The sequence below is a fragment of the Bufo gargarizans genome, chromosome 4 (assembly GCF_014858855.1).
Source record: "Bufo gargarizans isolate SCDJY-AF-19 chromosome 4, ASM1485885v1, whole genome shotgun sequence".
Taxonomy (NCBI): Eukaryota; Metazoa; Chordata; class Amphibia; order Anura; family Bufonidae; genus Bufo; species Bufo gargarizans.
In genome coordinates this window covers 103,152,282-103,296,460 of record NC_058083.1, presented here as the reverse complement: position 1 = coordinate 103,296,460, position 144,179 = coordinate 103,152,282, and the positions used below count along the sequence as shown (strand labels likewise).

General features: G+C 43.6%; 1 protein-coding gene across 2 annotated transcripts; it reads left to right on the top strand.

Annotated features, from left to right (window-relative positions):
* Positions 1-57,476: 57,476 nt before the first annotated feature.
* Positions 57,477-136,919, top strand: LOC122933758 (G-protein coupled receptor 35-like). Of its 2 annotated transcripts, none has more exons than XM_044288744.1 (4): positions 57,477-57,611; positions 101,985-102,084; positions 102,172-102,236; positions 135,345-136,919. In XM_044288744.1, exons 2-4 carry the CDS (start codon positions 102,074-102,076, stop codon positions 136,292-136,294), a joined length of 1,026 nt encoding a protein of 341 aa, XP_044144679.1. In that variant the 5' UTR covers positions 57,477-57,611; positions 101,985-102,073; the 3' UTR covers positions 136,295-136,919. The 2 variants fall into 2 exon arrangements, with proteins under 2 accessions (XP_044144679.1, XP_044144680.1); XM_044288745.1 differs by lacking the exon at positions 57,477-57,611 and adding an exon at positions 101,752-101,770.
* The last annotated feature ends 7,260 nt before the right edge of the window (positions 136,920-144,179 follow it).

The window sequence follows — 144,179 nt, the reverse complement described above, 5'->3', positions numbered from 1 at the left end:
TGGAGGTGCAGTAGTATTACAGAGCGGTCTTATTTAACACCCTGTGGGCAGTGCAAATAAACAGATTCTTCACACAGCAGAGTTGCCCACGAGTAGGGATGAGCGAACTCGAACTGTATAGTTCGGGTTCGTACCGAATTTTGGGGTGTCCGTGACACGGACCCGAACCCGGACATTTTCGTAAAAGTCCGGGTTCGGGTTCGGTGTTCGTCGCTTTCTTGGCGCTTTTGTGACGCTTTCTTGGCGCTTTTTGAAAGGCTGCAAAGCAGCCAATCAACAAGCGTCATACTACTTGCCCCAAGAGGCCATCACAGCCATGCCTACTATTGGCATGGCTGTGATTGGCCAGAGCACCATGTGACCCAGCCTCTATTTAAGCTGGAGTCACATAGCGCCGCCCGTCACTCTGCTCTGATTAGCGTAGGGAGAGGTTGCGGCTGCGACAGTAGGGCGAGATTAGGCAGATTAACTCCTCCAAAGGACTTGATTAACTGATCGATCTGCAGCTGTGGATCATTGAGCTGCTGATCCTCAATTGCTCACTGTTTTTAGGCTGCACAGACCGTTTGTCAGTCTCATTTTTCTGGGGTGATCGGCGGCCATTTTGTGTCTTGTGGTGCGCCAGCACAAGCTGCGACCAAGTGCATTTAACCCTCAATGGTGTGGTTGTTTTTTGGCTAAAGCCTACATCAGGGTGAAGCTGTCACACCAAGTGCATTTAACCAGCAATAGTCTGTTCATTTTTTGGCCATATACTACATCAGGGGCAAGCTGCGCCTGTCACCAAGTGCATTTAACCCTCAATGGTGTGGTTGTTTTTTGGCTAAAGCCTACATCAGGGTGAAGCTGTGACACCAAGTGCATTTAACCAGCAATAGTCTGTTCATTTTTTGGCCATATACAAAATCAGGGGCAAGCTGCGCCTGTCACCAAGTGCATTTAACCCTCAATGGTGTGGTTGTTTTTTGGCTAAAGCCTACATCAGGGTGAAGCTGTCACACCAAGTGCATTTAACCAGCAATAGTCTGTTCATTTTTTGGCCATATACAAAATCAGGGGCAAGCTGCGCCTGTCACCAAGTGCATTTAACCCTCAATGGTGTGGTTGTTTTTTGGCTAAAGCCTACATCAGGGTGAAGCTGTCACACCAAGTGCATTTAACCAGCAATAGTCTGTTTATTTTTTGGCCATATCCCAGTCTAATTCTGTCACTAAATCCATACCGGTCACCCAGCGCCTAAATACTAGGCCTCAAATTTATATCCAGCTAAATCTGTCCCTAGTGCTGTAGCTGGGCGAGTTATTTAGTGTCCGTTCAAGCACATTTCTTGTTCTGGGTTGAAATACAATTCCCAATTTAGCAATTTCATAATTTAGTGGTTCCTGCTATATCAGAGCTATTTGAAATCTATCCCAAAAAGGGTATATAATATTGAAGGTGCACATTGGGTCATTCAGAATAACTTCACACACACCCGCTACTGTGTATTTCCAAGTCTAATTCTGTCACTAAACCCATACCTGTCACCCAGCGCCTAAATACTAGGCCTCAAATTTAAATCCCTCTAAATCTCTCGTTACCGCTGTACTGTTGTTGCTGGGCAAGATATTTAGTGTCCGTCAAAGCACATTTTTTGTTCTGGGTTGAAGTACAATTCCCAATTTAGCAATTTCATAATTTAGTGGTTCCTGCTATATCAGAGCTATTTGGAATCTATCCCTAAAAGGGTATATAATATTGAAGGTGCACATTGGGTCATTCAGAATAACTTCACACACACCCGCTACTGTGTATTTCCAAGTCTAATTCTGTCACTAAACCCATACCTGTCACCCAGCGCCTAAATACTAGGCCTCAAATTTAAATCCCTCTAAATCTCTCGTTACCGCTGTACTGTTGTTGCTGGGCAAGATATTTAGTGTCCGTCAAAGCACATTTTTTGTTCTGGGTTGAAGTACAATTCCCAATTTAGCAATTTCATAATTTAGTGGTTTCTGCTATATCAGAGCTATTTGAAATCTATCCCTAAAAGGGTATATAATATTGAAGGTGCACATTGGGTCATTCAGAATAACTTCACACACATGCTTCTGTGCATTTCCAAGTCTAATTCTGTCACTAAATCCATACCGGTGACCCAGCGCCTAAATACTAGGCCTCAAATTTAAATCCCTCTAAATCTCTCGTTACCCACCGCTGTACTGTTGTTGCTGGGCAAGATATTTAGTGTCCGTCAAAGCACATTTTTTGTTCTGGGTTGAAGTACAATTCCCAATTTAGCAATTTCATAATTTAGTGGTTTCTGCTATATCAGAGCTATTTGAAATCTATCCCTAAAAGGGTATATAATATTGAAGGTGCACATAGGGTCATTCAGAATAACTTCACACACACGCTTCTGTGCATTTCCAAGTCTAATTCTGTCACTAAATCCATACCGGTGACCCAGCGCCTAAATACTAGGCCTCAAATTTAAATCCCTCTAAATCTCTCGTTACCCACCGCTGTACTGTTGTTGCTGGGCAAGATATTTAGTGTCCGTCAAAGCACATTTTTTGTTCTGGGTTGAAGTACAATTCCCAATTTAGCAATTTCATAATTTAGTGGTTTCTGCTATATCAGAGCTATTTGAAATCTATCCCTAAAAGGGTATATAATATTGAAGGTGCACATAGGGTCATTCAGAATAACTTCACACACACGCTTCTGTGCATTTCCAAGTCTAATTCTGTCACTAAATCCATACCGGTGACCCAGCGCCTAAATACTAGGCCTCAAATTTATATCCCGCTAAATCTCTCGTTACCGCTGTACTGTTGTTGCTGGGCAAGATATTTAGTGTCCGTCAAAGCACATTTTTTGTTCTGGGTTGAAGTACAATTCCCAATTTAGCAATTTCATAATTTAGTGGTTCCTGCTATATCAGAGCTATTTGAAATCTATCCCAAAAAGGGTATATAATATTGAAGGTGCACATTGGGTCATTCAGAATAACTTCACACACACCCGCTACTGTGTATTTCCAAGTCTAATTCTGTCACTAAACCCATACCTGTCACCCAGCGCCTAAATACTAGGCCTCAAATTTAAATCCCTCTAAATCTCTCGTTACCGCTGTACTGTTGTTGCTGGGCAAGATATTTAGTGTCCGTCAAAGCACATTTTTTGTTCTGGGTTGAAGTACAATTCCCAATTTAGCAATTTCATAATTTAGTGGTTTCTGCTATATCAGAGCTATTTGAAATCTATCCCTAAAAGGGTATATAATATTGAAGGTGCACATTGGGTCATTCAGAATAACTTCACACACACGCTTCTGTGCATTTCCAAGTCTAATTCTGTCACTAAACCCATACCTGTCACCCAGCGCCTAAATACTAGGCCTCAAATTTAAATCCCTCTAAATCTCTCGTTACCGCTGTACTGTTGTTGCTGGGCAAGATATTTAGTGTCCGTCAAAGCACATTTTTTGTTCTGGGTTGAAGTACAATTCCCAATTTAGCAATTTCATAATTTAGTGGTTTCTGCTATATCAGAGCTATTTGAAATCTATCCCTAAAAGGGTATATAATATTGAAGGTGCACATTGGGTCATTCAGAATAACTTCACACACACGCTTCTGTGCATTTCCAAGTCTAATTCTGTCACTAAATCCATACCGGTGACCCAGCGCCTAAATACTAGGCCTCAAATTTAAATCCCTCTAAATCTCTCGTTACCCACCGCTGTACTGTTGTTGCTGGGCAAGATATTTAGTGTCCGTCAAAGCACATTTTTTGTTCTGGGTTGAAGTACAATTCCCAATTTAGCAATTTCATAATTTAGTGGTTTCTGCTATATCAGAGCTATTTGAAATCTATCCCTAAAAGGGTATATAATATTGAAGGTGCACATAGGGTCATTCAGAATAACTTCACACACACGCTTCTGTGCATTTCCAAGTCTAATTCTGTCACTAAATCCATACCGGTGACCCAGCGCCTAAATACTAGGCCTCAAATTTAAATCCCTCTAAATCTCTCGTTACCGCTGTCCTGTTGTAGCTGGGAAAGTTATTTAGTGCCCGTCAAAGCACATTTTTTGTTCTGGGTTGAAGTACAATTCCCAATTTAGCAATTTCATAATTTAGTGGTTCCTGCTATATCAGAGCTATTTGAAATCTATCCCAAAAAGGGTATATAATATTCAAGGTGCACATTGGGTCATTCAGAATAACTTCACACACACGCTTCTGTGCATTTCCAAGTCTAATTCTGTCACTAAATCCATACCGGTCACCCAGCGCCTAAATACTAGGCCTCAAATTTAAATCCCTCTAAATCTCTCGTTACCCACCGCTGTACTGTTGTTGCTGGGCAAGATATTTAGTGTCCGTCAAAGCACATTTTTTGTTCTGGGTTGAAGTACAATTCCCAATTTAGCAATTTCATAATTTAGTGGTTTCTGCTATATCAGAGCTATTTGAAATCTATCCCTAAAAGGGTATATAATATTGAAGGTGCACATAGGGTCATTCAGAATAACTTCACACACACGCTTCTGTGCATTTCCAAGTCTAATTCTGTCACTAAATCCATACCGGTGACCCAGCGCCTAAATACTAGGCCTCAAATTTAAATCCCTCTAAATCTCTCGTTACCGCTGTCCTGTTGTAGCTGGGAAAGTTATTTAGTGCCCGTCAAAGCACATTTTTTGTTCTGGGTTGAAGTACAATTCCCAATTTAGCAATTTCATAATTTAGTGGTTCCTGCTATATCAGAGCTATTTGAAATCTATCCCAAAAAGGGTATATAATATTCAAGGTGCACATTGGGTCATTCAGAATAACTTCACACACACGCTTCTGTGCATTTCCAAGTCTAATTCTGTCACTAAATCCATACCGGTCACCCAGCGCCTAAATACTAGGCCTCAAATTTATATCCCGCTGAATTTGAATACAATACATTGGGCCAAATAATATATTTGTTGTTGTGGTGAACCATAACAATGAGAAAAACATCTAGTAAGGGACGCGGACGTGGACATGGTCGTGGTGGTGTTAGTGGACCCTCTGGTGCTGGGAGAGGACGTGGCCGTTCTGCCACATCCACACGTCCTAGTGTACCAACTACCTCAGGTCCCAGTAGCCGCCAGAATTTACAGCGATATATGGTGGGGCCCAATGCCGTTCTAAGGATGGTAAGGCCTGAGCAGGTACAGGCATTAGTCAATTGGGTGGCCGACAGTGGATCCAGCACGTTCACATTATCTCCCACCCAGTCTTCTGCAGAAAGCGCACAGATGGCGCCTGAAAACCAACCCCATCAGTCTGTCACATCACCCCCATGCATACCAGGGAAACTGTCTCAGCCTCAAGTTATGCAGCAGTCTCTTATGCTGTTTGAAGACTCCGCTGGCAGGGTTTCCCAAGGGCATCCACCTAGCCCTTCCCCAGCGGTGAAAGACATAGAATGCACTGACGCACAACCACTTATGTTTCCTGATGATGAGGACATGGGAATACCACCTCAGCATGTCTCTGATGATGACGAAACACAGGTGCCAACTGCTGCGTCTTTCTGCAGTGTGCAGACTGAACAGGAGGTCAGGGATCAAGACTGGGTGGAAGACGATGCAGGGGACGATGAGGTCCTAGACCCCACATGGAATGAAGGTCGTGCCACTGACTTTCACAGTTCGGAGGAAGAGGCAGTGGTGAGACCGAGCCAACAGCGTAGCAAAAGAGGGAGCAGTGGGCAAAAGCAGAACACCCGCCGCCAAGAGACTCCGCCTGCTACTGACCGCCGCCATCTGGGACCGAGCACCCCAAAGGCAGCTTCAAGGAGTTCCCTGGCATGGCACTTCTTCAAACAATGTGCTGACGACAAGACCCGAGTGGTTTGCACGCTGTGCCATCAGAGCCTGAAGCGAGGCATTAACGTTCTGAACCTGAGCACAACCTGCATGACCAGGCACCTGCATGCAAAGCATGAACTGCAGTGGAGTAAACACCTTAAAACCAAGGAAGTCACTCAGGCTCCCCCTGCTACCTCTTCTGCTGCTGCCGCCTCGGCCTATTCTGCTGCTGCCGCCTCGGCCTCTTCCTCCGCCTCTGGAGGAACGTTGGCACCTGCCGCCCAGCAAACAGGGGATGTACCACCAACACCACCACCACCACCTCCGTCACCAAGCGTCTCAACCATGTCACACGCCAGCGTTCAGCTCTCCATCTCACAAACATTTGATAGAAAGCGTAAATTCCCACCTAGCCACCCTCGATCCCTGGCCCTGAATGCCAGCATTTCTAAACTACTGGCCTATGAAATGCTGTCATTTAGGCTGGTGGACACAGACAGCTTCAAACAGCTCATGTCGCTTGCTGTCCCACAGTATGTTGTTCCCAGCCGGCACTACTTCTCCAAGAGAGCCGTGCCTTCCCTGCACAACCAAGTATCCGATAAAATCAAGTGTGCACTGCGCAACGCCATCTGTAGCAAGGTCCACCTAACCACAGATACGTGGACCAGTAAGCACGGCCAGGGACGCTATATCTCCCTAACTGCACACTGGGTAAATGTAGTGGCAGCTGGGCCCCAGGCGGAGAGCTGTTTGGCGCACGTCCTGCCGCCGCCAAGGATCGCAGGGCAACATTCTTTGCCTCCTGTTGCCACCTCCTCCTTCTCGGCTTCCTCCTCCTCTTCTTCCACCTGCTCATCCAGTCAGCCACACACCTTCACCACCAACTTCAGCACAGCCCGGGGTAAACGTCAGCAGGCCATTCTGAAACTCATATGTTTGGGGGACAGGCCCCACACCGCACAGGAGTTGTGGCGGGGTATTGAACAACAGACCGACGAGTGGTTGCTGCCGGTGAGCCTCAAGCCCGGCCTGGTGGTGTGTGATAATGGGCGAAATCTCGTTGCAGCTCTGGGACTAGCCAATTTGACGCACATCCCTTGCTTGGCGCATGTGCTGAATTTGGTGGTGCAGAAGTTCATTCACAACTACCCCGACATGTCAGAGCTGCTGCATAAAGTGCGGGCCGTCTGTTCGCGCTTCCGGCGTTCACATCCTGCCGCTGCTCGCCTGTCTGCGCTACAGCGTAACTTCGGCCTTCCCGCTCACCGCCTCATATGCGACGTGCCCACCAGGTGGAACTCCACCTTGCACATGCTGGACAGACTGTGCGAGCAGCAGCAGGCCATAGTGGAGTTTCAGCTGCAGCACGCACGGGTCAGTCGCACTACAGAACAGCACCACTTCACCACCAATGACTGGGCCTCCATGCGAGACCTGTGTGCCCTGTTGCGCTGTTTCGAGTACTCCACCAACATGGCCAGTGGCGATGACACCGTTATCAGCGTTACAATACCACTTCTATGTCTCCTTGAGAAAACACTTAGGGCGATGATGGAAGAGGAGGTGGCCCAGGAGGAGGAGGAGGAGGAGGAGGAAGAGGGGTCATTTTTAGCACTTTCAGGCCAGTCTCTTCGAAGTGACTCAGAGGGAGGTTTTTGGCAACAGCAGAGGCCAGGTACAAATGTGGCCAGCCAGGGCCCACTACTGGAGGACGAGGAGGACGAGGATGAGGAGGAGGTGGAGGAGGATGAGGATGAAGCATGGTCACAGCGGGGTGGCACCCAACGCAGCTCGGGTCCATCACTGGTGCGTGGCTGGGGGGAAAGGCAGGACGATGACGATACGCCTCCCACAGAGGACAGCTTGTCCTTACCCCTGGGCAGCCTGGCACACATGAGCGACTACATGCTGCAGTGCCTGCGCAACGACAGCAGAGTTGCCCACATTTTAACCTGTGCGGACTACTGGGTTGCCACCCTGCTGGATCCACGCTACAAAGACAATGTGCCCACCTTACTTCCTGCACTGGAGCGTGATAGGAAGATGCGCGAGTACAAGCGCACGTTGGTAGACGCGCTACTGAGAGCATTCCCAAATGTCACAGGGGAACAAGTGGAAGCCCAAGGCCAAGGCAGAGGAGGAGCAAGAGGTCGCCAAGGCAGCTGTGTCACGGCCAGCTCCTCTGAGGGCAGGGTTAGCATGGCAGAGATGTGGAAAACTTTTGTCAACACGCCACAGCTAACTGCACCACCACCTGATACGCAACGTGTTAGCAGGAGGCAACATTTCACTAACATGGTGGAACAGTACGTGTGCACACCCCTCCACGTACTGACTGATGGTTCGGCCCCATTCAACTTCTGGGTCTCTAAATTGTCCACGTGGCCAGAGCTAGCCTTTTATGCCTTGGAGGTGCTGGCCTGCCCGGCAGCCAGCGTTTTGTCTGAACGTGTATTCAGCACGGCAGGGGGCGTCATTACAGACAAACGCAGCCGCCTGTCTACAGCCAATGTGGACAAGCTGACGTTCATAAAAATGAACCAGGCATGGATCCCACAGGACCTGTCCGTCCCTTGTCCAGATTAGACATTAACTACCTCCCCATAACCATATATTATTGGACTCCAGGGCACTTCCTCATTCAATCCTATTTTTATTTTCATTTTACCATTATATTGCAAGGCTACCCAAAGTTGAATGAACCTCTCCTCTGCCTGTGTGCTAGGCCTAAATATATGCCAATGGATTGTTGCAGTGGTGGCTGACGTGAAGCCTCATTCTCTGCTATGACATGCAGACTGATTCTCTGGTGACATGAAGCCAGATCCTCTGTTACGGGACCTCTCTCCTCTGCCTGGGTGCTGGGCCTAAATTTATGAAAATGGACTGTTGCAGTGGTGGGTGACGTGAAGCCTGATTCTCTGCTATGACATGCAGACTGATTCTCTGGTGACATGAAGCCAGATCCTCTGTTACGGGACCTCTCTCCTCTGCCTGGGTGCTGGGCCTAAATTTATGAAAATGGACTGTTGCAGTGGTGGGTGACGTGAAGCCTCATTCTCTGCTATGACATGCAGACTGATTCTCTGCTGACATGAAGCCAGATTGTCTGTTACGGGACCTCTCTCCTCTGCCTGGGTGCTGGGCCTGAATTTATGACAATGGACTGTTGCAGTGGTGGCTGACGTGAAGCCTGATTCTCTGCTATGATATGAAGACTGATTCTCTGCTGACATGAAGCCAGATTGTCTGTTACGGGACCTCTCTCCTCTGCCTGGGTGCCGGGGCCTAAATATCTGAGAATGGACTGTTCCAGTGGTGGGTAACGGGAAGCCAGATTCTCTGCTATGATATGAAGACTGATTCTCTGCTGACATGAAGCCAGATTGTCTGTTACGGGACCTCTCTCCTCTGCCTGGGTGCTGGGCCTAAATTTATGAAAATGGACTATTACAGTGGTGGGTGACGTGAAGCCTGATTCTCTGCTATGACATGAAGACTGATTCTCTGCTGACATGAAGCCAGATTGTCTGTTACGGGACCTCTCTCCTCTGCCTGGGTGCCGGGGCCTAAATATCTGAGAATGGACTGTTCCAGTGGTGGGTGACGGGAAGCCAGATTCTCTGCTATGGAACCTCTCTCCAATTGATTTTGGTTAATTTTTATTTATTTAATTTTTATTTTAATTAATTTCCCTATCCACATTTGTTTGCAGGGGATTTACCTACATGTTGCTGCCTTTTGCAGCCCTCTAGCCCTTTCCTGGGCTGTTTTACAGCCGTTTTAGTGCCGAAAAGTTCGGGTCCCCATTGACTTCAATGGGGTTCGGGTTCGGGACGAAGTTCGGATCGGGTTCGGATCCCGAACCCGAACATTTCCGGGATGTTCGGCCGAACTTCTCGAACCCGAACATCCAGGTGTTCGCTCAACTCTACCCACGAGTTGATAATCATTGTTTGTCGGAAAAATTATTCTTTTATTTGAAAAATTATTCTTTTACTGAAAACATTAGTCTTTTAGCAAATAAATTAGTCTTTTACCAAATAAATTAGTCTGCTCCAGTATTACAATCCCTGATCCTTATGATGAACGACATTGAGCGGGTAACCCGCGGATGATACTAGAAAAGCTTCAGCTGAAACTTATGGGTAATGTTCTCATTTGATGTAAATCAGGATGAAAAATCTTGCTTCCTGATTCTGTGTTTAAGGCCTCCTGCCCATGAACGTAAGGGCTTTGTGCCCGTGCTGTGGACCGCAAATTGCGGTCCACAATGCACGGGCACCGACCGTCGGGCAGCCGTATGTGGATCTCAGACCCTGTTCTATCTTTTTGCAGAAAGGAAGCACGGAACGGAACCCCACGAAAGCATTTCATAGTGCTTCCGCTCCATGGTTCCGTTCCGTTCCGCACCGGATCTCCTGGATTTGCGGACACATTCAAGTGAATAGGTTCGCATCTGTGATGCGGAGTGCACACGGCCGGTGCGGTATCCCATGTATTGCGGACCCGTCGTATGCGGGCAGCAATACGGCCACGGGGAACACGCCTCGTGTGCAAGAGGCCTAAGGGAGGAGAAGCTGGAAGTATGTAACATCAGAAAGCTCACTGCCTGGCACTGCCATCTTTCCCCCGTAGAGCTTTTCAGGGGGTGATACATAAGCTTGTTCATGTTATCCAGCCTGCTTACCAATATGAGAGGCTATGTATCACATTTAAGAAGTTTTTTTCCTGCTAAGGGAGTGAGAAGGTTGGGAAATTACTTATGTAATCACCCTCTGTGCGTCAACATAGTTGGCAACAGTCTCAAATTTGCCATAACTATTTCTATATTTTAAGGGGAATACTGGCCAATTTTTGTCCAGTGCTTTGTCCTACAAACACAGGAATGATTTTGTGTGTCGTTAAACTTGCTGTTATTTACTGAATTAATCCAACATGAATCTGCCAGTATCACTAACTGCTCCTCGTTCCCAGGTTCTCTACTGGTCTGGGGTCTAAATGAATGGATTAACCCATTCCTACACCATGCCATACGTTTATGGCATTGTAAATAGATCAGTTTGCCTGCACCATCACTTGCATCTGTCAGCTGTATTATACAGGATGCAATCCACTCTCACTGCTGGGATCAGCGAAAACTCCAATCCCAACAATTTAACCCCTTAGATTCCATAGTCAGTACTGATCCCCAACATCTAAGTGGTTAGAAAATGGGAAGTGGCCCCCTCTCTCACCCCATCTTCTCCCCTTGTAGAGAAGAACAAAAAAAAAGCAACACATCCTCAAGGGAGTATCCCAGGATTTTACAAGTAATTGCTTATCCTCAGGATAGTCTAAGGCCTCTTTCACACTACCGTTTTTTTTTTTCCGTTTTGCGGTCCGTTTTTTGCGTTCCGTATACGGTCCGTATACGGAACCATTCATTTCAATGGTTCCGCAAAAAAAACGGAATGTGTTCCGTATGCATTCCGTTTCCGTATTTCTGTTTTTCCGTTCCGTTGAAAGATAGAACATGTCCTATATTTGGCCGCAAATCACGGTCCGTGGCTCCATTCAAGTCAATGGGTCCGCAAAAAAAACGGAACACATACGGAAATGCATCCGTATGTCTTCCGTTTCCGTTCCGTTTTTTCTGAACCATCTATTGAAAATGTTATGCCCAGCCCAATTTTTTCTATGTAATTACTGTATACTGCATATGCCATACGGAAAAACGGAACGGAACGGAAACGGAACCACAACGGAAGGAAAAAAAAAAAACAACGGATCCTTGAAAAACGGACCGCAAAACACTGAAATGGACATACTGTAGTGTGAAAGAGGTGTAATTCTAATCGTATACACACACAAGGGTTTTGGGTTTCTATTTAGTTGCTTACTGCAGAGCTCCACAACACTCCAAATCACACTGAGAAGCTAAAACGCAGCGCAGAAACAAAAATATTTCATTGTGAGCAAAAATTTATGGTGCTCCATATTCAAATCCATAGTTTTCTTATAGTACATTGAGGACACCAAGCTTCCTGCCCCATCCTCGCAATGTTTTGGGGGACACCCCCCCCTTTTTCATGCATAATGGTGGGAGGTAACTATGCATTTAAATATGTTACACCACATTGCATAATATTCATATACTAAATACTTATGTATATAAAATATAAACAATTAAACCTAATAAAAAATAGACAATTAAAAACATAGAAGCAACAGAGCTTATGATAAATATAAAAACACCTTGAAGTTGCACACCTCATTTAACCCCTTTGATGTAAGAAAAATGTCTTACGTTATAGCAATCTTTTTTTTATTTTCATCATGGAAATGAGATATATTTACACATTCTAAAATGACTCATTTCAAATTTTTCCATTGGTGTTTTATTTCAATACAATGTTTCATAAATGTAGTTTCACTATGCTTATTCACACCGACCTCTGCTTTTTTGCACTGCACCTCCTTCTGACATTTAATACTTGCGGTGCGGACCTATTGACTTTCATGGGTCCACAAAATACAGCAAAAGATAGGACATGTGCTATCTTTTGCGATGCAGAGACATGGACCTTGAAACCCACAGAAGTACTTCCAAGTGTTTTCATGAGCTTCCGATCCATGCCATTGCTCTGCAAAACATAGGGCATGTCCTATCTTTTGCTGTATCTTGCCATATTATGCATATCTTGACACAGAGTACACACAGCCAGTTTTGTGGATCTGATGTTTTTGCGATCCACAGTATAGACGGAGCCCTTACTTTAGTGTGAATGAGCCCTAAGTGGATTCTTATATCCCTTTTTGGACTGATAAGCCCCATCACCCTTTAAAATAGAGAAATGTTGAGTGAATCGAAGTCCACTTTGTCAGGGAAAAATCGATTCGCCATAAAGCTGAATTTCCTTGTGCTTCGTGGTAACAAATCGATTTCCCTGAAATGGTGATAAAAAAAATCGTACTTACAAAGAAATGCGCTTTGTGACAAAGTGCCCATCTCACCTCCTAAAAAAAAAATATAACTGCAGTTTGTCCTGCAACATATAAATCCTCACACATATAAATCCTCACACAGCTCAGTCAACAAAAAAATAAAAAAGTTATGGCCCCTAAAAACTTTTCAGCAAATTCCATGTTACAAAATCCTAATGCCGCTCCTTCCCTTCTGAACGCTGCTGTGCCCCCAAACAGCAGTTTACCATGACATGCATATAGCCGTATTTAAGAAAAAAATTCATAACAAATTGTGGGGTCCATTGTCTCCTTTTGTACCTTGCAAAAAATGTGGGGCTAAAGCAACATTTTATTGGAACAACAGTTTAATTTTTCATTTTCACTGCCAAGTGCTTCTAAATTCTATGAAACGCTTGTTGGGTCAAAGCACTCACTTTTATCCCTTGATCAAATCCCTGAGGGGTGTAGGTTCCAAAATAGGGCCACTTTTTAGGCTTTTCTTTCTAGGGGTACCTCAGAGTATTTTAAAATGTGACATGGCACCTGCAAACCATTCTAGCAAAATCTTCCCTCCAAAAACAATATTGTGCTCCTTTCCTTTTATTTTATTACCGTAAATAAAATACAGTATTTTTCGCTTTATAAGACGCACCCAATGATACGCACCCCAGATTTTATAGAGAGAAGGAAATAAGAAAAAAATATTTTTCATCAGACCTCATATCAGATCCCTTAGATTAGACCCCAATAAATATCAGGACATCGCATCAGACCCCCATATCAGCCCTTCATGTCAGCCCCCCAACAAACCTCAGAACAGACCTTTTATTTCAGACCCCCATCAGACCTCAGATTAGCCGTTTTCTTTCAGACCCCATCAGACCTCAGATCAGTCCTTTTCTTTCAGACCCCCATCAGACCTCAGATCAGACCTTTTCTTTCAGACCCCCATAAGCCCTTTTCTTTCAGACTCCTATCAGACCTCAGATCTGCCCTTTTCTTTCAGATCCCATCAGACCTCAGATCATCCCTTTTCTTTTAGACCTCCATCAGACCTCAGATCAGCCCTTTTCTTTTAGACCCCTATCAGACCTCAGATCAGCCCTTTTCTTTCAGACCCCTATCAGCACTTTTCTTTCAGACCCCTATCAGACTTCAGATCTGCCCTTTTCTTTAAGACCCCCATCAGACCTCAGATCATCACTTTTCATTTAGACCTCCATCAGACTTCAGATCAGCCCTTTTCTTTTAGACCCCACCAGCCATTTTCTTTCAGACCCCCATCAGACCTCAGATCAGCCCTTTTCTTTCAGACCCCAATCAGCCCTTTTCTTTCAGACCCCTATCAGATCTCAGATCTGCCCTTTTCTTTCAGGCCCCTATCAGACCTCAGATCTGCCCTTTTCTTTCAGACCCCATCAGACCTCAGATTAGCCCTTTTATTTCAGACCCCCATCATACCTCAGATCAGCCCTTTTCTTTCAGACTCCCATCAGACCTCAGATAAGCCATTTTCTTTTAGACCCCTATCAGACCTCAGAGCAGCCATTTTTTTCAGACCCCCATCAGCCCTTTACTTTCAGACCACCATCAGATCTCAAATCAGCTCTTTTCTTTCAGACCCCTATCAGCACTTTTCTTTCAGACCCCTATCAGACTTCAAATCTGCCCTTTTCTTTCAGACCCCCACCAGACCTCAGATAATCACTTTTCTTTTAGACCTCCATCAGACCTCAGATCAGCCCATTTCTTTCAGACCCCCATCAGACCCCAGATCAGCCCTTTTCTTTCAGACTCCCATCAGACCTCAGATCAGCCCTTTTCTTTTAGACCCCTATCAGACCTCAGAGCAGTCATTTTTTTTCAGACCCCCATCAGCCCTTTACTTTCAGACCACCATCAGATCTCAAATCAGCCCTTTTCTTTCAGACCCCTATCAGACTTCAGATCCGCCCTTTTCTTTCAGACCCCCACCAGACCTCAGATAATCACTTTTCTTTTAGACCTCCATCAGACCTCAGATCAGCCCTTTTCTTTTAGACCCCATCAGACCTCTGATCAGCCCTTTTCTTTTAGACCCCCATCAGCCCTTTTCTTTCAGACCCCATCAGACCTCAGATCAGCCCTTTTCTTTCAGACCCCCATCAGCCCTTTTCTTTCAGACCCCTATCAGACCTCATATCTGCCCTTTTCTTTCAGACCCCCGTCAGACCTCAGATCAGCCCTTTTCTTTTAGACCCCCATTAGACCTCAGATCATCCCTTTTCTTTTAGACCTCCATCAGACCTCAGATCAGCCATTTTCTTTTAGACCCCCATCACACCTCAGATCAGCCCTTTTCTTTCAGACCCCCAACAGATCTCAGATCAGCCCTTTTCTTTCAGACCCCCAACAGATTTCAGATCAGCCCTTTTCTTTCAGACCCTCATCAGCCCTTTTCTTTCAGACCCCTATCAGACCTCAGATCTACCCTTTTCTTTTAGACCTCCATCAAACCTCAGATCAGCCCTTTTCTTTTAGACCCCATCAGACCTCAGATCAGCCCTTTAATTTTAGACTCCCATCAGACAGCCGATCAGTTCTTTTCTTTCAGACCCCCATCAGACTAAAATAAAAAAAAACTTCTCTTACTTCTCCTGCACCGTGGCTCCGCTCCGGGTCTGGCTTTGTGCTCCCCTGTCTTCTCCTGCCCATGCTGCACTGCCATCTGACTGCGTGCAGCATCAGGTTATAGTGTGCACACTATGTTCTGACGCTGTACGGGGTCAGGACAGTGAAGCGCGGGCCATAGCAAGAAGACCAGTGAGGGTGAGCATCAGAAGCACTTGCAGTGCTTCTTCACCGCTCCCTGCACCTAATAAATACTAGTGAGCTCTTGCATAATGGATGTGCTCAGTAGAGTTCATGCTAGTATTCTATATGCTATGGTAGATTGATGGTAGAACACGTGTTGGTACAGTTTTAGCTTATAAGGATTTCTGTGAAAATGGGAAAATAATAAAGTATTTTCTTGCAGGTAGCTGCTTTTGAAGTTTACACCAGCTGCAGTTCTGCTAGGAGGCACAGCCACAGCTCATCTCTTCTCACTCCCTTGCTGACAGCTTCCCTGCCTCCCTATTCTATACACACAATTATTTTTCTTCTTTGTAATTCTAGCCTTTCCCTTCACTCTCCCTGGCAATAAGCTTGATTGACTGAACTCTGACTGTCCCCGATTGTGTTGTCACCCAAATGAATTGTGTAAGGATGGCTAATAAAGTATGAAAAAATAACCTGGGGATGGCTTGTAAAAAGTACAATATCCTAGGGAGAACATTAATTTTGAAAATGGCGATCCGACCAAACCAGGAGACTAAGCCTTTGTTCCAACAGTCAAGATCCGTTTTTATGGCCTGTAAGAGGGGAGGATAGTTTGCATAGTAGAAATCCGATAAATTCGGGGTGAACTGTATTCCTAGATATTTTAACGAGGATCTGGACCACTTAAATGGGATGTTATCTGCTAATTCTGCAGTTAGACTGGTCAGAAGGGTAATATTCATGGCTTTATCTTAAAATTAGATAATGATGAATAGGCTTAAAGTTCTTTCAAGAGATTTGATAATAATTTGAGAGGACGGGTCAGGAAGAAGAGAAGGTCGTCCACGTAAGCAGCCATTTTGTGCGAAGTGTCTTGGATCTGGAACCCAGCTATATCGGGGTTGGCTCTTATGCGTCCTAATAAGGGTTCTAAACAGAGGTTGAAGATCAAGGGGGAGAGGCGACATCCCTGCCTCGTACCCTTCCATATCGGAAGCGGAGATGAGAATTGTCCGTTCACTTTAACCGAAGCAGAAGGGTTTGAATATAGGTTGCAAATACAGGTCATCATCCTCGCCCGTAGTCCCACGTGCCTCAGTGTTTCAAACATGAAATCCCAATTAACCCTGTCAAACACCTTTTCAGCATTAGTGTTGAGTGTGAATATTCGAATAATGAATATTTTTAGCGAATATCGCAACTTTGAGAATTCGCGAATATTTTGAATATAGTGCTATATATTCACTATATAGAATATTCGTAATTTTTAAACATCTGAAAACATGATTACTCACTGCTTCTTGCTTGTGGGCCAATGAGTCATTGACCCACAAGCAAATTAAGCAGGAAGGAATCATTTTTTTCATTTTGAAAAAAATTTTACGAATATTCTAAATAACGAATATATTCGCTATATTGCTATACATTCGTTTTTTAGAATATTCATCATATTCTAAAACAAGAATATATAGCAATATAGTGAATATTCGTAAAATACAAAAAAAATTTTAGCTAATATAGTGCTTTAATCTTTTTTTTAAGAGTCTTATTTTTTTTAAATCAGAAGTTAAGAAGAGAAAAAAAGTTACAACTATTAGACAAAGAAGATTATACCACTATATTAGCTAAATTGATTGATTCAACATTAGTTTTATTTTTTTTTTCGAATATTCGACATATTGCAAGAAGCAGGGTGGAATTCCCGATTTTTAGCAGAAAATCGGGAATGTTATGAATGATCGCGTGAGGACGTGATCTTATGAGTGACGTAATCGTGTCATGTGCCCTGGTTTCGGTTTCGCTTTTGCTACCAGTGGAGTTTGGCAGTCTGCCTGAAGTAAAATCGGCGATCGAAAATGGGGCGTATTTGATTTCTAAAAGAAGAAGAAGTTATTCTCACTGTAAGGCCGAATGCACACGGCCGTGTTACGAGCGTATTACTGTAGTCCAGTGGCGGCATGAAGCGCACGGCGTCATAGCAACCAATGACGCCGTGCGCTCCTGCTCTCAACAGGATGCCAGGCCATGTTACCACGGACCGCTCTCGGCCGCGGAACACGGCCGTGTGCATTCGGCCTTAGTAATATTGTATTACAGCACTGTATTTTATTTCATATTGCATGCATGGCAGAACAATATTTAGCAACACGCGATCTACGTATAAATTATTTATATGTAGATTGAATGTTGCTAAATATTCGTGTATGTGAATAAGAACTACATTGAAACAAATTTTTAATTTTATTTTTCCTCCGCCGCCCGCCCCCCCAGTAGCAGATACTACTGATTGGTGCACTGAGTATTCTTGTTACTTCGCAGCACTATGTCAGTAGCATGTATGTATGGACAACAGATAAATATCTATCACATGCACATAGCACGTCCATTTTCCTGCCATGTAATATATACCACACACTATATACTATACACACAATATATATAGATTTAATTTTATGTTCATGAGCTTTTTTTGTCGGACCAAAAGTATTTGCTGGTTCATTTAGCATTACCCAGGGTGCACCACGGGGAGGCGATCCAGCAGTACACCCAATAACGTACCGTCACTTAACTAGACAGGTACATCGCAGCTTAGCTGACCAATATCTGATTGCTCAGACCTCACACACATATTATCGCAATACAATCCGATCTTATAATGGTAACATTAAATCTAATATTTCCCCTTCAAAGCCGTAACTACTTTTTGCTTTCTTGTAGTGGATATTTTTTTGAATATTTGTATAATAAAAGAATTGTGATTATATGCTTTCATCTTTATCCTTCAGAGCTTTCTGGAGTTGGGCTATCCATGGACCCGGAAAAGGGCTGAGAAAGAGGCCATCATACGGTCTGTCCAGGCTGAATTATAATTAAAAAGTGGCATCTGGCACGATCACAAAGCTATACAAAAAAAGTTTTGCCATCTGAAGCGCCTACACCCAGATCGGGTAGAAGAGTATAGTAAAAGATTATGCCCAGGTACAATGCTTACATGAATTTTGTATCTCTCTACAACACTCAGTAATGTATATATTCAGTTATGCTGCTAATCCGTACAGATGTAGTAGGGTTAACACACAACCTCTTAACTCAAATTTCTTAACTCATCACCTAATCTTGAAACAAAAGCCATTTTATAAAATAGCTTAACGCATTTAATTGCATTAAGTTTACATAACACGTCTCATAAAGCATGTGTGTTAAATCTACTACATCCGTATTTCATCCTTTTTCAGATGATTACTTAATACCTGGTGTGACATGTACAAAATCTTCTGGTTACATCATACATCTCTACCTCGCTGAGATTGTATATATATTGTTATACACACAGTGCGGTACTGATGTATGATGTCACTGGATGATTTCATACGTTTCACACACACATAAATATATATAGGTAATTTTGTTTATATCTACATAAACTGCAAACATCATTCAGCATTCTGGTCAAAGTCCCCGACCATTACATACATCCCCCACACAATTTGCATGGGATTCTAGATTTTATATATATATATAAAAAAAAAAAATATATATATATATATATATATATATATGTGTGTGTATATATATATATATATATATATATATACATATAAAAAAGGATGTACGTGTGTATGTATGTATGTATATGTGTATGTTCCGCAAAAACTCAAAAACGCAACCATCGATTTCAACAAAACTTGGAATACACATCCCTTGATGTCATATTCTCCACAATAATCTTAAATTAAATACAAACAAACGTAATAAATTGTGAACAAATTAAATTTTATTGAATAACGAACAAATAAACTTTTTGGGGATTTATAGGCCGCAATGCTTATTATGTTATACTATTAATTAATTTTATTAATTCTCATTTCAAATATAATAATTCAAATTGTATATATCAACCAAGTAAGCTCAAAGTCCACTCAACGGAGTGACTTAACCCCACCGCCACATCGCAAAGCGACATGGCCAAGCCATTGCAGCCTAAATCCATACTAATTAAATATGTTATCAATCATATTTTGAATATCCACAATAAATATATCAAGGCCAATATCAGATAACTGTTCTTTCTGTGGGTGATAAAGACCTCTGGTAAAACCATTTAATTCCCAGTGCCTGTAAGAATTTTCTCCAATCTTCTCCATAAATTTTTCCATCTGCTTATTTATTATTTTTCTTATTTTTTCTTTGAATGCCATCTCCTTATAAGACCAAGAAAATCTTGGAATAAATTCTGAAAATATTATTTTAGGGTTTCCAAGTATGTTGCGAATTTGTAATATATTTTCTTTCAATTCGCTTATTATTTCATGTGTTTTTATTCTACCAATGACATCCTCACCAAACTGTAAAATGACTATATTAGGTTTCGGCCAATTATCTAACAGGCCTTTACATTCTTGTATCATATTGTTATACTTTACATCTTGAAACGACCTCCAAAATAAATAATAGTTCTCAGGAAATCCTAAATTATTGGAAGGCTTTCTGACATTTGATCGTCTTTGAGCCATTGTAATAGTGTCATATCCTAGTATCCAAATTATTCTCAAATTTCCTAAAATTAATAAACAATTAAATTAGGATGAATATATAACTTAAAACAATTGGATTTCCATCTACCAAGTTTTCTTATAACACTATCATTAATTCCCAATTGTGCAGCATAAGTGGCAGCTCCAATTCTGAACGAGTGAGCTGTTATTTTGTGTTTATCTAAACCAATATTTTTTAAACACAAATTGAGAATATAATTAAATTGGTAGATTGTCAAAGGTGTCCCATCTAAATGAATAAATAATGAATCATTAATATTCTTCCTAGACTCTAACCATTTTATCATGTTCTCTACTGGACAAACAGAACTCATATGGAATTTATTAAGATGTATGCTTGTTCCTTTTCCCAACTGATCTGTTTTAGACTTTTTTATATTAATTTTCAATTAACTGCTATTACAAATTATATCGGAAATTAATAAAGGAGATTCTGTTTGCTTATTTTTTGCAGCTATTTCGCTAATTCTAAGTACTGCAAAGAATGCTAATGAATAAACTGAAGAAAAAAGGTAAGTTTCATAAGTAGAGTTACAAACAATGGATAACTGAGTAATTATTTTTTGTAATAATTGTAACGAAATAGGCCTAGTTCTTTCAGCTATCACTGAATTCTTATTGATACCTTTTAAAATTTGTTTTATTTTAAAATTACTAAGTAATGAATTGAAGCCTTCCAATTTCAGAAAAAATGATATACCAGATAATTTTTTTGAAATGGCACCAGCTTTTAAACCTTTTTTGTAGAGATATAAAATAAAAGATATGACATTCTCAATATGCAGAATTGAATTGTTGATATTTTGCAGTTTGCAAAAAGCACTCCACTCTAACCATGCGGCTGCATATGCAGCCCATGTATTTGTAGCTATAGAATTTTTTATTAATTCATTTGTTAATCTTCTGTCATATTCCAAAGTTGAATCGGGCAAGGAATTCCTATTCTTGGAGCTTGTGGTACCATCTCGAAGAAATCCCTGAAACGCTGTCGAGATAAAGCATCGGCAAGTATATTATTTTTTCCTTGAATATGCTTTGCCTTAATCCATATGTTGTTTTTTAAACAAATTAATACTAATTTTCGCAATAGTAAGTTTACTATTTCTGATTTTGAAGAAAGACAATTGATCGCATATACTACACCGGTGTTATCCGTGTGTAAAAGAATTCTTTTATTCTGAAATTCGAAAGACCAAATTACTAGCAACACTAAAACTGGAAATAATTCTATAAAAACTAGATTTTTTGTATAATTATTTAAAACCCATTCTATAGGCCATTTTTCTGCTGACCAATTTAAATTGAAGAAGGCTCCATATCCTACCGCTCCTGCAGCATCCGTATATAAGGATAAAGTATCCGAATCTATGAAATCTTTTTGCCAAATTGTATGACCGTTAAAATCAATTAAAAATTTTAACCAAATACAGATATCATTTTTTATTTGTTTTGTTAAACGTATATGAGAATTTGGGAATTTTTTACCTGCTGTTGCTGCGTACATTCTTTTTGAAAAAACTCTCCCCATAGGGATTACTCTTGATATGAAATTTAGAGACCCGAGGAGTGATTGCAGTTTCCTAAGTGTTGTTTTTTCCTTTTTTATTAAATCAGATAACAACGTAATAGTTTGACTAATTTTTTCCTCAGGAATGCTGAATTCCATATTTAACGTGTTAAATTTTAATTGAGTGGTGGGATAAACTGTCTTATCTGTAGCCAATGGAATATTAAAATAATGAGCTATCTTAAAAAATGTATCTAACAAAACTGCACAAGCATTTGAATCTTTATTACCTATGAATAAAAAGTCGTCCAAGTAGTGTAGAATAAAACCATCCTTTGAATGAATATCTAACATCCATTTAGGAATGTTGAAAAAGCCTCGAAGTAGTGGCAAGAAAGAGTGAAACCCATGGGGAGTGCCATATCGTAGAAGAATTTATCTAAAAATGTAAAACCTAAAGAATTGTACCCAATAGGGTTAATTGGTAACAGTCTAAAGGCTGACTTAATGTCAGCTTTTGCAAGCCAAGCATTTCTTCCTGCTTTTTGAAGATATAATAGTGCTTGGTCAAAAGAAGCATACTTTACGCTTGCTTTCGTTTTATCAATTGAGTCATTTAAAGAATCATTTTTTGGGTAAGATAAATTGTGAATTAGGGTCCATTCACACGTCCGTTTTTTCTTTCCTGATCTGTTCCGTTTTTTCAGGAACAGATCAGGACCAGATCTGGACCCATTCATTTTCAATGGGTCCTGGAAAAAAATCGGACAGCACAATGTGTGCTGTCCGTTTCCGTTGTTCCGTTCCGCATGTCCGTTTAAATATAAAACATGTCCTATTCTTGTCCTGAAAAATCGGATCCTGGTACAATGCAAAGTCAATGGTTCCGCAAAAAACGGAAGACATTCGGATGTCATTCCGTATGTCTTCCGTTTTTTGCGGAATCCGTTCCTGGAAACACATAGCAAATTTTTTTTTTTTTTTTTTTTTTTTCAAAGAAATCCAAACAACTTTATTTGATTATTGAAATGTATACATGTTTCCGTTTTTTGCGGATCCGCAAAAAACGGATGACATACGGAAACATTTTCAGGAACAACGGATCCGCAAAAAACGGACCGTTTTTCAGGATGAAAAAAAACAGGACGTGTGAATGGACCCTTAATCTGAACGAATTTTGTTCTTTTTCCGGCACTAAACCTAATGGAGAAATCCTGAAATTTTTAAAAGGAGGATTATTAAATGGGCCAGCAATAACGGCCTGCAACAATTTCTGATTGAATCTTTTCTTTTACAATGTCCAAATTATTTTTTACAGAAAGAAGATTATCTACAATTTTACAGCCTGGACCTTTAAATTCAGGTATAAAGAAACCATAATAAAATCCTTCAGTTAATAGCATGGACATCTGTGTGTTTGGGTAAATTTTTAGCCAATGAATTAATTTTGTTGTATTCAGAGGAGTCACTTTGTTTATTTGCATGTTGTTCTTTGACTGAATGTGTGAAATTAATTCCTTGTTTCCGAAAACATTTTGAAACTGGATGTGGTCCTGAACAGAATGAACATTCATGTCTGTATCTGCAATTGTTCTGCCATTTACAAAAATTGTCATTAAAGGCAAAACAGGTTCCTTTTCTATATGTGTTATAATTGGATGTTTGTTGGCGAAACGAATGACTCCTCTGAGGCAACATCAAATTTAACCACAAACCTACGTCTTTGCTACCCCAATTAAGGTTTTTGTAAATAGCTAATTTTTGCCTGAAAGATTCATCATAAAGGAACCATCCGTAACCTCCAAAATTTTTATATGCTTCTAGAATTGTGTCAATATGAAAAAATAAGCCGGAACAAAGATCGGGATGTTTTTCTCCCAATACTGCGGCGTAAATGCAAAATGCTTGCATCCAATTAAATATAGACCTTTGATGTTTCTTTTTATCTTCGTCTGACTTTTTCTCTTTATCTGATTCTAATCTGAAATTTTCTCTACCAGAAGGTAAAAGAGAAAAAATATCTATGTATTCCTTCTTCCATACTTTTTCCTTTATATTCTGTGTTAAGTGAAATCCAAGTGGTGAAACTTGGCAAGATAGAGCTTCCTTGAAAGAAGTCTCTTTTATACCTGAACCAAGTTCCAGCATTGGTATAATATTGCTCTCATTACTGATTTTTTCCTGAGTCGCATTTCCTATGGAACAATTGGGGTTAGCAATTTCAGAATTGTAACTATTAAAGATTTTTGTACTGTGATCAATATCAGAAGCGTCCTGCCATACAAAACCAGTATGATCTGAAGCTTCTTTTTTAGACAAAAATTGTAAGAATTCATTAAATAATTTGTCCTTGTCTAATGAAGAATATTCATTAACAATTGAAGAATTTCCTGCAATAGTGCACTGTTGGGAACAGTCACTCTGTTTTAATATATGAGATGTCTCACCTATATCAGCAGACACAGATGCTGAAGTGACAGTTGAAGGCTGTGATGACACCTTTTTTGCTGTGATACAGCTTGAACGTTGCTCAGACATGGCATCCTTGTCGTTAATAACTGCCATATTTCTTCTGCCTCTTTTAATCATCTGTGATGCGGTAAACTGAGAAAGAGAATAAGCCCTTTTTTCCTTTCTTTTTCTTTTTATAGCTTGCGAATTCTCTTCTATATCACCGCGTAAACCATCGCCAGTGATAGGACGGACATCAATGATATCTGGGCTCGCGCTGGGTACTACTATGTTCCGCAAAAACGCAACCATCGATTTCAACAAAACTTGGAATACACATCCCTTTCTACCTTGAAAGAAATCTTGCAGGGGTCTCGGCTCACTACGACGTACCGTTCCCGAGATATTCCCCAAAAATAACCTGTATTATCTAATACAAGCCTGCCAGCCTTTCACTTAAATCCTAACTGCCAACTGACAGGCGCTGTGGAGTTCACAGTTAAAGGGCCAGTCACCGTGAAAGTCACTGTTAAAGGGGCGGTTACCGTCAAAGTCACAGTTAAATGGGAGACTTTAAGCCTCCTTCTAATTATAAAGTTACCGTGACAACTAAATCAACAGGGAGGGAGGGCGGCTTGGCAGACAGTATAACGCTGGCAGCCACGAAAATATATTTACCCAACATAACACCATCCAATAACCCGTTATCTAATTTCCGAACTGTTTAGGGAAACCAAACGTCAATTACCCAGTCACAATACCCTATAGGGCACCTTCCTAACAAATCCCATGTTACGCCATCCTACCTTGTAACTTAGACTAGTTTGACCCATCTATAACACTTTTTTTTACCAACAAAATGAGGCTAATCCACTATTGGTATAATTCATAATCCCATGCAGATTCCTCCATATAGGAATTTCTTGATCTTTACCTTTGTTATGATTTCTGAGTTGTTTGTCTAAATTCTTAACATTGTGTCATTATTACAGGTCAATCCGTTCCCTCCGTCCATTACCACAAAAAAAATTAAAAAAAAAATTAGAGGAGGTGCCCATGGAGGAAGAGGAGTGTGAGGAGCAGAAGGAGGCAGAAAATGTTGAGGCCACTTCCCCAAGATGTTTGCAAGACAGAGGCGACAGAGGAGGAAGCCTTCCCAGCCACCAGATTCTGCCCCCCCCCCCCAGCTCCAGAAGATGAGGAACAGGTGGTCTACACCCCGCAGCGGGAGGGTAAATATGTGCACACATTACTATAATTTGGTATACATAACATATTCACAAGCATCCCATGATCCCCCCCACCACCCTGCATCCCTGAAGCTGCAATGCACATGTGTAATGCATCTAAAAAATAGTAGCCCTTAGTTAACATGGCTGCCTGTTTAGCTAAGCAGCATTTGCACCCCGGTTCACAAACGTTTATGCCTGGGGGCAGGGTGTCTGTTGGTCCGTAATAGACTGTCTCTCTGCGTCAAGTCACGTCCCGCTGAGGCCTACTCTTAATGGCCGGCCGTGAAGTGGTTAAAAGTGGCAACAATTAGGGGACAACAAAAACTAGTGTAATAGGAAAATAAAAAAAATGCGACATACTCTGTAAACTACCGAAAAACTATTAACTTACCAAATAAATAACATTATACTCTATCCGAACTATCACTAAGAAAACCAAAATATAATTAACGTAAATATCTATAGTTCTTGTATTTAGATGTGAATAGGCATTGTTTGAACACATACTACACACAGTGCTGTAATTGTCTTGTAAGTAACCCTAATTGAAAGGAAAAAAAAATGTTTTTTTTTCAGTAGTGAACAAGTGCATAAAGCACTTAGAAGATAGTAAAAGAGAGTTCATAAATGACGTGGTGGAACTAAAAAAATTGCAGCATCGCGTCAATAAGAAGGTGCGGGAAATGGAGGAAAAGCACCTTCTCCGATTACAAATTACACCTTCTCCGATTACAAATTACAGCTCAAAAAGTTGCCCTAGAGGCATGTTTTCTTATTTTTGTTATAAATACCTTTTTTGATAATGCGTTCTTTAGTTTTTTATAATGTAATGTTACGGTGTAATTTTATATGTTTGTTGCAAGGCCCCTTTATTCCAGGGTCAGGACAGACAGCATTAGATACATGGTAACACTGTAGTATAAGGCCCACACATAACCCAGCAGTGTCAGGACCTACAACAGCACGTATCGGTAATGGTGGAGTATAAGGCCTACATAACTCAGCAGTGTCAGGACCTACAACAGCAAGTATTGGTAACGGTGGAGTATAAGGCCCACACATAAGCCATCAGGGTCAGGACAGACTTCCGCATCAGCACCAGGTAGATGTTATGGGTCCAGTATAAGGGCTACACATAGCTTGGCCTAACTCAGCACGACAGCCAGCAGCAGGTTTGAAGTGTGCAGCAGGAATTTGTTCCTGTCATGGAACCATGAACCAGACGTACAACAGAGATAAGTGGAAATAAGAAGGCTTTATTGAAAATCAAGCTGTAAGCAAAAGTCCAAACGGATGGCTAAACCGAAGCAGGGTCTTGCGTAGACAGAGGTCAGGAACCAGAAGGGTAGTCAGACGAAGCCTGGACCAGGAACCAGCAGGGTAGTCAGACGAAGCCAGGATCAGGAACCAACGGGGTAGTCAGACGAGGCCAGGATCAGGAACCAGAAGCAGCAGCAGTCTTAGAAGCATGTGAACACAGGAGGACCAAGCAAGGAACTGAAGCCACAGACCTCCTATATATATGAGCTAGGCATCCAGCTCCTCCCAGTGGGAAGGAGAAGCCGCAGGGTGGGAGGCTACAAGAAACCCAGAAACCAAGATGGCCGCCAGCACATGTCAAACGAAGGAGAACAGTAAGAAGGTAAGACCATGACAGTACCTCCCCCTCAAGGGCCCCTCCTCCGCGGAGTAAGGAACGGTTTCTGAGGGAAGCGTGCGTGGAAGGCTCGGAGCAAAGCAGGAGCATGGACATCTGCGGAGGGAACCCAGGAACGCTCATCTGGACCATAACCACGCCAATGGACCAAAAACTGCAACCGACCGCGGACCAGGCGTGAGTCCAGGATATTGCTCACCTCATATTCCTCACGATTGCCCACTTGGACCGGACGGGGCCGAGGAACCGAGGAAGTGAAACGATTACACACCAATGGCTTCAACAGGGAGACATGAAACACGTTGGAGATCCGCATGCCAGGAGGAAGCGCAAGGGCATAGGCTACCGGGTTTACCCTGCGAAGCACTCGGAAGGGACCAACAAAGCGAGGCGCCAGCTTGGGGGTGGGCACTCGAAGGTTGAGGTTGCGGGTGGACAACCATACACGGTCTCCGACCTGGTAGGAAGGAGCGGGCGCTCGTCTGCGATCAGCCTGGAGTCTCTGGCGCTGCGCAGAGACCTCAAGGGACCTCTGGATCTGTACCCAAGAAGCACGTAGGACGGAAAGGTGATCCTCCACAGCCGGAATATCCTGGGGAGAGAATACCTCCGGTAACACGGCAGGTTGGAACCCATAATTGGCCATGAAGGGAGACGTCCCAGAGGAAGAGTTCACCGCCGTGTTCCTGGCAAACTCAGCCCAAGGCAGGAGGTCAACCCAATTGTCTTGGTGATCGGAGACATAGCAACGAAGAAATTGCTCCAAGGCCTGATTGGATCGTTCTGCGGCCCCATTGGACTGAGGGTGGTAGGCCGAGGAGAAAGAGAGATGAATCCCCAACTGGGAGCAAAAGGCGCGCCAGAACCTGGACACAAACTGACTCCCCCGATCCGACACAATCTCCTTGGGCAAACCGTGCAACCGGAAGACCTCCCTGGCGAAAATCGTGGCCAACTCTTGTGCAGAGGGTAACTTCTTGAGAGGAACACAGTGGCACATTTTGGAAAACCGATCCACAATCATGAGAATGACCGTATGGCCTCGGGATGCAGGGAGGTCCACAATGAAATCCATCCCCAGGTGTGACCATGGGCGCTCCCCGGTGGCTATGGGTTGCAAAAGGCCCAACGGAAGGTGCCGAGGGGACTTACTCTGGGCACAAACGGAGCATGCCGCTACATATGCGGCGATGTCGGAACGTAGAGAAGGCCACCAGAACAGACGTGAAACAGCCCAGGACAGCTGATACTTTCCAGGATGCCCCGCGGCCTTGGAGTTATGGTAGGTTCGCAACAACCGAGTGCGCAACTCCTCAGGCACAAAACACCTGCCGTTGGGTCTCCCAGAGGGAGCACCAGATTGAGCCGCCAAAATCTGCTCACCCAGGGGAGAGGTCAGGCTGGTGCGAATGGCGGCCAGGATCTGATTCGGAGGTATGACCGAAGTCGGAATCGACTCCTCCCCGGACAGCTCGGAGTACTGCCGTGATAAGGCATCCGCTCTGATGTTCTTGGAACCGGGTAGGTAGGAGACCACGTAATTAAAACGTGACAAGAACAGAGCCCATCTGGCCTGACGTGGTGTCAATCTCTTGGTCTCAGAAAGGTAGGTCAGATTCTTGTGGTCCGTCAGGATGAGAACCGGAACCACCGAACCCTCGAGCAAGTGCCTCCATTCTTTAAGGGCCTGCACGATGGCCAATAACTCCCTGTCACCAATCTGATAGTTGCACTCCGCGGAAGACAGTTTCCGGGAGTAAAACCCACAAGGAAGCAGAGGACCCTCTGGTGTTCTACGCTGAGACAGAAGGGCGCCTACTCCCGTCTCAGACGCGTCCACCTCGAGGACAAAGGGCAACCCAGGGTTGGGATGCGACAGAATCGGAGCCGACACAAAGGCGGACTTTAGAGCCTCAAAAGCTCGGATGGCCTCGAGCGGCCAGACCTGGAAATTACTGCCCTTCCTGGTCAGATCCGTGAGAGGCTTGGCTAGCATAGAAAAGTCCCTGATGAACTTCCGATAATAATTGGCGAAGCCCAAAAAGCGCTGCAGGGCACGGAGACCACTGGGCTGGGGCCACTGTAAGACAGCCGAAACCTTCTCAGGATCCATGGAGAACCCCTCAGCGGAAATGATGTAACCTAAGAAGGTTACCTGGGATCGGTGAAATTCGCATTTCTCAAGCTTACCGAACAGCCTGTTCTCTCGTAACCGTTGCAACACTCGTCTGACATCCAGAATGTGGGCCTCCATGGATTCAGAATATACCAAGATGTCATCCAAATAGACCACCACACACTGCTGCAACAGGTCACGGAAAACATCGTTGATGAATTCCTGGAAGACTGCGGGCGCATTGCACAACCCAAAGGGCATAACCAAGGATTCATAATGACCGGTCCTGGTGTTAAACGCGGTCTTCCACTCATCGCCCGCCTTGATCCTTACCAGGTTATATGCCGCCCTACTTTTTCACAAAGAAAAATCCAGCCCCTGCCGGGGACGAGGATTTGCGAATGTGTCCGCGTGAAAGCGCCTCCCTCACGTACTCCTCCATGGCCTCATTCTCCGCTACCGACAGTGGATAGACTTTGCCACGAGGAGGAACAGCACCAGATTGTAACTCTATGGCACAATCGTATGGGCGGTGCGGAGGTAGGGCAACCGCGCGCACCTTATCGAATACATCCCGGTACTCTTCGTATTCAGGAGGCAACAGAGAGTCCGAGGAAGTACACAGCAACTTGACAGGCCCATGGATGCAACTAGCCCCACACTGCGGTGACCACGAGAGGATCTCGGCCGATCTCCAATCGAAAGTCGGATTATGCTTCTGGAGCCAGGGGTACCACAAGACCACCGAGTAGTGTGGAGACGAAATCACCTGGAGACAGACCGACTCTCTGTGAACGGCACCAATGGCTATCCCCACTGGAAGGGTCTCATGAGTCACGTGTGGCGGCAGAAGGGGTCTGCCGTCTATCGCCTCAAGAGCCAGTGGGGAACCTCGAGGCTGCAGAGGAATGGAATTGGCGGCAGCGAACACACTATCAATGAACAAACCACCAGCACCAGAGTCCACCAACGCCTGGGTCGTCACCGAGCCCCCGACCCAGGAGAGGACAACAGTGATCAGTGGTTTGTCAACACGGGAAACCGGGGACGAGGAGACTCCACCCAAGATCTGCCCCCGACAGGATCTCAGGTGCGAGCGTTTCCCGGACGGTTCGGACATGCCAACCGAAAATGCCCACCGAGACCACAGTACATGCATCGGCCCTCGCGTCTCCGGAGTACCCTCTCCCCCTCGGACAGGCGAGCAAACCCCAGCTGCATGGGTTCACCCCCAGACGAGTCATCCCCAGGAGGCGTGGGAGGAGAGGGAGGCACGGGTGGGACAGCAAACGTAGGCGCCAATCTGTTAGAAGACCTCCGCAGGCTCTCCTTAAAGGAAGGTCTCTCCCTGAGTCTGGTGTCAATCAAAATCAGGAAAGAAATAAGAGACTCGAGCTCCACTGGTAGGTCCTTAGCTGCAACCTCATCCTTCAAGGCATCCGAGAGACCATGAGAGAAAGCAGCGACCAGAGCCTCATTATTCCAGCCCACCTCTGCTGCCAGGGTACGAAACTCAATGGCGTATTCAGCTACGGATCGTGAACCCTGTCTGATGGACATAAGGAGCTTCGCAGCAGAGGCAGCACGAGCCGGCACATCGAATACCTTCCGAAGAGAAGCAACAAAACCGGAAAACTCAGCAACCACCGGATTGTTGTTCTCCCATAAAGGGCTGGCCCAGGCCAAGGCCTTGTCCGAGAGCAGCGAGATCAAGAAGCCCACCTTTGATCTCTCAGTAGGAAAGGCATGTGGCAGCAACTCAAAATAAATGCCCACCTGGTTAAGGAAACCTCGGCACTGAGTTGGCTCTCCCCCAAAGCGCTGTGGAAGGGGGGCAGAACCGGTCATACCCCGAGACACCGCAGGCGCAGCAACAGGTGTCGGGGTAGACTCTGGCGCAACAACCGGAGCGGCAGTAGGAGCGGGCCCAGGAGCGACAACCGACCCATCGGCAACGGAAGCGAAATGAGCCGTGCGTTCAAGCAGGGTTTGCAACGCCACAGCGAACCGACCCAACAGGTGATCCTGCTGATCAAGTCTGGCAACCAGCGTAGGTAGCGAGGATGGCCCTGTACCGTCAAAATTCATGGCTTGGTCCTAATGTCATGGAACCATGAACCAGACGTACAACAGAGATAAGTGGAAATAAGAAGGCTTTATTGAAAATCAAGCTGTAAGCAAAAGTCCAAACGGATGGCTAAACCGAAGCAGGGTCTTGCGTAGACAGAGGTCAGGAACCAGAAGGGTAGTCAGACGAAGCCTGGATCAGGAACCAGCAGGGTAGTCAGACGAAGCCAGGATCAGGAACCAACGGGGTAGTCAGACGAGGCCAGGATCAGGAACCAGAAGCAGCAGCAGCAGTCTTAGAAGCATGTGAACACAGGAGGACCAAGCAAGGAACTGAAGCCACAGACCTCCTATATATATGAGCTAGGCATCCAGCTCCTCCCAGTGGGAAGGAGAAGCCGCAGGGTGGGAGGCTACAAGAAACCCAGAAACCAAGATGGCCGCCAGCACATGTCAAACGAAGGAGAACAGTAAGAAGGTAAGACCATGACAGTTCCCAGGAATTGGCCCCTACCAGACCAGGACAACACCAAAAATAAACCAAGACACCTCTGACAGCATCATGTTGTAAGTGTGCAGAAGGAAGGGGCTAACATGAAACAAAATACACTATTTGACTTTCAATTTTTTTTTTTCAATAAATAATTCTTTTTTTAAACAAGAAAAAGAAGTACAAAATTAGCTACACACGACACAATGTGTTTCTCCGACTGCTAGAACTTTCAAGATCGGGCACATCAAGTCTGTGGCAGATAAATATTTTTAATAACATTTTAACAATAACAATTTACAACATTTTAACAATAACTGTCCCTTCTGGCTTATTTTTTTATTTTTTCATGGAAAGCAACTATATCTTTCATTATTTGACGGGTTCCTCTTATCCATCCTCTGAACCTTCTTCGAAACCCGCTGCAGCATCTTATAGATAGCCAATTGATCTTTTAGATGCTCCTTCTGGAACTTGCCCATTCATTGATGGCATTTATAGATTACTGTATGTTTAAAAGAAAAGAAAATATTAATGCAATTTAGTTTAGCAAACAATTAGTGCATTGTGTGGAGTAGGTGTATAAACACTTCAGATTTACATCAAAATCCAGAAGTTACACATGTTTATGGTCATCATAGTGTTTTTTGGATTAGAGATAGTTTGGATACAGTTTAATGTATTTTTTTTGGTAGTTTATATTTTTTAGCTACTTTAGACACTTACGCCACTTGCACACGACCGTATGCCCTTCGAGACATATGGTCCATGAGCATGCCATATGTCCCAGAGCGGCATACATCGTGTACATGGGAGCGCACAGCAGCAGAGGTTACTATGATACTCTCCGCATCGTCCGCCCGTGGGACTATAGTCCCGTGTTCATATGATTGCAGGACATTCGTCCCGTGGGTGACCAATGCTCATAGCATCAATTGTAACCTATGGTTAATATACATTACTGGCATGGTAACCTATGATGCTGTGCACTCCCGTGTGCACGTTGTATGCCTCTCCGGGACATATGGCATGCTCATGGACCGTATGCCTCGGAGGGCATACGATCGTGTGCAAGGGGCCTTAGGCTACATGCACACGACCGTTGTGTGTTTTGCATGGCGTGTATATGGTGTATCTGAAAAACCCGTAAGGCTTCCCTGTGCGTTATGCAATTAGCGGAACTGCCCAGACAGCCATTTCAATAACTGCATATTCTTGTTCGCAAAATGGACAACAATAGGACAGGTAATATTTTTTCTAGGCGCCACATAAGGGAGCTACGGATGGGGACAGCACATGTATTGCAGACCGCATCTTTTTCGGCATCATGGAATTGAATGAGTCCATATCCAAGCTGTAAAAACTGAGGCTCGAATGCGGACCTAAACAACGGTCGTGCACCTAATGGAAGGGTGCATTTCTGTTTCCTTATAGTAAGGTAGTTTATGTTGACCCCCTCATTGTAGGGACTTATAAACAATTACCAACCGGCCAATTTACTAGCAAGCCGCAGCGGGAAGTGACTGGACGCACAGGGACGTACTATTATGTAACAGCAAACCCCTGGGCCCCAGGCGTAGTCGCTAACCGGGGTGCAAAGGCTGCTCAGGTAAACAGGCAGCCATGTTAACTAAGGTTGGCTATAGTTTAGATTTCTTACACGTGTGCATTTTTGCTCCAGAGTTGAAATGGGGGTGGGGGGATCATGTGATGCATGTGAACATCTTATGTATACAGAATTATTTTCATGTGTGCACATATTTACCCTCCTGGTGGGGAGTGTAGACCACCTCTCCCTCCTCCTCTTCTTCTTGACCTGGGTGGTTAGATTCTGGTGGATGAGAAGGTCCGGCCTCCTCCGCCTCGACTGCGCATACATCGGGGGGAAGTGCATACATCAGGGAATCAAGTGCAGACATCAGGGGGGGAACTGCATACATAAGGGGGGGAAGTGGCCAAGACATTTGCAGAGGGTCCGGCCTGCTCTCCCTCCGACTGCTCCTCTGACTCATCGGGGGGGAAGTGCAGACATCAGGGGGGAACTGCAGACATCGGCGGGGGAACTGCAGATATCAGGGGGGGAACTGCAGACATCAGGGGGGGAAGTGGCCAAGACATTTGCAGAGGGTCCGGCCTGCTCTCCCTACGACTGCTCCTCCAACACCTGCACCACGTTCACAACAGGCCTTTCGGGTCTTCGTCATTTTGTCGATGGAACAGGAAGCCCTGTAAATAATCACACAATGTTAAGAATTTAGACCAAAAACTCAAAATTCATAACAAAGTAATAGTAACATAGTAACATAGTACATAAGGCCGAAAAAAAGACATTTGTCCATCCAGTTCGGCCTGTCATTCTGCAAGTTGATCCAGAGGAAGGCAAAAAAAAACTGAGAGGTAGAAGCCAATTTTCCTCACTTTAGGGGAATAAAAAATTCCTTCCCGACTCCAATCAGGCAATCAGAATAACTCCCTGGATCAACGATCTCTCTCTAGTAGCTATAGCCTGTAATATTATTACGCTCCAGAAATACATCCAGGCCCCTCTTGAATTCCTTTATTGTACTCACCATCACCACCTCCTCAGGCAGAGAGTTCCATAGTCTCACTGCTCTTACCGTTGAGAATCCTCTTCTATGTTTGTGTACAAACCTTCTTTCCTCCAGACGCAGAGGATGTTCCCTCGTCACAGTCACAGTCCTGGGGATAAATAGATGATGGGATAGATCTCTGTACTGACCCCTGATATATTTATACATATTAGATCTCCCTTCAGTCATCTTTTTTCTAAAGTGAATAACCCTAATTTTGATAATCTTTCAGGGTACTGTAGTTGCCCCATTCCAGTTATTACTTTAGTTGCCCTCCTCTGGACCCTCTCCAGCTCTGCTATGTCTGCTTTGTTCACTGGAGCCCAGAACTGTACACAGTACTCCATGTGTGGTCTGACTAATGATTTGTAAAGTGATAGGACTATGTTCTCATCACGGGCATCTATGCCCCTTTTGATGCAACCCATTATCTTATTGGCCTTGGCAGCAGCTGCCTGACACTGGTTTTTGCAGCTTAGTTTGCTGTTTATTAAAATTCCTAGATCCTTTTCCATGTCAGTGTTACCGAGTGTTTTACCATTTAATAAGTACGGGTGACTTGCATTATTCCTTCCCATGTGCATAACTTTACATTTGTCAGTGTTAAACCTTATCTGCCCAAGCCTGCAATCTATCCAGATCGCTCTGTAGTAGTATACTGTCCTCTTCAGTGTTAATTACTTTACACAGTTTAGTGTCATCTGCAAAAAATTGATATTTTACTATGCAAGCCTTCTACAAGATCATTAATAAATATATTGAAGAGAATAGGGTCCAGTACTGACCCCTGAGGTACTCCACTAGTGACAGTGACCCAATCTGAGTATGTACTGTTAATAACCACCCTCTGTTTTCTATCATTGAGGCAGTTACTTACCCACTTACAGACGTTTTCTCCCAGTCCGAGCATTCTCATTTTATATACTAACCTTTTATGTGGTACAGTGTCAAATGCTTTGGAGAAGTCCAGATACACGACATCGATTGATTCGCCGCTGTCAAGTCTAGAACTTACCTCCTCATAGAAACTGATTAAATTAGTTTGACATGACCGATACCTCACGAAGCCATGCTGATATGACGTTATTTGCTTATTTCCGTTGAGATGCTCTAAGATAGCATCTCTCAGAAAACCTTCAAACAGTTTACCCACAACAGATGTTAAACTTACCGGCCTATAGTTACCAGGCTCTGTTTTTGGACCCTTTTTGAATATTGGCACCACATTTGCCATGCGCCAATCCTGTGGGACATTCCCTGTCAATATAGAATCTGCAAATATCAGAAATAAGGGTCTGGCTAGGACATTACTTAATTCCCTTAGGATACAGGGGTGTATGCCATCCGGTCCTGGCGATTTGTCTCTTTTAATCTTTTTAAGTTGCTGTTGTACTTCTTCCTGGGTCAAACAGGACACTTTTAATGGGGAATTTATTTCAACATTCAGCATTTCATCTGACAGTTTATTTTCCTCAGTGAATACATTGGAGAAAAAAATATTTAACAGCTTTGCTTTCTCCTCGTCGGTCTCTGCGACTCCCCCCTCATTACTCTTTAAAGGGCCGACACCTTCAGATTTATGGGAGATTCAGCCTGCACAACCCCTAGCAGGTGCAGATTGCTATGGTGAAATACAACGTAAAAACACAAAATGCAATCGCACACTGCAACCAGCACTCTGCCCTGCCTTTATGCTGGATGTTGAATAAGGCATTGGTGTACATTTTGGCCAAAGCGTAATAAGCCACTCACCACGTCAAGGTCGCCTTCATGAGTGGTCCCTAACACTAGTTCCTACGTTTTATGGGCCATGACAGCCACATAAAGTCCAGGGAGCGCAGGTACAGCATGCACGCCAAGCACACTCTGCTTTTAACCCCGTCCGGTGCCATTACAGCTTTCATCGGATCCAGGGATGCAAGTACCAACATGCATGCTGAGCCCACTATATACTTCTCCTGGAGCCTAATGGCTACTGGTAGGTGCTATATAAGCAGACTCAGTTTTATACTGACTTTAAAACCAGCCTCCAGGGGGCAGATTAACTGGACAGGTGTGCATGACTGCATGGAGATCGCCACGCCTCCATTATATACTACAAAGAAAAAATATGGGAGATTCAGCCCGCACAACCCCTAGCAGGTGCAGATTGCTATGGCGAAATACAGATACAAACGTAAAAACACAAAATGCAATCGCACACTGCAACCAGCACTCTGCCCTGCCTTTATGCTGGATGTTGAATAAGGCATTGGTGTACATTTTGGCCAAAGCATAATAAGCCACTCACCACGTCAAGGTCGCCTTCATGAGTGGTCCCTAACACTAGTTCCTACCTTTTATGGGCCATGACAGCCACATAAAGTCCAGGGAGCGCAGGCACAGCATGCACGCCAAGCACACTCTGCTTTTAACCCCGTCCGGTGCCATTACAGCTTTCATCGGATCCAGGGATACAAGTACCAACATGCATGCTGAGCCCACTATATACTTATCCTGGAGCCTAGTGGCTACTGGTAGGTGCTATATAAGCAGACTCAGTTTTATACTGACTTTAAAACCAGCCTCCAGGGGGCAGATTAACTGGACAGGTGTGCATGACTGCATGGAGATCGCCACACCTCCATTATATACTACAAAACCTTCAGATTTATACTTTTTAGCATTTATATAATTGAAGAATATTTTAGGGTTAGTTTTACTCTCTTTGGCTCTCGGTCTCTAGTTTGGACGCTTTTATTTGTTTTTTACATGTTCTATTTTTTTCCTTATAGTTTTTCAGTGCTTCCGTGCTACCCTCCTGTTTTAGTGTTTTATATGCTTTCTTTTTGTCATTTATTGCTTTCTTTACAGTTCTGTTTATCCACATTGGTTTCTTTTTGTTCCTTAACCTTTTATTCCCATATGGTATGTACCTCTCACAATGAGATTTTAGGATGCTTTTAAAGATATACCATTTTGTGGCTGTATTTTTATTTGTGAGGACTTTATCCCATTTAGTTAGGCCTATGGCCTCTCTTAGTTGGCTAAATTTAGCTTTTTTGAAGTTTGGTATTTTTGTTCCTCCCTATAGAAAAGCTCTTTTGAATGATAATTGGAAGGTTATTACTTTGTGGTCACTATTTCCCAGGTGTCCCCCAACCTGCACGTCTGTTGTTCTGTCAGGCCTATTGGTTAATACTAAGTCCAGTATGGCCGTCCCTCTAGTCGGGTCCTGAACCAGTTGGGAGAGGTAATTGTCTTTGGTTATTGCCAAGAACCTGTTTCCTTTATGAGATATACAAGTTTCAGTTTCCCAGTCTATATCTGGGTAGTTGAAGTCCCCCATAATAACCACCTCATTATGATTTGCTGCCTTGTCTATCTCGTTTAGTAGTAGGTTTTCTGTGGACTCTGGTATATTAGGTGGTTTATAGTAAACTCCTATTAGTAATTTATTGTTGTTTTTAGCTCCATGTATCTCTTACCCACAGTGACTCCACATGTTCATGTCCCTCACTTATATCCTCTAGGACTGTGGGCTTTAGACCGGACTTTACATAAAGGCAGACCCCTCCCCCTCTCCGGTTTTGACGATCCTTTCTAAACAGACTGTAACCTTGTACATTAACTGCCCAGTCATAGCTATCATCTAGCCATGTCTCAGTTATTCCCACTATGTCATAGTCCTTCTCACACATCACTAATTCCAGTTCACCAGTTTTATTAGTCAGGCTTCTGGCATTAGTATACATACATTTGAGAGGTTTATGTATATTTTTTACCCTACACCTTTCCTTCTGAACTGTTCTAGTCCCTCCTTCCATTCCTCCCCCAGTCCCACTACCTTGCCCCCGGTCTCTATCTGCACTATATTCCCATCCTATAACATAATTACCCTCCCCCCAGTCCCTAGTTTAAACACTCCTCCAACCTTCTAGCCATCTTCTTCCCCAACACAGCTGCCCCTTTCCCATTGAGGTGCAGCCCGTCCCTACGATAGAGCCTGTAGCCGATAGAGAAGTCGGCCCAGTTCTCCAGGAACCCAAACCCCTCCTTCCTACACCAGTTCTTGAGCCACTTGTTAATCTCCCTAATCTCCCGCTGCCTTTCTTGTGTGGCCCGTGGTACAGGTAGTATTTCGGAAAATACTACCTTTGAGGTCCTTGCTCTAAGCTTTTGACCTAAATCCCTGAAATGATTTTTAAGGACTCTCCACCTACCCCTAACTTTGTCATTGGTTCCGATATGGACCATGACCACTGGATCTTCTCCAGCCCCTCCCAGTAATCTGTCAACCCGATCCGCGATGTGTCGAACTCTAGCGCCAGGAAGACAGCACACTGTTCGGCGATCACGGTCTTTGTGACAGATTTCCCTATGTGTTCCCCTAATAATAGATCAAGAAATTCTGAGATGTATTGATCTGCTTGGGATTATGATTATACACATGGTGTATTTTCCTTAATTTGTGGTTTTAAAATATATCAAAACCAGTGTTATAGATGGGTAGAACTAGTTGAAGTTACAAGGTACGATGAGCTAACACGGGAATTTTTAGGAGGATGTGCTATAGGGTATTGTGGGTGGGTTATTGACGGTTTGGGGAACTAAACAGTTCTGCAATTAGATACGGGGTTATTGGATGGTGTTATGTTGGGTAAGTTATTTTTGGTGGCTGCCAGCGTTATACTGTCTGCCAAGCCACATATTCATGATCTGCAGCCATGATCTGCAGCCTGCCCGCCCTCCCTCCCTGTTGACTTAGTTGTCACAGTCACTTAGAAGGGGGCTAAACTCGCTTGCCGATAGGTGGTGGTGACTGGTGAGCGGACTTGATTGTTAAATTCTATATTTTCACAGTTTATCGCAGGTCTATTCAGCGGTTAATGTTAGTCTTCCATGTAAAATCAACAGTTTACATCACTAATGTCTGATCTCCCAAACCTTCCCCCTATTACAATCTTAACCTCTCATATAGCATTGAATTATTGGTTTATGAGGTGAATTTACTGGTGTGTGTGTACATATATATATATATTCTCTGTAATCCCATGCAAATTATGAGGGGGGTGTATATAATGGATGGGTCCTTTCACCAGAATACTGAAAGATGTTTGCTGTTGATGTATATATAAACAACGAGACATATATATATTTATGTTTGTGTGAAACGTATTAAATCATCCGGTGATATCATACATGGGTCCCGCGCTGTATAACGCTATATACAGTGCTGCCCATAATTATTCATACCCCAGGCAAATTTTGACTTAAAGTTACTTTGATTCAACCAGCAAGTAATCTTTTGACAGGAAATGACATGGTGTCTCCCAAAAGATAATAAGACACCTATGTCATCGCTAGTGTCCTACCTGGTTTGTTCCCATGGTCGTAATAGTGCCTGCGGAATTTAACCAGGGTCGCTTTTGCTCTAGATGGACACAAGGAGTGAACATGATCTCTAAGTTGTGTAAGCTCAGCTCTCAGGTGCCTATCCAAGGTAGTCTTCCAGGTCGTAAATCCGAGCTACTAGTCTAGCCAACAGCGCTGCACATTCCTTTTTGATATGAGTGCCCATCTTAATGAATGTACCTATGATGTAGCATTTGTGTGCCTCCCAAATGGTGAGAGGGTCGCAATCTGGTGTGGCATTGAGGGAGAAATAATCAGACAGGTCCTTCTAGACCTCCGATATGACCTGTAGATCTTGTAGCAGAGAATCATTCATCTACCAATGCCACTCTCTGGCGTGTAAGGTTGGTATTGTGAGTGATATGGATATTAAAGCGTGGTCTGAGAAAGTAATCGGGTCAATTTGTGCCCCAGTGAGTTGTTACAACTGGGAGTGGTGCACAAAGAGATAGTCCAATCTAGAATATGAGTTGTGAGGATTCAAGTAAAATGTATAGTCTCGGGAGCCGGGTGTAGTATACGCCATGAATCCGTTAAATGGTGTGAATGAAGGAGCTTTTTCAGTTTACCTTGTGTAGAGTGATGTACATATGAGTGACCCCTAGATAAGTCAATGGTGGAGTCTATGGTGAGGTTAAGGTCCCCTAGAATCAGGACACTCTCCATAAATTCCTCCAAGGCCTATCAAGAAACCAAACTTGCCCGGAGTTTGGGGCATAGATTGCCGCTAGAGTGGTCACTGTGCCAGCCAGCTTACCTTTCACAAAGAGGAATCTACCTGCTCCATTAATGCGGGTGTCAATCAGTTTCCAAGGGATGTAATTGGAGATAAGAATGGAAACCCCTTTGGTCTTAGATTTTGGAGAAGTGTAGTGGTACGCATGAGGAAATTGGGCGTTGATGAGAGATTGAATTCCATCCGAGCGGAAATGCGTCTCCTGTAGAAAGGCAACATGTGCTCTTCCACAGAAGTCTGAGAAGGGAGGACCTTTTTTCCAGAACATTCAAGCCCTGGATATTGATAGAGACAATTACTATATCTGACATAGCTTTTCTTAAAGATATTAAAAAAAAAGGGGGGGGGTTGAGGGGAACAGGAAGGAAAGAGGCAGGGAAAGAAAAAGGGGGTTAAATAAGACAAAGTCCCTGTTAAAACCTACAGTTGAGTCGAAGCTCTAAAAAAACTGTGGTTCGACCCATCTGGAGATGAAAACCGTCAGGAGGGGTGAGTGACACAGTACCTTATTGGGGGGAAGTGAAAAAGCTAAGCTAGTAAAGCAATATTCCGAAAGGAAAAACAGACTCAGTCCAAATCTAAATAAATTCTGGTAACAGAGGGAAACTCTAAACAGCTGAAAAGGGGTGGAGAAGAGGGGAAATACCTTGGGGTCAAGGGAAAAGGGAGACCCTGCTCCCAGCCACCACTACCATCCCGTCCGCTCCCCTCCCCCGGTAACATAGGGAGAAACTACTCCACAGAGGGTCTAGTCCATGTTAAGCGTCCCTTTTTGTATGACTTCCTTGGGGAAGCGTCGTGGACGGGATGAATTTGGCCCCGATCAGGCCTGCCATGCACGTTGATGGAGAGGTGGCCGAATCCTCTCGTTCTGTACTTCTTCTGAGTTCAAGCTTTGAAGAAGAGGTGGTAGGGTCCAATCTGGTACTGGGACCGGTGAGATGTTCAGGAAGCGGAACGCTGCAGGGAGGTCCACTGGGGAGTAGATGTTCATTGAAAGTCCCCCTTGTTTGCGTAGAATAATGTGTCAGTGTATTTAAACCTAATTTAGCCTCTATTTCTATGCAGAAGATCGTTGTACAGCCATAATATATTTATATATATTATAATATATTATATATTCTACGTTCAAGCTTTCCTTCAAAGCTTGAACTCAGAAGAAGAACAGAACAAGAGGATTTGGCCACCTCTCCCTCAATGTGCATGGCAGGCCTGATCAGGGCCTAATTCATCCCGTCCACGACGCTTCCCCAATACACAAACTTTTTCAGAAATAGAGGGTAAACTTAATTTAAATATATACAGTGGGGCAAAAAAGTATTTAGTCAGCCACCAATTGTCCAAGTTCTTCCACTTTAAAAGGATGTAATTTTCATCATAGGTACACTTCAACTATGAGAGACAGAATGGGGGGGAAAGAATACAGGAAATCAGATTGTAGGATTTCTAATGAATTAATTCGTAAATTCCACGTTAAAATAAGTATTTGGTCACCTACAAACAAGCAATATTTCTAGCTCTGGCAGACCTGTAACTTCTTCTTTAAGAGGCTCCTTTGTCCTCCACTCGTTACCTGTATTAATGGCACCTGTTTGAACTTGTTATCAGTATACAAGACACCTGTCCACAACCTCAAACAGTCACACTCCAAACTCCACTATGACCAAGACCAAAGAGCTGTTGAAGGACACCAGAAACAAAATTGTAGACCTGCACCCGGCTGGGAATCTGCAATAGGCAAGCAGCTTGGTGTGAAGAAATCAACTATTAGATTATTATTAGAAAATGGAAGACATACAAGACCACTGATAATCTCCCTCGATCTGGGGCTCCACGCAAGATCTCACCCCGTGGGGTCAAAATGATCACAAGAACGGTGAGCAAAAATCCCAGAACCACACGGGGGGACCTAGTGAATGACCTGCAGAGAGCTAGGACCAAAGTAACAAAGGCTACCATCAGTAACACTACAACACCAGGGACTCAAATCCTGCAGTGCCAGATGTGTCCCCCTGCTTAAGCCAGTACATGTCCGGGCCCGTCTGAAGTTTGCTAGAGAGCATTTGGTTGATCCAGAAGAGGACTGGGAGAACGTCACATGGTCAGATAAAACCAAAGTAGAACTTTTTGGTAAAAACTCAACTCATCGTGTTTGGAGGAGAAAGAATGCTGAGTTGCATCCAAAGAACATCATACCTACTGTGAAGCATGGGGGTGGAAACATCATGCTTTGGGGCTGGACGTCTGATCCGTGTAAAGGAAATAAATAATGGGGCCATGTATCATGAGATTTTGAGTGAAAACCTCCTTCCATCAGCAAGGGCATTGAAGATGAAATGTGGCTGGGTCTTTCAGCATGACATTGATCCCAAACACACCACCCAGGCAACGAAGGAGTGGCTTCGTAAGAAGCATTTCAAGGTCCTGGAGTGGCCTAGCCAGTCTCCAGATCTCAACCCCATAGAAAACCTTTGGCGGGAGTTGAAAGTCTGTGCTGCCCAGCGACAGCCCCAAAACATTACTGCTCTAGAGGAGATCTGTATGGAGGAATGGGCCAAAACACCAGCAACAGTGTGTGAAAACCTTGTGAAGACTTACAGAAAAAGTTTGACCTCTGTCATTGCCAACAAAGGGTATATAACAAATTATTGAGATTAACTTTTGTTATTGACAAAATACTTATTTTTCACCATAATTTGCAAATAAATTCTTTAAAAATCAGACAATGTGATTTTCTGGATTTTTTTTTCTCATTATATCTCTCATAGTTGAGGTATTCCTATGATGAAAATTACAGGCCTCTCTCATCTTTTTAAGTGGGAGAACTTGCACAATTGGTGGCTGACTAGATACTTTTTTACCCCACTGTATATGTTTTTAGCCATTATATATTTACACATATTATTATATATTTAGAATATATAATATATTATAATATATGTAAATATATGATGGCTAAAATATCAGTAGTAGTTTCCCACATATTATGCATTCATATACAGTATATCAGAAGTCTGATTATATATATATATATACAGTATATATATAATTTTTTTTGTAATTACACATTTATTTTTTGCTATACTTTTTTTTACAATTGCTAAAAAAAAAAAATATAAATCTATATTTGCCTCTAATACAGAAGGTTGTGAGTTTGAATCCCAGCAGAAACTTTTCTGAAATACAAGTCTAAATTAGATTTAAATACATTGGGGTGTCCCCAAGCACTGACTCCATATATGGACATAGCTATATATGGAGTCAGAGCAGGGACTCCTAAGCCGAACTAGAGTCCCAAAACCCTCCCCTCTTCAGAGCAGGGGGTGCCTGGGGTTCTCCTATTGACTTCCATTGTGCTCGGGTGGTCGGTAGAACACCCAAGCTCATGTCCTTACTATGCTTCTGCTGCCACCAATCAGACTATTCTGGGGACCACAACCTTGGAATCAGACTGGAGAAGTGCATACTACTTTGGAGAAGTTAAAAATGAACAGGGCGATTCCTTAGACTATGCACACCAGTCTAGTCATCAAGAAACTGACTGTGGCTATCCTAGCGATATGCCCCCATTGTCTGAGAAGGGAAAACCCCTTTAACAATGGTCTTTTAAGGGAGCAGTGGAAAGGGACAGAGGACATTAATGAAAGCTGTTCTTATAAGGTAATTACAGATCTTTTGACAATCATTGACAGACTAACTCAGGTATACATGCCTAGCTCTAATAAACTAGCAAAAAAAAAAAATGACAGTTACCCTTTAAATGCCCACCTAGCTCTGGAATTGGACACAGGGTCAGGAACCTAATTTGCTCAGTCTCCAGCCTCGCTGACAGGTTGACAAGCCAGGGCATGGCTAGTCAGCATGGCAACCTTTCCATCACAGCACCGAACAGTATCTTGGCTGTGTGAACTCCTTTACTACAGTATGCTTCCATGTTGTCTTTGTGCCAACTGGCTCTGACCAGAACAATACATGTATTCCTTTTTATGTGTAAATAGCATTGGACTCAGCTTTGCTCTCCGCTTTCTTTCTACCAGCCACATGTAGTGCCCTGTAGAAGGGGTACTTTGAAGTCTGAACATTTGTGGACATTTGCCTGTTTTCCCTACATAAAGTAATCAACTCCTTACTTTATTTCACACAGATGCTTTTGGGACTTTCTAGCTAATAATGAGAAGCTAGTAATTTTCCACAGTTACCTTAAATCGGTTATCCAACCTATACTGCCCGCTAACATGCCAGGGCACAGCATACAGGTAATACTTACTCCACTCCCCGGCACCTGCATCGCTCCTGATGTCCGCACGGCCGCCATTACATCTCCCAATCATGTGAATCAAAACATCTGGCGACGGGGGGAGCAGCCAAAAGCAGGCCATGACGGGGACGAGCCTCCCTAGCATAATGGATGACTCTATCAGCAGTAATTAATCCTTTGCAATAGTCCCTCTGAGGTACTGCCAGAAAGCTGGCTGCTCTTATACAGCACCTCTTATACTCTGGAAATGCTATGGCATTAAATGTAATGATTTATTATGCCTATGTATTCAATAGGCAACCAAACATTTAACCAATTGTCAGACTGTTTAGGTTACCAGAGTGATGGACCTGGTCTGCCCCCTGGTTACTTGGTCAGTGTATTCTGAGCAGAGCATGAGACCTGCATGTGTTAGCTCCTGACAGCTAGGTCCAAATTTATAGAACCTCTGTCTCTGAGACCTCAGCTGCCAAGGAAGCAACACTACTACCAGAAAACCCCTAAGAGAATAGTGATGGCCTTGCGGTTCGCCCGACGGTCGGTCTGCGGCGAGCTTTGCTAGTTTGCGATTCGCCGAACATGGGAACATATGCCGATATTCGCGCCTGCCATATTATTTTACATTGTGAAGAACTTTGACCCATGACACATCCATCAGGTGATACAGGACAGCCAATTGAGACGTTTCAGCACATGGACAAACCCCCTACCTTATAAATAGACCTGATCTGGCCGCCATTTTACATTCAGTCTTTTGTCAGTGTAGGGAGAGGTTGCTGTGTGGAGCAGGGACAGGCTGTTAGGGACAAAAACGCTATCAAATAGGTCCACAAAAGTCCTTTTAAGGACTGGTATAGGTGTGCTATTGATAGGTGTGCAGTACAGAGGGGTGTGATACACTTATAATATACTTTCTAACATAGAAAGCATATTATAGTGGATTTGTATTGTGCAGCATTGTGACTGGTGAGCGGTTCTGCAACGATACTGCAGCTGCACAGAGTGCCAAACGCAATTAGAAAAAATAATTATAACTGGTGTGATATACCAGTCGCCCCCCAAAAAAAACTGATAGAAGCTGGGTGTTATATACCAATAATATACTTTCTATATAGTGCATTTGGGTACAGCAGCATTTGTGTGCTGTTTTGCTGCGTTCCCTTTGCTACACACAGTGACAAACGGTACTGGAAAAAATAATTATAACTGGTGTGATATACCAGTCGCCCCCCACAAAACTGAAAGAAGCGGGGTGTTATAGACCAATAATATACTTTCTATATAGTGCATTTGGATACTGCAGCATTTGTTTGCTGTTTTGCTGCGTTCCCTCTGCCACAGAGTGACAAACGGCATTGGAAAAAATAATTATAACTGGTGTGATATACCAGTCACCCCCCAAAAAACCTGACAGAAGCGGGGTGTTATATACCAATAATATAGTTTCTATATAGTGCATTTGGGTAGTGCAGCATTTTTTTGCTGTTTTGCTGCGTTCCCACTGCTACACAAAGTGACAAATTTGAATAATACATCTGGTATGTCACTGTCCATGTCGTGGGACTATTTGTGCACTTCTAGTAATTATTTCTTGGCTGCAAATATCAGCTGAAGGTTTTTCAGGTTCGCCTTCCATTAAAATGAATGGGACCCGCCGCGAACTTGCGGTTCGCAAGCATTTGATCGCGTTTGCGAACCGTCCATGCAGATGTTTGTCCATCACTATAAGAGAAGAGAAGAAGGTCCAGAACCTTATCCAGACTGTGCATTTTATTCAGACAACAGTATTACACTTGTTTAAGGCAGAAAGACTTTGCTGCTGTGAGAGGGAATATTACAAAAGCATGCCCCATACTTTGACACAAATTAGCCACCCGTATCTAAGTTCTGCACTGCTGAATCCAGGAACTGCATAATAAGTTAATATGAACCTAACTGCATAGCTGTGGTTCCGCTGAGAAAATGTAGTGCCCTTTAGAGAGAGAGTAAAGGAGTACTTCAACTACCATCATTTGTACACTGTGATATACCTTGGAATATGCCTTTGTATCTGTATGTACTACTACTCCTATCATCAGACTTTGTTTATTGCAACCAATGGTTCCATTTATTGACTCTACCATTCATCTGTCAACTTCTGCATCCACACTCCTGCCTTGCAGCCAGCCAAACCATCTATCATCAAGGGCACCCCAATTACCAACAGGCAGGTGCCCCAATACCAGGGTGTGCCCCATAGGTAGAAAGGGTGCACACTCCATTCACTGCACAGCCCAGGGAGAGACAGGATTGCCTACCACTCCCATGTTCTCTGCCCTGGGCCTCCCCTGCAGGTCTCTACACCTGCACCGCAGTGATGGCCAGTTTGCATTGTTCACCCAGAACACATGCTGGCTGCCATCTTTTTTCACAAGTCTGGCAAGGCACAGGTAAGCCCTTACCCGTGCCCTGTGCGTGAGCCGGTCTGGAAACAAGTGCGGTCAGCGGGAGCAGGCAGTTCCGAGAACAGCCACCGGGGGCCTTCATCGGGCTGTTCTCGGAACTGCCTGCTCCCGGTAACCGCATTTGTTTTCAGACCGGCTCACGGCACAGGCACAGGTAAGGGTTTACCTGTGCTTCGCCGGAATTGTGAAAAAAGATGGCAGCCCGCATATGTTTGCGGGCGAACAATGCGAACTGGCCATCACTGCTGCACCGTTCATTTGAATCGATGGCACGCTACCTTTCCACTGCAGCGACCACAGCAAGGGTAATATACATGCCTAAATAATGTTTTTCATAGCAATAAGCTCTGATTTTGGGGGTGAGAGACACCCCTTCTAATGTGCTGGATTAAATATCTGAGTAAACCTTCTGGGGTGGAGAGACAAAGCGTTTCAGAGCAAAGTGACAGCAGCAGTATTTTCAGGATTAGCACCCAGCAGGACTTACATCACTCACATATTAATTCAGGAGTTAAGTACAGGTCAGAGTAACTTTACAGAAATGCTGCCACTCACAAAGCCACCACCCTCTGTGATAATATATCTTCGTTTGCCCTTAATATGCTCAGATCAAAGTTCACTTTTTCTAGTCCGTAGATGATATGTACAAGAAACCAGAAACTGAGCTCAAAGTTTCCTCTTTCTAAATTGCTGCCTGCTTTATGAGTAATCCTCACATAATAAAGTATAGTTACAATGTTAACTGTTTATATACCAAGTCAAGGTCTAAAGGTGTCATAGGGAAATATGATTATGTTCACTTCTTGTTTAGAGGTACTGTACCAGGACTAACATATATGAGATTTACATTATGGGTATGGCCTAACTGTACTGTACTTTCAATGGTAGAATGTAGGACAAACTGTACGGTTGATTATAAGGTTATATTCACACTTAAAAGTATTGTTGATAGATTATTTTAGATATAGACACCAATTAATATAAACAAAATGATTTCACATTGGTCAAAGACCGCCAGCAGCCCTTAAAGGGACACTGACAGTCCGAATAAGCATAATTAGCTGTATATATGTATGCACAGGTCTTCTATTGTGTAATAATAACATATGTCTAACCCCTGTCCACCTTATGAATACATTAAAATTATATTTTATAACCTGATAGAATTGCTCGTCTTTCTGCCCAAGGGGCGGCGTTTCTGCTTCACTTCTGCCCAGGCAGCCTCCCCCCAACCGCTGTTCTGAAGCACCGCCCAGCTCATCAATATTCACTTCGCTGGGCGGCTTCTGCTGTTCCTGAAATTACAAGATCCGGCGCATGCCCAATACAAATCAGTGAGGGTGCCGGGCGCATGCGCAGAAGATGAAATGGAGTCCGATGCCCTTGTAATGTCAGGAACAGCAGAAGCCGCCCAGCGAAGTGAATATTGATGAGCTGGGCGGCGCTTCAGAACAGCGGTTGGGGGGAGGCTGCCTGGGCAGAAGTGAAGCAGAAACGCCGCCCCTTGGGCAGAAAGACGAGCAATTCTATCAGGTTATAAAACATCATTTTACAGTATTCATAAGGTGGACAGGGGTTAGACTTCTATGTTTTTATTACACAATAGAAGACCTGTGCATACATATATACAGCTAATTATGCTTATTCGGCCTGTCAGTCTCCCTTTAAGAACCTGTGCTCGTATATCGCATGAGTAGCACCAGCAGACATATACAGTATAGTATATGAAAAGCAAAGCCTATTCTGGTACAATATGGCCAGTGTTCAGTATTTATGTCACTGTAGGAAAACTGTAGTAAAAGTCAGGGAGTGACAGTTTCTATGGCACGATGAATACTTCTGAAGAATGCTGGGAAAACCCACATGTAAAATGCAGTAACGTGATTTTAGTTGTACAGAGCTGTTATATGGCACCCCTAGAAAGTCAGAATTCAGAGGTTTTCAAAATGCTTTTCTTTTTCTAGATTCCATATGCTCCGTCACATGCAGAAAGACTGCCAGAAGATAATCCAAAATTTTTAAAGGGGTTTTCCAGAACTTGAATATCGATGACCTATCCTCAGGATAGCTCATCAATATCAGTATGATGGGGTTCCGACACCTGGCACCCCCACAATCAGTTGCTTAAAGGGTTTCTACCACTTGAATATCACATATTTGGTGTTCAGACACTAGCGATTCGCTAGTGTCTGTTCTTGCCTACAAGCTAATTATCACATTAATCCGGGCTGCCGATACCTCAAAAAAAGCACTTATATCTTTATGCAAATGAGCCTCTAGGTGCTATGCAGGCGTTTTTCTAAGCACCTAGAGGCTCCGTCTACCTTGCATTTTGCCGCCCTGCGCCTCGCTCCAGCACGCCCATCTCTCACTGTAATCGATCCTCCCCCTGCTTCAGCCTTCCGAAATCCCGCGCCTGCGCCGTCCGTCGCGGCATTCGGAGGCATTCGGCGCAGGCGCAGTCAATGTCTGACCGCTCCCTGCTCAGACATTTCAACTGCGCCTGCGCCGATGACGTCACAGAGCTCCGTGGGACAGACGAAGCCCAGCAGCAAGCGGTCAGACATTGACTGCGCCTGCGCCGAATGCCTCCGAATGCCGCGACGGACGGCGCAGGCGCGGGATTTCGGAAGGCTGAAGCAGGGGGAGGATCGATTACAGTGAGAGATGGGCGTGCTGGAGCGAGGCGCAGGGCGGCAAAATGCAAGGTAGACGGAGCCTCTAGGTGCTTAGAAAAACGCCTGCATAGCACCTAGAGGCTCATTTGCATAAAGATATAAGTGCTTTTTTTGAGGTATCGGCAGCCCGGATTAATGTGATAATTAGCTTGTAGGCAAGAACAGACACTAGCGGATCGCTAGTGTCTGAACACCAAATATGTGATATTCAAGTGGTAGAAACCCTTTAAGGCAGTGAATGGAGATGGAAACAGAAGGCTCTGTCCACTGTAATGTCAGGCGCTGTAAGGAAATATTCTTATCTTTCCCCCTTCTATGTACCCCTGGTACAAGACTTCAGTATTCAGCTTGTTTTGATTCTTATCTAGCGCTAGAGAGAGGTATAATGAAGTACGATACACTTCTGCGTAGTTCAAAATATCACTCTGAGTTTATTATGGATTTCTTAGACATATATAGTAGAACATGACATGACGTTTAAGTTAACCAGTAACAGGCGTCTTAGCCGGCTACACCTTTAAGTTATCTTATCGTTTATTAGAGTCCAAGGCTATATGTGACATGTGAGCAAAACCTCTTAGTGGCAGTCACTCAAGAACTTTGACCGCTACGTGTTCATGTGTTCGTGTATTAATGTATAGATCATGATGAAATATAAGCTTATATCAAAAATAGGCTTTGGACTGAAATAGAACCCTTCAATCCCTTCTATAAAACCCATTTACATATATATAATGTGGGTTTTTCATTTTGTTCCTTTCTTGTTTTTCCTTTCAAAATATTTCTGTAAATATTGCTGGTAATCCTCTGGAGACCCAGGGTTTTCGTGAGGTATCTGAATATATACAGCTTGTGGTGTATCTGGGACTTGCCTAAATCTCCTAAATGTATTAATTAATGACGGTATACATTGGATACAGCAACATATCATGATCAAGGAGGCAATTATGATTATAATACTAACAAATAATTTTCTTAACCAACTCAAATCTGGCATCCAGCTCAATAACCAGTCCCACCAGGAGGATGATTCAACATCCGTCTTAATATTATTGGCTATGTCATGTAGCGATTGAATATGGGATTGGATTGATCTGGAATGGTCAGATAAATTTAAACAACACATCCCTGTGAACGCTGAGCATCCTACACCATGTTGGAGCAATAAATAGTCACTAGTTGCCCTATTCTGCTCTAGATAGATTTTTCATATGATTGTATATCCAGCAGCATATCTTTCAGAACCGCACTAGTGACATCTATCTGTTTTACCATAAAGCAGGCAAGTTTTGATATTGTCCTGTGGTTATATATGGCCAACCCTGGTACCCCTATCAAAGATACCCCTTAACTCATGTATTCTGCTCTAGAGAGGAGATTCACATTGTAGTCACAATTTTCTGGCAGCTGTAGGGAAGTGTCTCTCGTGTGTCGTGTCTGCATTGCTGGGACTAGTGGTATCATTGCTAATGTCAGCCTAGCTATTGTACAGGGTCCCTCTGTAATATTGGCTGGTATGTATGTGTGACTAGTATTTCCACAGGCCAATACCCATCCTGTTGGTAGAGGTACATGTTTATCTAGGGATGGTACTGTTTTTGTGATATTATATTGCATATTCTTTTCTGATACTATCCTTTTACAGTTACCTAGATCGATATCACAAATATTTGGCTTACTCTTGTTCTGCATTTTTGCTTGTATGCAGGGAGGCAATAGTGTCTCATCACATTATAACATATTTCTGCCGCTGTAACAAGACCTGTGATTATTTCTATCATATTACTTTGTAGAGTCTCATATGTAGGACAGTCATAACAAGCGTGATAAGGATTTACATATCCATATTTACATCATGATCCTGTAAATCTGTGTCATTCGCTTGGGAACATTGGAGCCCCGTTCATACATCTACTGGGGTGGGGACTGCAATTATCAAGGCACTACATTTCAGCCATCTCGAGGAATTTCCCGACTGCGTCATCTCGTTGGGGGTCAAGGCTGTCTGCCTTCGTTAGTACCCCTTCTGTATCTTCTTCGAGGTCAAGGCTGTCTGCCTCCGTTAGTACCTCTGGGCCTCGTTGGAGGTCAGGGCTGTCTGCCCCCGTTAGTACCTCTCGTCCTTCTTCAAGGCTGTCTGCCTCCGTTTCCTGCCTCCTCTCTTTCTCTCACAAGCTTCACTCGGGTGGCGTGGATCCAAATTGGAGATTGTTCAGTCAGCACAGCTGTTCTGGTTACTGCAACCACGGTAGTAGGTGGGCCATATGCGAAATCACCTTGAGCTCTTCCTTCCTTCAGTGTTTCGACTACCACCTCATCCCCCACCCTGTATGGGTGGGTGGGTTCCTGTGGAAAAGAGGGAGACTTACAAGCAACTTTTTTCCTCAGTGTTGTTAAGTACCTGTATCAATTTGGTGACAGTCTTCCCAAATCTGGTCTATGTCGCCTTCCTGTACCACTAGGGGGTGACTTGCCCAAGGAGTTGGAAAGGGCCTACCCATAAGGATCTCAATGCTGTTATGTCCTACTCCTTGAAAATGTGCTATTAAGATGGAAGCACTGTGTTGGGGGAATGCATAACTTCCCCTCTTCGCAGATAAATCCTATCTTAGGATTTTTCTGCAATACTGGATAACACCAGTCTTGCTGTTCCTGTTCACTGGCATACCACTGAAGATCAGTAAGTATTTGCAACATCCCAGGGGTTGGAGGTGCCAGACATGGCCTCTCCCAATGGTTACACAAACCTTTGGGGTTGCATTTGGCCACTCATTTCGCCACCCTATCTGCCAGCGCATTGCCCTGTGAGACATGATCCTTACTATCTGCTGCAATGAATCCTTTCCTCTGCCAGATCATACCATGGTCCCACACTACCCCATGTGTGCACCTACTCTCAGTATAGATGGTGACAGGACTATCAGTATGTAGAATACATGCTCTAGTGAGCCCCATGAGCTCAGCTGCCCGCTATGTTGAGTGTGGATGCCCTTGAGTAGACCTACAACATCATGAGTGGTGTGCAAAAATGGTGTAATGTCACATTGTGAAAGGAGTTACCAACTCTACCATCATAGCACAGGCTGCAAGAGAACACAGACATGCCGGCATCCCTTAAACAGAGGTGGGCATTACCTTTGAGAAAAATACACAAGGACGCAACTTGCCTCCGTGTTCTTGTGTCAGTACACCCGCCATGGTTTTACAATTTTGGCGTGCAAACATGTGGAAGGGCATATTATAGTCAGGGAGGCCCAGCCCTGGACTCGACATGAGTAAACATTTCAAATAATCAAATGCATTGTACATTTCAGAAGACCATTTAATCAAATCTGGATTTTCGTCCAGAGTGGCTTGCCTCAAAACATACATAGGAGCAATCAGGAATCCATTGTCTACAGTAGTTTATCATACCAAGGAAAGACAACATTTCTTTCTTGGCGTGCGGGGCGACCAAACCCGCATTAGACTGGACTCTTTCTGCGCTGATTCTCCTTACACCTTTTGTGAGGACAAAGCCCAAGTATTCAACCTGCATTTTACACCATTGCATTTTCTCAAGTGTCACTTTGTGACCACATCCTGACAACCATTATAACAGTGATAAACCATCCTGAAAGCTGGCCTCCGCTGACATGCTACACAGTAACAGATCATCAACATATTGCAGCAGCACAGAACCTTGGGGGGTGTACCATGGTTTTAACGTGGCTTGGAGGACCATGCTGTACACTACAGGTGAATCAGCATATCCCTGGGGTCTGCACCAGGTTAGTTGACGTCCATCAAAGGAAAAAGCAAAAAGTAGTCTGGTTATCTTATCAACTGGGATAGAAAAGAAAGCATTCTTCAGATCTATCACACTGAACCAAACAGCGTCTGCTGGAATGGCAGATAATAACTGAGTGACATCAGGTACAACAGGGGCTATAGGCACAATGATGTTGTTGATGGCCCTTAAATCCTGTACAAAGCGGGTAGCACCATCTGCCTTTGTCACTGGATTCACGGGCGTGCTGTAGGGTGAAATCACCTCTTCCAGGATTCCCTTTTTGTAGGAATTCTTTTATCATTGGCCTAAGTCCATCAAGTTCCTCTTTTTTTGACAGCGGGTATTGTTTCTGATATACTGAGATGACACCTGGTTTCACAGTAGCTGTGTAAAGTGTGCAATCTATGAATGCAGGATTAATGTTGTTAAGTTCTGGGTGGTCCCGTATGTTTGCAAGAATCAGTGGCCTCGGTGTAGAGATTGGAATAAGACCTGAGTGTACTCTTATGCCCTGATTCTTTGCTAATACCTGCAAGTCAAGCTTAATGAACAAATCTCTCCCTAACAGGCTGACTGGGCAATCTAGTATAATGCTAAATACATGATCTGTGATGTATTCCCTGTCCATGGTCTCGAGTGGTAGTGAGTCGTCAGTTTTGAAAGGTTTTATCAAAAACCCCATTAATTCACATAGAAGGCACAGATTCTCTTTCCTCCCACTCTTTAGTCATCTAAAGTCCACCCCTTTTAGTCGGACGCTGCGGTCATCCTGTCTGTCTGTTAGTAACGTGCCAGCTGCCCATAAGAACAGAGCTCTGATGTGAAGCACAACACTTAACATGTAACACGTAACTGCAAACATTGAAACAAACAGATCGGACAATACAGACATGAACACACAAAGGGCCCATAAAAACTTTTCATTGACTTCAATAAAAAAAAAATGTACAGCTTGATCAATGCTGTTGGCACCAATAAAAACCAAAAACTTCCAAGAAAAATAAAAAATAAAATAAAATTCTCAATGCGCATATTATATGAAAACAAATACCGTATTCCATACATATTTTTCATGTACTCATTTCACAAACCGCTCATAACCTCACCCTCACAAATAAAAACTGAACTGCACACACAGCTCTGCTAAAACATCTCTTAATCTTCATACATTTTCAACTCTTCTATAACTCAAAGCCGCACCCATCCACATTCCACTGAATCTTGTATCCCAAACTATTCACACAATTTCTTTGTTTCATTTCAAAACTTTCAGCATAGACAAACACAGCTTTCCTGGAAACAGATAACCACACCCAGCTTATAAAAAGACAATATACATGTTATATCATACAGTCATTTTGTTAAAAGCTGGATTCCCACATTACACTGCTTGGGAAAGAAAATGACCAAACAATTCTTCGTCTTGTATAATGTATTACACATCACTTACTCTGCATGATGTCCTGCCCGCTTCCCTTATCTCAGGAATGTGTTTGTGTGAAGGCGGGGGAAGTGGATCTCTATAGCTCACACTAGATACATACAATGTTTATCTATTAACTGATGCTGTCTGAAGTCCACGTGGAGACGTTCTGTTTTCTACGGCTACTGGGAGTGAAGACTTTTGTTTAAATACCTCTATCATATGTCCTTCTATCTCCTTTCTGCATATAATCCATATCCCATGAAGGGTCAGGTTCAAAAACCGTTCAGGCGGCAGTGTCGCCTAAGCATAGACCCTTGACCATGTCCGTGTGATATATGCTATTGTCTCCTTCCCTGGGAAAGGGGTCTACTGCTTCCATTGCCTCTGTCCACCCTGCCAAATTATCTACCCATGAGTTAACAAGGTAATACTTTGTAGGACTGACTCGGGCAACATATTGTTTACATGTTTCTCCTTGTTCTGGTTTAGGGTACTCTGTCTTAGATGTTTGAATACCCATTATCAAAAACTTATTTTCTTACAAAAGAATTCAAAACAGTAATAACAAAAAACAAAAACAGAATGTTAGTCTTGGGACGACAGCTGTACACTTACGACCCAGCCTGTCACTTCCCCTTATATAACTGTGTTAGACAAAACAACTTGTCATGCAAAAAACTTCTACAATTATCAAACAACTTGTCATGCAAAACAACTTATCATGCAAAACAACTTATCGTGCAAAACTTCTACAATTATATTTTTAAGAATCAAATCAAGCTGAAAAACCTTCTGTTCCCTGAACAGACCTTTTACGGGGCTCCCTGAGCCCACTGAAGTGCACTTTCCTGGTTACTGGATTCCCTGAATCCTTTCTGTTCCCAGAACAGATTTTCTTACGGGGCTCCCTGAGCCCTCTGAAGTGCACTTGTCTTGTTACTGGATTCCCTGAATCCTAAGGCAAAAACTCCCTGAGTTATGCTTACTGTATCCCTGACACAGTACTTCGAAGTCTATCTAAGGGTCCCTTATGTACTTACTTAAATTGAGATGTGGCCAGTGCCCCAGGAATGGCCAGAGGACAAAAATCTGTGTCTCTTCTCACCAAACCTGAGGAAGACCTTCCCAATCCCGGAAGAGCCCCCAAGTTGTAAGGAAATATTCTTATCTTTCCCCCTTCTATGTACCCCTGGTACAAGACTTCAGTATTCAGCTTGTTTTGATTCTTATCTAGCGCTAGAGAGAGGTATAATGAAGTACGATACACTTCTGCGTAGTTCAAAATATCACTCTGAGTTTATTATGGATTTCTTAGACATATATAGTAGAACATGACATGACGTTTAAGTTAACCAGTAACAGGCGTCTTAGCCGGCTACACCTTTAAGTTATCTTATCGTTTATTAGAGTCCAAGGCTATATGTGACATGTGAGCAAAACCTCTTAGTGGCAGTCACTCAAGAACTTTGACCGCTACGTGTTCATGTGTTCGTGTATTAATGTATAGATCATGATGAAATATAAGCTTATATCAAAAATAGGCTTTGGACTGAAATAGAACCCTTCAGGCGCCTGTGGATAAAGCCTTCTGCTTCCAGCGTCATCCACTGTATACTTTCCTGCATCAGCAGCCGCCCAAAACAACTAATTGGGTGCCCCACCGATCTGATATTAATGACCTATCTTGAGGTCATTAATATGTAAGTCCCCAAAAAGCAAGAGGTCTGCGCCTTTTGATAAATTTGGTGCATGTTACTTATTGTACTTCTCTCAAACACTAATGTATAAAATGCCAGTCTTCATAAAAAACACAAGGGGCTGAGGAGGAGTTTATCTGCTTTCTCTTGTGGTTGCTGCACCAGTACCTTAAGGTGAGTGGGAGTTTTAGTCTGTCTCTGCTACAACTGAAGGGAAAAGTACCTTACCGATCACTAGTCTCAACTAATACTAAAGTGGTATTCTGATTGTTACAAGTTAATCCCTTTCCACAGGATAGGGGATAACTATTAGATAAGTGGGGGTCCTACCACTGGGACCTAGACCGATCACGAGAACGGGGGCCCTGTGCCCCCTGCAGCAACCCTGAAATGAATGGAACGGCTTGTCGCACATGTGTGTGGTCGCTCCATTCATTTCTATGGTAATCCCGGAGATAGGTGAGAGCTGTACTCGGCTATCTCCAGAACTCCCATGGAAATGAATGGAGCGACCATGTGCATGTGTGACAGGCTGCTCTTTTAGGGGGAATACCCCTTTAAGGACGTTGATAAAATATATGCAGATTACTTGACCTTTTTAAATTTTTAATGTCTAAGTATCATGTGCTCTGGTTATATAAAGTAAGAATACGTTTGGACAGGTTTTTTGTGAAGTAGTCTAAAAATGTCTAAACATGTTAAATATTTGATCAGAGCGAATTTTATTTGCCTTTCAGCACTGTCAAATAAAAAAAAGACTCTTCCGGTTGAAAGTGAAAACAAATGAGTTACATTCATTCCAATCATTAAACACAAGATAGTGCATAACTACTCACACCCTTCAGTCGGTATTTCATAGAGGCACCTTCTGAGACAAATCTACCCTTCAGTCTGTCTGGATACGTCTCTGTTGGCTGTACAGAAGTCTGGACTGACCACAGGAAAATAAGGTAAAAAAAAAGCTTAATTTGGGACATAGTGATCTCCTCCCAGGGTCTCTTGAAAGTGTTGGGTTCCTTGAAACCTGATTAGGAGATGACAATAGATAACTGTTTCACTTTTATAGAAATAATGGCAGCTTTACCTGAAGACTCTGGCTGCTCATAGAGACCTGCATTAAATACATGTACAGGTAAATCCGTAAACCAAAAATTGCTGGCTTGTCAGCGCTGTACTGGTGTACAGATTTAACTGGCTGCTGCGGAAAATGCTGCACAGGACGGAGTACATATCGCTGCTCCTGCCTTTGCTCCCCTCAAGCTTGGCTTAAAGGGGTTGTCCAGGCTTTTAATATTGATGACCTATACTCTGGATAAAACACATAGGTTTTCCCCTAGTGGAATGTTCACAAGCAGTCACTCTCCTGGAGCCGTCCCTCCTTACTACTGGCTTTCGACTTCCTCGATCCCTGAACCGACCGGCAACAGAAACCTTTTCTTCCTTCAAACGGACATAAATATAGTACAGATTGCAAAGAAACAGGTTCACCGTGCTTTTATTATACTTACAAGACCATTTCTTGCCACATCACATATACAACGTTTTTGTGCATCTCTGCCCGACCCGGGTTTCGCTACCAGCTTCGTCTGGTGCGTCCTGATTTCACATTCCTTGGGGCGGTATTTATTATCCGTCCCACCAATCACATATTCTCCTAACCCCCTGTATCAACAGGATTTGGCTTTGATACATTAACTATCCATTAAACAACTCACACATATTTGTTTCAACTTCCAACAATAAAAATAGACATTGCAATTATAAATATTTAAATACATATCCATCTACCATTCATAAAAACACATATATCATGCAATTTACCATCCTCCAAGTTTCTTTTCAAAATACACTCTTTCTGTCACCACCAGACATCTGAGAAGCTCTGACAGATGCCTTTCAGAACCTCCTCCTTGAGCTTCCTTTGTTTTGCTTTCAGTTCCTCATCTAGTTAGCCTCTCTCAGCTGTCATGTAGTTGGACTGATTGCATCCCTTTAAATTCCTATCATAGTGCATCAGTGTGCGGTTTATATTTCTTCCTGGAGTGTGTGTGCATGCTGATCCTACTTCCCAGTCTTCTACAAGATAAGTGTTGTGCATTCTTTTGTGTTTTTCTGTTTGCTGGATCCCAGGTGACCCTGACTCCCTCCGTATCTAGTGTAGGGAGCCGGTGGTCGTGTCCCCTCACTATTATAGGGTGTTCAGGTGTTATACAGTCGAGGTACGAAGATATGCAATCATCTACCATTGGGATTATCACATAGGCTGAGCAGTAAGGGAGAGAGCCAGGTCTGATGCAGGGGTCTCCCTTTTGTTCCTTAGTTTTGGATCCAATGAGTCGTATATTCATTTTGTGTTGTCTTGTTTCCTGTACACCTTCCGTGACATTATAAACCGCCAAAACCATCTCAAGCATGGATCCGGTGTCACTTTTGACTGAACGCTTCCAGGGTCTTTCATTGGAGGTAGCTGATCTCCGTAAGACTCTTTCTCAGTTTCAAGTGACCGGTTCAGCTTGCGTTCATGGAGTTTGTTCTGAGCCTAAGATCTCGCTCCCGGATACGTTCTCCGGGGGTAGTGAGAATTTTGTGCGTTTTAGAGAGGCTTGCAAACTCCATTTTCGCCTTCTTCCCCATTCCTCTAGTGATGAGGAACGGAGGGTGGGGATCATTATATCGCTGCTCAGGGGTAACACTCAGTCGTGGGCCTTTTCGCTGCCGGTGGGGGCAAAACCCCTCTGTTCAGTTGATGAATTCTTTTTAGCCCTGGGTCAGATATATGATGATCCGGATCGTATTGCTTTGGCCGAGTCTAGACTACATCTGTTATGCCAGGGTAAACAATCCGCAGAGATATACTGCTCAGAATTTCGGAGTTGGGCAGCTGATACTGGTTGGAATGATGCTGCACTCCGAAGTAAATTTTGCCATGGTCTTTCAGAGGGATTGAAAGATGCATTTGCCTTTCATGAGAGGCCTACCTCCTTGGACTCGGCAATGTCTCGGGCCGTTCGTATTGACAGGCGTCTTAGAGAGAGACGAGAGATCACTCCTTCCTGTCATGCTCAGTCCCAGGACAGTGCAGCGGTCTCATTCAGTGCGCAGGGGTCTCAGTCACTGTCAACCCCATCTGAGCAGGAGCCCATGCAACTGGGGTTGATTGCCTCTGACAATAGAGGATTCAGCCCTCATGGGAAGGTTTGTTTTTGTTGTGGAGGTATAAATCATTTGGCAAATGTTTGTCCCTCTAGGAGATTCAGGCAGTTTTTTGGGAGTAATAAAGAAACAAAAAGGAAAAAATCCTTTAAAAATGTTCCATCTGTTAAGATTGGCAGGGTTGAGGCGGAAATTGAAGGTTTTCCGTTTGCTTGTAGTTTCCATTTTGTCCTGACTGCCAGGGTGGCGCTAGAGAGCAAGAACATTTTTTGTGAGATTTTTGTAGATAGTGGAGCAGCTGTCAATCTCATTGATAATCAATTTGCGATAACTCATGGTTTCCAGGTATGCACTTTGGGAAAGGATATTCCTGTTTTTGCTATTGATTCCGCTCCACTTTCTCAGAAATCATTAAAGGGCATAGTTCACAATATCCGTTTAATTGTGAGTGATGCTCATGTTGAAGATGTGTCATGTTTCGTCCTTAGCGGATTGCCTACTCCTCTAGTGTTGGGGCTACCCTGGCTCACTAAACATAACCCCACCATTGATTGGCAAGCGAGGCAAGTAATTGGTTGGAGTGACTTTTGCAGAGAGAATTGCCTCACGACATCTGTTTCTGAGGTTTCTACTAAGACTGTACCATCTTTTCTCTCTGAATTTTCGGATGTCTTCTCTGAGAGTGGAGTTCAGGATTTGCCCCCGCACAGGGAGTATGATTGCCCTATAAATCTCATCCCAGGCGCCAAACTGCCTAAATCTCGTTTATACAATCTTTCCCAACCTGAGAGGATCGCTATGCGTGCTTATATCTCTGAGAGTCTGAGAAAAGGACACATACGACCCTCGAAGTCACCTGTTGTTAAGAAAAAAGATGGTTCTTTAAGACCATGTCTGGATTTCAGGGAGCTGAACAGTATCACAATTCGTGACCCTTATCCGCTTCCTCTGATCCCGGACCTGTTTAACCAGATTGTTGGGGCTAAAGTTTTTTCCAAATTAGATCTAAGAGGGGCATACAACCTGGTCAGGGTCAGAGAAGGAGACGAATGGAAGACGGCCTTCAATACCCCTGAGGGCCATTTTGAGAATTTGGTTATGCCTTTTGGTTTGATGAATGCTCCAGCCGTTTTTCAGCATTTTGTGAACAGCATTTTTTATCATTTAATGGGGAAATTTGTATTAGTGTATTTGGATGACATTTTGATTTTTTCTCCTGATTTCAAAACTCATAAGGAACATTTACGTCAGGTCTTGCTCATCCTGCGGGAGAATAAATTTTACGCAAAACTGGAAAAATGTGTATTTGCGGTTCCAGACATTCAATTTCTGGGGTTTCTTCTCTCCGCTTCTGGTTTTCGCCTGGACCCCGAGAAGGTCCGCGCTGTGCTTGAGTGGGAACTTCCTGAGAATCAGAAGGCGCTGATGCGTTTTTTGGGCTTTGCCAATTATTACAGGAAGTTTATTTTGAATTATTCCTCTGTTGTCAAACCACTCACTGATATGACCAGAAAGGGGGTAGATTTTTCTTCCTGGTCGGTAGAGGCGCGTAAGGCCTTTTCTAATATCAAGGAGAGTTTTGCTTCCGCTCCCATCTTGGTACAACCTGATATTTCTCTACCCTTCATAGTTGAGGTTGATGCTTCTGAGGTGGGTGTGGGTGCGGTCTTGTCTCAGGGTTCCTCTCCTGCCAAATGGCGACCGTGTGCCTTTTTCTCGAAGAAACTCTCCTCCGCAGAGAGAAATTACGATGTGGGAGATAGGGAGTTGTTGGCCATCAAGTTGGCTTTTGAGGAATGGTGCCATTGGCTAGAGGGAGCCAGACACACTATTACCGTGTTTACTGACTAAAATCTGGCCTACTTGGAGTCAGCCAAGCATCTGAACCCAGTACAGGCCAGATGGTCTTTGTTCTTTTCAAGGTTTAATTTTGTTGTCACGTTCCGTCCTGGGGTTAAGAATGTGAAGGCAGATGCCCTGTCACATTGTTTTCCGGGAGGTGGGAATTTTGAAGACCCGGGTCACATTTTGGCTGAAGGTGTGGTGGTCTCTGCTTTTTATTCTGAATTGGAGGCAGAGGTGCAGGTAGCCCAGTCAGAGGCTCCTGATCTTTGCCCTCCTGGGAGGTTGTTTGTGCCTCTCGCTTTAAGAAACAAGATTTTTAAGGAACACCACAATACGGTCCTTGCTGGGCACCCGGGGGGAAGAGCCACATTGGATCTCATCGCTCGGAGATTCTGGTGGCCGGCGCTTCGTAAGTCGGTTGAGGGTTATGTGGCAGCCTGCGAGACCTGTGCTCGTGCCAAAGTCCCTCATTCACGGCCATCAGGTCCTCTTCTTCCCTTACCCATTCCTTCCCGTCCTTGGACACATCTGTCCATGGACTTCATAACGGACCTGCCTCGTCCCTCGGGGAAGACTGTGATTCTGGTGGTGGTGGACCATTTTAGCAAAATGGTGCATTTCATCCCTTTTCCTGGCTTGCCCAATGCTAAGATGCTGGCGCAGGCATTTATTGATCACATTGTCAAATTGCATGGTATTCCTTCAGACATAGTCTCTGATAGGGGCACGCAGTTTGTTTCCAGATTATGGAAGGCTTTCTGTTCTCGCTTGGGGGTTCGGTTGTCATTCTCTTCTGCTTTCCACCCGCAGTCGAATGGCCAGACAGAGCGCGTCAATCAGAATCTGGAGACATATCTGCGCTGTTTTGTGGTGGAGAATCAGGAGGATTGGTGTTCTTTTTGTCCCTTGCTGAGTTTGCTTTAAATAACCGTCGTCAGGAGTCCTCTGATAAGTCACCATTTTTTGGTGCATATGGGTTTCATCCGCAGTTTGGGACATTCTCGGGAGAGGGGTCTTCTGGTTTACCTGATGAGGACAGATTCTCCTCGTCTTTGTCATCTATTTGGCAAAAGATTCAGGATAATCTAAAGAGAATGAGTGAGAGATATAAGCGTGTGGCAGATAAGAGACGTGTGCCTGGTCCGGACCTGAATGTTGGTGATCTGGTGTGGTTGTCTACTAAGAATATCAAATTGAAGGTTCCCTCCTGGAAGTTGGGTCCTAAGTTTATTGGGCCTTACAAAATCTTGTCTGTCATCAATCCTGTTGCCTACCGTCTTGATCTTCCTCAGACTTGGAATCCATAATGTTTTTCATAAGTCCTTATTAAAAGCTTATGTCCAACCCATTGTACCCTCGTCTTTGCCTCCTCCTCCGATTATGGTTGATGGTAATCTTGAATTTCAGGTCTCTAGGATTGTGGATTCTCATGTTGTCCGCGGTTCTCTCCAGTATCTCGTTCATTGGGAGGGTTATGGTCCTGAGGAGAGGATGTGGATCCCAGTGACGGACATTAAGGCCACTCGTCTCATCAGGGCTTTCCATAGGTCCCATCCTGAGAAGGTGGGCTCTGAGTGTCCGGAGTCCACTCATAGAAGGAGGGGTACTGTCACCACCAGACATCTGAGAAGCTCTGACAGATGCCTTTCAGAACCTCCTCCTTGAGCTTCCTTTGTTTTGCTTTCAGTTCCTCATCTCGTTAGCCTCTCTCAGCTGTCATGTAGTTGGACTGATTGCATCCCTTTAAATTCCTCCCCATAGTGCATCAGTGTGCGGTTTATATTTCTTCCTGGAGTGTGTGTGCATGCTGATCCTACTTCCCAGTCTTCTACAAGATAAGTGTTGTGCATTCTTTTGTGTTTTTCTGTTTGCTGGATCCCAGGTGACCCTGACTCCCTCCGTATCTAGTGTAGGGAGCCGGTGGTCGTGTCCCCTCACTATTATAGGGTGTTCAGGTGTTACACAGTCGAGGTACGAGGATATGCGATCATCTACCATTGGGATTATCGCATAGGCTGAGCAGTAAGGGAGAGAGCCAGGTCTGATGCAGGGGTCTCCCTTTTGTTCCTTAGTTTTGGATCCAGTGAGTCGTATATTCATTTTGTGTTGTCTTGTTTCCTGTACACCTTCCGTGACACTTTCCTCAACTACTTCTTTTAAACTTCTTGCAAGTTAAAACATCCACTATAAAGATATATAAAATACATTTTAGACTGTAGATCTTCTGTCTAGCTCAAGGGCTCTTATCTCATCACAGGGACATACCATATTCTCCTTAATAGCAGTACACTCAAACAGGAGACTACCTTATTTCTCTTAATAGGGCATCTTTCCTCAGATGTCTGCTCCACATTCCCCAAAGCTTACTTTAGGACATGCATGCAGAACAATTAATGATTAGTGCCGATCCGGGTTGTTTAGCGCCTTACATGTCGCTGGCAATGGCGTCTGTCGCGTGTAAGCTGTGACAGAGGGAGCGGACTCCCTCTGTCTCCCATCTGCACCCCACAAATGGGATTGCAGGGTGTCAATGTGTGTAAAGCTTGACTGGGTGTCCTGGATGTCTGTGGAGTGCATAGGGAACATTTTATTCCAATTGCAGTTATAGTGATCAGTTCACGTTTATTCTGTGAGGGTCCCTAGTTGGTTAATATCATCCAACTTATTCCCATGGGATGGTATACACTCTGGTATTAGGAAGTTATTAATACACACTGTCACCAGAATTGTAACCCTCTGAACAGGGGACAGACAGTGGAGGCTCCCTGCAGATTTGACACAATCACTAATTAGGTGGTGGAGCTCTCCACAAGAGAACGCCAGAATGTATTAATAACATCCTAATACCAGAGTGTATACCATCCCATGGGAATAAGTTGGATGATATTAACCAACTAGGGACCCTCACAGAATAAACGTGAACTGATCACTATGACTGCAATTGGAATAAAATGTTCCCTATGCACTCCACAGACATCCAGGAGTGAGAAGTGGTCGTGGTTAGCAACCGTAATAGGAATAATCCCATACTTCACTGTAGACTGATAATTTTAAATGTCCCCCCCCCCCCCTTTTTCTTGTGTGTTTCTGATTTTTTAAAATTAACCAATAAAGATATAATTTTAATATATCAGTTAGGGACCCCTAAAGGGATTCTCGGTCCTACAGACCATTGCAGCACGAATGTAGATCTTGATACATATAAAAGCCTGAGCAATTTAAAGAGCATCTGTCAGCAGATTTGTACCTGTGAAACGCTGATCTGTTACATGTGCGCTTGGCAGCTGAAGGCATCCGTGTTGGTCCCATGTACATACAGTATGTGCCCGCATTGCTGAGAAAAATGATGTAATAATATATCCAATTGAGCCTCTAGGAGCAACGGGAGCGTTGTCATTACACCTAGAGACTATGCTCTCTTTGCAACTGCTGCATCATTTGTAAAAGCGCAGCCGTCGTAGAGAGAGCTGAGCCTCTAAGATTAATGGTAACGCCCCCATTGCTCCTAGAGGTCAATTTGCAGATATTAAAACATGATTTTTATCAGCAATATAGAAACAAATGAACATGGGGCCAAAACAGATTCCTTCAGCTGCCAAGTGCACAGGTAAAAGGTCAGCCAGTGTCATAGGTGCAAAGCTGCTGACAGATGCCCTTTAATATTGTAACTCAATATAATGTTCAAAGAGGGGGAAGAGTTTTTTTATTTTTTATGATTTTTTATCGGAACTGTAACATTCATATGAGTGATGCTATCATGTGTAACTACAAAACCTTTCTCTACAGTCTTTATAAATGCAATGCATTCTGAGCTTACCATACAAGGTTATAAAACCTTCCATCGTACTAGTGCCTCTGACTAATTATTTGGCAACAAGCAGGGATGAATTTCTAATATTCCTAAGAACAGTGGAGACATAGGGGCAGGGTTACTCATCCTATAGATGATGTAAATTTAGTCAGGCTGTCTAGACCTACACCAGATTTATCACATCTATGTGCACTCACATTAGTAACTGTAAGTACAGCACACTATTATAATATTGGGTACTGTAATTCCAACAATATTCTGTAAAAACTTAATGGGTAATTTATTATCAGATATATGACAATTTTTGGAGTATAATATGTCGCAGATTGAGGCACAAAGGTTATTTATGCCGCAATCTGCAACTTTTCCTTGCTCACACCAGGTCTAAAAAAGCGAACATGGCGTGGGCGGGCTGGTAGACCCGTCTCATTTATAATTTTCTATGCCTGTTTTAAGCATAGAAAATTGTCTAAATCTATGCCAGCAAGGAAGCTGGAGTAGATTTAGACAGTTGGTTTATATCCCGAAGTTATGTAGAGGCCGGCACCATGGGGTATCTAAAAAGCTGGTGTTAATAAATGACCCCCTTAAAGTGTACTTCTAGTGTACTAGAGTTATTAGATTTTGAAAAGTCAGCTTTTCATGTTAGAAGTAAAGTTTATGAGAACACCTTCAATGTTTAAAGCCTAGGGACACCTTTGGGGATTTTTTTTTTATGGTTGCATATTGGAAAATCAGTCTGTTTTGCAAGCTGTCACAGACTGTTTTCTTTGAATCTCATCATCTGACAGCTCATGTAGCTCTTATCTCTGATCTGACCTTATAAACATTTATTATAGCTCAATTTTTATCAAACTGATAATGATATGGCTTATATGTTTATGAGGTAACGACTCAGGAGATCAGAGATAAGAACTACACAGATGACTGGATGAAAAATATAACAGACTGTGACAGCTTGCAAATAGATTGATCTTTAACCTTTCTTACTCAGAAATGGCTGAACATTTTTAATAAAGACCAATTGAAAATTTTAGCGAAAGGAGTAAAATGCAAAAAATAAAAATAAAAAATGCTCCTGAAGATGTCCCTAGCCTTTAAATCAAAGATCTTTGGACATGAGGAACTCTCTGTCACAGAAGGTGTACAGGAAACAAGACAATGCAAAATGAATATATGACTCACTGGATCCAAAACTAAGGAACAAAAGGGAGACCCCTGCATAAGACCTGACACTCTCCCTGACTGCTCAGCCTATGCGAACACCCCAATGGTGGATGATCGCATATCCTCGTACCTCGACTAATTAACACCTGAACACCCTACAATAGTGAGGGGACACGACCACCGGCTCCCTACACTAGACACGGAGGGAGTCAGGGTCACCTGGGATCCAGCAAACAGAAAATCACAAATGAATGTACAACACTTATCTTGTAGAAGACTGGGAAATAGGATCAGCATGCACACACACTCCAGGAAGTTGTATAAACTGCACACTAATGCATTATGGGGAGGAATTTAAAGGGATGCAATCAGTCCAACTACATGACAGCTGAGAGAGGCTAACGAGATGAGGAACTGAAAACCAAAACAAAGAAAGCTCAAGGAGGAGGTTCTGAAAGGCATCTGTCAGAGCTTCTCAGATGTCTGGTTGTGACAGTACCCCTCCCTCTACGAGTGGACTCCATACACTCAGAGCCCACCTTCTCAGGATGGGACCTATGGAAAGCCCTGATCAGACGAGTGGCCTTAATGTCCGTCACTGGGACCCACTTCCTCTCCTCAGGACCATAACCCTCCCAATGAACGAGGTACTGGAGAGAACCGCGGACAACACGAGAATCCACAATCCTGGAGACCTGAAATTCAAGATTCCCATCAACCATAATCGGAGGAGGAGGCAAAGACGAGGGTACAATGGGTTGAACATAAGGTTTTAATAAGGACTTAAGAAAAACATTATGGATCTTCCAAGTCTGAGGAAGATCAAGACGGTAGGCAAGGATTGATGACAGACAGGATTTTGTAAGGCCCAATAAACTTAGGACCCAACTTCCAGGAGGGAACCTTCAAATTGATATTCTTGGTAGACAACCACACCAGATCACCAACATTCAGGTCCAGACCAGGCACACGTCTCTTTTCTGCCACACGCTTATATCTCTCACTCATGCTCTTTAGATTATCCTGAATCTTTTGCCAAATAGATGACAAAGACGAGGAGAATCTGTCCTCATCAGGTAAACCAGAAGACCCCTCTCCCGAGAAAGTCCCAAACTGCGGATGAAACCCATATGCACCAAAAAATGGTGACTTATCAGAGCACTCCTGACGACGGTTATTTAAAGCAAACTCAGCAAGGGACAAAAAAGAACACCAATCCTCCTGATTCTCTGCCACAAAACAGCGCAGATATGTCTCCAGATTCTGATTGACGCGCTCTGTCTGGCCATTCGACTGCGGGTGGAAAGCAGAAGAGAATGACAACCGAACCCCCAAGCGAGAACAGAAAGCCTTCCATAATCTGGAAACAAACTGCGTGCCCCTATCAGAGACTATGTCTAATGGAATACCATGCAATTTGACAATGTGATCAATAAATGCCTGCTCCAGCGTCTTAGCATTGGGCAAACCAGGGAAAGGGATGAAATGCACCATTTTGCTAAAACGGTCCACCACCACCAGAATCACAGTCTTCCCCGGGGAACGAGGCAGGTCTGTTATGAAGTCCATGGACAAATGTGTCCAAGGACGGGAAGGAATGGGTAAGGGAAGGAGAGGACCTGATGGCTGTGAATGAGGGACTTTGGCACGAGCGCAAGTCTCGCAGGCTGCCACAAAATCCTCAACCGACTTACGAAGCGCCGGCCACCAGAATCTCCGAGCGATGAGATCCACTGTGGCTCTTACCCCTGGGTGCCCAGCAAGGACCGTATCGTGGTGTTCCTTAAAAATCTTGTGTCTTAAAGCGAGAGGCACAAACAACCTCCCAGGAGGACAAAGATCAGGAGCCTCTGACTGGGCTGCCTGCACCTCTGCCTCCAATTCAGGAAAAAGAGCAGAGACCACCACACCTTCAGCCAAAATGGGACCCGGGTCTTCAAAATTCCCACCTCCCGGAAAACAACGTGACAGGGCATCTGCCTTCACATTCTTAACCCCAGGGCGGAAAGTGACAACAAAATTAAACCTTGAAAAGAACAAAGACCATCTGGCCTGTCTCGGGTTCAGACACTTGGCTGACTCCAAGTAGGCCAGAATTTTATGGTCAGTAAACACGGTAATAGGGTGTCTGTCTCCCTCTAGCCAATGGTGCCATTCCTCAAAAGCCAACTTGATGGCCAACAATTCCCTATCTCCCACATCGTAATTTCTCTCTGCGGAGGAGAGTTTCTTCGAGAAAAAGGCACACGGTCGCCATTTGGCAGGAGAGGAACCCTGAGACAAGACCGCACCCACACCCACCTCAGAAGCATCAACCTCAACTATGAAGGGTAGAGAAATATCAGGTTGTACCAAGATGGGAGCGGAAGCAAAACTCTCCTTGATATTAGAAAAGGCCTTACGCGCCTCTACCGACCAGGAAGAAAAATCTGCCCCCTTTCTGGTCATATCAGTGAGTGGTTTAACAATAGAGGAATAATTCAATTAAATTTCCTGTAATAATTGGCAAAGCCCAAAAAACGCATCAGCACCTTCTGATTCTCAGGAAGCTCTCACTCAAGCACAGCGCGGACCTTCTCGGGGTCCAGGCGAAAACCAGAAGCGGAGAGAAGAAACCCCAGAAATTGAATTTCTGGAACCGCAAATACACATTTTTCCAGTTTCGCGTATAATTTATTCTCCCGCAGGATGAGCAAGACCTGACGTACGTGTTCCTTATGAGTTTTGAAATGAGGAGAAAAAATCTAAATGTCATCCAAATACACTAATACAAATTTTCCCATTAAATGATAAAAAATGCTGTTCACGAAATGCTGAAAAACGGCTGGGGCATTCATCAAACCAAAAGGCATAACCAAATTCTCAAAATGGCCCTCAGGGGTATTGAAGGCCGTCTTCCATTCGTCTCCTTCTCTGACCCTGACCAGGTTGTATGCCCCTCTTAGATCTAATTTGGAAAATACTTTAGCCCCAACAATCTGGTTAAATAGGTCCGGGATCAGAGGAAGCGGATAAGGGTCACGAATAGTGATACTGTTCAGCTCCCTGAAATCCAGACAAGGTCTTAAAGAACCATCTTTTTTCTTAACAAAGGAAAAACCAGCAGCAACAGGTGACTTCGAGGGTCGTATGTGTCCTTTTCTCAGACTCTCAGAGATATAAGCACGCATAGCGACCCTTTCAGGTTGGGAAAGATTGTATAAACGAGATTTAGGCAGCTTGGCGCCTGGGATGAGATTAATAGGGCAATCGTACTCCAATTCAGAGAGAAAAGGTGGTACAGTCTTAGTAGAAACCTCAGAAACAGATGTCGTGAGGCAATTCTCTCTGCAAAAGTCACTCCAACCATTTATTTGCCTCGCTTGCCAATCAATAGTGGGGTTATGTTTAGTGAGCCAGGGTAGCCCCAACACAAGAGGAGTAGGTAATCCGCTAAGTACGAAACATGACACATCCTCAACATGAGCATCACTCACAATTAAACGAATATTGTGAACTATGCCCTTTAAATATTTCTGAGAAAGTGGAGCGGAATCAATAGCAAAAACAGGAATATCCTTTCCCAAAGTGCATACCTGGAAACCATGAGTTATCGCAAAATGATTATCAATGAGATTGACAGCTGCTCCACTATCTACAAAAATCACACAAAAAATGTTCTTGCTCTCTAGCGCCACCCTGGCAGGCAGGACAAAACGGCAACTACAAGCAAACGGAAAACCTTCAATTTCCGCCTCAACCCTGCCAATAGTAACAGATGGAACATTTTTAAAAGATATTTTCCTTTTTGTTTCTTTATTACTCCCATAAAACTGCCTGAATCTCCTAGAGGGACAAACATTTGCCAAATGATTTATACCTCCACAACAAAAACAAACCTTCCCATGAGGGTTGAATCTTCTATTGTCAGAGGCAATCAACCCCAGCTGCATGGGCTCCTGCTCAGAAGGGGCTGACAGCGACTGAGACCCCTGCGCACAGAATGAGATCGCTGCACTGTCCTTGGACTGAGTATGACAGGAAGGAGAGATCTCTCGTCTCTCTCTAAGACGCCTGTCAATACGAACGGCCTGAGACATAGCAGAATCCAAGGAAATAGGCCTCTCATGAAAGGCAAATGCATCTTTCAATCCCTCTGAAAGACCATGACTTCGGAGTGCAGCATCATTCCAACCAGTATCAGCTGCCCATCTCCGAAATTCTGAGCAGTATATCTCTGCGGATTGTTTACCCTGGCATAACAGACGTAGTCTAGACTCAGCCAAAGCAACACGATCCGGATCATCATATATCTGACCCAGGGCTAAAAAGAATTCATCCACTGAACGGAGGGGCCGTGCCCCCACCGGCAGCGAAAAAGGCCCAGGACTGAGCGTTACCCCTGAGCAGCGATATAATGATCCCCACCCTCCGTTCCTCATCACCAGAGGAATGGGGAAGAAGGCGAAAATGGAGTTTGCAAGCCTCTCTGAAAAGCACAAAATTCTCACTACCCCCGGAGAATGTATCCGGGAGCGAGATCTTAGGCTCAGAACAAACTCCATGAACGCAAGCTGAACCGGTCACTAGAAACTGAGAAAGAGTCTCACGGAGATTAGCCACCTCCAATGAAAGACCCTGGAAGTGTTCAGTCAAAAGTGAAACCGGGTCCATGCTTGAGACGGTTTTGGCGGTTTATAATGTCACGGAAGGTGTACAGGAAACAAGACAATGCAAAATGAATATATGACTCACTGGATCCAAAACTAAGGAACAAAAGGGAGACCCCTGCATAAGACCTGGCACTCTCCCTGACTGCTCAGCCTATGCAAACACCCCAATGGTGGATGATCGCATATCCTCGTACCTCAACTAAATAACACCTGAACACCCTACAATAGTGAGGGGACACGACCACCAGCTCCCTACACTAGACACGGAGGGAGTCAGGGTCACCTGGGATCCAGCAAACAGAAAATCACAAATGAATGTACAACACTTATCTTGTAGAAGACTGGGAAATAGGATCAGCATGCACACACACTCCAGGAAGTTGTATAAACTGCACACTAATGCATTATGGGGAGGAATTTAAAGGGGTGCAATCAGTCCAACTACATGACAGCTGAGAGAGGCTAACGAGATGAGGAACTGAAAACCAAAAGAAAGAAAGCTCAAGGAGTAGGTTCTGAAAGGCATCTGTCAGAGCTTCTCAGATGTCTGGTTGTGACACTCTCTAAGCTAAAATTCAATGCAGGGTTGTTAACCAACCAGCCATTATAGCTATCAATAGTTGTCAATACTTTTTCTGTTTGTGTCAATTTAAAGTTTGCTTCAATCATACTACTGTATTTTTTTTTTACTATCATATTTACTGCCACATTTATATTGTGTCAAATATAAATGTGGCAGTGTCATTTAGGTGGTGTATTATATCATATAAGTGACAGAAAAGGTAAATAAAGGAAGGGATCAGCTACATTTCATTTTAACAAAAGAAATTAATCCATAAATTCATAATCATTTCATTTGATCAAGCTACCTGCTAATCTTTATACAGGAGCCTTTGTTTTTAGTTCCTTCATAGGACAATAATGCTGAGGGTGTGAAATGTAGACAAACACTACATCAATCGAATAGCAAACTGTAACAGTGAAGTGAAAGTCATTGCGTAAATGCCAAAATATAGAGGAATTGAAAAAGTGAACTTTTTTTTTTTGTGTGTGTGCATTAGGCTCTTACTTCATGTTTAATACTCCCGTATATACAACCGGATTCCAAAAAAGTTGGGACACTAAACAAATTGTGAATAAAAACTGAATGCAATGATGTGGAGATGGCAAATGTCATATTTTATTTGTAATAGAACGTAGATGACAGATCAAACGTTTAATCTGAGTAAATGTATCATTTTAAAGGAAAAATACGTTGATTCAAATTTTCACGGTGTCAACAAATCCCAAAAAAGTTGGGACAAGTAGCAATAAGAGGCTGGAAAAAGTAAATTTGAGCATAACAAAGAGCTGGAAGACCAATTAACACTAATTAGGTCAATTGGCAACATGATTGGGTATAGAAAGAGCTTCTCAGAGTGGCAGTGTCTCTCAGAAGCCAAGATGGGTAGAGGATCACCAATTCCCACAATGTTGCGCAAAAAGATAGTGGAGCAATATCAGAAAGGTGTTACCAAGCGAAAAATTGCAAAGACTTTGCATCTATCATCATCAACTGTGCATAACATCATCCGAAGATTCAGAGAATCTGGAACAATTTCTGTGCGTAAGGGTCAAGGCCGTAAAACCATACTGGATGCCCGTGATCTCCGGGCCCTTAAACGACACTGCACCACAAACAGGAATGCTACTGTAAAGGAAATCACAGAATGGGCTCAGGAATACTTCCAGAAACCATTGTCAGTGAACACAATCCACCGTGCCATCCGCCATTGCCAGCTGAAACTCTACAGTGCAAAGAAGAAGCCATTTCTAAGCAAGATCCACAAGCTCAGGCATTTTCACTGGGCCAGGGATCATTTAAAATGGAGTGTGGCAAAATGGAAGACTATTCTGTGGTCAGACGAGTCACGATTCAAAGTTCTTTTTGGAAATCTGGGACGCCATGTTATCCGGACCAAAGAGGACAAGGACAACCCAAGTTCTTATCAACGCTCAGTTTAGAAGCCTGCATCTCTGATGGTATGCCGTTGCATGAGTGCGTGTGGCATGGACAGCTTACATGTCTGGAAAGGCACCATCAATGCAGAAAAATATATTCAGGTTCTAGAACAACATATGCTCCCATCCAGACGTCATCTCTTTCAGGGAAGACCCTGCATTTTTCAACAAGATAATGCCAGACCACATTCTGCATCAATCACAACATCATGGCTGCGTAGGAGAAGGATCCGGGTACTGAAATGGCCAGACTGCAGTCCAGATCTTTCACCTATAGAGAACATTTGGCGCATCATAAAGAGGAAGGTGCAACAAAGAAGGCCCAAGACAATTGAACAGTTAGAGGCCTGTATTAGACAAGAATGGGAGAGCATTCCTATTTCTAAATTTGAGAAACTGGTCTCCTCTGTCCCCAGACGTCTGTTGAGTGTTGTAAGAAGAAGGGGAGATGCCACACAGTGGTGAAAATGGCCTTGTCCCAACTTTTTGGGGATTTGTTGACACCATGAAATTCTGATTCAACATATTTTTCCCTTAAAATTGTACATTTTCTCAGTTTAAACTTTTGTTCCGTGATTTATGTTCTATTCTGAATAAAATATAAGAAGTTGGCACCTCCACATCATTGCATTCAGTTTTTATTCACGATTTGTATAGTGTCCCAACTTTTTTGGAATCCGGTTTGTTCAAAAAAAAGTGAAGTAGTTGTTTTCTGTTAACCTCTTACATCATATCGAGATCTGGGAAACATACTGTATGTGTCATGTACTATTCTCTCTTTCCCAGGACATGATGTTGGTACAATGAGTTAATCTCTTTCTGCTTTTGAATTCACTTTTTACTCATGTTACAAATTAAACTAAATTACACCCCAATCCAATACAGTCTACACACTCCAATTACACAACTTGTTGCCACCACATACTGAGCTCTGGGCCAATAGGTACCCAACAGCACACTACTCTAAACACTCTAAGATAGGCTATGGACTAATATTTGAAGCTTTAATATAAAAAGTACATAGGTTGCAGTAATACAAAATAAGATAACATAAAACAAGCAAAACAGTTACAAAATAAATGAGAGAATGACAGAAATGACAGAGAGACCTAAACACTACTATTACTAAACATGCTGGCCACTCGGGACCAGGAAATAATAACCAGAGAAGACCTGATCAGAAAGGGAGTATCAGAACAGGAGTGACAGGAGATTGATGAGGTATAGTATATACCTTTTATTTTTCTTAACTCATTTAGACCTTTTTCAGCAAGTTTTACTGCCAACATTTGGTGCCAACATTTGATAGACCTTATCAGTAGGTCCTGGCATTTGCATGACCTTGCCACGTGCTGATGTTGACCATGGGTGTAGAGAGAGATGGATAGCTGGATTAGATAGATAGATTAAATTAGATTAGGATAGATAAATAGATTAGATAGATAGATTAGATAAGAGAGAGAGAGATAGTATGAGTATATGAGCACTTTGGCTCTAGTGCACTCAGTTACTGGAGAACTATGGTGTTAGAGACAAAGACAAAAGGAGGCTACCAGACTGCTTTGGCAGTGTAAGATTTTGGAGGGACTTCTGACCGACAAACCCCGGGCTACTGCTAATTGTTGAAGTGTTTCTGCAGAGACTGTTTTTTTTTGTATGGTGTGGCTACCCTTCTTGTCAACAGGAATGGGGATGTACAAATGTGAGTGACTCTTGAGAAAGGTTAGGTGAAGCTAAACAAAACATCATAGCAAAATATATGTGTCATGGTGGGGAGTGAGGGAAACCCCCCACCGTGCGGTGTCAAAGGGTCATCTCCTACAGCATCCCTAATCCTCTCCCTGACTCCTCACCGTAGGAGCGGACCCCGATGGTAGGATGGCTCATATTCTGGATTCCTAGAGATCCTGAGTCGCCCTGGAAAGCCCTCACCAAGGAGCCGGGAAGAGATGACCTGTTCATCCCAGTCATGGAGGAACAGGAGTCTCTATCTGAGGCCAGGCTGCAAGGAGAGGGGAACACATACAGCATATGGAGTTGGCAGGTAAGCGAAACTCATAACACACTTACCTGCCACAGACACACTGACTGGACCCCGTGCACAAGTGCTGCTGTCCACACCAACATTAAGGACACAGCACAAACCACAACCACACAGGAACCCAGGACCCCCTATAGTTGCAATAAACGATGAGACAGGGGAATGTCTAGCAAACATGCTGGACACCAAACATCACCAGCCATGTAACACAACACAAGACATACAGCACCCTGAACATAACCCACGCAAACAAAAAGATAAGAAGGGAAAGAGACACCATAATAACATCAATGACCACAAGGGTGGCCCTCACTCAACAGATGGTAAAAGCCAGGAACAGTGAACCACCAGCATACACCAAGGCTGGAGGAACACTGAGCTTCAGGCATCCAGCAGAGGCTAAATAGCCCAATCAGCCACACCCACACACACAAACCCAGTGTTCACAAAACACTAGAAAGGGAGTTAACCCTTCAAGCACCATACAGAGAAAAGAAACCACTTAAAGGGAAAGTGCACACACAAGCCTACCAAACCACACGTTACCACCAGCAACAGCATGCGTAGCAACCATATCACGGCAATCACCCAGAAGGCCGAGACACTGCCACCGCATGCTCTCACAGCAACAAGTGTGGCAACAGTGTCACAGCGCAATCCAAAGGCCGAGACAAGATGCCATTGATGGGTGAAGAGTGGTCTACATGGACCGTCATGACTGGTGCAGATTGTATCTCCCTTCAGATACAAGCACTAGAGAGTCTGTGACATAAAAAAGTACTGTATGATCCTCTCCAGAAACTTGATGAGAAGGCTGCATTTGGATATGTGGCTAAAAGACATTGCAGTCAGTGCCGATTGGGTCATTAACATGTGCCTGTATCAAGGAAAATACAGTATATATCTAATTAATCACCACTGCCACCATTACCACCTGTTGGTTTTGACTGTATAAAATCTTCATACTTTTGCGCAATGTTCAAGACCTGTCTTGAGCCTTTCTTTGGAGAAGAGGTGACTTTTCCTGCTGTACTAGGACTGCGTTTGTGACTGGTATTTGTGGTTCATCCTGCACCTGCCTTTCCACTCAGTTCTTTTTACAGCAGTATAGCACACTGAAGAGAACGGGTATGGCTATGGAACCAGTGGTGTCACTACCAGTTGGCAGGCTTTGGAGTGCAACAACTAAGGAGGCCATCTTCGCACAATGCCCTTATCCAGTGGTGGCGAACCTATGGCACGGGTTCCAGAGACAGCACTTAGAGCTCTCTCTGTGGGCATCCACACCCTGAAAAAAGTCTATGGTGTACCAATATGCCTTAGAATTTTCCTGCCATTCATTAGCACAGGGCACACTATGTACAGCACGGGCAGCGCACTGAATGTACTGTAGGCTATTATAGCTAAATGATAAAGTACATGAAAGAGATACTATACTGGACTGTAGTATTCAGGGTAAATTGCTGTGTTGGCACTTTGCGATAAATACGTGAGTTTTGGGTTACAGTTTGGGCACTCGGTCTGTAAAAGGTTCACTATTATTGCCCTATTCTTTTGAATATTTTCTGCTATATTATAGGTAGCGTGTATTGTTTCTTAAAAGGCCTGGTTGTATGAAGGAAAGAATTTTAAATGCAAAAGAATATACAGAATAGAAGAAAGTGAACCTCAGACTAAAGCAAGCTTTTCATGCATATTATTTAATTCTATTGACTTCTACAAGCCAGGACTGTCATTTTACTATTATATATGAGGGTAGAAAACATCATAGCGTGGTGCAGTTTGTGCCACATTCCCATCTTTGTAGCTCTATTCCTTATCCCACAAACACAAGCCTCATAAGACACCATTAAAGCAAGCAGAGAATGAGACTCTTAATTTAAATTAAATTGTGCTGACGGAAATGCGTGATTTGTTTTAGATTTCAAATACCGCATTAGGTTATTTTGAGCCTGTGTGTGTATGTTGGTGGGGGAGGAGGGGCATACATTTATTAACCAAAGCAAAGAGCAGCTTACCAAAGTGTCTCTCACTATGTGATACTTTATTTCCCCTGTGTACGTGCTGTGGGGAATTAACCCTTAGGTTACCAGAGGTTTTTTGTTTTTGCATTTTCATTTTTCTTCCTTATTTTTCTTGAGCCATAACTTTTTAAAATTTCCGGTCACATAGCTGTATGAGGGCTTATTTTCTGCGGGACAGGTTGTACGTTCTAATACCACCATTAATTATGGCATAAAATGTAGTGGAAAGCGGTAAAGAAATTCCAAATAGGATGGAATTGGGGGGAAAAAAAACGCAATTCCTCCACCGTTTTACGGGTTTTGTTCCCACGGCATTTTATTAAATTTTTTTGGGTAAGAGAAGCAATGAAAAAAAAAAAAGGCAAATTGGCCATTTTGACCCTTTTTCCGTTGCGCCATTCGCTGCATTGGAATAAAAAAATAATAATTTTAATAGTATGGGCGTTTTAGGTCGCAATGATACCCATGATTATTATATTGTTATTTAGGTATTTATTATAATGTTTTTTGATTTTGTTCTATCAGGGATTTTTAAAATGACATTTAAACTAGAAGTTGCTCATTACTTATCATAGCCTGCCATCTAGTGGTTAAAATAAGAATTGCAGCATGAACACTAAAAGCCTCACCAGCAAGGCTTACAGTGCTCAGCGCAACCGTCGATGCCCACATTGGCCATACGGGGCATCAGTAGGAAGCCCGGAAGAGCAAGTTTCTGGGTTTTTGCGCATTTAAATGCCGTGATCTCATTTGATCACGGCATCTAAAGCCTTTAATTACTGTGACCGGCATTATTGCTGGTCACTGTAATTAGCCGCAGGTCTCTGCTGTATGAAACAGCCGAGACCTGTCGGCCATGGTGCCCGTTGCATGTGCAAGCGAGCGCCATGTTTACAAGTACAAGTACGGAGCTGGTAACGAACGGGTTAAACATTTGATGGGTTCTCCCCCATATTAAAACTGGTGACTCTGTGTCCTGTGATCAGATGGCCCACCATTCAATATGAGGATTAACCCATTATTTTGCTACGGTCTTTATTGGTCTAACCTCATGTAGTCTTATGCATTTATTCTAGGTCCTCCACAATGCGCATTCCTATTTGGTTATGTAACTGTTTATATGTAATGTACCTGGTTCACCATCAGGTGGCAGCAAACACAGCAGAGCTGTACTTAGAGAGAATGAAGCTTTCCATTCCATTCTCACCCACCTCTGGAGAAAAGTGGGCAAGTCCTACTCCCTGCAGGAAGGGTGGGGCAGAAGTTCCAGTTAGACTAGCTTACCCCCTGCTAGGGGACAGGTGTACAGGGACATTTCTCTGCTAGATGTGCTCACGCCAGCCAGAGAACCCTAAGCCAATCAAGTAAAGTTGCCATTGAACTTCATCTCAAGGTCTGGACTCAAGTTACTTTTTTATTCCTCATTTATTCTCCCTATTTATTTATTCGGAGCCAAAGCCTGGGGTTCAGCGGTACCCAGGTAGGAGCACCGTGACACACATAAAGAGACATTTAAGGCTGCAACATACCACTCGGCAATTCCTACACCTGGGACGCGTCACATAGAGGGCCCTAGGGAGAGGACGCCGATTGCATTCATCTGCAATATGCTGAGCTCACAGATGCCTCTCTTGCAATATCTACAAAACCACAAACCCATTAAAACTATAGTATCACTGCCAGTAATAAACTGCCGGCTTTAAGACTTGCAAATAAAATGCTCGAAGCATACCAGATAAAGATATAGGGGGGTCATTGATCAGACGGCTCTGCGTCCCCGCTCCACTACATGCACTGGATGCCGGCGGCACTGTGAAGGGGAAGCGCGTTGCCAGCTCCCTGTTACACTGATATATCCAATCATTGTAAGCAGTTTTTTTTTAAAGGGGTTGTCCCACAAAAAATATTTTACAGTTTTCAAACCAGCATCTGGTTTTAAATGCTTTTGTAATTGCATGTAATTGATCATGGCCGCACATGCTCAGTTTCATCCTTCAACTGCATCCAGAGATGTGATAGGGAGAGCTGAGACACGCCCCCTGAGCTGTTATAGGGAGAGCTGAGACACGCCCCTTGAGCTGCAGCAGAAAAGACACTCCCCTTGAGCTTTTAGCTCAATATAAATCTAGCAGAGCAATGAATGGGGAGATCTCTGGATCCATTCTTTGTTAGAAAGAGGTTGTCAGGTACTATATGATGTCTGATTTTAATTTTTTTACATTAGTCATGGGATAACCCCTTTATAATAAATGGCTATGTTAGGGAACATTACTGTTTTGCGGTGCTCTGGTGACTCTACAGCCCTGCAGAAATTATTTATTAACTATGCTCACTAATGCTGACATGACCAACCTGTTTTGGGCCTTAGGCCTCTTTCACACTGGCGTCATGTTTTTTGCCCGGATAAGAGGCGGGTGCGTTGCGGGAAAATGCACGATTTTTCCGCGCGAGTGCAAAACATTGTCATGCGTTTTGCACTCGCGTGAGAAAAATTGCGCATGTTTGGTACCTAGACCCGAACTTCTTCACAGAAGTTCGGGCTTGGGATTGATGTTCTGAAGATTAGATTATTTTCCCTTATAACATGGTTATAAGGGAAAATAATAGCATTCTGAATACAGAATGCTTAGTATAATAGTGCTGGAAGGGTTAAAAATAATAAAAAAAAGTTAACTCACCTTCTCCTCTTGTTAGTGTAGATCCCGGTCTGTTCTTTAGCTGTGGACTGAATGGTGATGGAGCATGTGATCTGACGTCATCAAAGGTCCTTTAGCCACAGCTAAAGAACAGACCGGGATCTACGCGAACAAGAGGAGAAGGTGAGTTAACTTTTTTATTATTTTTAACCCTTCCAGCACTTTTATACTAAGCATTCTGTATTCAGAATGCTATTATTTTCCCTTATAACCATGTTATAAGGGAAAATAATACAGTGAATAGACTGTCACCTAGAACCCATGCGTGAAAATCGCACCGCATCCGCACTTGCTTGCGGATGCATGCGATTTTCACGCAACCCCATTCATTTCTATAGGGCCTGCGTTACGTGAAAAACGCACAAAGAGTAGCATGCTGCGATTTTCACGCAATGCATAAGTGATGCGTGAAAATCACCGCTCGTGTGCACAGTCCCATAGAAATGAATGGGTCAGGATTCAGTGCGGGTGCAGTGCGTTCACCGCACGCATCGCACCCGCACGGAAAACTCGCCCGTGTGAAAGGGGCCTTACTGATCAAGAGATTTTTGACATTTTTTAATTGTCACTTTCCAAGAGTTAGGGTCCATTCACACATCCGTGTGTGTTTTGCAGATCCACGGATCCGTGGATCCGCAAAACATGGGCATCGGTGATGTGCGTTGCACATTTTGCGGACCGCACATCGCCGGCACTTAATAAAAAATGCCTATTCTTTTCCGCAATTGAGGACAACAATAGGACATGTTATATTTTTTTGGGGGATCGGAAGTGCGGATCCGCAATTCCGGATTCGGGCAGCACATACTGCTGCACCATAAAAATAAATGGGACCACAATTCCGTTCCGCAAAATGCAGAACGAAATTGCGGACGTGTGAATGGACCCTTAGTGTATAACTTTTTCATTTTTCTATCTATGAGAGCTCATTTTATCTGGGACTAGTTTTAGTTTTTAATGGTGCCATTTTGGGGTACACCTAACTTACTGATCCATTTTTATTAACTTTTTCTGGGAGAGGGATACAGCTACTTTCACACTGGCGTTTCTGGGTCCATTTGTGAGATCCGTGTCAGGACTCTCACAAGCGGCCCAAAACGGACCAGTTCAGGCCCAATGCAATCTGAATAGATAAAAATCAGTTCAGAATGCATCAATTTGGTTACGTTTGTTCTCCGTTGCGTTTTGGTGATTGTCTGACGATGCAGAGCCAAACGGATCCGTCCTGACTTACAATGTAAGTCATTAGGGACGGATCCGTTTTTCACTGACGCAATATGGTGCAATTGAAAACGGATCCGTCCCCCATTGATTTTCAATGTAAGGCCTCTTTCACACTACAGTATGTCCATTTCAGTGTTTTGCGGTCCGTTTTTCACGGATCCGTTGTTCCGTTTTTTGCTTCCGTTGTGGTTCCGTTTCCGTTCCGTTGTTCCGTTCCGTTTTTCCGTATGGCAAATACAGTATACAGTAATTTCATATAAAAAATTGGGCTGGGCATAACATTTTCAATAGATGGTTCCGCAAAAAACGGAACGGATACGGAAGACATACGGATGCATTTCCGTATGTGTTCCGTTTTTTTTGCGGACCCATTGACTTGAATTGAGCCACGGACCGTGATTTGCGGCCAAATATAGGACATGTTCTATCTTTCAACGGAACGGAAAAACGGAAATACGGAAATGGAATGCTTACGGAACACATTCCGTTTTTTTTTGCGGAACCATTGAAATGAATGGTTCCGTATACGGACCGTATACGGAACGCAAAAAACGGACCGCAAAACGGAAAAAAAAAACGGTAGTGTGAAAGAGGCCTGTCAAGATGGATCCGTTTTAGACTTAGACTTTTTCTTTAATGAATAATGCAAACAGATCCATTATGAACGGATACAAGCGTTTGCATTATCGGTGCGGATCCGTCTGTGCAGATACACGCGAGTATGAAAGTAGCCTAAGAAAAAACTGCAATACTGCCACTGAGTTTTTACGTTATAAATTTAGCAACATTCATTTGTTGGCATAAATAACTTTATTCTCTGGATTGGTATAATTGCAGCAATACCAAATACATATAGTTTTGTTTTTACTTTTGTGCAATAAAAAAACTTTTTTTTAAAGAGAAGAAAATGTTTTTGCATCGCAGTATACCAAGACCCATAACTTTTTTCTTTTTCCTTCTAGAGAGCTGTGTGAGGTCTTGATTTTTGTGAGATGCCTTGTAGTTTTCATTGGTATTCTTTCAGGATACATAACACTTTTTGATCTTTTTTTTTTTTTTTTTTTTTTTAACGACGTTCACCGTATGGGATAAATGACATGCTATTTGCTTAGTGAGGATCATTATGGACACAGTGCTGCTAACTATATGGAATTTTTATTTTTGCAATTTGTTTCATTATTTTAATTGGAATTTTTTTTTATTTAATTTTTTTTTAAACAATTTAATACTCCCACAAGGAGACTACAACAGGCAATATTTTGGTCGCTTTTAAAATATAATACACTATTATTATAGTGCATCGTACTGGGTGGTCCATGAAAAAGTAGCCCGCCTCCAATATTTCCAAATCAAACTGTATAATTGTAAATCTGTCTTTGTTGTCCATAGCAACCAATCAGATAGCGGCTTTCATTTCTTTATTCCAGAGTCCGGTAGGAACTGAAAGCTGAGCTCTGATTGGTTTCTGTGGGAAACTAAGGCTACTTTCACATCTGTGTTTTTGCTGGATCCATCAGGGATCAGCAAAAACGCTTCCGTCATGATAATACAACCGGCTGCATCCGTTATGAACGGATCTGGTTGTATTATCTTTAACATAGCAATAACGGATCCGAATGACGAATGGGGGACAGATCTGTTTTATTTTGTGTCAGAGAAAACAGATCCATCACCATTGACTTACATTGTGAGTCATGACAGATCCGTCTTGCTCTGCATCCCAGGAAGCTTGCTGCGCTTTTGTGTCCGTCATGGGGATGCGATGAAATGGAACGGAATGCATTCTGGTGAACTCTGTTTCTGTCAGTTCAGTTTTGTCCCCATTGACAATGAATGGTGACAAAACTGAAGCTTTTTCCTCCACTAATGGGTTCCTATGACGAATCTCAATAGCGGAAAGGGAAAACGCTGGTGTGAAAGTAGCCTATGACTAATTTATGATTCAGTTTGATAAAAGTGGCCTATTGTGCCAGAAAGATGGTGGTTTCCCTGGAACTGCGAATAGTGATTGTGGAAGGGTATGTGAGAAGCAGATCGATTAAAGAAATGCAAGAGACCTTTGTCAACAAGTACCCAAGAACAAAACCACCCGCTAAAAGTTGTATGACATCAAACTGGCTCTGTTGCAAACATGAAGAATCTGAGGCCTCCATTGATCAGGACAGCTGAAGTTGTGCATGAAATTCAGCAGCAGATTGCAAGTAACATATTACATAAGTAACATAGTACATAAGGCCGAAAAAAAGACATTTGTCCATCCAGTTCTGCCTGTCATCCTACAAGTTGATCCAGAGGAAAGAAAAAAAACAAAAAACCCTGTGAGGTAGAAGCCAATTTTCCTCACTTTAGGGGAATAAAAAATTCCTTCCCGACTCCAATCAGGCAATCAGAATAACTCCCTGGATCAACGACCCCTCTCTAGTAGCTATAGCCTGTAATATTATTACGCTCCAGAAATACATCCAGGCCCCTCTTGATTTCCTTTATTGTACTCACCATCACCACCTCCTCAGGCAGAGAGTTCCATAGTCTCACTGCTCTTACCGTAAAGAATCCTCTTCTATGTTTGTGTACAAACCTTCTTTCCTCCAGACGCAGAGGATGTCCCCTCGTCACAGTCACAGTCCTGGGAATGAATAGATGATGGGAAAGATCTCTGTACGGACCTCTGATATATTTACACATAGTTATTAGATCTCCCCTCAGTCGCCTTTGTTCTAAAGTGAATAACCCTAATTTTGATAATCTTTCAGGGTACTGTAGTTGCCCCATTCCAGTAGCCCCCAAAAATCATCTCAAAGACTGTCTGAGCCAGTTGGTGTATCATGAACGACGTGTCAGCGAGTGCTGAAATCTCCGAACTTGAAACCGTACCAAATAACGTGTGTGCAGGAACTTAAAGAGTCTGACAAAGCAAAACATATAAATTACTGGACTTGGTTTCTGACTGATTGCTGACAGACATTTGGACCCACTGCTGTACTTCATGATGGACGAAGCTTGGTTTCATTTCTCAGGTCAAATAAATCCCCAGAATACGAGGTGTTGGTCTGCTGAAAATCCCCATTTGACTAACGAAATACCACTTTACAACCAGAAAATTGGTGTTTGATGTGCTGTGTCAGGAACATGAATAGTGGCCCCAATTTTCTTCAAATCAACAATGAATACTACCATTTATCTGGATATCTTTGAACAGTTTTACAACCAACACCAGAAGAAAAAATGTTCAGCTTTTTTCCAACAAGATGGGGCAACATGCTGCATCTCACCAAACTTACCGGTATGGGTTCATGAACTGTTTAGGGAGGAGTGAACTGTGAGCAAGGGGTTATGGCCACCACATTTCTCAGATTTGTCCACAATTTTTATCTGTGGGAAATTTAAAATCCACATCCCCTGGATGAGCTCTAAGAGAGCATCATTGCTGAAGTATCAGCCAACATAATTTGACATGCCCAAAGATGCATAGACGTGAATGGGGACCACTTTCAGCATCTTTTGTAACTTGTGGGTAATAAAAAATAAATAAAATCCACTTGCTCGTTCATCTTCTACTATCGTTGAAGGCGGGCTACTTTTTTGCGGGCCACCCTGTATTTTAATGCCATTGCTATAATGACATTTCTCAGCAGGCTGCACCAGAGAGGTGGAGTGAGCTGGGAAACACTGGAAGCAGGTCTCGGGCATTCAAAAGGTCCCAGCCTGCATGCACATCGGCACCCCGTGACCTCTCTAACTGTATACATGCCATGCCATGACATTGCCCACAGCATTTAAGGGGTTAAATGGCCTAGATTGACGCTCTTGCCGGTCCGGGCCATTAAAGCAGAAGCGTAGCAGAACAGACAAGAATGTTCTATTTTTTTTTGTAGAGCCACAGAACAGACATACAGATGCAGACAGCACACAATGTGCTGTCCACATCTTTTGCAGACCCATTTAAATGAATAGGTCCGCATCCGATCTTTAAAAAATACAGATCGGATGCGGACCGAAACTGCGGTTGTGTGCCCGTGTAAATAATTGCCCACGGTGGACTACAGAGTCTGCTTACCTAGGGTCCTAGGCCACAGGGGAATTGCAAGCTATCAAGACCACTGCAAAGTGGTGGGAAACATGTTATGACACCATCATGAAAGTCCAGGCCAGGCATAGGTAGATGCTAGATTCAGTGGACACTTACAATCACAGGTGCCAGAGTACAGCCATAGTGAAAGGAATCCAAACAGAGAGACAGCATCATCTAGCAAGTTTCTGAGTGCCATCTTTGCCAGGCACCATACCCCATTATCTGGGAGGAGAAAAAGTAAACTATGTTCAAGCTGCTGATGAAAGTGCTACTATCTGTTAATGTACTCAGTAAAGGAAGATGTTATTTGTTCAACCGTCTCTGCCTGGTTCTTTTCATCATAACTTTTTTCACTGCACAGAACCCCAGGAAGCGATGGTTTGAGGTAGGACTCTGTGACACAACCACATTACATCAGGGCCACTGCTACTCCCATCCTCTGCATTTGCTCCTTGTGGGCTCCCTGCACCTACCCACCATTTAAAAAAAAATCCAACCCAAACACAACTTTGAAAAAGACAGCCTTAATATACCATTGCTAAAGCAAACCTGCGTTCTGGATTCTATCTACCTCTTACCTCAGCTATCTCAACATTCTGGGTGAGATATACAGTACTTTCCCACAGTGTTACACTAGTTTTACAATATCTATCTATCTAATATATATATATATATATATATATATATATATGTATAACAACACAGAAAATCCGCGGCACTCCTTTTTCTGTGTTGTTTATCCGGTCCTGTATCGAGGGATCACTGCGGGCACCATTACAGCTACAGCTGCATATTGAGGAGTGCTGCCTGACCTTTTTCATGGATATATATATATATATATATATATATATATATATATCATTAGCATCCTCTATATACAATTATCTGATGTGGCTGATAACAGAGAAAAACAGTAATGTGATCAGAAAAAGTGCCCAATAAAAGTATAGCCTGACTTTGAGTAATAGAATACTAATAAGAATAAACTGTTCTCATGCTGGTGAGGCATTTGGCTGATCCAATATGGTCGTCTATGAGAAGATATTAGTAGGAAGATTGGTATTTTTGCAATAGCTGTGTATAGGCAGCAATGATGGTAGTAGTAGTCCCCATCTCTCTTGAAGTACACTTTGCAGTCTCTCTAAATAACCATAGGCATGCAATTCTGTTCTTATTAGCTCTTTATGTAATTTCCAGACTGAGGGGAGCAGACCGAAGGTCTTGATGGACAGGCTATTTCAGCAGCATACTAGTCCCACAGCAGTAAAGTATTTTTCCATGAATGAGCAGTACCCTATTGTGTCTACATCTTGCACAGTCTTCATGGTTGTCTGTTCTCTTACTCAGTGTACACTGACAGCTTTTCAGTCACAGGAATGGTGTTTTCTGGAGGAGACTTCACTCTGAGGCTAGCTCGCAGGAGCTCACACATCCATGTCTAGCTTTAAAGACTAGACACTCCTCAGGAGGAGGGAACAGCCCATCTCTTAGCAACTGACTACAAGACTGCCATGCTACCCATAATAACCATTTGGGATACATATAGGGTCATTTACTATTCTGAAATATTCCTAAATTAGGTTAACTGAGTCGCTATCTGCGACTTCGCCCAGCTCACGCCAGGTCTAAAATTGTGGCCATGACGTGGGCGGGGAAGCGTATAGGCCGGTAGGCCCATCTCATTCATCATTTTCTACACCTGTTTTAGGTATAGAAAATTGTCTAAAACGCCAGCCTTAATAAATGTGACCTATAGTGCATAAAGACTGCCTTACGTCACAACATTTAACTTGATAATATGAAATTATCCCTTGCAGTGATCCAGTGGGGTGCTGAAATTGTAGATGGCCTTGTACTTCGTTATTAGTATTTTGAATTGAATGCACTGGTTAATGGGGAACCAGTGAAGGGGTTGGGGGAGGGTAGAGGAGGAGAAACAAGGGGAGAGGACGATTAACTGGGCAGCAGAGGAGGATGTTGTAGTCTAGACAGCAAATGATAAGGACATGCCCTAGTCGGGGCTGAGGAAGGAATTGTTACAAGAAATGTTTTTGAGTTTGAGATGGTTGTAGGTTGCAATATGTGTAGTTTGGAGTACAGGGCATAATCAAATGTTATGCCAGTGCAACAGAGTTGAGATTTTCTGTGACAGTTCATCATCACTTCTTGAAAATCATATGTTATAGAGTTTTGGGAACTCCATCTAATCAGACAGATGAGTCAGATGACTCAACAATACTTTTTCATATGACTCAACCATTAAAAAATCTACCAGACTAAGGGGGTTATTTACTATCAGATATATGCCAGTTTTCTGGCATATATCGGGCGCAGATTGTGGTGCAAAGGTTATTTGCACTGCAATCTGCGACTTTTCCTTGCTCACGCCAGGTCTAAAAAAGGGTGCGTGGTGTGGGCACTGAAGGGGACGGTCCAGCAGACCCACCTCAATCATCATTTTCTAAACCTGTCTTAGGCATAGAAAATGTAGAGGATGGCGCCCGTTTTACCGTCAGTGCATGGGGTTATTAAGACCGGCATCTAAAACACCGGTCTTAATAAATGACCGCCTAAGTTCTTTTCCTGCTCAGGAAACACCCCAATAAGTTTATTCTTGAGCTGCTTCAAGTCAAGATCTGTGAAGTGTATTGGGATATAGTGTCATCACATAGCAAAATCATATTCTGTCTTGGCTGGCAATATAGCCAACACCTAGAAACAGTTAAGAATGAGATGCTGTAATAGATGACATCAATGAAGCTGAAAGTAATCTACTCTGCAAAAAACTTTAGCTATGGGTGCATGGATGGGCTTTGCCAGAGGCAAACACTGAAATTATAGGGCTCTATAGCAAAATTTACTGTTGCCCCTCCACGCAAGAGGACTGATAAAATTACCATATTTTTTGCTTTATAAGACACACCTGATGATAAGACGCACCTAGGTTTTAGAGGAGGAAAGTAAGAAAAAAAATAGTTTTCATCAGACCCCCATATCAAACCTCAGATCAGTGCAGACCCCCATACTAGACCACAAATCAGACCCCCGTATCGGATCATCAGATAGGACCTCCATATCATTCCTCAGATCAGATCCCTACATAAAAGCTCAGATGAGACCCCTATCAGACCTCCATGTTATACCCCCATGTCAGACCTCAGATCAGACCTCCTTTAGAACTGCTTTAATTTTTACATCGGGAAGCAGAAGGATTTACTCCACTTGCCCCAACCTACCCCACCACCTCCTTGTTTACCAGCCCCTCAGACCTGCCTGGTTGCTTCACCACTCATTTAAATGGTATATTTTTTTTTTCTTTTTTTTTTCAAAGTTTCATTTGGCATCTTGTTTTACTTTAACTCAACGTCTTGGTTTAAAAGGGATTTCCTGAACAAAAACCACTTAATTTGCATGGGTTACATTTCCTTTCATCATGTTACTGCTACTAGAAGTGGGGTGTTACCAGTTGGGGGTAGGGGGGGGTGCACAATCTGACACTGTACAATCAGTGCGGCCAGTTTAAGACTTTGCAGGGACACACCACTCACTGGTAACACCCAGTTGCAAATTTAATATCAAGCTTCTAGTTGCAATAACTGAGAAACAGAACAACATGGGACTGAGCTACACATAGACCATTTGACCAATAAACGTGACATTACTGGTCTAGTGAAGAGGCCGGAGCGCTCATAAGAGGATTGGCCATAAATATTTTATTCCTGGAAACCCCTTTTAAATGATATATCTGTTCTAGTAAATAATTGTGTTCCCTATAATATAGCAATTCTAATCCTAATTAGAGTTGAGCGAACACCTGGATGTTCGGGTTCGAGAAGTTCGGCCGAACATCCCGGAAATGTTCGGGTTCGGGATCCGAACCCGATCCGAACTTCGTCCCGAACCCGAACCCCATTGAAGTCAATGGGGACCCGAACTTTTCGGCACTAAAAAGGCTGTAAAACAGCCCAGGAAAGAGCTAGAGGGCTGCAAAAGGCAGCAACATGTAGGTAAATCCCCTGCAAACAAATGTGGATAGGGAAATGAATTAAAATAAAAATTAAATAAATAAAAATTAACCAAAATCAATTGGAGAGAGGTTCCATAGCAGAGAATCTGGCTTCCCGTCACCCACCACTGGAACAGTCCATTCTCAGATATTTAGGCCCCGGCACCCAGGCAGAGGAGAGAGGTCCCGTAACAGAGAATCTGTCTTCATGTCAGCAGAGAATTAGTCTGCATGTCATAGCAGAGAATGAGGCTTCACGTCAGCCACCACTGCAACAGTCCATTGGCATATATTTAGGCCCAGCACCCAGGCAGAGGAGGGAGGTCCCGTAACAGAGAATCTGTCTTCATGTCAGCAGAGAATTAGTCTGCATGTCATAGCAGAGAATGAGGCTTCACGTCAGCCACCACTGCAACAGTCCATTGGCATATATTTAGGCCTAGCACACAGGCAGAGCAGAGAGGTCCCGTAACAGACGATCTGGCTTCATGTCAGCAGAGAATCAGTCTGCATGTCATAGCAGAGAATGAGGCTTCACGTCAGCCACCACTGCAACAGTCCATTGGCATATATTTAGGCCCAGCACACACACAGGCAGAGGAGAGAGGTCCCGTAACAGAGAATCTGGCTTCATGTCAGCAGAGAATCAGTCTGCATGTCATAGCAGAGAATGAGGCTTCACGTCAGCCACCACTGCAACAGTCCATTGGCATATATTTAGGCCCAGCACACACACAGGCAGAGGAGAGAGGTCCCGTAACAGAGAATCTGTCTTCATGTCAGCAGAGAATTAGTCTGCATGTCATAGCAGAGAATGAGGCTTCACGTCAGCCACCACTGCAACAGTCCATTGGCATATATTTAGGCCCAGCACACACACAGGCAGAGGAGAGAGGTCCCGTAACAGAGAATCTGGCTTCATGTCAGCAGAGAATCAGTCTGCATGTCATAGCAGAGAATGAGGCTTCACGTCAGCCACCACTGCAACAGTCCATTGGCATATATTTAGGCCCAGCACACACACAGGCAGAGGAGAGAGGTCCCGTAACAGAGGATCTGGCTTCATGTCAGCAGAGAATCAGTCTGCATGTCATAGCAGAGAATCAGGCTTCACGTCAGCCACCACTGCAACAGTCCATTGTCATAAATTTAGGCCCAGCACCCAGGCAGAGGAGAGAGGTCCCGTAACAGACAATCTGGCTTCATGTCAGCAGAGAATTAGTCTGCATGTCATAGCAGAGAATGAGGCTTCACGTCAGCCACCACTGCAACAGTCCATTGGCATATATTTAGGCCTAGCACACAGGCAGAGGAGAGAGGTCCCGTAACAGACAATCTGGCTTCATGTCAGCAGAGAATCAGTCTGCATGTCATAGCAGAGAATGAGGCTTCACGTCACCCACCACTGCAACAGTCCATTGGCATATATTTAGGCCTAGCACACAGGCAGAGCAGAGAGGTCCCGTAACAGACGATCTGGCTTCATGTCAGCAGAGAATCAGTCTGCATGTCATAGCAGAGAATGAGGCTTCACGTCAGCCACCACTGCAACAGTCCATTGGCATATATTTAGGCCCAGCACCCAGGCAGAGGAGGGAGGTCCCGTAACAGAGAATCTGTCTTCATGTCAGCAGAGAATTAGTCTGCATGTCATAGCAGAGAATGAGGCTTCACGTCAGCCACCACTGCAACAGTCCATTGGCATATATTTAGGCCCAGCACCCAGGCAGAGGAGGGAGGTCCCGTAACAGAGAATCTGTCTTCATGTCAGCAGAGAATTAGTCTGCATGTCATAGCAGAGAATGAGGCTTCACGTCAGCCACCACTGCAACAGTCCATTGGCATATATTTAGGCCCAGCACACACACAGGCAGAGGAGAGAGGTCCCGTAACAGAGAATCTGGCTTCATGTCAGCAGAGAATCAGTCTGCATGTCATAGCAGAGAATGAGGCTTCACGTCAGCCACCACTGCAACAGTCCATTGGCATATATTTAGGCCCAGCACACACACAGGCAGAGGAGAGAGGTCCCGTAACAGAGGATCTGGCTTCATGTCAGCAGAGAATCAGTCTGCATGTCATAGCAGAGAATCAGGCTTCACGTCAGCCACCACTGCAACAGTCCATTGTCATAAATTTAGGCCCAGCACCCAGGCAGAGGAGAGAGGTCCCGTAACAGAGAATCTGTCTTCATGTCAGCAGAGAATTAGTCTGCATGTCATAGCAGAGAATGAGGCTTCACGTCAGCCACCACTGCAACAGTCCATTGGCATATATTTAGGCCTAGCACACAGGCAGAGGAGAGAGGTCCCGTAACAGACAATCTGGCTTCATGTCAGCAGAGAATCAGTCTGCATGTCATAGCAGAGAATGAGGCTTCACGTCACCCACCACTGCAACAGTCCATTGGCATATATTTAGGCCTAGCACACAGGCAGAGCAGAGAGGTCCCGTAACAGACAATCTGGCTTCATGACAGCAGAGAATCAGTCTGCATGTCATAGCAGAGAATGAGGCTTCACGTCACCCACCACTGCAACAGTCCATTGGCATATATTTAGGCCTAGCACACAGGCAGAGCAGAGAGGTCCCGTAACAGACGATCTGGCTTCATGTCAGCAGAGAATCAGTCTGCATGTCATAGCAGAGAATGAGGCTTCACGTCAGCCACCACTGCAATAGTCCATTGGCATATATTTAGGCCTAGCACACAGGCAGAGGAGAGAGGTCCCGTAACAGACAATCTGGCTTCATGTCAGCAGAGAATCAGTCTGCATGTCATAGCAGAGAATGAGGCTTCACGTCACCCACCACTGCAACAGTCCATTGGCATATATTTAGGCCTAGCACACAGGCAGAGCAGAGAGGTCCCGTAACAGACAATCTGGCTTCATGACAGCAGAGAATCAGTCTGCATGTCATAGCAGAGAATGAGGCTTCACGTCACCCACCACTGCAACAGTCCATTGGCATATATTTAGGCCTAGCACACAGGCAGAGCAGAGAGGTCCCGTAACAGACGATCTGGCTTCATGTCAGCAGAGAATCAGTCTGCATGTCATAGCAGAGAATGAGGCTTCACGTCACCCACCACTGCAACAGTCCATTGGCATATATTTAGGCCTAGCACACAGGCAGAGCAGAGAGGTCCCGTAACAGACAATCTGGCTTCATGTCAGCAGAGAATCAGTCTGCATGTCATAGCAGAGAATCAGGCTTCACGTCAGCCACCACTGCAACAGTCCATTGTCATAAATTAGGCCCAGCACCCAGGCAGAGGAGAGAGGTCCCGTAACAGACAATCTGGCTTCATGTCAGCAGAGAATTAGTCTGCATGTCATAGCAGAGAATCAGGCTTCATGTCAGCCACCACTGCAACAGTCCATTGGCATATATTTAGGCCTAGCACACAGGCAGAGGAGAGGTTCATTCAACTTTGGGTAGCCTCGCAATATAATGGTAAAATGAAAATAAAAATAGGATTGAATGAGGAAGTGCCCTGGAGTCCAATAATATATGGTTATGGGGAGGTAGTTAATGTCTAATCTGGACAAGGGACGGACAGGTCCTGTGGGATCCATGCCTGGTTCATTTTTATGAACGTCAGCTTGTCCACATTGGCTGTAGACAGGCGGCTGCGTTTGTCTGTAATGACGCCCCCTGCCGTGCTGAATACACGTTCAGACAAAACGCTGGCTGCCGGGCAGGCCAGCACCTCCAAGGCATAAAAGGCTAGCTCTGGCCACGTGGACAATTTAGAGACCCAGAAGTTGAATGGGGCCGAACCATCAGTCAGTACGTGGAGGGGTGTGCACACGTACTGTTCCACCATGTTAGTGAAATGTTGCCTCCTGCTAACACGTTGCGTATCAGGTGGTGGTGCAGTTAGCTGTGGCGTGTTGACAAAAGTTTTCCACATCTCTGCCATGCTAACCCTGCCCTCAGAGGAGCTGGCCGTGACACAGCTGCCTTGGCGACCTCTTGCTCCTCCTCTGCCTTGGCCTTGGGCTTCCACTTGTTCCCCTGTGACATTTGGGAATGCTCTCAGTAGCGCGTCTACCAACGTGCGCTTGTACTCGCGCATCTTCCTATCACGCTCCAGTGCAGGAAGTAAGGTGGGCACATTGTCTTTGTAGCGTGGATCCAGCAGGGTGGCAACCCAGTAGTCCGCACAGGTTAAAATGTGGGCAACTCTGCTGTCGTTGCGCAGGCACTGCAGCATGTAGTCGCTCATGTGTGCCAGGCTGCCCAGGGGTAAGGACAAGCTGTCCTCTGTGGGAGGCGTATCGTCATCGTCCTGCCTTTCCCCCCAGCCACGCACCAGTGATGGACCCGAGCTGCGTTGGGTGCCACCCCGCTGTGACCATGCTTCATCCTCATCCTCCTCCACCTCCTCCTCATCCTCGTCCTCCTCGTCCTCCAGTAGTGGGCCCTGGCTGGCCACATTTGTACCTGGCCTCTGCTGTTGCCAAAAACCTCCCTCTGAGTCACTTCGAAGAGACTGGCCTGAAAGTGCTAAAAATGACCCCTCTTCCTCCTCCTCCTCCTCCTCCTGGGCCACCTCCTCTTCCATCATCGCCCTAAGTGTTTTCTCAAGGAGACATAGAAGTGGTATTGTAACGCTGATAACGGTGTCATCGCCACTGGCCATGTTGGTGGAGTACTCGAAACAGCGCAACAGGGCACACAGGTCTCGCATGGAGGCCCAGTCATTGGTGGTGAAGTGGTGCTGTTCTGTAGTGCGACTGACCCGTGCGTGCTGCAGCTGAAACTCCACTATGGCCTGCTGCTGCTCGCACAGTCTGTCCAGCATGTGCAAGGTGGAGTTCCACCTGGTGGGCACGTCGCATATGAGGCGGTGAGCGGGAAGGCCGAAGTTACGCTGTAGCGCAGACAGGCGAGCAGCAGCAGGATGTGAACGCCGGAAGCGCGAACAGACGGCCCGCACTTTATGCAGCAGCTCTGACATGTCGGGGTAGTTGTGAATGAACTTCTGCACCACCAAATTCAGCACATGCGCCAAGCAAGGGATGTGCGTCAAATTGGCTAGTCCCAGAGCTGCAACGAGATTTCGCCCATTATCACACACCACCAGGCCGGGCTTGAGGCTCACCGGCAGCAACCACTCGTCGGTCTGTTGTTCAATACCCCGCCACAACTCCTGTGCGGTGTGGGGCCTGTCCCCCAAACATATGAGTTTCAGAATGGCCTGCTGACGTTTACCCCGGGCTGTGCTGAAGTTGGTGGTGAAGGTGTGTGGCTGACTGGATGAGCAGGTGGAAGAAGAGGAGGAGGAAGCCGAGAAGGAGGAGGTGGCAACAGGAGGCAAAGAATGTTGCCCTGCGATCCTTGGCGGCGGAAGGACGTGCGCCAAACAGCTCTCCGCCTGGGGCCCAGCTGCCACTACATTTACCCAGTGTGCAGTTAGGGAGATATAGCGTCCCTGGCCGTGCTTACTGGTCCACGTATCTGTGGTTAGGTGGACCTTGCTACAGATGGCGTTGCGCAGTGCACACTTGATTTTATCGAATACTTGGTTGTGCAGGGAAGGCACGGCTCTCTTGGAGAAGTAGTGCCGGCTGGGAACAACATACTGTGGGACAGCAAGCGACATGAGCTGTTTGAAGCTGTCTGTGTCCACCAGCCTAAATGACAGCATTTCATAGGCCAGTAGTTTAGAAATGCTGGCATTCAGGGCCAGGGATCGAGGGTGGCTAGGTGGGAATTTACGCTTTCTATCAAATGTTTGTGAGATGGAGAGCTGAACGCTGGCGTGTGACATGGTTGAGACGCTTGGTGACGGAGGTGGTGGTGGTGGTGTTGGTGGTACATCCCCTGTTTGCTGGGCGGCAGGTGCCAACGTTCCTCCAGAGGCGGAGGAAGAGGCCGAGGCGGCAGCAGCAGAATAGGCCGAGGCGGCAGCAGCAGAAGAGGTAGCAGGGGGAGCCTGAGTGACTTCCTTGGTTTTAAGGTGTTTACTCCACTGCAGTTCATGCTTTGCATGCAGGTGCCTGGTCATGCAGGTTGTGCTCAGGTTCAGAACGTTAATGCCTCGCTTCAGGCTCTGATGGCACAGCGTGCAAACCACTCGGGTCTTGTCGTCAGCACATTGTTTGAAGAAGTGCCATGCCAGGGAACTCCTTGAAGCTGCCTTTGGGGTGCTCGGTCCCAGATGGCGGCGGGCAGTAGCAGGCGGAGTCTCTTGGCGGCGGGTGTTCTGCTTTTGCCCACTGCTCCCTCTTTTGCTACGCTGTTGGCTCGGTCTCACCACTGCCTCTTCCTCCGAACTGTGAAAGTCAGTGGCACGACCTTCATTCCATGTGGGGTCTAGGACCTCATCGTCCCCTGCATCGTCTTCCACCCAGTCTTGATCCCTGACCTCCTGTTCAGTCTGCACACTGCAGAAAGACGCAGCAGTTGGCACCTGTGTTTCGTCATCATCAGAGACATGCTGAGGTGGTATTCCCATGTCCTCATCATCAGGAAACATAAGTGGTTGTGCGTCAGTGCATTCTATGTCTTTCACCGCTGGGGAAGGGCTAGGTGGATGTCCTTGGGAAACCCTGCCAGCGGAGTCTTCAAACAGCATAAGAGACTGCTGCATAACTTGAGGCTGAGACAGTTTCCCTGGTATGCATGGGGGTGATGTGACAGACTGATGGGGTTGGTTTTCAGGCGCCATCTGTGCGCTTTCTGCAGAAGACTGGGTGGGAGATAATGTGAACGTGCTGGATCCACTGTCGGCCACCCAATTGACTAATGCCTGTACCTGCTCAGGCCTTACCATCCTTAGAACGGCATTGGGCCCCACCATATATCGCTGTAAATTCTGGCGGCTACTGGGACCTGAGGTAGTTGGTACACTAGGACGTGTGGATGTGGCAGAACGGCCACGTCCTCTCCCAGCACCAGAGGGTCCACTAACACCACCACGACCATGTCCACGTCCGCGTCCCTTACTAGATGTTTTTCTCATTGTTATGGTTCACCACAACAACAAATATATTATTTGGCCCAATGTATTGTATTCAAATTCAGCGGGATATAAATTTGAGGCCTAGTATTTAGGCGCTGGGTGACCGGTATGGATTTAGTGACAGAATTAGACTTGGAAATGCACAGAAGCGTGTGTGTGTGAAGTTATTCTGAATGACCCAATGTGCACCTTGAATATTATATACCCTTTTAGGGATAGATTTCAAATAGCTCTGATATAGCAGAAACCACTAAATTATGAAATTGCTAAATTGGGAATTGTATTTCAACCCAGAACAAAAAATGTGCTTTGACGGACACTAAATAACTTTCCCAGCCACAACAGGACAGCGTTAACGAGAGATTTAGCAGGATATAAATTTGAGGCCTAGTATTTAGGCGCTGGGTGACAGGTATGGGTTTAGTGACAGAATTAGACTTAGAAATACACAGTAGCGGATGTGTGTGAAGTTATTCTGAATGACCCAATGTGCACCTTGAATATTATATACCCTTTTAGGGATAGATTTCAAATAGCTCTGATATAGCAGAAACCACTAAATTATGAAATTGCTAAATTGGGAATTGTATTTCAACCCAGAACAAGAAATGTGCTTGAACGGACACTAAATAACTCGCCCAGCTACAGCACTAAGGACAGATTTAGCTGGATATAAATTTGAGGCCTAGTATTTAGGCGCTGGGTGACAGGTATGGGTTTAGTGACAGAATTAGACTTGGAAATGCACAGTAGCGGGTGTGTGATGTTATTCTGAATGTCCCTATGTGCACCTTCAATATGATCTACCCTTTTAGGGATAGATTTCAAATAGCTCTGATATAGCAGAAACCACTAAATTATGAAATTGCTAAATTGGGAATTGTATTTCAACCCAGAACAAAAAATGTGCTTTGACGGACACTAAATAACTTTCCCAGCCACAACAGGACAGCGTTAACGAGAGATTTAGCAGGATATAAATTTGAGGCCTAGTATTTAGGCGCTGGGTGACAGGTATGGGTTTAGTGACAGAATTAGACTTAGAAATACACAGTAGCGGGTGTGTGTGAAGTTATTCTGAATGACCCAATGTGCACCTTGAATATTATATACCCTTTTAGGGATAGATTTCAAATAGCTCTGATATAGCAGAAACCACTAAATTATGAAATTGCTAAATTGGGAATTGTATTTCAACCCAGAACAAGAAATGTGCTTGAACGGACACTAAATAACTCGCCCAGCTACAGCACTAAGGACAGATTTAGCTGGATATAAATTTGAGGCCTAGTATTTAGGCGCTGGGTGACAGGTATGGGTTTAGTGACAGAATTAGACTTGGAAATGCACAGTAGCGGGTGTGTGAAGTTATTCTGAATGTCCCTATGTGCACCTTCAATATGATCTACCCTTTTAGGGATAGATTTCAAATAGCTCTGATATAGCAGAAACCACTAAATTATGAAATTGCTAAATTGGGAATTGTATTTCAACCCAGAACAAGAAATGTGCTTGAACGGACACTAAATAACTCGCCCAGCTACAGCACTAACGACAGATTTAGCTGGATATGAATTTGAGGCCTAGTATTTAGGCGCTGGGTGACAGGTATGGGTTTAGTGACAGAATTAGACTTGGAAATGCACAGTAGCGGGTGTGTGAAGTTATTCTGAATGACCCTATGTGCACCTTGAATATTATATACCCTTTTAGGGATAGATTTCAAATAGCTCTGATACAGCAGAAACCACTAAATTTTTAAATTGCTAAATTGGGAATTGTATTTCAACCCAGAACAAAAAATGTGCTTTGACGGACACTAAATAACTTTCCCAGCCACAACAGGACAGCGGTAACGAGAGATTTAGCGGGATATAAATTTGAGGCCTAGTATTTAGGCGCTGGGTGACCGGTATGGATTTAGTGACAGAATTAGACTGGGATATGGCCAAAAAATAACCACACTATTGCTGGTTAAATGCACTTGGTGATGGGCGCAGCTTGCCCCTGATGTAGTATATGGCCAAAAAATGAACAGACTATTGCTGGTTAAATGCACTTGGTGTCACAGCTTGACCAACCACACTACTGAGGGTTAAATGCACTTGGTGACGGGCGCAGCTTGCCCCTGATGTAGTATATGGCCAAAAAATGAACAGACTATTGCTGGTTAAATGCACTTGGTGACGGGCGCAGCTTGCCCCTGATTTAGTATATGGCCAAAAAATGAACAGACTATTGCTGGTTAAATGCACTTGGTGTGATAGCTTGACCAACCACACTACTGAGGGTTAAATGCACTTGGTGACGGGCGCAGCTTGCCCCTGATGTAGTATATGGCCAAAAAATAAACAGACTATTGCTGGTTAAATGCACTTGGTGTGACAGCTTCACCCTGATGTAGGCTTTAGCCAAAAAACAAACGCACCATTGAGGGTTAAATGCACTTGGTGACAGGCGCAGCTTGCCCCTGATGTAGTATATGGCCAAAAAATGAACAGACTATTGCTGGTTAAATGCACTTGGTGACGGGCGCAGCTTGCCCCTGATTTAGTATATGGCCAAAAAATGAACAGACTATTGCTGGTTAAATGCACTTGGTGTGATAGCTTGACCAACCACACTACTGAGGGTTAAATGCACTTGGTGACGGGCGCAGCTTGCCCCTGATGTAGTATATGGCCAAAAAATAAACAGACTATTGCTGGTTAAATGCACTTGGTGTGACAGCTTCACCCTGATGTAGGCTTTAGCCAAAAAACAAACGCACCATTGAGGGTTAAATGCACTTGGTGACAGGCGCAGCTTGCCCCTGATGTAGTATATGGCCAAAAAATAAACAGACTATTGCTGGTTAAATGCACTTGGTGTGACAGCTTCACCCTGATGTAGGCTTTAGCCAAAAAACAACCACACCATTGAGGGTTAAATGCACTTGGTCGCAGCTTGTGCTGGCGCACCACAAGACACAAAATGGCCGCCGATCACCCCAGAAAAATGTGACTGACAAACGGTCTGGGCAGCCTAAAAACAGTGAGCAATTGAGGATCAGCAGCTCAATGATCCACAGCTGCAGATCGATCAGTTAATCAAGTCCTTTGGAGGAGTTAATCTGCCTAATCTCGCCCTACTGTCGCAGCCGCAACCTCTCCCTATGCTAATCAGAGCAGAGTGACGGGCGGCGCTATGTGACTCCAGCTTAAATAGAGGCTGGGTCACATGGTGCTCTGGCCAATCACAGCCATGCCAATAGTAGGCATGGCTGTGATGGCCTCTTGGGGCAAGTAGTATGACGCTTGTTGATTGGCTGCTTTGCAGCCTTTCAAAAAGCGCCAAGAAAGCGTCACAAAAGCGCGAAGAAAGCGACGAACACCGAACCCGAACCCGGACTTTTACGAAAATGTCCGGGTTCGGGTCCGTGTCACGGACACCCCAAAATTCGGTACGAACCCGAACTATACAGTTCGAGTTCGCTCATCCCTAATCCTAATAACTGTGCTTTAACATTGCTACCACAAATGTATGAATAAATTGTCACCTGGATGTTACCAGATTGGGAGGGGGGTCCACTGCAAACTCTCTCAATGTTAAATTAGTGCTGGCACTGTCAAACTGTGTAGGGACACACCATTTTGGCAAGGGAAATGGTAACACCCAGTTGTAAATGTATTCCTGAGTTTCTAGGTGGAATAAAAGAGGAACAGCACTATAAAGAGTTATAACAGAAGATGCTCCATTACTGTTATTTTAATGGGAATATGAGTGTTTACTTAAATAGACATGTTAGGAGAGGTAAAAGGTTGTCGAGTAAACGCTAGGGGCAGATTTACTATTGAAATTGATTGTTTTTTGCTGCTTTTCACTGTGTTTCTAAGTGTTTTAGATATTTTTCTTACCTTAACACCTTGCCCTTAATACTTCAACCTTGCCCCGATCTCAGACAATGTCAATGGGTCTGCACCGCAATGCTGGATTCACACGGCTGGTGCCTGTGCACATGGCGGTACGCAACATGGGCATAGCGACCGTACGGTTGTGTGAATCAGCCCAGCTTTCAGCTTTCATTTTTCAGATGCACTATTAGAAATGAAAGCTGTGCTGTGATTGGTTGATATGGGCAATAAAGTCAATTTTTCATTTGGACTGTTTTAAATAATCTGCTGTATTCGTGTGACAATGAAAAAACGCATTTTCCAAACCATTGAGTCTATGGGGCTATTCACATCGCCATTTTTTTTAATGGCCCTTGAATAACCAACGTCCAAAAATAGGATTTCATATTTGTGGTTGTTTTGATATCCAGATGGACCCCACTGAAATCAATGGGCTTGTTTTCAGTGCACATTTCTGGGGGTGGGGTGAGGAGGAGGTATTATATAACTGGGGGCACTATGGGGATCATTGTATGGGGCACCGTGGGGGCATAATATGTACTGAGGGCACTGCGGAAGTTGGGGTTAAAAAAAAGCCAATGAAATTCGGCCATTTTTGAAGGCTATTATGCAAAATGGATTCAAAATGGACATAAAAGACAGACGACCAGGAAATGGATGCACACACGGATGCAAAATGGCTGTGAAAAAACTGAAAGTTTATCCATTCTTTTTCTCTTTTATGTGAATGTAGCCTACTTTTATACTGTCTTGCTTTCATACAGCATTAGTAAATCCACCCCACAGAGTTTATAGTGCTTATTTATGGATATAAAAACTCTTTTCCTAAGACCAATGTAGTTAAAGGGGTTTTCCAAACGTTTAATATTGATGGCCTATGCTCAATCAAGTCGTCAATATCAGATAGTGAGGGTGCAACTCCGAGCACCCCCACTGATGAGATGTTTCAGAAGGCTCCGGCGAGTGCTGCGACCTCCTTGCAGCTTACCAAGCACAGCGCCGTACATTGTATAGTGGTTACAATTGGTATTGCAGCCCAGGCCCATTCACTTGAGGCCATGGGACTAATGAATATGACGTCATCTAGGAAGAGGTCACAGTGCTCACCGGAGCACCATGGCCTCCTCCAACAACAGATCGCGGGTGTGTCGGGAGTTGGACCCCACCAACTAGATATTGATGACCAATCCTGAGGATAGGCTATCACTATTAAACGCTCTGAATACCCCTTTGATAGTATTTCATTGTAAATGATTACTGCCCCAATTCCCCAAATAATAAAAAACTGGCAGACAAATCACACATATCATAAAAATCAGATAGTTTAATAAATATGACGTGATTGTGCCAACTAAACCAGGTTATGCCTAATGAATTTCAACGAGATTTCCAGCTGCAGTTTGTTTGAGTGGGAGGGAGAAATAATCATTTTGGCTCTTGAATCTTGCATCTGCTTTCTGTTTGTATTTCGTATGCCTATAGCATCAGAATGTTAACACGTTTACAACTCCTGCTACTACCTTTATGCTTTGTGTATCTGATTCATGGGTGAGTCACAAGTCACTTGTGCAATAAACTGCCCTGAAATGTTAGTGAAACCTATAGAGCTTCCAGTACACAGAGACTCTTTTCACAACTTCAGTTTAGAAGTAAAAGGGGAAAAAAAAAATGTGCCAAGTTATTTGCACAGGGGGTAGGTTTAAGAAATACTACAGACAGGAAGAATGTGAAGATTGAATCTTGTGCATTTCAACCCATACAGCTGTTCTGAATTTCCCTAAACTCAAAGAGACTGTATCATCCCACACGGCTGAGATCATTCCTGGTCATTGCTGGATGTAGAGACAGATCATGGATCGAAGGTGAGTTGACTGTACATAAGACTTACTCTCTGCTTTTTATATACATATTTCAAAATGTTACGGGTAACTTTTTGCAACTCTTTACAGGAACACCCCGGTCAATGCTTCCGTGGCTATGACCACACACATCCTGAAGCTCTCAACTACCACCGGTAAGAGCTTTGTATATTCTTAGAGTACAATAGGTCAAGGGCAATGGGGAAAAAAATCTGAAATATGACTTATTTCCATGTAAATGTGTTAGAGATGAATAATCTTATTACTGACAAGACCACATCAGCAACAGTTACGACAACCAAGGAGAAACCATACAAGGGTACTTTCACACTTGCGGCAGAGGATTCCGGCAGGCAGTTCCATCAAACCGTATGCAAACTGATGCAATTTTTCCGACGGATCAGGATCCGGATCCGTCTGACAAATGCATTGAAATGCCGGATCCGTCTCTCCGGTGTCTTCCCAGAAAAACGTATCCGGCATTTTTTTCACATTTTTGGCAGTCTGAGCTTGCACAGACCGCAATGCTGGATCAGTTTTTCCGGAACACTCATTTCAATGGAAGAAAATTCCGGATCTGGCATTCCAGCAAGTGTTCTGGAATTTTGGACGGAGATAAAACCCGCAGCATGCTGCGGTATTATCTCCGTCGTGGAAAGTCAAAAAGACTGAACTGAAGACATCCTAATGCATCCTGAACAGATTGCTCTCCATTCAGAATGCATAGGGATAAAACTGATCAGTTCTTTTCCAGTATTAATCCCCTATAACGGAACTCAGTGCCGGAAAAGAATAACGCTAGTGTGAAAGTACCCTTAGTCCAGTGTTATTTTAACTCCTTTGTGATCAAGGCGAACCCTTACTTTTTGGAATATTGTATTCTTGGGGTGAGTTCACACAGAGCTTTTTCTGCATAGATATCGGTGTGGTGTAGATTGGTCAATGTGTCCTCAAAGAATACAGAGTCTTATGCAATTTGTCCTAACCCCTTAAGTACCGAGCCAATTTTTGTTTTTGCATTTTTTCATCTTTTCTTCCCCATGTTTCAATAGCTATAAGTCTTTTTTAATTTTCCATTTATATAGCCATATGAGGACTTGTTTTTTGTGCAAAGAAAAGAGGGTTAGTCAGCACTTATGCTGCCATGGCAAAAAACCTAGAGAAAAAAAGACATGCAGCAGCACCCTGCAAATCAGGTAAAGTACAATAATGCCATAGTCACAAAAATTATAGTGCTATTATAAAGCACTTACGCTTATTTATAAAGTGAGATGCTTGCCATGATCTGTCTCTACATCCAGGAGATGTTAAAAAATTAAATTACATTTTTGTGACTATGGCATTATTGTACTTTATCTGATGCATTGTCTTTTTTTCTCTAGACTTGTTTTTTGTGGGATAAGTTGTATTTTTTTAAGCGCACCATTTACTGTACCATGTCTGTTATTGTAAAATGGGAAAAAAATTATTTGTGGGGTTAAATAAAAAATTTAAAAAAATTAAAAACAATTCCACCAAGGTTTTTGGGGTGGTTGTGACAAATCTGTCAATATGAAACATATATATATATTTTTTTTGTTTTGCTAGTTCTAAAAAAAATAAAAAGCTTTGTAAAACTCAAAGTTGTCTTTGCATCGCCATTTTCTGACAGCCATAACATTTTTTTATATTTCTATCCACAGAGCTATATGAGGGCTTGATTTTTGCGATACAAACTTTCGTTTTTTTTTGGGTGGAGGAAAGGAGACTAAAAAACGGCTATGATAACTGATTGGAGCCCTGTGATTTCACTGCGGGAGCTCCAATCAGAGAGCAGAGGGAGCCGCATCCCTCTGTCTTACCTCACAGCTGACACAAGCGGTGTTAATTACAGTATCTGAGGGGTTAAATGATGGCGTTCGGCCTAATCGCCTTTCCCAGTCATAGCAGTCAGGTGTCTGCTGTAATATATCCCTCTCCATGAATTACCTCAGCCACCATGACGTACTGGTACATCACGGTGGCTGAAGGGGTTAAGCAGATCCCCCCCATCCCCAAAAAGAATCAACCAATTCTGAAATGTAACATCAATTACACCGACCTGTAATATCTGACATACCATATCTAAAAGGCATGAGAACAATGGTCTCCATTTTAAATTAATCGTATCTCCATCCCTGAAATCACATATGAAAACTGCTTTTTTTGTGGCTTGTACTGTTTAGGGTAAGAACAGATAAGAATGGACAAATACTGAAAATACAAAACTTTTTGTAATTTTAGTTTTTGGATGATGTGTATGTGTTATTACATGAGGGTTTGATATATAGTGAGAGTGACTTGGGCGTATAAGAATTATGAACTAGAAAGAATGTGATCATTTCAGGTGAGTTACTGAAAGGGATGCAAATGAGCTAGTAACAAGCTCTGCCTCTGATGCCACCAGATGTAAGGCAGAAATCCTATAATTTAATGTTTGACCCTTTAAATAGGTTTTGAGACATGACTTGGATATCAAATAAGCCAGTACATCATCCGCAGACAGCTGTTTCAGGTGATTGCCCCTCATCAGTGCAGAGAGTACTGGCTTAACTGGGTGAGAGGCCTAAGTCAGATTTGGGGGGTACTACTTTTACACTTGCGCTGTTAATTCCGGTATTAAGATCCAGCAGAGGATCCAGATGACTTCTAAAAAAAAATGATCAGTTGAGATTGACTTACAATGTTTTCAGTGCCGGATCCGTTTTTTTCCCCATATGCATCCTGAATGGATCTCTTTCCATTCAGAATGCATGAGGACTAAACAAAAATGTTTTTTTTTTTTTCAGTATTGAGATCCTCTGCCGGTTCTCAGTACCAGAAAACAACAACACAAATGTGAAACAGGCCTTAATTGGGTTGAGAAGGTGAGGTATTTGTTATTTTTGCCTTTAGCCCCTTTCACACGGGCGAGTATTCCGCCCGGATGCGATGCGTGAGTTGAACGCATTGCACCCGCACTGAATACTGACCCATTCATTTCTATGGGGCTGTTCACATGAGCAGTGATTTTCACGCATCACTTGTGCGTTGCGTGAAAATCGCAGCATGCTCTATATTCTGCATTTTTCACGTTACGCAGGCCCCATAGAAATGAATAGGGTTGTGTGAAAATCGCAAGCATCCGCAAGCAAGTGCGGATGCGGTGCGATTTTCACGCACGGTTGCTAGGAGACGATCGGGATGGAGACCCGATCATTATTATTTTCCCTTATAACATAGTTATAAGGGAAAATAAAAGCATTCTTAATACAGAATGCATCGTTAAATAGCGCTGTAGGGGTTAAAAAAATAATAATAATAATTTAACTCACCTTAATCCACTTGCTCACCTAGCCGGCATCTCCTTCTGTCTTCATCTTATCTTTGTGTAGCAACAAGGACCTTTGGTGACGTCACAGTCATCACATGATCCATCACATGATCTTTTGCCATGGTGATGGACCATGTAATGACTGTGAGGTCACCAAAGGTCCTTGTTGCTACACAAAGATAAGATGAAGACAGAAGGAGATGCTGGGCAACGCGAACAAGTGGACTAAGGTGAGTTAAATTATTTTTATTAATTTTTTAACCCCTCCAGCGCTATTTAACTATGCATTCTGTATTCAGAATGCTATTATTTTCCCTTATAACCATGTTATAAGGGAAAATAATACAATCTACAGAATACCGATCCCAAGCCTGAACTTCTGTGAAGAAGTTCAGGTTTGGGTACCAAATATGCGCGATTTTTCTCACGCGAGTGCAAAACGCATGACAATGTTTTGCACTTGCGCGGAAAAATCACGGGTGTTCCCGCAACGCACCCGCACATGTTTCCGCAACGGCCGTGTAAAAGAGAAACATAGAAACATAGAATGTGTCGGCATATAAGAACCATTTGGCCCATCTAGTCTGCCCAATATACTGAATACTATGGATAGCCCCTGGCCCTTTCTTATATGAAGGATGGCCTTATGCCTATCCCATGCATGCTTAAACTCCTTCACTGTATTTGCAGCTACCACTTCTGCAGGAAGGCTATTCCATGCATCCACTACTCTCTCAGTAAAGTAATACTTCCTGATATTACTATTAAACCTTTGCCCCTCTAATTTAAAACTGTGTCCTCTTGTAGCAGTTTTTCTTCTTTTAAATATTCTCTCCTCTTTTACCTTGTTGATTCCCTTTATGTATTTAGAAGTTTCTATCATATCCCCTCTGTCTCGTCTTTCTTCCAAGCTATACATGTTAAGATCCTTTAATCTTTCCTGGTAAGTTTTATCCTGCAATCCATGTACTAGTTTAGTAGCTCTTCTCTGAACTCTCTCCAAAATATCAATATCCTTCTGGAGATATGGTCTCCAGTACTGAGCACAATACTCCAAATGAGGTCCTTTCTGTTTTTTATATTTTAACTTTTTTGAGATGACTGCTGGGGCAAAAGTGCCTCTTTTTTATAAATGTTTTTCAACAAGGGCACTGCTATTCCTAAGGCCCCTTTCACACGGGCGAGTTTTCCGCTCGGGTGCAATGAGTGAGGTGAACGCATTGCACCCTCACTGAATCCGGACCCATTCAATTCTATGGGGCTGTGCACATGAGCGGTGACTTTCACACATCACTTGTGCGTTGTGTCATGCTCTATATTGTGCGTTTTTCACGGCCCCATAGAAATGAATGGGGCTGCGTGAAAATCGCAAGCATCCGCAAGCAAGTGCGGATGTGGTGCGATTTTCACGCACGGTTTCTAGGTGACGATTGGGATGGGGAATCGATCATTATTATTTTCCCTTATAACATGCTTATAAGGGAAAATAAAAGCATTCTTAATACAGAATGCTAAGTAAATTAGGGATGGAGATGTTAAAAAATAAAATTTAAACTCACCTCATGCACTTGTTTGCCACCGGGCTGGCTTGTCTTCTTCCTTCTTCTTTGAGGACCTGGGATGAAAAGGACCTTTGGTGACGTCACTGCGCTCATCACATGGTCCACCACCATGTGATGGACCATGTGATGAGCGCAGTGACGTCACCAAAGGTCCTTTTCCTCCCAGGTCCTCAAAGAAGAAGGAAGAAGACAAGCCAGCCCGGTGGCGAACAAGTGGATGAGGTGAGTTTAAATATTTACTTAGCATTCTGTATTAAGAATGCTATTATTTTCCCGTATAACCATGTTATAAGGGAAAGTAATAAAATCTACTCAACACCTAACCCAAACCCAAACTTCTGTGAAGAAGTCCGAGTTCGGGTCTGGGTACCAAACATGCCGATTTTTCTTATGCGTGTGCAAATCACATTAAAAGGTGCATTTTCCCAAAACGCACCCGCATCCTATCCGGCCCTCACACGCGACGCCCGTGTGAAAGAGGCCTAACTGTATGTGTATTACATGTAGATATAGGGAAGCACAGGCGTGACCACTATACAGACAACCTGTCATCTGATTATGTATCACTGAATGACTAACATTTCTGGGAACACCATTAAAAGGGTTTTCCAAGATTTTTATACAGATGACGTAGCCTTCAGATCGAATTCAACTTCAAGCTTCTCTTCGCCCAACACTAGTCATCAGTATAAAAATCGCAGAAAACCCCTGTAGTAACACCTTAGCGAAGTAAGAAGTTCTGTTTAAGGCTACTTTCACACTTGAGTTTTGTGCGGATCCGTCATGGATGGATCTGTTCAGATAATACAACCGTCTGCATCCGTTCAGAATGGATCCATTTGTATTATCTTTATTTAACATAAGTGAAAATCAAAAAGCAGCGGTGGCTCACCCTCTTCCTATACGGATAAGGTGCACACCCCCTGGTCCCACCCTTAGGACCAAATGTAAAGAATTATTTAGAAAAACCAGGTGTGGGGGGGCACACTTCAAAGGACAACACTCTAAGGGATGATATTAATACAATTTAATAAAATTTAAATTAAGAATATACCCCTAAAACATACATAAAATATGGTACATCATTGAATATGTCCCAATCAATAAAAATGCATACTCAATTCGCAGAATGGCTCTATAAAGCAATGTATACTGTTATCCACAATCGGCAATGCTATCCAATTGATTGATAGCTAAAGTCCGGCAACTTCAAGCTAAAGGTGATAGTGTCCCGCAAGTAAGTAGGGCAGATATATATGTTCACATCCACTATTTGTTCCAGTGCACTCTCAATCTCATGCCCACACTTAGGAGCTGACAGTCAAGAACTTGAAAATGCTGTTATGAAGTAAAGTATGTGCTCCAAACCGAGCCCGGTCTTACCCTTCACCGCTGTTGTAGCGTTGTTCCAGGAGGCCGCACACCCGCAGCGTCCCACGTGGTGTGCTGCTGCCTGTACGCGGCGTCCCACGTGACCTGGTTTCCAAGGGGACCGGATGCAAGCTCGTGTGGCATGTAACTTGTGCGTCAGCATCCACTCTGTGCTTTTAGTTACGTAACTCTTTCTTTTCTTTGCCGGCTTTCTCGCTTTTTCTTTGCTCCTGTGTAGATCAACGCTTACTCTAGACACCGCCAGACGCGTTTCGGGGTCTCAAGCCCCTTCCTCAGTGGCCTACTGGGTAAGCGGATCTTTACTCTTTATAAAGGGTTAGCTCCACCCTCCTTCCTCCATGTTGTTTCTGCTTTTACTACTTTGTGGGGTGGATTTGCTTTGCATGAACCGGACTGTCAACCTGATGTGCCTTTTTTAATCATACATCTTGTTTAAAATACTTTAAAACAATAAATACAAATACCCCATATGTATAAAATTGATATCGGAGAAGACTGCAAGGTCTCACATAAAAAACGCATGAAAAACGCATCAAAACCGCATCGCGTTTTCCATGCGTTTTTTCTTAAAATGTACTTTTCGCTTATCTATAACCTCAATTTTGCCTTCATATGTTGGGGTGACCAGCGCATTCATAGCTGGGACCGTACATTTGCCTTTCCTTCAAAGATTCCTTAATTTTGTATAATCGAGGCGGATACTACTAATCTCTATGTAGTTAGGAGAGGCCGTCCTGCGGGGAGGGGAAATCACAGTGTCGGTAAAACGGCCAGACTACGATCTCCCATCTCCACAGGACAACCCTCACAAAAACCCAAAGACCTCCAGCTCAGCATTGAGGCCTCTAGGGATGATGGTGTCATATTCGAAGATCCTTCTGGATTCTTGTCGTGACATGTGTGCAATATGGTTTCCCCCTCTCCAGGCTTTTTTGACTTTTTCAATTGCCACAAATTTTAAACTTGTGGGATCACAGTTATGTATTAATTTGAAATGTTTAGATAGAGAGTGCGTATCCAGGCCTTTTTTGATATTTGCCACATGCTCTGCCACTCTCTTTTTCAGCGTTCTTTTGGTTCTGCCTATATACTGCTTCCTGCATCCACACTGTAGCAGATATATAACGTCTGTGGAATCGCAGGTTAGGCATTCCTGTATCTCCAAACTGAACGTATTAACTGTGGATACCACTTTCGTGGTCTTTTTTGGGAAACTGGTAATTTTACAATTGGAACACCTGCCGCATTTAAAGAATCCATTTACTGCTAACCAATTGTCTTTTACTTTTTTATGGCTTTCCTTCCTCAATTGCACTGTCGGGGCTATCTTCCCGGCCAGGTTATTTGCCCTAGTGTACGTGATTTTGGGAACTTCACTTAAAAGGGGGCCAACCCACTTATCATTTAATAGGTGTCCCCAATGTTTGCTAATGCTCCTCTCAATAGTTTTGTACTGAGAATTAAAAGGTAAAATAATTCTCAGTACCTAATCACAACCTTGGGGATCCTTTACCCGAAAGAAATCTTTTCTTTCCATTTTTTTCACTTTTGCAAGTGACCTCTCGATCACCTGTACCGGGTAATCTTTTTCTAGCAATTGTTCTTTCAAAACAGTCGCTTCCTCCTCAAACCTGGCATCTTCAGTACAGTTCCGCCGTAGCCTGCGGAACTGACTGGTTGGCACATTGATTAACCAGCGGGGTAAATGACAGCTAGCGTATCTAATAAAACTGTTTTTAGCGACTGGTTTGAAAAAAGTATTGCATTGTAGCTGGTCCCCCTTCACCCATATCTCAAGATCTAAAAATTCTACTTTTGATTTACTAATACTAGGGGTGAAGACCAGATTTTTATAATTCTTATTGATATCTTGAAGAAATACATCCAAGGATTCTGCTGTATCTTGCCATATGAACAGGACGTCATCTATGTAGCGCCGCCATAGCACCAGATCCGTCCCCAGCCTCGGCATGATGACCTCTTTTTCCCATTGAGCCAAGAACAAGTTGGCATAGCTGGGGGCGAATCTGGTGCCCATGGCGGTGCCAGTTCGCTGTACATAGAACTCCCTATCAAAGGAAAAATAATTGTGGGCCAATATATATCTAACCCCTCCCAATAGGAACTCCAACTGCTCACTAGGGATACCTGCATCTCCCGACATTTGTTCTTGTAAAGCTTGTATGCCTTGGGTGTGGTCAATAATGGTATACAAAGACCCCACATCCAAGGTCCCCAAGATCCAGCCATCCAACCACCTAATCGTCTCCAGGGTTCCGACTATGTCAGTAGTATCGCGTATGTAAGATGGTACTTGTTTAACATAGGGTTGAAGCCATTTATCTATGTATTTTGATAAATTACATGATATGGATTCAATCCCAGACACTATCGGTCGCCCTGGAGGTGATTGCAGATTTTTATGGATCTTGGGGATACAGTAGAACATTGGTATCCTTTTCTCAGTATTCAATATGAACCTGGCCTCCTGCTCCGAAAGAAAGTCCATCTCCACTCCCCTTTCACAGTATATTTTTAACGTTTTATAGTATTCTTCTGTAGGATCACCTTTCAATTTTTGATAAGTATTTCCTGAACTTAGTTGTTTCTGACACTCTTTCATATAATCTTCCATATTCTGTACTACTACCGCCCCACCTTTGTCAGCTGGCCTAATTATAATGTCATTCATCTCCTGTAATGACTTGATCGCCTTCATCTCTTCTCTATTTAGATTGGCATTAATCCTACGGCTTTTTAGTCCTCTCAAGTCTCGTTCAACATTATTTTTAAAAGTCGCCATTTCACTACTGATCTCTTGCCTGGGAAATTTCTTTGATTTAGCTTTTAGATCAGTATGTGAATACCTACTGGTGCTTCCTTCACTATCCATTTCTCTGTTGATCGGATTTTTCAAAAAATACTTTTTGAGGCATAGCCGTCTGATGAATTTTTCAACCCCAATATATGTGGCAAACTTGTCCAGAGGATTTGACGGGGCAAATTTGAGGCCCTTATTTAATAACTGTACCTGAGTGTCTGTAAGTACAGTGTCACTAATGTTAATTATGTTGGTCGTCGGTTGTGTGGATTTCTGTGTGTCCTTCTTTCGTGCATGTCGTCCTCTCCTAATTGTCCTTTGTGTTCTTGCCACTTTGATCTGGTCAATATTGGCATGTGATAATGTTCTGTGTTCTGTTGATACCTGTGTTGTTGTCGTGGTAACGGAAAATTGTCCCTGTCCCGTGTGTGTTCTATCTGACGCTCCCTCAAATTGTAATCGTGTGCATACCCCTGTCTGTAATTGTGTTTCCTCATGTTCTGCCGTGGTGGCGTGGGAGTACGTGTGTTCTTGTGTTTCCTCACATTCTGCCGTGGTGGCGTGGGAGTACGTGTGTTCCTTATTCGTGCTCTGTGGTGTGGTGGAGTGTAATCTAAAAAATGAGGTGTAGCCAGTGTTTCAAATCTGTTTGAAATTTTTACATTTCCATAATCTATATTGTGTTCCTGAGTGTCAGTGTCCTCGACCTCCCTCTGTACATTAGCTTCAGTGGCTTCCTTCCTTTCTAGATGGTGTAACTTTCTAGATTTCTTCCCTATTATTTCCCTTTCCAGGGAATCTAAATTTTTGCATATTCTTTCGTGCCATTTATGCACTACTTCAGTATTTGGAAATGTCTCCATTTCTCGCTTTAGGGAATCAATTTGTCCCGTCATCTCCTCTGATATTTGTATCCTCCTTTTTATAATCATCTGGACAAGGGTTCCTGATTGGGCTTTCAAAAAAGTGTCCCACTCCAGTTTGAATTTGTCATCCACCAAGTCCATTGCAGGTATCTTGGTGAGTGTCAAACCTTTAGGGATGAATCCCATGTCCAGATATTGTGTGAGTGACCTTATTTCCCATTTATTTCTCAATTGACGTTGTAGAGTCTTCTCCAATACTTTAAAAACATCATCCATTGACCTCTCAATCCCTGCTGACATTTCCCCTTCCACCTTGAAAGTGAATGCATCAATTTTCTTATATTTATTATTTAAGTGTTCCCAAATGTCCATATTAGGAGGAGGGGAGCACAACCGTTAAGGGTGCTACAAAAGTGAAAATCAAAAAGCAGCGGTGGCTCACCCTCTTCCTATACGGATAAGGTGCACACCCCCTGGTCCCACCCTTAGGACCAAATGTAAAGAATTATTTAGAAAAACCAGGTGTGGGGGGGCACACTTCAAAGGACAACACTCTAAGGGATGGTATTAATACAATTTAATAAAATTTAAATTAAGAATATACCCCTAAAACATACATAAAATATGGTACATCATTGAATATTTGTATTTATTGTTTTAAAGTATTTTAAACAAGATGTATGATTAAAAAAGGCACATCAGGTTGACAGTCCGGTTCATGCAAAGCAAATCCACCCCACAAAGTAGTAAAAGCAGAAACAACATGGAGGAAGGAGGGTGGAGCTGACCCTTTATAAAGAGTAAAGATCCGCTTACCCAGTAGGCCACTGAGGAAGGGGCTTGAGACCCCGAAACGCGTCTGGCGGTGTCTAGAGTAAGCGTTGATCTACACAGGAGCAAAGAAAAAGCGAGAAAGCCGGCAAAGAAAAGAAAGAGTTACGTAACTAAAAGCACAGAGTGGATGCTGACGCACAAGTTACATGCCACACGAGCTTGCATCCGGTCCCCTTGGAAACCAGGTCACGTGGGACGCCGCGTACAGGCAGCAGCACACCACGTGGGACGCTGCGGGTGTGCGGCCTCCTGGAACAACGCTACAACAGCGGTGAAGGGTAAGACCGGGCTCGGTTTGGAGCACATACTTTACTTCATAACAGCATTTTCAAGTTCTTGACTGTCAGCTCCTAAGTGTGGGCATGAGATTGAGAGTGCACTGGAACAAATAGTGGATGTGAACATATATATCTGCCCTACTTACTTGCGGGACACTATCACCTTTAGCTTGAAGTTGCCGGACTTTAGCTATCAATCAATTGGATAGCATTGCCGATTGTGGATAACAGTATACATTGCTTTATAGAGCCATTCTGCGAATTGAGTATGCATTTTTATTGATTGGGACATATTCAATGATGTACCATATTTTATGTATGTTTTAGGGGTATATTCTTAATTTAAATTTTATTAAATTGTATTAATACCATCCCTTAGAGTGTTGTCCTTTGAAGTGTGCCCCCCCACACCTGGTTTTTCTAAATAATTCTTTATTTAACATAGCCAAGACGGATCCGTCTTGAACACCATTAATAGTCAATGGAGGACGGATCCGTTTTCTATTGTGCCAGATTGTGTCAGTGAAAACGGATCCGTCCCCATTGACTTGCATTGTGTGTCAGGATTAGGGATGAGCGAACTCGAACTGTATAGTTCGGGTTCGTACCGAATTTTGGGGTGTCCGTGACACGGACCCGAACCCGGACATTTTCGTAAAAGTCCGGGTTCGGGTTCGGTGTTCGTCGCTTTCTTCGCGCTTTTGTGACGCTTTCTTGGCGCTTTTTGAAAGGCTGCAAAGCAGCCAATCAACAAGCGTCATACTACTTGCCCCAAGAGGCCATCACAGCCATGCCTACTATTGGCATGGCTGTGATTGGCCAGAGCACCATGTGACCCAGCCTCTATTTAAGCTGGAGTCACATAGCGCCGCCCGTCACTCTGCTCTGATTAGCGTAGGGAGAGGTTGCGGCTGCGACAGTAGGGCGAGATTAGGCAGATTAACTCCTCCAAAGGACTTGATTAACTGATCGATCTGCAGCTGTGGATCATTGAGCTGCTGATCCTCAATTGCTCACTGTTTTTAGGCTGCACAGACCGTTTGTCAGTCTCATTTTTCTGGGGTGATCGGCGGCCATTTTGTGTCTTGTGGTGCGCCAGCACAAGCTGCGACCAAGTGCATTTAACCCTCAATGGTGTGGTTGTTTTTTGGCTAAAGCCTACATCAGGGTGAAGCTGTCACACCAAGTGCATTTAACCAGCAATAGTCTGTTCATTTTTTGGCCATATCCCAGTCTAATTCTGTCACTAAATCCATACCGGTCACCCAGCGCCTAAATACTAGGCCTCAAATTTATATCCAGCTAAATCTGTCCCTAGTGCTGTAGCTGGGCGAGTTATTTAGTGTCCGTTCAAGCACATTTCTTGTTCTGGGTTGAAATACAATTCCCAATTTAGCAATTTCATAATTTAGTGGTTCCTGCTATATCAGAGCTCTTTGAAATCTATCCCAAAAAGGGTATATAATATTGAAGGTGCACATAGGGTCATTCAGAGTAACTTCACACACACCCGCTACTGTGTATTTCCAAGTCTAATTCTGTCACTAAATCCATACCGGTGACCCAGCGCCTAAATACTAGGCCTCAAATTTAATTCCCTCTAAATCTCTCGTTACCCACCGCTGTACTGTTGTTGCTGGGCAAGATATTTAGTGTCCGTCAAAGCACATTTTTTGTTCTGGGTTGAAGTACAATTCCCAATTTAGCAATTTCATAATTTAGTGGTTTCTGCTATATCAGAGCTATTTGAAATCTATCCCAAAAAGGGTATATAATATTGAAGGTGCACATAGGGTCATTCAGAATAACTTCACACACACCCGCTACTGTGTATTTCCAAGTCTAATTCTGTCACTAAACCCATACCTGTCACCCAGCGCCTAAATACTAGGCCTCAAATTTAAATCCCTCTAAATCTCTCGTTACCGTTGTCCTGTTGTAGCTGGGAAAGTTATTTAGTGCCCGTCAAAGCACATTTTTTGTTCTGGGTTGAAGTACAATTCCCAATTTAGCAATTTCATAATTTAGTGGTTCCTGCTATATCAGAGCTATTTGAAATCTATCCCAAAAAGGGTATATAATATTGAAGGTGCACATAGGGTCATTCAGAATAACTTCACACACACCCGCTACTGTGTATTTCCAAGTCTAATTCTGTCACTAAATCCATACCGGTGACCCAGCGCCTAAATACTAGGCCTCAAATTTAATTCCCTCTAAATCTCTCGTTACCCACCGGTGTACTGTTGTTGCTGGGCAAGATATTTAGTGTCCGTCAAAGCACATTTTTTGTTCTGGGTTGAAGTACAATTCCCAATTTAGCAATTTCATAATTTAGTGGTTTCTGCTATATCAGAGCTATTTGAAATCTATCCCAAAAAGGGTATATAATATTGAAGGTGCACATAGGGTCATTCAGAATAACTTCACACACACCCGCTACTGTGTATTTCCAAGTCTAATTCTGTCACTAAACCCATACCTGTCACCCAGCGCCTAAATACTAGGCCTCAAATTTAAATCCCTCTAAATCTCTCGTTACCGTTGTCCTGTTGTAGCTGGGAAAGTTATTTAGTGCCCGTCAAAGCACATTTTTTGTTCTGGGTTGAAGTACAATTCCCAATTTAGCAATTTCATAATTTAGTGGTTCCTGCTATATCAGAGCTATTTGAAATCTATCCCAAAAAGGGTATATAATATTGAAGGTGCACATAGGGTCATTCAGAATAACTTCACACACACCCGCTACTGTGTATTTCCAAGTCTAATTCTGTCACTAAATCCATACCGGTGACCCAGCGCCTAAATACTAGGCCTCAAATTTAATTCCCTCTAAATCTCTCGTTACCCACCGCTGTACTGTTGTTGCTGGGCAAGATATTTAGTGTCCGTCAAAGCACATTTTTTGTTCTGGGTTGAAGTACAATTCCCAATTTAGCAATTTCATAATTTAGTGGTTTCTGCTATATCAGAGCTATTTGAAATCTATCCCTAAAAGGGTATATAATATTGAAGGTGCACATAGGGTCATTCAGAATAACTTCACACACACCCGCTTACTGTGTATTTCCAAGTCTAATTCTGTCACTAAATCCATACCGGTGCACCCAGCGCCTAAATACTAGGCCTCAAATTTAATCCCGCTAAATCTCTCGTTACCCACCGCTGTACTGTTGTAGCTGGGCAGAGTTATTTAGTGTCCGTCAAAGCACATTTTTGTTCTGGGTTGAAGTACAATTCCCAATTTAGCAATTTCATAATTTAGTGGTTCCTGCTATATCAGAGCTCTTTGAAATCTATCCCAAAAAGGGTATATAATATTGAAGGTGCACATAGGGTCATTCAGAGTAACTTCACACACACCCGCTACTGTGTATTTCCAAGTCTAATTCTGTCACTAAATCCATACCGGTGACCCAGCGCCTAAATACTAGGCCTCAAATTTAATTCCCTCTAAATCTCTCGTTACCCACCGCTGTACTGTTGTTGCTGGGCAAGATATTTAGTGTCCGTCAAAGCACATTTTTTGTTCTGGGTTGAAGTACAATTCCCAATTTAGCAATTTCATAATTTAGTGGTTTCTGCTATATCAGAGCTATTTGAAATCTATCCCAAAAAGGGTATATAATATTGAAGGTGCACATAGGGTCATTCAGAATAACTTCACACACACCCGCTACTGTGTATTTCCAAGTCTAATTCTGTCACTAAACCCATACCTGTCACCCAGCGCCTAAATACTAGGCCTCAAATTTAAATCCCTCTAAATCTCTCGTTACCGTTGTCCTGTTGTAGCTGGGAAAGTTATTTAGTGCCCGTCAAAGCACATTTTTTGTTCTGGGTTGAAGTACAATTCCCAATTTAGCAATTTCATAATTTAGTGGTTCCTGCTATATCAGAGCTATTTGAAATCTATCCCAAAAAGGGTATATAATATTGAAGGTGCACATAGGGTCATTCAGAATAACTTCACACACACCCGCTACTGTGTATTTCCAAGTCTAATTCTGTCACTAAATCCATACCGGTGACCCAGCGCCTAAATACTAGGCCTCAAATTTAATTCCCTCTAAATCTCTCGTTACCCACCGGTGTACTGTTGTTGCTGGGCAAGATATTTAGTGTCCGTCAAAGCACATTTTTTGTTCTGGGTTGAAGTACAATTCCCAATTTAGCAATTTCATAATTTAGTGGTTTCTGCTATATCAGAGCTATTTGAAATCTATCCCTAAAAGGGTATATAATATTGAAGGTGCACATAGGGTCATTCAGAATAACTTCACACACACCCGCTACTGTGTATTTCCAAGTCTAATTCTGTCACTAAACCCATACCTGTCACCCAGCGCCTAAATACTAGGCCTCAAATTTAAATCCCTCTAAATCTCTCGTTACCGTTGTCCTGTTGTAGCTGGGAAAGTTATTTAGTGCCCGTCAAAGCACATTTTTTGTTCTGGGTTGAAGTACAATTCCCAATTTAGCAATTTCATAATTTAGTGGTTCCTGCTATATCAGAGCTATTTGAAATCTATCCCAAAAAGGGTATATAATATTGAAGGTGCACATTGGGTCATTCAGAATAACTTCACACACACGCTTCTGTGCATTTCCAAGTCTAATTCTGTCACTAAATCCATACCGGTGACCCAGCGCCTAAATACTAGGCCTCAAATTTAATTCCCTCTAAATCTCTCGTTACCCACCGTTGTACTGTTGTTGCTGGGCAAGATATTTAGTGTCCGTCAAAGCACATTTTTTGTTCTGGGTTGAAGTACAATTCCCAATTTAGCAATTTCATAATTTAGTGGTTTCTGCTATATCAGAGCTATTTGAAATCTATCCCTAAAAGGGTATATAATATTCAAGGTGCACATTGGGTCATTCAGAATAACTTCACACACACACGCTTCTGTGCATTTCCAAGTCTAATTCTGTCACTAAATCCATACCGGTCACCCAGCGCCTAAATACTAGGCCTCAAATTTATATCCCGCTGAATTTGAATACAATACATTGGGCCAAATAATATATTTGTTGTTGTGGTGAACCATAACAATGAGAAAAACATCTAGTAAGGGACGCGGACGTGGACATGGTCGTGGTGGTGTTAGTGGACCCTCTGGTGCTGGGAGAGGACGTGGCCGTTCTGCCACATCCACACGTCCTAGTGTACCAACTACTTCAGGTCCCAGTAGCCGCCAGAATTTACAGCGATATATGGTGGGGCCCAATGCCGTTCTAAGGATGGTAAGGCCTGAGCAGGTACAGGCATTAGTCAATTGGGTGGCCGACAGTGGATCCAGCACGTTCACATTATCTCCCACCCAGTCTTCTGCAGAAAGCGCACAGATGGCGCCTGAAAACCAACCCCATCAGTCTGTCACATCACCCCCATGCATACCAGGGAAACTGTCTCAGCCTCAAGTTATGCAGCAGTCTCTTATGCTGTTTGAAGACTCCGCTGGCAGGGTTTCCCAAGGGCATCCACCTAGCCCTTCCCCAGCGGTGAAAGACATAGAATGCACTGACGCACAACCACTTATGTTTCCTGATGATGAGGACATGGGAATACCACCTCAGCATGTCTCTGATGATGACGAAACACAGGTGCCAACTGCTGCGTCTTTCTGCAGTGTGCAGACTGAACAGGAGGTCAGGGATCAAGACTGGGTGGAAGACGATGCAGGGGACGATGAGGTCCTAGACCCCACATGGAATGAAGGTCGTGCCACTGACTTTCACAGTTCGGAGGAAGAGGCAGTGGTGAGACCGAGCCAACAGCGTAGCAAAAGAGGGAGCAGTGGGCAAAAGCAGAACACCCGCCGCCAAGAGACTCCGCCTGCTACTGACCGCCGCCATCTGGGACCGAGCACCCCAAAGGCAGCTTCAAGGAGTTCCCTGGCATGGCACTTCTTCAAACAATGTGCTGACGACAAGACCCGAGTGGTTTGCACGCTGTGCCATCAGAGCCTGAAGCGAGGCATTAACGTTCTGAACCTGAGCACAACCTGCATGACCAGGCACCTGCATGCAAAGCATGAACTGCAGTGGAGTAAACACCTTAAAACCAAGGAAGTCACTCAGGCTCCCCCTGCTACCTCTTCTGCTGCTGCCGCCTCGGCCTATTCTGCTGCTGCCGCCTCGGCCTCTTCCTCCGCCTCTGGAGGAACGTTGGCACCTGCCGCCCAGCAAACAGGGGATGTACCACCAACACCACCACCACCACCTCCGTCACCAAGCGTCTCAACCATGTCACACGCCAGCGTTCAGCTCTCCATCTCACAAACATTTGATAGAAAGCGTAAATTCCCACCTAGCCACCCTCGATCCCTGGCCCTGAATGCCAGCATTTCTAAACTACTGGCCTATGAAATGCTGTCATTTAGGCTGGTGGACACAGACAGCTTCAAACAGCTCATGTCGCTTGCTGTCCCACAGTATGTTGTTCCCAGCCGGCACTACTTCTCCAAGAGAGCCGTGCCTTCCCTGCACAACCAAGTATCCGATAAAATCAAGTGTGCACTGCGCAACGCCATCTGTGGCAAGGTCCACCTAACCACAGATACGTGGACCAGTAAGCACGGCCAGGGACGCTATATCTCCCTAACTGCACACTGGGTAAATGTAGTGGCAGCTGGGCCCCAGGCGGAGAGCTGTTTGGCGCACGTCCTTCCGCCGCCAAGGATCGCAGGGCAACATTCTTTGCCTCCTGTTGCCACCTCCTCCTTCTCGGCTTCCTCCTCCTCTTCTTCCACCTGCTCATCCAGTCAGCCACACACCTTCACCACCAACTTCAGCACAGCCCGGGGTAAACGTCAGCAGGCCATTCTGAAACTCATATGTTTGGGGGACAGGCCCCACACCGCACAGGAGTTGTGGCGGGGTATAGAACAACAGACCGACGAGTGGTTGCTGCCGGTGAGCCTCAAGCCCGGCCTGGTGGTGTGTGATAATGGGCGAAATCTCGTTGCAGCTCTGGGACTAGCCAATTTGACGCACATCCCTTGCTTGGCGCATGTGCTGAATTTGGTGGTGCAGAAGTTCATTCACAACTACCCCGACATGTCAGAGCTGCTGCATAAAGTGCGGGCCGTCTGTTCGCGCTTCCGGCGTTCACATCCTGCTGCTGCTCGCCTGTCTGCGCTACAGCGTAACTTCGGCCTTCCCGCTCACCGCCTCATATGCGACGTGCCCACCAGGTGGAACTCCACCTTGCACATGCTGGACAGACTGTGCGAGCAGCAGCAGGCCATAGTGGAGTTTCAGCTGCAGCACGCACGGGTCAGTCGCACTACAGAACAGCACCACTTCACCACCAATGACTGGGCCTCCATGCGAGACCTGTGTGCCCTGTTGCGCTGTTTCGAGTACTCCACCAACATGGCCAGTGGCGATGACACCGTTATCAGCGTTACAATACCACTTCTATGTCTCCTTGAGAAAACACTTAGGGCGATGATGGAAGAGGAGGTGGCCCAGGAGGAGGAGGAGGAGGAGGAGGAAGAGGGGTCATTTTTAGCACTTTCAGGCCAGTCTCTTCGAAGTGACTCAGAGGGAGGTTTTTGGCAACAGCAGAGGCCAGGTACAAATGTGGCCAGCCAGGGCCCACTACTGGAGGACGAGGAGGACGAGGATGAGGAGGAGGTGGAGGAGGATGAGGATGAAGCATGGGCACAGCGGGGTGGCACCCAACGCAGCTCGGGTCCATCACTGGTGCGTGGCTGGGGGGAAAGGCAGGACGATGACGATACGCCTCCCACAGAGGACAGCTTGTCCTTATCCCTGGGCAGCCTGGCACACATGAGCGACTACATGCTGCAGTGCCTGCGCAACGACAGCAGAGTTGCCCACATTTTAACCTGTGCGGACTACTGGGTTGCCACCCTGCTGGATCCACGCTACAAAGACAATGTGCCCACCTTACTTCCTGCACTGGAGCGTGATAGGAAGATGCGCGAGTACAAGCGCACGTTGGTAGACGCGCTACTGAGAGCATTCCCAAATGTCACAGGGGAACAAGTGGAAGCCCAAGGCCAAGGCAGAGGAGGAGCAAGAGGTCGCCAAGGCAGCTGTGTCACGGCCAGCTCCTCTGAGGGCAGGGTTAGCATGGCAGAGATGTGGAAAACTTTTGTCAACACGCCACAGCTAACTGCACCACCACCTGATACGCAACGTGTTAGCAGGAGGCAACATTTCACTAACATGGTGGAACAGTACGTGTGCACACCCCTCCACGTACTGACTGATGGTTCGGCCCCATTCAACTTCTGGGTCTCTAAATTGTCTACGTGGCCAGAGCTAGCCTTTTATGCCTTGGAGGTGCTGGCCTGCCCGGCAGCCAGCGTTTTGTCTGAACGTGTATTCAGCACGGCAGGGGGCGTCATTACAGACAAACGCAGCCGCCTGTCTACAGCCAATGTGGACAAGCTGACGTTCATAAAAATGAACCAGGCATGGATCCCACAGGACCTGTCCGTCCCTTGTCCAGATTAGACATTAACTACCTCCCCATAACCATATATTATTGGACTCCAGGGCACTTCCTCATTCAATCCTATTTTTATTTTCATTTTACCATTATATTGCGATGCTACCCAAAGTTGAATGAACCTCTCCTCTGCCTGTGTGCTAGGCCTAAATATATGCCAATGGACTGTTGCAGTGGTGGCTGACATGAAGCCTGATTCTCTGCTATGACATGCAGACTAATTCTCTGCTGACATGAAGCCAGATTGTCTGTTACGGGACCTCTCTCCTCTGCCTGGGTGCTGGGCCTAAATTTATGACAATGGACTGTTGCAGTGGTGGGTGACGTGAAGCCTCATTCTCTGCTATGACATGCAGACTGATTCTCTGCTGTCATGAAGCCAGATTGTCTGTTACGGGACCTCTCTGCTCTGCCTGTGTGCTAGGCCTAAATATATGCCAATGGACTGTTGCAGTGGTGGGTGACGTGAAGCCTCATTCTCTGCTATGACATGCAGACTAATTCTCTGCTGACATGAAGACAGATTCTCTGTTACGGGACCTCCCTCCTCTGCCTGGGTGCTGGGCCTAAATATATGCCAATGGACTGTTGCAGTGGTGGGTGACGTGAAGCCTCATTCTCTGCTATGACATGCAGACTAATTCTCTGCTGACATGAAGCCAGATTGTCTGTTACGGGACCTCTCTCCTCTGCCTGTGTGTGTGCTGGGCCTAAATATATGCCAATGGACTGTTGCAGTGGTGGCTGACGTGAAGCCTCATTCTCTGCTATGACATGCAGACTAATTCTCTGCTGACATGAAGACAGATTCTCTGTTACGGGACCTCTCTCCTCTGCCTGTGTGTGTGCTGGGCCTAAATATATGCCAATGGACTGTTGCAGTGGTGGCTGACGTGAAGCCTCATTCTCTGCTATGACATGCAGACTAATTCTCTGCTGACATGAAGCCAGATTCTCTGTTACGGGACCTCCCTCCTCTGCCTGGGTGCTGGGCCTAAATATATGCCAATGGACTGTTGCAGTGGTGGCTGACGTGAAGCCTGATTCTCTGCTATGACATGCAGACTGATTCTCTGCTGACATGAAGCCAGATCCTCTGTTACGGGACCTCTCTCCTCTGCCTGTGTGTGTGCTGGGCCTAAATATATGCCAATGGACTGTTGCAGTGGTGGCTGACGTGAAGCCTCATTCTCTGCTATGACATGCAGACTGATTCTCTGCTGACATGAAGCCAGATTCTCTGTTACGGGACCTCTCTCCTCTGCCTGTGTGTGTGCTGGGCCTAAATATATGACAATGGACTGTTGCAGTGGTGGCTGACGTGAAGCCTCATTCTCTGCTATGACATGCAGACTGATTCTCTGCTGACATGAAGCCAGATTCTCTGTTACGGGACCTCTCTCCTCTGCCTGTGTGTGTGCTGGGCCTAAATATATGCCAATGGACTGTTGCAGTGGTGGCTGACGTGAAGCCTCATTCTCTGCTATGACATGCAGACTAATTCTCTGCTGACATGAAGACAGATTCTCTGTTACGGGACCTCTCTCCTCTGCCTGTGTGTGTGCTGGGCCTAAATATATGCCAATGGACTGTTGCAGTGGTGGCTGACGTGAAGCCTCATTCTCTGCTATGACATGCAGACTAATTCTCTGCTGACATGAAGACAGATTCTCTGTTACGGGACCTCTCTCCTCTGCCTGGGTGCCGGGGCCTAAATATCTGAGAATGGACTGTTCCAGTGGTGGGTGACGGGAAGCCAGATTCTCTGCTATGGAACCTCTCTCCAATTGATTTTGGTTAATTTTTATTTATTTAATTTTTAATTTAATTCATTTCCCTATCCACATTTGTTTGCAGGGGATTTACCTACATGTTGCTGCCTTTTGCAGCCCTCTCGCTCTTTCCTGGGCTGTTTTACAGCCTTTTTAGTGCCGAAAAGTTCGGGTCCCCATTGACTTCAATGGGGTTCGGGTTCGGGACGAAGTTCGGATCGGGTTCGGATCCCGAACCCGAACATTTCCGGGATGTTCGGCCGAACTTCTCGAACCCGAACATCCAGGTGTTCGCTCAACTCTAGTCAGGATGGATTCGTTTGACTCAGTTTCATAAGACTGACACCAAATCACTGCAAGCAGCGTTTTGATGTCCGTCTCCAAAGCGGAATGGAGACTGAAGCAAACTGATGCCTTCTGAGCGGGTCCTTTTCCATTCAAAATGCATTAGGGTAAAACGTATCCGTTTTGGACCTGAACGGATCTCACAAATGGAAAGCAAAAATGCGAGTGTGAAAGTAGACTAGTCTTCTCGAGTCTTCTGGTTTGTTTTTATTTAGATTTGAGATTATCTTGCAGTTCAGTGTCAGAACTACGCTCTGATTAACCCCTTAATGCAAAACACTGTGCATGTACGACGGGGGATGCATTGTCAGAATGCATTCCACCATACATGCACGGCGGGCTGTTCAGGCGGGTGCAGGAGCTGCGCACGCATGATTACTGCAGGGGTTCGGTAGTCCCTGGTAGCCAGGGCCCTGCTGTATCCTCCGACATCGCTGTTTACAGCGATGCCGGCGGATTAACCGCTTCTATGCCGCAGTCAGCTCTGACCACGACATAGAAGTGGTTTGCAGCAGGCAAAGGAGCACATCAGGTCCACGAGCTGCTGTGGCAAGGCAGCCCGATGCCGTGCACGGTATAGGGACCTGCTTTCTACGGGTGCCCAGGAGATCCAGCCTCAGGCTGCATCTCTTAGGCAACCTGTTAGTGTATGACTCAGTGTCATACACTAACAGGCAATGCATTACAATACAGATGTATTGTAATGCATTGCAGAGGGGATAAGAACCCCTAAAGTTGAAGTCCCAGAGTGGGACAGAAATAAAGTTTTAAAAAAAAGTTAAAAATAAGTATTTTTAATAAAAAATAAATACATTTCAATAACATTTCAAGTTAAAAAAATAAAATAAAATGCCCATTTCCCCTGATTTTATAATAAAAAATAGAAAAAAAATGAAAAAACACCCATATTAGATATTACGCCCGTAACGACTGACTCGTAACGACTGACAACTGACTAAATATATCACATGATCCACCCCATCAATAAAAAATAAAACTATGGCTGTCAGACTATGGAGACACTAAAACATTTTATTGTGTTAAATGTAAAAAAAAAGTATACATATTAGTTATTGCCGCCTCCGTAACAACCTGCTCTATAAAAATACCACATGACCTAATCCCTCAGGTGAACACCGTGAAAAAAACGGTGTCAAAAAAGCAATCTTTTTGTCACCTTACATGACAAAAAGTGTAATAGCAAGCGATCAAAAAGTCATACGCACCCCAAAATTGTATCAATCAAACGGTCATCTCATATCGCAAAAATGATACCCTACCTAAGATAATCAACAAAAAAAAATAAAAAATAAACTATGACTCTCAGACTATGGAGACACTAAAATATGATTATTTTATTTTATTTTTTCAAAAAAGATATTAGTGTAGAAAACTTAAATAAAATAAAAAGTATACATATTAGGAATCTTCGCGTCCATAACAACCTTCTCTATAAAAATATCACATGATTTAACCCCTCAGGTGAACACCGTAAAAAAAAAAAATTTGGTCAAAAAGCCATTTTGTCACCTTACATCACAAAAATTGTAATAGCAAGCAATCAAAAAGTCATATACACCCTAAAAAATTGTACTATCAAACCGTCATCTCATCCCGCAAAAATAATAATCTACCTAATCAGGGCAATAAATATTGAGTTTTGTTTGGCTATTAACCTTTGCTTTGTTAGCGAAAAAATAAATGATTAAAATGGAAAATCTGCCAAAAAAGTGAAATTCTGAAATTTCGTCTCCATATTCCATTATTTTTTGTGGAACACCTAAAGGGTTAACAACGTTTATAAAAATCAGCTTTTATTACATTGAGGGGTGTAGTTTTTGAAATGGGGTCATTTTAGGGTAGTTTATATTATGTAAGCCTAAAAATAAAATGGCATTCACAGAATGATTTAAACAGGAAGTAGACATATGGTAAATGTAAAGTAATAAATATTATAGGAGGCATCCCTATCTATTTTAAAAGCAGAGAAATTGAAATTTGGATATTTGCGAATTGTTAGAAATTTTGGGTAAATTTGGTATTTTTTTTATAAATAAAAATAAAATATTTTAATTAAATGTACCACTGTCATGAAGTACAATATGTGATGAGGAAACAATCTCAGAATGGCTTGGATAAGTAAAAGCGTTTTAAAGTTATAACCACATAAAGTAACACATGTCAGATGCTATTGCAAAAATCAGTCTAGTCCTTAAAGTGAAAAATGACCCGGTCCTTAACTGGTTAAAGATATTGAACACCAAAATGACTCACAGGAGTGAGTACCCGTGCAGAGCCAGCACGTATGGTAAAACACCAAAAGAGAGAAAGTAGGGCTCGCACTCAATAATATTATGAATATATAAATTTTATTAGTGTCTCCATATGAGACAAATCACAATTAAAACACATAGAAAACAATGGGTGATGGAAAATGAGCACACAGAATGACATGGAGCACGACCAATATCTGAGATGGCAAATAAATACAAACAATGAGTATATAAATATAGCACTAAGTGTGCATGTAAACCAAATGGAATATCAAAAATGCATGTGATCAGGCAGAGCTATACAGGCTAGGTAAAGATATCATATATAGTATAACCAAAGTATACATATAAAGTGACAAGTGCAGATATATCAGAATAAATATATAACCAAAGCTGAGTAATTCATTATAAAGCCATAGACCAACTACCTGTATAGTGCTCCAGCAACCCCGACGCACGTTTCACGCAAGGCTTCTTCAGGGATAAAGATATTGTATAGGAGATAGACTGACAGACAGTCAGATAGTACTGTGCACTGTGCAAAAGTCAGAGACAATCGTTTTATTTGTTTGCAAGTTTTGTGCCAGAAATAATAAGATGTAATGACTGAAATGTGTTCAAAAGCCCGTAGCCACCAATATCTGATACCCAGCACCACTGTTGATCAGCTTGTAGGCTATGTATGGAGCACCACAGACTCTTCAAACAACTGATCAGTGAGGGTAATGGGAGTTGGACCCTCAGTGATAAGATATTGATGATATTTTGGGTAGGCCTTCAATATTGCACTCCCGGAAAGTTTGGTGCATTGTGAGTAAAATTCTAAATGTTTAACAACCATATTAATACCAAAGTATTTAGCATTTCTTGTGCTTGTCCTTAACCTTCACCTTAATTGACCTTCTTTCTTGGACTGGGAGTTTAAGTTTTTTATTTTATTCAGAAAAAAGTCTTAGAGAACTTTTATTCCGTCTAAAATAACAGATCTCAGACAGAAATGGCTAAAACTGAAATTGCTCTTCCCTTTACAGAGGAGATGATTGCTCCATGTAAATAAAGTTCTCACCTCCAATCAGGATCAGGCAATTATCAGGAAGGTTTGCTTTGTTCGTGATAATTGCCTGTGCATTGGTATCTGTAAAAAGGGCCATAGGAAAGCAGTTCCAATATCTTGATAAAAGAAAGCGATTGCCTCTGTGTGACAACCCCTTGTTTGGTTATCTTAGCTGGAAATAAAAGAAAATATGGGCTCTGAGCTTCAGCACAGTATGAACAAACTGAAATGAACTTCATCCTCCCCTTGTTAGAATTCACTTTCACAGCTGTGTTGTCCAAGTGAGTTATTTTGTGATGCAGCAAACCAGATGTTGCCAGTCTTCATAAGATTAACCCCTTAAGGACCCTGCCATATTTCAGAGAATCACAGGAGGATAGAGGCGCTAAAATGTATACTTTTATAAGTTGCTATTAAAAGATAATTAGGGGGATGTGATAACTAAAACCCACAAACAACAAATATAGAGTAATAGCCGAGTGAATGTATGTATGGAGGGGCAGTGGTGTCTCTCAATTGAACCACAATCACTCAGGCTATAGCCCTGAAGACAGTGATTTGTGCCACAGACAAGCAGCACGGTGTAGTGCGGTATATGCCAATTGTGAAGGTTAATGTCCGTTACCAACAATTGGCATATATATGCTTTGCACACAGCAGGAGGAACTGTAGTACTGACGGTCTATGGGGTGATCAATAATGCCTCTGGCTGATATATACAATCAGACGACTGTATCAGATCAAAGGAGTCAATGGGCATAGTAGCCAATACCAATGACCCTCAAGCCCAGTTACTACCCTGACTATCGTTCCACACGACTAGCTCTCCCTCATGTAGCATCTATCTAGTGCTCGCCACGTTTCATCTTAGAATCATCAGGAGCAGCAATTTGTTACAGACAGAGATGCTAGGCACAAACCACACTGCCACACTTATGTTGTGTGGCGATGTCTCCGGCACTGTGACGGCCGCTCAACGCGCCGATATAAGTAGGGGGACATGACACACCCCCAGGAGGGGTGGAGAGGAGCGAGGCCAATGGGAGCCGAGCAAGGCGGAGCTAACGCACGAAAGCTCGCCTTCATCACACTGATGTCACAAGATAACCCACCCACCCTTTGTTTTGAAGAAATATAAGATAGGGACTGGATTAGGCAGCCTAACCACAGACTGGAGGCAAAGTCCATACAGGGGACAGTCCAACACAGCTGAGATCCCCTGAGTTCATTAAGAGATGGGAGACGGAATCCAGCGAATCGTCCCTCTGCTTAATGGGCCTCCTTTTAGAGGAAGAAAAATCCATTTATGGGAAGAGCACGGTGATCCTTCAGGAACAAATCGAAGCTGTTAAAAAATTCTCTAGTCATACAGAATTTGCTCATAAAGAGCAGATTCTGGAACAAGCAGTAAATAAATATACAGCACTGCTGAAAGAGAGGAAACACGCTCAATATCTTAGAGATACCACAGAATTTAGAGAGGGCCAACGCTTTGATTACAATACTCTACCAGCAAAGGGACTTGAGGCAGAGACTGAACCTTTCTCCTCAGAAGGGGAGACCGATACGGAATCATCTAGGAATCCCAGACACCCCAAATCCCCCTCATCTTCTAGGGGTAATCAGAGTAGGGGTAACACACGACGAGGGAGAGAAGGAAGGTCAAGAGGGGATTTTAGGCCAGGGAGCTACCATCTTATCGTATTTGTTGATGGAGAGAAAGGACCCTTAAATATGTGCCCAGTAACAACTCCATCTGTTGCTTCATCTGATGAATGAATTACAGATAATAAATTTATTGGATAGGGCACTTTCTTTAGCAGAATTTAACATCTTTAAAAAGGGGCTATCGTTTGTCCCAATACATGCATTTGATTTGTTCAGCTGGGTGAAAGACCTAAAACTTTTTGTGAGTAAACTTAAATGGAAAAAGTTCTTCATGAACCATGATAGACACAAATGTGCCGAGCTCGGCATTGTTGTTGCCGACTTAGGGGATATGAGGATTCTGGTGGACCTTATGTGTGAGAATGAGAAAATTCCTAATGAGGGACCATTTACCTCAATAAAGAAAACTTTCCCTATCCAGCCCTCCAATTAATGATACCACCCCTGTGGTCAGCCAGATGAAGCGCACTTAGCGCGAAACGGCCGCCGCTGATCAATGCGTGCTGTGAATTGTCTACCCCCTGCCTGATGTTATCGTGGATTAAATAAAGCTGCAAATCCTTTTTGACCACACCGGTGAGTGCCGCTACTTTCTTCTGTTCTACATTACCTTCTACTTTGATCGCATCTGTATAGCTGAGCACCGCCGCCTGTGTGTGTCCTCCTCAGCCACGTACAGCACTAGATCCTGGTGCGCTGAGCCGCCGCGAGTGGTGCCGCCCCCTATCTTATTTTGCAACTACCCCTGTGGATGTGTTTCTGAATCTGGTCATTGATGAGCTTAGAGAACTATATGGAGCCAGATGCAGAATCAACATAACCAAGGAAGAATTAGAGGGTTTGTTTTCTCTTGAAAAGGTCAAGTCTATAGTAATAAAGACAGTTGACAAAGGTGGCAACCTTGTAGTGTTGGGGCAAAATCAATATCTTAACATGTTCCTTGACATTTTGAAGGACAGAAACTGCTATGGTTTATTATCGGGAAATCCCATGGAACAACATTTACTTGAGCTAAAAAGTCTCCTCAGTCCTGCACTTGCCTCCAATCTCATTGATAAGTTGAATTTCAGGCACTCCTACCCAAACATCCTCAATTGGCCTGCTTTTATAGTTTGCCTAAGGCGCATAAAGGGTTGAATCCCCTTAAAGGCAGACCATTAGTTTCTGGTACGAATAGCTTGACACATCAGATTAGTAATTAAGTAGAGGTTATCCTCAAACCCTTTGTTCTATCTTTGCCCTCCCATGTTAGGGATTTAATGGAAATTGTTAATAAACTTAATGGCCTCCAGGTTGATGGCAATACCCTGTTGGCCAGCTTTGACATTGAGGCCCTTTACAGTTCCATCCCTTATGAGGGGGGCATCAATGCAGTACGTTATTTTCTTCAGGAACGTGTTAGAGAATTTTGGCCGCATAATGAATTTGTGATCAGCCTTGTAAAATTCATACTACATCATAACATTTTTCTTTTCAACCGTCGTTTTTACCACCAGCTCATGGGTGTGGCCATGGGAAGCCCATGTGCACCATCTTATGCCAACTTATACCTGGGCTGGTGGGAAAGAGAGGTGGCATTCGAAGATGAACTTGTGAGGTGGTCCTCTCATGTCTCGTTGTAGTTAAGGTTCATTGACAATGTCCTGATCTTTTGGACAGGATCCGAGCTAGAATTCTGTGAAATTGTCAAAGTCTTAAACATCAACAAGTATGGTCTCTATTTCACATCTGAGATCAATTCAAAAGAGATTACTTTTTTGGATCTTATTTTTGTAAAACTTAATTTTTTCACTTTTTTCACTTTATTTTTTGTACCACTCTGGGACTTTAACTTTTGGGGGTCTGATTCCCTTTACAATGATCACAATACTTTTGTATTGTGATGCATTGGCTGTAAGTGTATTACAGACTGTTTGCCTGTGAGATCCAGGGGGCTGCCTTACCTGCCATTGGGTTCCCGTCACAGCAGCTCGGGGACCCGATGGCTGCTCTCTCCCTCCCTCCACACATCACACATGACGCGGTCAGCGCATGACATGTTCTCCTGAGGAGCTTCCTCAGACAGGCTGTGTGGGCAGAGTATCTGTAAAGTGAAAGTAAATATCCCAGCATGCATTGCAGCAAGCATCTTCAGAGTAGCAGTCACATGACATCCCCGCCCACCTCTGTTCCTATAGAGACAAGAGTCCCTCAGACTTCTGTACAGACACAGCAATAGGAAGCCCACCCCGGTCTCAGCAGTAAAGAGAGGTCACTTCACTGGCGGTTGCCATCTTCAAACGGTTATAAATCCTACAGCGAAGAGCTTTATATATTTCGAATCACAAGACCCAGACCTACATGTTGATGCATAGGATGTCTCTGAAAATGAAGGCACAGTCGCAGTTTAGACATTGCCCTTCACATTTGGCTAGAGTGGAGTTTCAATGAATGTCAATGGGCGGCGTGAGTTGCAAACAAATGGTCATATTGTGAAAACTATCAGGACTATGGCTTAGCCATTTTTAGTGACAGCAGGGATAGCTGAATGTTTTTATATAAGATTTGTGTAGGTGGCTTGAATATGAAGGAGTGGTGGCAGTTTAGAAATCATGTCCTGATTTTTCAGCTCCCACTCTAGTTTTGAACATTCCGCCATTTATTCCTATGGGACCAATACTGCCACAAAAATGCTGATATTTTGTGAACCATTCGGTGAAATATTCCACAAAGTAATAGCACACCAATCGGGAACAATCCACACGTTTCGGTATATTACTGTCTATGTAGTGTAAAATCTGTGGGAGGAGTAATAATGTTATAGACAGTAACAGTAATAATGTTATAGACTACAATATTAGTAGTGATGCGTGAAAAAAACCCACTCATGTACACAGACCCATTGAAATGAATGGGTCAGGATCCAGGGTGGGTGCAATGAGTTCACGTCACGCATTGCACCCGCTCTGAAAACTTGCTGGTGTGAAAGGGGCCTTACTGATAAGAATTTGGCTTTATTAACTGTTTATGGCCTCTTAGTAGCTTAGCGATAAGGTTTATTAGATGACCAGTCACACACAGTTAGAAAAACAGTTAACCCTATGTGACAGAATGGCTCAATATATTTAATAAAGGCCAAGTCAAAATATACATTTTAGGCAAAAATGAGTAAAATGCAGTCATAAACAACAATTGCCTCTGAAGGTGTACATAGCCTTTAAAGAAGCACTCAAACAGTTTTTTCTCTCTGAACTATATCTCTACAAGTACGCCAAAACAGTTCTTACTGTTGCTTCATCCCTACTACAAGTCTCTTTTCTGTTTTTTCTGTGCTGGTCTGCCATTGTTATCTGCCTTTTCTCTCTACTATATTAATTAAAAATGGCTGCTGCTGTAGTGTCAAAATTCCTTCCATGTTGCTGCAGTCTTACCTACAAGTCTGAGAATACCGCTGTCCTAAGGGGGAGTGTAAATGATGGTGGGCGTTTCCTCCATAATGTTATTTCCACCCACTGATCCTCCTCCTGGCAGTCTGTATTCTCATCGTCCTGCCAGGACCTTATGATGTCACTCGGTCATGTGACCCCTGTTTTCAGACTTCCAAACATCAAAACACTTATTTGGTTAAATTATTATGTTTAGTTTCCTAATGTAAAGGGGCTTATAGAATAGCTAACATATCTACCATGCATTTGCTGGTTGTTTCATTTTTCTGCTACGTGTAACCCATGTGACTTGATCTGGTCACATGATCATGTGATGTCAAAAGGTGTAATGGGAGGAATGATGAGCTGCTGAGGGGTGGAGATACAGCAGATGCCAATCTTCCTTCAGTATCTGCTTGTAGTTTCCATCTGCACAGAAATGGCAGAAACTGGCTAAGGACAGAATGATGCCGTAAATGAAAATGAAGATGTGAAATTCTGTATAAACTAAGCATCTAAGAATGTAAAAGAGGCTTAATATATATTTGAAAAGCTATTCTAAAAGAAAAAAAAAACATTGGACTGGTTCTTTAATGTATATCTCCCAGCTTATATATCAAACAGCACCCAGGAAATGTTTAAGCCTAATACAGCATGGTGTGTTATACTGTATGTACAGTATAACATAGAAGTATGGGTTTACCATAAAGCATTTACTTATAACAGTGGTTCTATATTTATATGTAGCAAATTGCTAATGTTTAGGTGTTGGCATCTTGGATGAACCCATTGATGAGCTATCCCCCACCAATCAGCTGTTTCAGGTAACCGCTGACACTGGAAACTATGTAATAGGGCTCGTTCACACGAATGTGTGATGCCCGTTGCATTATTGTGGACCACATTTGCAGATCCGCAATACATGGGCACCATTCTGTGTCCATTTCGCATCACGGATGCGGACCAATTCATTTCCATCGGTCCGCAAATACGGAGATGCGGACTGGTGCGGAACGGAAGAACGGAACACTACGGAAGCACTACGGAGTGCTTTCTGGGGTTCCATTCTGTGCTTCCGCACCGCAAAAAGTTAGCACTTGCTCTATCTTTTTGCGGAATGGAAGGATCGCGGACCCATTCAGGTGAATGGATCTGCGATCCCCATGCGCCAGCCCCACGGACGGTGCCCGTGCATTGCGGACTGCAATTTGCGGTCCACAGCACAGGCACGGGCTTCACGCGTTCATGTGAACGAGCCCATAGACAGAAGGCTCTGTCCACTGAATAGCTTCTAGCTGCATCGTACCGGAGCTCAGCTCCCATTCATAGCCACTACACAGTGGATGAAACCTTCTGCTTCTGGCACTTTCTCCTATATAGATTCTGCTGCTGGTGACTGCCTGAAACAGCTGATCGTGGGGGTGCTAGGAGCTGGACCCCTACCAATCTGATATTGATCTCCTATCCCAGGAATAGGTCATCCATATCTAAATACTGGAAAATTCATGTCATGTTCTAACATTACGTCACTCTTATCCAAAACAGTAACAAATCAGGGATTGGGACTATAGTGCAATGTTTTTTCTTTGCAAAAAGGATTTTAAAGGAGGATTAAATTATATCATTAGCATTATTTATGTAATAACCCATGAATGCAAGGATATTCTGCAGCATTCTAAAAGGTTTTGACATGTTAAACCGTCCTATAGTAACAACGATTTAGCATTTCAAGAGGAGCATATACTGTAACATGAACGTTCACGACCATCCACCTTACTGGTTGTTATGGATCAGTGAGTGTGAACCCATTGTGCCATCCAATCGGTTTGATGTAGAGCTAACCCTGGTCTGGAATTTACTGATGGTTAGCAACCAGACCCCTATCTCCTGGGATAGTCCCGGAGTAGCTGACAACTGACATACGGGGATCAGGGACTCTGTGCAAGCACCGGTAGTTCTAGATATAGTAAACGCACCAAAAATGCTGAAAAACTGCAGTTACAGCCTGAACAGGCACCAAGGCTTGAATCTAGGTTTTAGAGATCTGTGTTAACTAAAACATGAACTTAACTAAACCTGGCCCTGAAAGTATGAAAGCACGCAAGAAGGAAGAAACAGAACTTGGAACTTGGCAGGAACACAGGTAGAAACTAACGCAAGATATATGCTAGACTATTTTTGATGGTCACCAGGGATTCTAAAGCTCAGGCACCCTCTGCCTGGAGAGGACCTTAAGCCATTGGCTGGGGAAGAATCTGGGAGCATGTACACTGGCCATGTAAGAGGCCGCAGGTTAGCATACGGTACATGCCCTAAGCAAGGAGGCAGAATCAAGGAGGCAGCAACATAGATAGGATACCGAGGACCAAGATAACGAATGGCATGGTGAGGGGTGCTGTTTCCACACATGGGCTGCAGGCCTAACACTGGATAAATCACATTTCTGTTTCATCAAAGCTATTGAGAAATAATGGTCTAGCTGGCAGGAGCAAAGTGAAAAACGAAATGTTTACAAACTGACTCAAAATGTTTATTCTGAGAACATGCAAAAGTATTTTTTTACTTCACCCTATTTCCCATCCTTCTCCTCCTTTATACTCTAAGGGATACATAGAAATAAAAAGCATTTGCACAAATTTTCTTTTAATATAGGGGAGATCAGCCTATTCTTAATAGAAAATGAAATGAATTTGTAATATCTAGCATCACCAGTCATTGTTTGGTCATTGGAAGGGAGGACACGCTAAATTTGTATAATTAGACAAGGAGGATCTAACTCCTGCTGCAGAGAGAAACATTTGGACTCCAGATGTGAGCAGGAACCTTGGAAAATGTGAAATAGTCAAATTAGGAAATGGTTTTAGTAGTAACATGTGGTGCCTTCAAAAAAGGCGTATTTGATTTCTTAGAAAAAAACCTGCATCAAAACGTATGAAAATGTATAGAATTCTTATTGCCACTATTGGGTAAACAGACTTGTTTTTGCTTTACGCTGGGTTCAGACCTGAGCGTACAGAACGTACTCTCTGTATGCGCGATTGTATGGACGTTTGCAATCGCGCATACAGAGACAAGCGAACGCCCTTAGCTACATCCTATACCCTCTACTGCTTGAACCTTGCACAGAAATGTCCTCTTTCAATGGTGCTAACTATATACCTTTGTTTTATTGCAGCCAGTTACAACAACACAGACTGCTATGCAATCATGAGGGCGAGGAACCCAAAAGTAGAAATTTTCTTGATGATCCTTCTTATAGGTGTCTTTATTTTTGGAACAATATTTAACTTGTTTGCTGTCTGGGTTTTCTTTTGTAAGATGAAGAAGTGGTCCGAGACAAGAGTCTTCATGATGAACCTTCTATTTAGTGATTGCTGCCTGCTGTTCACGCTCCCTTTCCGTATATATACCACTCAGTATGAATGGCATTTGAGCAATATATTATGTGACGCTATTCGTTTTTGTTATTTTATGAACACATACATGGGCATTGCTATCATCACTTTAATATCGGTAGACAGATATGTGGCTATCAAGTTTCCAATGAGAGCAAGAACCTTACGTACTCCAAAGAAGGCAGCACTGGCTTGTGGGATTATCTGGCTACTTTTTATCTCAACTCGTCTCTACCTTGAGCTTGGGACGGATTTACAATTCAGAGAGTCAAGATTTTGCTTCCGAAAAGTGTCAATAAAACCTTTGAAGAGAACCTTGTATTTTACTATTTTTGGCTCTTGTATCCCAATGGTCATATTAATTTTCTGCTCAACACAAATCATATGGACCCTAAAAAAGAAGACGAAAATGAGCATGAATGAAGAAAAGAACATCGAGAAAACCATCAGCATAGTAAAAACTAATCTGACAATCTTTTTATTTTGCTTCCTGCCTCTGAGTATTGGAAATATTGTAAGGTTTGTCTTTGAATCCATACGTTTAGAATGCGGATTCTTGAAGTGGATAAATGATTTTGTGCATGTCACACAAGGCCTTAGTGACCTAAATTGCTGCCTTGATAGCATCTGCTATTACTTTGTGGCAAAGGAATTCTGGGAAAATGCTTCACTGTTTCCAAAATGGAAAAAACAACTAATTCAGGACCAAACACATGAGTCTAGTATATAGATTGGGTGTAGTCTGGAATACTGACTAAGGTTTAAAAGTGTTCCCTGAGAATAAATACTTTTTATTTTTTAATAGAAGATTCACACTCAACTGCTCCCTGGCATTATGGTCCCCGAACTGTCACATACTTTGCTGCAGCCAAAAACTGGCTTCAGTGGTGACTTGGCCAAAGCTGCAGATCACCGCTGAAGCCAGTAATAGGCTGCAGCAGAGCATATGATCATGCCAGTGCACTCTAGGATGAAAGCAGTTTGGGGACCAGAACATGAACATGCGGGAGCCACATTGGAGGACCAGAGTGGAGGGCAGCAGGTAAGTTTGAATCTTCTTTTTACAGAGGCATGCTGCTGGCATTATTCCCAGAGAACCCCTTTATATGGCTTTAACAAACCATACATCACAAGATACTTCTCTGCATGCACACACTATGTCATAGACTGTTCCATGCACCATGCATCATACATCAATGCACAATTATGTTGAGATCGTAATCTAGGCCTGTATATTTAACCCCTTAAGGAACCTGAGATTTTCCTTTTTTGCGTTTTTGTTTTTCACTCCCCCGCCTTCCCATAGTCCTAACTTTTTTGTTTTTACATTCACATAGCCATATGAGGGCTTATTTTTTGTGGGTCAAGTTGTACTTTCTAATGGCACCACTTACGGTTGCATACCATGTAGTAGGAAGCGGAACTGTACACTATGCGGTAAAATTTACCTGTTATCTTTATTCTCCAGGTCAGTACGGTTACAACGATACCACACTTGTATAATTTATCTTGTGTTTTAATACAGAATTTTTTTTTAAACCGTTGAGAAAAAAAATATTTTTTTAACCATATTCTGACCCCTATAACTTTTTTGTATTTATGTGTACGGGGCTGTGTGAGGGCTCATTTTTTGCAGGACGATCTGTTCCTTTCAGCGATACCAATTTGAAGTGTGTGTGACTTTTTGATCACTTTTTATAAAAAAATGATTGGGTAGTTGAGGTGACAAAAAATGGCCTGTTTTTTATTTTATGCCATTTGCCGTATGCCATTAATATTGTTATATTTTAATTGCATGGCCATTTTCGCACATAGCGATGCCCATGATGTTTATTTTTTTTTGTTGGTTCAGTATTTTTGTTTTTATTTTAAGGAAAGGGGGGTGATTTGAACTTTTAGGTTTTTTATTTTTTTTTATATTTGTAAAAAACTTTTTTTTTATCACCTTGGGTGACAATAACTGCCAATCATTAGATTGCCCATTGTGTTCATTGATGGCTATATAGCCATCATTGAACACTTCATTTGCAATATAACAATACAATGCTGCCACCTAGTGGCCTGTATTGGTATATTCCTGAAATAGGCGATCTCGATTCGGAGAACACTGTTACCAGAGCGGAAGCGCGCGGCTCCCGCTTCCGGACTGATCAGATGCGGTGGTCACATTTGACCACCGCATCTAAAGGGTAAAATATATGCGATCAGCCATATGTTCCATGGGTCTCTGCTATTTATAATAGCAGAAACTCGGCGCCTATGGCGCCCGCTGCACGTGCGAGTGGGCGCCATGTTTAGGGACCGGACTTCCGTCGTACATATACGGGGGAGGACTTTAAGGGGTTAAAAGGTTTTTAATTGAACTAAACAAAATAAAGAATGTTTTTGACATAATTGTGCGATTTAAAGGTACAGTAAGGTTTAAAGGCTAGAGCAAATCTGTTTTATGTGCATGTTTTAATCTTTAATTTATTACTGTATTTTTGCTTATTTATTTCCCAGCAATGTTTTCCTTTCCAGTGTGTATATAGTTTGAATATGTTTACATTTTATTAAAAGTATATTCTGAGACTAAATCCGAGAGAAAAATGTATTTTCACTTTTTTCATGCAGGACCACATTCTTCTGTAGTTTTGTATTTACTGGATGCTGGGGAGCACCTAACCTTTCTGGTGCCTGAGGCGAAAACGGAAATGCTGCCATACCCAATGCCAGTTTATTAAACTAACCCCTTCCCTCCAAGACACACTTGGAAAACATTACATACAGAGCTACAAAACATACAGGGTTATATAACGCCACATACCTCTTGCATCCAGTGACGTGTCCTCTGATGTAGATGTTCTCTTTCTTTATCTTCTCCATTCAGACCAGACCGCCATGATGATTTCTTTCACCCATCTCTTTTCTCTGCAGTTTGACAAACAGACATCTTAGTTTCTTACTTTTCCATCCTCCTCCCCACCGTCTGAACATCCCATCCTGCCACCTCTTTGCTTCCCAATACTATACTGCAGAAACAGATAATCCTCCTGAAAATACAAATACCACACAGATAGTTCCCCTTTAATAATTACTGGCACACAGTGCCCTAAAAAATAACTGTGCCAAGCAAATAGTGTCCCTGAAACTTATAGTGCCGTAAACAGTGTCCTCAAAAATGTATTTTGCTAAGTTGATACTGTGCCAGGGTGCCTCCCAATGTAAAAGTCCTCCCAAAAGTCCCACCAATAGTAATAATTCTCTGCCAGAAAGCACTATGTGGTAACAGTGCACCCAATAGTAACAATGTCCCTTATTTTACTCTAGAAGTAATAATGTCCCCATATTGCCCACAATATTAATCAATCCCCCTCTAATGTGTGTCTGTACAGAAAATAACCCCTTATAATGTGTGTCAGTACACAACTACTCCCTTGTGCATGTCAATACAAATGTCCCCATAGTGGCCACCTTAGAATGTGTGCCAATAAAAAAATGCTGGAAGATACAGCCCGCACAACCCCTAGCAGGTGCAGATTGCTATGGCGAAATACAGATACAAACGTAAAAACACAAAATGCAATCGCACACTGCAACCAGCACTCTGCCCTGCCTTTATGCTGAATGTTGAATAAGGCATTGGTGTACATTTTGGCCAAAGCGTAATAAGCCACTCACCACGTCAAGGTCGCCTTCATGAGTGGTCCCTAACACTAGTTCCTACCTTTTATGGGCCATGACAGCCACATAAAGTCCAGGGAGCACAGGTACAGCATGTACGCCAAGCACACTCTGCTTTTAACCCCGTCCGGTGCCATTACAGCTTTCATCGGATCCAGGGATGCAAGTACCAACATGCATGCTGAGCCCACTATATACTTCTCCTTGAGCCTAATGGCTACTGGTAGGTGCTATATAAGCAGACTCAGTTTTATACTGACTTTAAAACCAGCCTCCAGGGGGGCAGATTAACTGGACAGGTGTGCTTGACTGCTTGGAGATCGCCATGCCTCCAATACGTACTACAAAGAAAAAATATGGAAGATACAGCCCGCACAACCCCTAGCAGGTGCAGATTGCTATGGCGAAATACAGATACAAACGTAAAAACACAAAATGCAATCGCACACTGCAACCAGCACTCTGCCCTGCCTTTATGCTGGATGTTGAATAAGGCATTGGTGTACATTTTGGCCAAAGCGTAATAAGCCACTCACCACGTCAAGGTCGCCTTCATGAGTGGTCCCTAACACTAGTTCCTACCTTTTATGGGCCATGACAGCCACATAAAGTCCAGGGAGCGCAGGTACAGCATGCACGCCAAGCACACTCTGCTTTTAACCCCGTCCGGTGCCATTACAGCTTTCATCGGATCCAGGAATGCAAGTACCAACATGCATGCTGAGCCCACTATATACTTCTCCTGGAGCCTAATGGCTACTGGTAGGTGCTATATAAGCAGACTCAGTTTTATACTGACTTTAAAACCAGCCTCCAGGGGGCACTCATGAAGGCGACCTTGACGTGGTGAGTGGCTTATTACGCTTTGGCCAAAATGTACACCAATGCCTTATTCAACATCCAGCATAAAGGCAGGGCAGAGTGCTGGTTGCAGTGTGCGATTGCATTTTGTGTTTTTACGTTTGTATCTGTATTTCGCCATAGCAATCTGCACCTGCTAGTGGTTGTGCGGGCTGTATCTTCCATATTTTTTCTTTGTAGTACGTATTGGAGGCGTGGCGATCTCCAAGCAGTCAAGCACACCTGTCCAGTTAATCTGCCCCCTGGAGGCTGGTTTTAAAGTCAGTATAAAACTGAGTCTGCTTATATAGCACCTACCAGTAGCCATTAGGCTCCAGGAGAAGTATATAGTGGGCTCAGCATGCATGTTGGTACTTGCATCCCTGGATCCGATGAAAGCTGTAATGGCACCGGACGGGGTTAAAAGCAGAGTGTGCTTGGCGTGCATGCTGTACCTGTGCTCCCTGGACTTTATGTGGCTGTCATGGCCCATAAAAGGTAGGAACTAGTGTTAGGGACCACTCATGAAGGCGACCTTGACGTGGTGAGTGGCTTATTACGCTTTGGCCAAAATGTACACCAATGCCTTATTCAACATCCAGCATAAAGGCAGGGCAGAGTGCTGGTTGCAGTGTGCGATTGCATTTTGTGTTTTTACGTTTAAATAAAAAAATGCTCTCTTATAATGTGCGCTAAGTACAAAAATGCTCTGTTATAACATTTGTCAGTACAAAAACAACTCCCTTTTAGTGCCCCCAGTAGAACGGATGCCCCCATAGTGGTCCCCTTATAATGTGTGCCAGTACAAAAATGTTCCTTTTTACAGCCGCAATGTCCCCATAGTACTTTCTCCAGTTAAAAAATAATGATCCCCATCCCACTGTGGGCCAACCCAAAAAATAATAAACTCAAATACTTACCTCCATTCTACTGTCAGCGATGCAATGCAAGACACAGACCTCTTCTAGTCTGTGCCCTGAGCTCTATGCAGACTGGCTCAGGCAGCGCGATAATGATGACACCAGCCTCTGAAAGGCTACAGGAACTAGGACTAAAGCCTATTAGAAGAAACGGTGGTCCGGGGAGAAATCGCTCCCCTTCCCCATCGCAGCATTCAACTGTATTACTGTCCTGAGTACAGGGATGCAGTTGAATATGTAGAGATGAGTATTTCAACAATGGAATGGACCTTCCACTGCCCTCTCTTGCCCCTACCTTGTGCTGTCTGAGGCAATCACCTCACCTCGCCTCATTGGCGGTGCACCCCTGACTGGTTGCCACTAAACACTGCATGATACAAACTTAAAAAGTTTTAAATGTTAAATTAAAGAATCTGTCAGTTCGAAACATCTCCCTGATCCAGGTATGATAACTATACAAACTAGAGTATGTATATTGTGTAAGCGAAACTGAATCCAGTTATGCGATTCTGACCTTTCAAAATACAGAATGTATGATAACATATAGAACATAGGCAGGAATGGATAACCCTTGAGCACAGATGATTGATGTTACCACACAGATGCAGATGTTATATAGAATAGGACACTCAAATTGTTACGAGCAGTGAGTGTGGACCCATCGTGCCAACCAACCGGTTTGACTTTGGATTATTCCTAAGATTGTTATCTTGGTTTTCACCCTTTATTCCCTATACAGTGATCTGGCCTTCATTGCAGAGAAATCACCAGGCCCCTACCTCTTGGAATATAGTCCCAGTTTGGTTGGCTGTTGACCCAAGGGAGTCAGACAATAGTGCATGGCACCAATGAAACTGGTAAACTCTAAGTCAATAATAGATGAGATACGTGCAAATCTGTGAAATAGTCCGAAGTCAGGGCACGAAGCACTGGATCAGTACAGTGAACATGCACAGGTCAGGTCAGACGGCACACGGTGAGGATCCAGAAATCAGGCAGAAGTCAGTACACAAGCAAACAAACAAATTATAGCTCTTTTACAGGTTGTAGCAAGCTAGAGAGACCTACCAAGAGCGACAGTATACAGATCAATTTCTCAAGGGATGAAAAAACAGTCCAGCTTATACATGAGAGCTGATTAGCTCATGAACACAGTGTCTTTGAACACAGGAACTTTGAACAGGAATAATGTCTGATAAACATTTCTGAAAAAAAGGGCAAAGGTTTCAGATTTCATGGTTGTGCAATTGCTCTGTTTTATATGATATATGATGAAATTGTTTTGAGTAGTGTGCATTATTATATTCCTTGTGAATCATTAGTGCGCGTACATAGCACTTCCCTCATCACACAGTTGTAACAGACAGTACTGTAGGTACTGTGGGGTTTTATTCTGGTAGATAGGGTAAGCCGACGCAGTACAGAGGCAAAAGACAAGTTCTTAACGCAAAACTTCAGTGTTTTATTCACACTTGAGGCAAATGCACAAAACAATGCGTTACAATGCGCAAAATTACATACCTGTATTTTACTATAAATGGGTGTACCATAACGTCATGTGAATAGTGCAGGCTTAGGAGTGCAGCCTATACCATTAGTAGCATGTGTCAGCTATGATATACAGCTGACACCTTGCTGCAACTACCAGAACTGGAGATGCCTCTGATACCTGCAGTTTTAAACCCCTTAGATGCTACAGTCAATAGTAACTGTGACAGGGATGGGAATTCCTCTGTCCCAATGTGCACCCACGACCTTGATTAGGGGGTACAGATAGTTGCCATGACAAGTGAAGGCCTAGCAAATGACCCAGGCCTTCCACGGACATCTGCTTATTTGGCCATGCCAAGGGCATGGCCTGACAGACCGTCTGTAAGGTTTTACTGCAACAGGATAATGCTATTGGTATTTTGAGCTTACCAAAGCATGCTTCATTCATTTCTATAAGAGTTCTGTGGGAACAGCTAAGCAAGTGTGCATGATAAGAGTCATATTTTCACCACATCACAGTTACGTTATGGCTCTTAGAGTGAGTCTACAGGAATATGATATTAATTTTTCTAATTAAATATGCTTTTATTGAGCAAAAGAAGTAAACCCTCAAAAAGCTAAACATTTGGTATTGCCGTAATCATACCGACACATATAATAAAAGCAATATGTTATTTATGCTGCACAGTGAATGGTGCAACATTTATAATACATTTACAGTATGAGACATTTTATAAGAATAAAAAAAATCAATGGCACATTTTTTTCCCCTTAGGAAAGCTAATAAATTAAAATAAAAAAAGAAGTAGAGTAAACCTTATGTCCCCCAAAATAGTGCCATTGATAGAAAATTAAAAATATCATGGTTTTCATAAAGCTGAAAAACAGGATAGGCCTTCTCTCAGCTTTTTCTAGGCCAGCGCACTACACAAGTCACTACACAGAGTGCACTAACGTCACACGCTGCCTGCAGATTCGCCCCAGACCAGTCAATTCTGGTTTGCAGGCACGTGGCCCGGTGGGAAGTGGAAGGAAGGAGCAGCTCCGAGCAAGAGGAACAAACTCAGTCTCAGGAGCGCAGCTGCGCTGAGGTAGTGTCATTGTTAGCTTAGTCTGAGACTAAGACTGAAGACTTTGCTGTGGCCGGGGAATGGGGATTGCTAAAACTGAAAGGGCCGGGGGGAAGTTTGTTCATGGGGAAGTAGTGGGGGATTGACTGTAATAATTAGGTTAGGGTGGAAATTAGGAACTACTAACTGGTCTGTGCTGCCTGGGGTTGCTTTAAGGGGTTAATAAATACTGTGAATGGGCGACTGCTGAGGGGGTTAATGACTATTGTGAAAGGCCCTTCACAGTAGTTATTAACCCCTTTCAGCAGTCCCCCATTCACAGTATTTATTAACCCCTTGGGGGACTGCTGAAAGGGGTTAATAAATACTGTGTGAAAGGGGGACTGGCTGGCTCCAGTACACCCCCTGGCCCCTCCAGGAACACCCCTGGCCCCTCCACAAGTTCTTCTCTTTCCTCCCCCCATAACAGTGTCATCCCCACAGATGCCCATAACAGTGTCATCCCCACAGATGCCCATAACAGTGTCATCTCCCACAGATGCCCATAACAGTGTCATCCCCACAGATGCCCATAACAGTGTCATCCCCACAGATGCCCATAACAGTGTCATCCCCACAGATGCCCATAACA

What these genes read in the sequence shown, in the direction of transcription:
- LOC122933758 (XM_044288744.1), top strand. An exon ending in GAAGCTCTCAACTACCACCG is followed by an intron (nt 102,237 to 135,344) that starts GTAAGAGCTTTG and finishes GTTTTATTGCAG; the next exon opens with CCAGTTACAACAACACAGAC.